The sequence below is a fragment of the Pogona vitticeps genome, chromosome 13 (genome assembly GCF_051106095.1).
Source record: "Pogona vitticeps strain Pit_001003342236 chromosome 13, PviZW2.1, whole genome shotgun sequence".
NCBI lineage: Eukaryota > Metazoa > Chordata > Lepidosauria > Squamata > Agamidae > Pogona > Pogona vitticeps.
In genome coordinates this window covers 11,064,333-11,208,310 of record NC_135795.1, presented here as the reverse complement: position 1 = coordinate 11,208,310, position 143,978 = coordinate 11,064,333, and the positions used below count along the sequence as shown (strand labels likewise).

General features: G+C 42.1%; 4 protein-coding genes across 6 annotated transcripts; 2 read left to right on the top strand and 2 right to left on the bottom strand.

Annotated features, from left to right (window-relative positions):
* Positions 1-11,452: 11,452 nt before the first annotated feature.
* LOC110082217 (parvalbumin, thymic CPV3) lies at positions 11,453-16,009 on the bottom strand. The gene is made up of 3 exons (XM_020799592.3): positions 15,949-16,009; positions 14,102-14,234; positions 11,453-11,689 (listed from the first exon to the last, which is right to left on the bottom strand). The coding sequence occupies exons 1-3, from the start codon at positions 16,007-16,009 to the stop codon at positions 11,512-11,514; spliced, it is 372 nt and encodes a 123-aa protein (XP_020655251.2). The 3' UTR covers positions 11,453-11,511.
* Positions 16,010-27,758: 11,749 nt separating this feature from the next.
* On the bottom strand, positions 27,759-40,091 carry LOC110082211 (parvalbumin beta). The gene is made up of 5 exons (XM_020799581.3): positions 40,002-40,091; positions 38,978-39,045; positions 37,693-37,825; positions 34,290-34,399; positions 27,759-28,274 (listed from the first exon to the last, which is right to left on the bottom strand). The coding sequence occupies exons 2-5, from the start codon at positions 39,036-39,038 to the stop codon at positions 28,249-28,251; spliced, it is 330 nt and encodes a 109-aa protein (XP_020655240.3). The 5' UTR covers positions 39,039-39,045; positions 40,002-40,091; the 3' UTR covers positions 27,759-28,248.
* Positions 40,092-75,583: 35,492 nt separating this feature from the next.
* On the top strand, positions 75,584-125,716 carry LMTK2 (lemur tyrosine kinase 2). The gene is made up of 14 exons (XM_020799548.3): positions 75,584-75,873; positions 88,210-88,334; positions 95,531-95,675; positions 99,304-99,377; positions 101,258-101,376; positions 102,407-102,494; positions 109,102-109,235; positions 110,339-110,423; positions 111,766-111,887; positions 113,030-113,179; positions 113,549-116,393; positions 120,856-120,991; positions 123,197-123,445; positions 124,869-125,716. The coding sequence occupies exons 1-14, from the start codon at positions 75,723-75,725 to the stop codon at positions 124,895-124,897; spliced, it is 4,452 nt and encodes a 1,483-aa protein (XP_020655207.3). The 5' UTR covers positions 75,584-75,722; the 3' UTR covers positions 124,898-125,716.
* A 4,971-nt stretch (positions 125,717-130,687) lies between these two features.
* Positions 130,688-134,695, top strand: BHLHA15 (basic helix-loop-helix family member a15). Of its 3 annotated transcripts, XM_020799525.3 has the most exons (3): positions 130,694-130,816; positions 131,301-131,378; positions 133,657-134,695. In XM_020799525.3, exon 3 carries the CDS (start codon positions 133,722-133,724, stop codon positions 134,262-134,264), a length of 543 nt encoding a protein of 180 aa, XP_020655184.3. In that variant the 5' UTR covers positions 130,694-130,816; positions 131,301-131,378; positions 133,657-133,721; the 3' UTR covers positions 134,265-134,695. The 3 variants fall into 3 exon arrangements, with proteins under 3 accessions (XP_072839004.2, XP_020655184.3, XP_072839001.2); XM_072982903.2 differs by lacking the exon at positions 131,301-131,378 and having other exon boundaries at positions 130,688-130,767; XM_072982900.2 differs by lacking the exon at positions 131,301-131,378 and having other exon boundaries at positions 130,697-130,816.
* The last annotated feature ends 9,283 nt before the right edge of the window (positions 134,696-143,978 follow it).

Genomic DNA, 143,978 nt, shown 5'->3' with positions numbered 1-143,978 from the left:
GGCTTGAGGGGGGGCGAGGGCCTCGGACTCCCCTTTTCTCCTAAGGAGCCTGGCTTGGGGGGAAAGAGGGCCTCGGGCTCCCCTTTTCTCCTCAGGAGCCTGGCTTGAGGGGGGGGAGAGGGCCTCGGGCTCCCCTTTTCTCCTCAGGAGCCTGGCTTGAGGGAGGGGCGAGGGCCTCGGGCTCCCCTTTTCTCCTCAGGAGCCTGGCTTGATGGGGGGAGAGGGCCTCTGGCTCCCCTTTTCTCCTCAGGAGCCTGGCTTGAGGGGGGGGAGAGGGCCTCTGGCTCCCCTTTTCTCCTCAGGAGCCTGGCTTGAGGGGGGGAGAGGGCCTCTGGCTCCCCTTTTCTCCTCAGGAGCCTGGCTTGGGGGGGGGGGAAGAGGGCCTCGGGCTCCCCTTTTCTCCTCAGGAGCCTGGCTTGAGGGGGGGAGAGGGCCTCTGGCTCCCCTTTTCTCCTCAGGAGCCTGGCTTGAGGGGGGGGAGAGGGCCTCGGACTCCCCTTTTCTCCTCAGGAGCCTGGCTTGGGGGGGGGGGAAGAGGGCCTCGGGCTCCCCTTTTCTCCTCAGGAGCCTGGCTTGAGGGGGGGGAAGAGGGCCTCGGGCTCCCCTTTTCTCCTCAGGAGCCTGGCTTGGGGGGGGGAAGAGGGCCTTGGGCTCCCCTTTTCTCCTCAGGAGCCTGGCTTGGGGGGGGGGAAGAGGGCCTCTGGCTCCCCTTTTCTCCTCAGGAGCCTGGCTTGGGGGGGGGAAGAGGGCCTCGGGCTCCCCTTTTCTCCTCAGGAGCCTGGCTGGGGGGGGAAAGAGGGCCTCGGGCTCCCCTTTTCTCCTCAGGAGCCTGGCTTGAGGGGGGGGGAGAGGGCCTCGGACTCCCCTTTTCTCCTCAGGAGCCTGGCTGGGGGGGGAAGAGGGCCTCTGGCTCCCCTTTTCTCCTCAGGAGCCTGGCTTGAGGGGGGGGAGAGGGCCTCGGGCTCCCCTTTTCTCCTCAGGAGCCTGGCTTGAGGGAGGGGAGAGGGCCTCGGGCTCCCCTTTTCTCCTCAGGAGCCTGGCTTGATGGGGGGAGAGGGCCTCGGGCTCCCCTTTTCTCCTCAGGAGCCTGGCTTGAGGGGGGAGGGGGCCTCTGGCTCCCCTTTTCTCCTCAGGAGCCTGGCTTGATGGGGGGAGAGGGCCTCGGGCTCCCCTTTTCTCCTCAGGAGCCTGGCTTGAGGGGGGGAGGGGGCCTCGGGCTCCCCTTTTCTCCTCAGGAGCCTGGCTTGAGGGGGGGAGGGGGCCTCTGGCTCCCCTTTTCTCCTCAGGAGCCTGGCTTGAGGGAGGGGCGAGGGCCTCGGGCTCCCCTTTTCTCCTCAGGAGCCTGGCTTGAGGGGGGGAGAGGGCCTCTGGCTCCCCTTTTCTCCTCAGGAGCCTGGCTTGAGGGGGGGAGGGGGCCTCGGGCTCCCCTTTTCTCCTCAGGAGCCTGGCTTGATGGGGGGAGAGGGCCTCGGGCTCCCCTTTTCTCCTCAGGAGCCTGGCTTGAGGGGGTGAGGGGGCCTCGGGCTCCCCTTTTCTCCTCAGGAGCCTGGCTTGATGGGGGGAGAGGGCCTCGGGCTCCCCTTTTCTCCTCAGGAGCCTGGCTTGAGGGGGGGAGGGGGCCTCTGGCTCCCCTTTTCTCCTCAGGAGCCTGGCTTGAGGGAGGGGCCAGGGCCTCGGGCTCCCCTTTTCTCCTCAGGAGCCTGGCTTGAGGGGGGGAGAGGGCCTCTGGCTCCCCTTTTCTCCTCAGGAGCCTGGCTTGGGGGGGGGAAGAGGGCCTCGGGCTCCCCTTTTCTCCTCAGGAGCCTGGCTTGAGGGTTGGGGGGGTAGAGGGCCGGCTGTGCTCCAGCTGTGTGTGCTGCTCCCCTTCGCGCCTTGTAAAAAAAAATTAGCCAACGGACACCTCAGACAACGAGAATGACCAGGCAGGAACCCAACGGGAACAAAAATAAATAAAATTAAAATTAAAAATCAGTTATTTATCACATTTCCATCGTTGCACTGCTCCTCACGGAGGATCAAAAGGCCCTTTTCCAACTTCATAGGCCTCTCCGTAGGGGACCTGCATGGGAAGGAGGTGTAAATGTGCCATTTTCCCACTCCCCTATTCAATAATACGGTATCCTGAGGAAATTATTAATATTGTTTGCATCGTGTATGTATGTGTGTGTTTCTCTCGCTGTTCAAGAAAGTGCAAAGGACCAGCCTCTCTTTTTCCTCCTTGGTAAGCACGAAGCAGCAGTTTTAAGGGATGGTTAATCTGGTGGGTAACCATAAATACTTTTTCGACGCTTTTTCATGACAATCCTTGGAAGAACCAAGGACGTGGGATGATGTTCAACTCTCTCCTGAGCTATGAGGCTTTCCCGGAAATTGAGTCAATCTCTCTCTCATGGCCTGATCCACTTCACAGGACTGTTGTAGTGAGGAAGCAAAATGTATGTAACTTGTTATAAATAATTAATTACTTGTACTTCATTGGTTTTCTCAATAACTAAGGCCTAGCTAAATTACATTAGAACTACAGTACTTTTCAAAACTTGGTCCTTGCATGGTTCTTCTGAATGTTGCCCTTCCTGCACAGAATCTTGAGCCTGTATTGCAATGAGAGAAAACCCGTTTGTGTGCTGGGTTGTGGGGGTTTTGAGTGTGTGTTAGAGAAGGAGAGACTAGGTGGCAGGATGGGTAAGGTGGGATGGAGCGGAGACTGCCTTCTTGCCAGCGGAGCCTTGCGGTCTGACATTGCCTTCCTTGCTTATTCCACCTCTCCCAGTCTCCAGTCCTACCACTGGCAGTGGGTGCCCGGCTGCCGACATCTCCAGCTACATCTTGGCCATCTACAGTTCCCGTCTGGTGATAGTGAAACAAATCGAGGGCCCATCGACCACACTAGCTGATGCCATCATGCTCCTCACAATGAATAAGAGTGAGCGCCATGAGGTGAGTAGTAGCAAGCCCTTGGCACAAGGGACCTGGCACTCCAGGCTGCTTCAGCGAGTGTCACCTGTATCTCACCGGGAGCAATGTGCAGCCTTTAAACTGCTCTCCCGGTTGGGTCTGTATAAATAATATGATCCATTGTCCAACATGTCAAGCAGCAGTCCCAATATTGATCCTTGGGGGAATCCTTCCTGATGAGGACCATCCATTTACTCCACCTCTTTACCTCTGACTCTTTAATCACTTCCAGATCTATAAAAGAATCCAGCCGAATTTCAGTTGGGAGAGTATTCCACAGCCGAGGGGCCACCGCCAAGAAGGGCTACATGGACCCCAGCCACTCTGACACCCGTGCGGCCGCTCTTCTGGGACAAGACTCAAGTTTGGCTGCTTCTTGGACGCTGGATCCTGGGACTTGACCCCACAGCCTACCTCACTAAATAAATTCTGCTGCTGTAATTCAATCCTGCCACTAATAAAACAGGTTGTTTATAAGACTGTTGACTTTCTGTGTTATGATTTTGTAATACTTAATATTTCTATACCTGAAGGACTTAAAAAGGATATTATTTCATACCTTCTAGGAGGTACTTGCTTCATTGCATATAGGTCTTGATTCATTGTTTTTTTAAAAGAAAGATATAAATCTGAAGTGTTTTATCAGCACAATGCAAATACTATTTCAGTTACAAATGGAGCAATAATTTTACTTAAAATCAGAGTTTTCAGAAACATGATTCCCTCTGTTTTTTGTTGTATATGTATTTCATGCTGCTATTGCATATGATGGTAGCCTACACACCTTACAGTATATTGTCATCTGCTGTTCCTCCTTCTTTTCCAGAATTCAGCATTATGTGTTTTTCTTCTCTGCTGACTTCAGCAAATCCTAATGTTTCAATTTATTATTTTCACTTCCTCCTCTTTTTAATTTTTATTAATCAACCTTTTGTTATGTAGCGATCGCCAATCTCATCTTCCTTCAGCAGCCACTCCCAACACAGAGATTCTTAGTACCCATTGCCCTTTTGCCAAGTTGATTGCTGCCATAATCAGCTCAGGGCTGCTGTGTGCTAAAGACCTTTTAAATCAGATTCATGGAATTCATTGCGGATGTTTCACTTTGAAGCACCACACCCACCAGGTGTGCTGTGACAGTTATAATTCTGGCTTGGAGCACTGCAGTTGTCCTTCTTTAGTTGATCAGTTGCTGCATCCTAGGACATCTTAGAGAATTTTTCAGAGGCCCCAGCAAGGACCCCAGGTCTCAACTGCTTATGGATTCTGCTTCCACTAGGGTTTTCAATGTACTCTCAGGCAGGATTACTGGGCAAAACAGAGGCTGCTATTTGTGGTTGAGACTGGAGAAGCTGAGGAGGTTTTAACAAAGCTCTGTATATGCGTCACACATTCTGGAGACCTTTTGTCTTTTTCATCAAGTTTGAATTCACAAGTTCTGGCCATCCCTGTGTGGCAGATTGCAACTCAGGTTGTGATTTTTGAAAGCAGTATAGTTAAGACATTGTTTTATGTGCTTTTAATTATGGTGGCCTTAATAGGGTTTTCAAGGTACAGTATGTGAAATATTTTAGGAGCAGTTTTACCAGTACTGCCTCAAAGTGAATTTCCATGTCCAAGCAGAATTTGAACCAAAGTCTTCTAAATCTTTGGGAGTGAACATATGGGGAAATATCTGCTTTCCTTAACTGTTCCCCCAGTTTTTCCACTTCCCCTGGGTCCAGAGTAGTTTCTGCCTTCATGATCCCTTTTGGAGAACCTATACATGTTGTTTCCCTGGGCACAGCCATCTCTGTTCCTCTGTTTCTTTCTGCTTTCTCTGTTGGAATGGATGGCACTCTGGTGAGAGGTACCTCCATCTTGCCTCCTTGTTCACAGCGTATTATGATAATGAAGAGAGAAGGAGAATTAAAGATAAATTGGAGGGTAAATTAAAAACTAGTATTAAATATTTGGGGATAAACATTGCTTGGAATTTGTAAGATATTATAAAAATGAATTTGATAAAGTGAAAAAACAAATTAAGAGACAAATAAAGGAATACCAGAAGTTGAATTTATCATGGTTTGGAAGATTTAGCAGTATTAAAAATGAAGATAATCCCTAAATTCAATTTTTTATTTTGGATGTTACTCATAAAAATAGGAAATAAATAACTAAAAGAATAAATAAAAATGAATGCTATAAATCTTAAAGAAAAGGAGGTTTGGTTATACTAAATATTAAATTACACTATACTGTATAAGGCAATGGGGGACACCTAAATTTAGTTACTTTTATAGTGGCAGGAGTAGAAGCTTTCTATTTATACATGTTTGAGATCGCAAATTATTTTGATTTGTGTATATGTCAAAATAACTAAAACCAACTGCTTAGGTTATTTTTGAAATAACTAGGAAGCAAAGAACTAATTTTTATTAAAATTATAATGATTAATTAATTCGTTGCAATTTTGGAATTGTAACTAATTACATTTTAAAAGTAACTTTCCAAGATTGGAGGAGAACTACATACACTGACTTGAGCTCATGAGAAGAAAAGCAGGATGTATATAGTGTAAATATTTTTTAAATGTCTAATTTTAAAATAATGTTTTCAGTATGCACATACATAATTATCAAGCACCATCAAGTCAAGTCTGACTTATGGCAACCTTTTTCAAGTAGAGAATACTCAGAAGTGGTTTGCCATTCCCTTCCTCTAGGGATGCCCTGGAACTGCAGCTCAGTGTATCATATCATACAGCTTATAACTGAATGTGTTTTAACTAATTGTTGATTTTAAATATCTTGTATGCCACCTTGGATCCCAACTAGTGGAGAAAGGTGGGATGAAAATGGAAGGAAGGAAGGAAAGAAAGAAAGTAAAGAGAGGGAGAAGTAAGAAAGGAAGGAAAAGAGAGAGGAGTGGAAGGAAGGAAGGAAGGAAGGAAGGAAGGAAGGAAGGAAGGAAGGAAGGAAGGAAGGAAGGAAGGAAGGAAGGAAGGAAGGACAAACACCCAGAGAGGGAGCCAGGCAGATTTCTAGTGGCAAGTTGTTCCAAAGGCGAGGTGCCACTGTGGAGAAGGCCTGATTCCCCACTCTTCCCTTCGAGGTCCTAAACCATTTAGGGCTTTATATGTAATCATAAGAAGTTTAAATGTACTATTTTCCACACTCCCGTATTCAATAATACGGAATCCTGAGGAAATTATTAATATTCTTTGCATCGTGTGCATGTGTGCGCCTCGCTGTTCAAGAAAGTGCAACGGACCAACCCCCTCTTTTTCCTCCTTGGTAAGCATGAAGCAGCAGTTTGCAGGGATGGTTAATCTGGTGGGTAAACATAAATACTTTTCGGCCCCTTTTCATGACAATCCCTGGAAGAACCAAAACAAGGAAAGGGATTGGAATACAAAGACCTTTAACCCAATTGCCCGTATAATAAAATAGATAACAACCCAGTCCACGCCATTAATCCCTTAACCTGTGCATTCCGTCAAACTTGAAAGGTAGCAAGCCAGAAATCCAGCCGATTTCTCAAAACCTTATCTTCTCCATTTAAACCCAAATAGAAAACCAGCAAAGGGTGCCAAATCTTAATGAAATTATGTTTTTCCCCCTTTTATCTTGTAATCAGTCTAAAGTCATGTTCTCTGTCCGTGCTACTGTCCATATCCTGAACAAATGTCTCCAAAAACAAGAGTTTACATCTGCGGTGGTGAGTAGGGGCTGGCGTAGCTTCTTAATAAAATGTAATGAAGCATTATGGTGTACAAGTAACACTGCTAATGGTCTGGACCTGGAGAGGCAGAGGTGTAGAAAATTGCTGTAGTGGACTACGATTTCCAGAATCCTTCAACCTTTAAAGAGCGAGTGAAGGATTCTGGGAGTTGTAGTTCACAAAATAACATTTCTGAGCTGTGCTGCAAGGCTTTGCCTGACCCATCAGAGATCAGGAAATTCAGAGTTGTATATGTGGGACAGAATTCTTCCGGGTTTGTGCATGATCCGATTTAGGATCATGAAAACTGTTCCTTATCTTGGAAAGAATGTCTTTAAATACATTGGTACCTTTACATTTCAGCAGACAACAACTTAAATGTGGAAAACCCAGTTCTTGAGAAAATGACACTCCACATAATCAGTAAGCGAGAATGCAATAAATAAGAAGTTTCTGGTAGGTTTTTTGAGTCCTGCATGTTCTTTAAGAGGAAGTATGTAGAAATTCTAAACACTTGCTCTACATTTTATCAGTGAATAATAATCCGTGTTGTTCATTCATAGCTGAGATGTTTTGCATTTGAAAAAGGTATAATTTATGTCATTATGTAGATTTTGAAGAAATTCTGGGTTGGCAATGAAAGACAACTACACTCTTAATTGAATATTTATTTTCCCCAAAACTTTTGCTAAAGAGAAAGACTCTTCCGAATGGTCATGATATTGCGATCACTGATATTGGGAAACAGTATTTTAACACATTGATTACTTTTTGTCTCTTTACTGAGGCAACAATTCAACATTCTGTTGTAGCTCACTCTGATCATAGAGGAGAAATTATAGTTCAATTGGACTTTGATTCACAATTTTGGCCCATCAGATGTTTTTGACTTCAAGTCCCAGAAACTTCAGCCAGCATGGTAATTGGTTGGGATTCTGGGAACTGAAGTCCAAAAACATCAGGATGATCCCAGGCTGGTAAACAGTGTAGTAGAACACACAATCAGTATGCAGAAGTTTTAGATTTGATCCTGCCACAAATCTCCATTTTAAAAATTCCTTAGTGTGTGGTAACACAAACACTGGTATAGAAAAACAGAACAGAGAATACCATTGCTAGACAATACTGAACTAGATGGACAATTAGTTTGAACAGGTAAAAGACAGTATTAATACTCTTACGAAGATCAGGCAGATGGTTACATAGGGCAGGGCCTTCTCAGTGTTGGCCCCAGGCTGCAGAACATCATCTCCTCCAGAGACATTCTTTTGGCACCCACTCTGTTCATTTTAGTACCAAAGTTCAACATTTAAAATTAATGGGTTGTAAATGGCTGACAGTCCTTTTGCTACAGATCACATTTCCCAACTGCTTTTTTTAAGAAAATGGAGTACTTTTGTGCCTCTATCTTATATACTTATGTGAGCTACCCTTTAGATTGCACTGTCGTAGGTGAAGATGAAAAGCATCTGGAGGGGAAAAATCTAGCTCTATCTTTCTCCTGAAGCTGCACTCTTATCTCCATTCACCTATGAGTAATTCTTGGCCTGATGAAGTGACCTGCAGGATGTGAAAGCTAATGCCTTCTTTTAAAAAGAGACCTCTGGGTAGTGTGGGCGGCATATACATTGAATAAATAAATAAATAAATAAATAAATAAATAAATAAATAAATAAATAAATAAATAAATAAATAAATAAATAAATAATTCTAATCTCATAAAATTCTTCATATTGTATCTGATGCATGCTGAAAGTGAGCTTTCAGAGGTTCTACCCAAATCTGCCACTTGCCCTTAGATATGCAGGATTTGAATTTTATAATGTGGGAATGCATTGACCTCCAGATGCATCTTTTTCATAGACGTGAAGAAGCTAGTGTTCCCCTATAAAGAGGCACAATATCGGAATATCAGTTACACGAAAGCAAATAAAGCCAGATGGTTGACCAGTTAATCGAAGAAATGGCTCGATGAACAGCAATATCTAAAGCATTTGTGACATTTATACACTGAAAAACTCATGGAGCCATTTTTTCATCCATTCCTAATGCAAGTTCAAATCTGTTGTGTATGTGGTATTTCAACAGTATTACAGTCTACATTGAAAAGCTTCATGGTGGATACAAAAAAGCCCAAGGGAGCCTGGGATGCAAGTTTTAGCATCACACAAAACGAAGTTTTTTTGTCTGAGTTACCAGTCTACTTTTTCTTCTTTCCAAGTAAGAACATCTAAACAGAAGATACAGTTTAACATGGAGGAGCCTACATCAGTGCTTCCCAACCTTGGGGTAACCCAGGAGTTCTTGGACTGCAATTCCCAGAAGCCTTTACCACCAGCTGTGCTGCCCGGGGTTTCTGGGAGTTGTAGTCCAAGAACACCTCGGGTTACTATAGGTTGGGATCCAGTGATCTACATCACTGGTTCTTAACCTTTGTTACTCAGATGTTTTTGGACTGCAACTCCCAGAAGCCTCCACCATCAGCTCTGCTGGCTGGGGTTTCTGGGAGTTGCAGTTCAAAAAGACCTGAGTAACAAAGGTTAAGAACCACTGATCTACATGATGACATTTCTTTCAGGTATTAGCATATGAATATGTTCTGCAAAGAGCCCTAACTTGCTTAAGCAAGTGGACAGAAATGAGATGCAATGTGATTTAGAGTCAGGAGATGGGAGATCCACATTCAAATCTCCACTGAGCCATTAATGATTAAACTCACCAGGTGACCTTGGATTGTTACTCCTTTTCCCAACCTGACCTGCTTCATAGAGTTCTGAAGAAAGGTTGGAGAGGGGGACAACTTTTTTTATTGGTGGAGAGGCAGAACATCAATGTAACTAATAACATATAAACAAAAAGGAACTTAATTGTGGGGGCTATTCTTTGATACATTGAATTGATCACCAGCAAAACCTGAGTGTGGAATATCTGTGACCAATACCCTGAGTTTCATAGTAGGCGTAGTGAGAATTTGTGCCTGGACACCACAATGATCCAAACCTCTCATATCTACAGCATATTTTGGAATACAGTATAGAAGGACAATACCAGCTACAGCAACACAGTGAAAAAAAGTATATATACATTTTCAGCACAGCAGATGCTGACGTGAGGACCGGAATCAACACTAGCACAAAATGATCTTTATTAACTAGTGGTGCAGTACCTTGTTAAATCTGTAAACCAATAGCACACAATCAAGAGAATAAGAATGTTAACAAAGGATTCCTGGGATTACAAGCTGCGAGAGGGAGATCCTTTACAGATAGAGGCATGAGTTGGTTCACCATTCATTTCAGAGCCTTAAGAGTGCACCATTTCCTGGAATTCTGAACCAAAGGAAGGAAAGGTGAGTTGTAAAGTGGACTTGTAGGAGAAACAATTGTTTATTACCTCAAACAAAAAATAGAGGCCATTAAGGTGACCTGTTGACAGTGTTGATTGGCACGTTATGGCCTTCTTCAGAAGGTGGTTGGGCTGAAACTTACGAGCCTTAGCCGGGATAGCCAGTGATGAGGAATTATGAGAGCTGCAGCTGAACAATGTCTGGAGGGCCATAAATTGCTCACCTGATATACAGTAAGGATGTAACAAGTACATCATCTCATTCCTGGATGTTTTCTGGGTCTCATCATGTCAAGATTCTCTACTGTAATTTTCTTTTGCATCAGTGAGATTTCCCAGAAAAACTATAGCCGTGTCATTTTCACTTTTATTTATTTACGTACCTAGTTTTGTTTTCCATCCAACTGACAAATTCTGCATTGCTTAAAATGCTTTCTGGTGAATCTTGCACAGGACAGATACCATCCAGCACAGGAATTGTAATGAACCTGCACACTTTGGCCTTCCTTTTGCCCTTATCAGCTGAACCTTTTATAGAAAAAATGCCATACTGTGCAAGAACTGAAATAAGATCACCAGATTGACATTTCTTTCCAAAAAAAGAGAGCATGAAATGCCAGAGAAATCCAGTGCATTTTCCTGTGAGATTTCTCTAGGGGAAAAGTCCTGCACTGGGCTCCCCACACACCTTAGTTTCTCTCTGAGAGCCAGAGGATATTGAGATCCGAATCCCTAACAAGGTCTATATCATCATAGCAAAATGGAACAAGCCCTGATGCATGTTAGCTGTGACTTGCACTGGAGAAGCTGCAGAGGACAAGGCCCACAAGATGATGGCACCTGATTATCACACAAGAAGAGCCAGATTAAATTTCTGACATTTCAAGGTAATACAGGGAACACCTCTCTGAACCTCTGGAGAGCACAGCTGACATTCAATGCTGCCAACCATGGGCAAGATGAGTCACAAATCTCATTTAGTTTAAGACGATTTCTTGTAATGCTTAAGGAGTTCATAAAAAAACATCTGGATGGCCCCTGATGAAAATTCTGATGGATTACTATAGCTGACTACTCCAATTTTAGGGAGACTATGAATCCATCCTGGATTTTAGTTGACACTTTACAAGAGTTATGCAGGGTAATGGACCCTATTTTGCAAAGAAGATTCAGCACCACAGATAGCTGCTATAAACTGTTTAGAAAGACCCTGAGCAACATAGGCAATTGCCTTATACTGAACGACACACCATATTTCTGGCAGAAAATAGCGTTGGTCTGAAATGGCTGTTGTCTAAGGTTAAAAAAGAAACTGCGAAAGCATAATTACAGTTGAACAATAAGAAGACAAAAATCATGATTATGGAAGAACGACATAACTTTAATGCTGGTTATGAAGAAATCAATACTGTTTAAATTTGACTTCTTCATTGTCAACATTAAAGATTTTCTATACCTTATTTTAATTATCAGTCGTAATGGAGATGTGACCAAGAAATCAGAAGAAGGCTAAGACTTGGAAAACCCACTATGAAGGAACCAAATCAAATCAAATTTGAAATCAGGTAGGTGCATACCTTCTGCTCCGATTTTTCCATCTCCATCATGATCTGCTGCTGCCAAAAATGTTTTGGTTTCTGTAGCTGTTAACACCCGGGCTCCACACTCAAACCTCTGGAGGAAATACCTAGTGAGAGGAAAGGATGAAAGTATGTTTGATGCTTGGTATACCTACCTGAAGAAGAATCCTGTTTGCCATGAGGAAGATTCACAATCATTTTGAAACTTACTGCAAGAGAAAGATGGAGCTTTCTTCTTAGGAGAGTGTCGAAACAAACCATGTATTCTTCATTTCTGGTTTGTTTTCATCCCGCCCCTTTTGTCACTTATTACTTTTCAAGTCAAACTTGGACAATACAGGTAGCATGTAATTAGAAGCTGTGCTAGTGAGAGATGTCTATTTGTTATAGCATATACTTTTCTTCACCTCTGTATCTTGCAATCCTGTGTGCTTTTTGGCAAGTAGGGAGGAACAATGGGTTCTTGGAAAATAAACATGAAGTTTATTTCCAAACCTGATTGCTTGGGACAGCACCCCTGAGAAGATCGCATCACTGGAAAAAGAATATTGATAATCCTAGCAATGTGGCAGCCAGATTTCTTACTGGGGTGAAAAAGTACCACCATATTTTCCCCACTCTGGCCACCTTTCATTGGCTGCCCATTCGTTTCTGCGTTGATTTCAAAGTTCTTATGATTACGTATAAAGCCCTAAATGGTTTAGGACCTCGAAGAGAGGATCGAAGAACTGGGTCTTCTCCGCAGTGGCACCTCGCCTTTGGAACAACTTGCCACTAGAAATCCGCCTGGCTCCTTCTCTGGGTGTTCTTCCTTCCTCCCTTCCTCTTTTCTCTCTTTTCCTGCCTTTCTTACTTCTCCCTCTCTCTTTTCTTCCCTCCCTCCCTCCCTCCCTTCTATTTTCATCCCACTTTTCTCCACGAGTTGGGACCCAAGGTGGCATACAAGATATTTAAAATCAACAATTAGTTAAATACATTCATTTAGCTATAAGCTATATGATATACTGAACTGCACAGTTCCAGGGCATCCCTAGAGGAAGAGAATGGCAAACCACTTCTGAGTATTCTCTACTTGAAAAAGGTTGCCATAAGTCAGATTTGACTTGATGATGCTTGATAATAATTATGTGCATACTTAAAACATTATTTTAAAACTAGACATTTAAAAAAAATCTTTACACTATATGCATCCTGCTTTTCTTCTGGCGAGCTCAAGTCAGTGTATGTGGTTCTCCTCCGATCTTGGAAAGTTACTTGTAAAATATAATTAGTTACAATTCCAAAATTGCAACAAATTAGTTAATTGTAATTTTAATAAAAATGAGTTCTTTGCTTCCTAGTTATTTCAAAAATAACCTAAGCAGTTGCTTTTAGTTATTTTGACATGCACACAAATCAAAATAACTTGCGATCTCAAACATGTATAAGTAGAAAGCTTCTACTCCTGACACTATATAAGTAACTAAATTTAGGAGTGGTGTTCCCCCATTGCCTTATAGCTCTAATGTAATTTAGCTAGGCCTTAGTTATTGAGAAAACTAATGAAGTACAAGTAATTAATTATTTATAACAAGTTACACACATTTTGCTTCCTCACTACAACAGTCCTGTGAGGTGGATCAGGCCATGAGAGAGAGATTGACTCAATTGCCTGGAGAGCCTCATAGCTCAGGAGAGAGTTGAACGTCTTCCCAACACAACCAATAACAGCCCCATCACAGCAGATCAGCTTAAACCCACTTCCAAGTCAGAGTGCGCTTATGTTATTAAAATAAACTGGGTGATGATCAAGGTTTTGGAAGTCCTATGGTAGTCCCATGGTTTCTGGGTTGGTGGGACAACTTTTGATCCATTTTTAAACATCGTTGTATATTGATCAAGGGGGCTACTTTTAAAATAATTTCATTTCAGGCTTTGTCCTGTGCCCACCCTTGTACTGGAAGGTATGTGTGACTGTGTGGGGTGCGTCAAGCAATGGATGCCAGGACCAAAGGGTCCAGAGTGGAGGGAAATCTTGCAGTTCAATCTGTTTTTCTTTCCTATCTGTAATAATAATCTAGCGCTATGCCATTTTGAAAAAAATAAAAAAAATATTAAAATCAGCGGCGGCAGTGAGTAGCTATGAGAGGCAGCCCACACAAGGTTGGGTGGGCATCAGAAACTCATTGCATCTAATGTTTTGTTCTGGGCCTGCCCAAGTAACAGATCAGACTGCAGGGTTTCCCTGCATCCTGAAACCCATGATCCTGGCATCCATTACTTGACAAACTCCACAAACACAATTTCCTCTGACACAGGTGAGCCTACATGCCAAACGTATTCAAAATAAATTGTGTCTGAGTCTAAAATACATCACTTTCCAAACAAAAAAAAAAGCCATGCTTCCAGGCCAAAACATGCACTTTACTGTACATCCTGTTAATTGATATTTTAAAATCTATTTCAAGCATGCTAAACCAATGTATTTTAACGTTTACCCTCCCTCCCCCCGACTGAGAAAGATTACAAAGATGTCTCACTTGAGTTCATCCTCTTCAATGAAGCCACTCTGATCATTGTCTAAGATCCGGAAGATTTCTTTGACTTGGCTGCTGCTCTTTTTGGACATGCCAGTAGTCTGAAAGAATTTCTTGTAGTTGAAGCTATCCGGAGCTAAGACAGGGGAAAAACAGCCACTGTTATCTAGATGGATGAGAGCCGATGATGGTCACTTTGTTTTGACTAAGAATCAAACTGCAGAGGATACTAAGCTCATGATAACATTGTTTTCCTGTAGGGATGTGATTTCTTTACAACTTTGACCAATGAGACTTGCCAATGCAAGCCTGGTGACCAATCATTAATTTGGAAAATTCAGAAGTGAGAAAGCACAGAATTGAACAGTCAGATACCTTTTGCAGAGGTGCACAGATTTGTATTTTTAGAAACAATTTCCATAATTTCTCATCATGTGAGACCAACCATTGGCTGTAGCATTGGGGGAATTCTAAGAGCTGTTGTCCAAAAAAAAAAAAAAAAGCAAAATGCAAAAAATCCCAAAGTTTTGGAATCAAAGACACTGAAACTTAAAAAGCACACTTTTTTTTCATATGTGGTGGACTTGCAATAAAGCAAAAAAGTTTGGGAGACAGATAAAAGATATAGCACAAGAAATTATACACCAAGAAATAATGTTTAAACCAGAAATGTTTTTATTGAATATAGTTCCAGAAATTGTTGATAAAAAAATTAAATACATGCTGTTGCACATATTTACAGCGGCAAGGCTGATCTGGGCCCAGAGGTAGAAAATGCAAGAAATTCCAAAGAAAGAGGATTTACTTTAAAAAGTTATTAGATATTGCCAAAATGGATAGCTTATCAGAGACATTACGTCAGAACTTGAGAATATATACTAAGGAAAGTTGGAAAAAGTTTTACGACTGGGCCCAGAAACAGATATGAGTAGAGAATGTATTAGAGGTTATCACATCACAGTCATGAAGTCAAGAGCTTTTTAGATATTGTACGAAAGCTAATACACCTCTGTTTAGATGTTCTGTGTTTTGTTAATCCCGTTGTTTTCCTTCCCCTGTTGTTGTATTGCATAGTTGTTTGGTAATAGTTAATATAAATTTTTAAAAAAATTAAAAACCCCACAAACAAACAACCCCCCCCACTCAACAGTAGCTTTGTCTGTACAGTTGCCAAAATGGAAAGTGTGTATTTAAAGTTGGTACCTCTAATAACCCAATGCAAGGAACAAGCTAAGTCTTGAAAATGATGTCTTGGTCAACATAGACCTTTGGTCTAATCGATTGTGAAAAACTGGTGGGACCCTGCTAGATGCTGAGCTTCTGTTGCTACTAATCAAAAGGCATAAGGCAGTTGTTCCATTTCCCGTTCTTTGATGGTGTGCACATGTTAGGAAATAGTGGAAAAACAGGTGGAAAACGCTGTTACCTTGAAACCTTCCTCCTCCCAAAATCCTGTGAACAAAGGCTAGGTTACACGGGTGATTTGTATCGATTTCAGCTCTGCAGTATCTTAAATCGGTTTCAAGTGCTAATTTTTTTAAATAGAATTTTTAAAAATTCTGCCACTCCCCACCTGCCTCTCCCAAATACCTTGCACTGTGGCAAAAAATCAGGGTTCTTTCTGTATTGTGTAGCTGAGATTTTAAAAATCAAGTTTATTCATGCAAAACTCAATTTAACAATGGTCCACATTCTCTGTGTAACCATACCTTAAGACAGGGTGTTTGCGCAATTAAAGCCTTATCTAGAAGCGTTTGTTTGGGGCTGTACGACACCTTGAGCCTTTTCCAGAAACAGGCAAATAATGATAAGGAGAAGATTTAGGGGGAGAGGGGAAAAAACAGTTTTACCTTGGCAGTCTCTGAGTGCTGCAGCAATATCGGAAGGGCTGAGAAGATCTGTGATGCTCATCTTACTGGATTTGAAAAGAGAAGAAAACAAAGTACCATATGAAGCAAAATCCCACAATGCAAGATAGGGAGAGGGGAAGTAGGAGATAAATTTTAAGTTTCTAACTAAATCAATTTATCTATGTTGTATTTTTAAATTAAAAATGCATATGCAAACACCTTGTCTCTGTCTAAGTCACTCTTGTTCTCATCTAGAGGGGGGAAAGGGTACCGTAAAAGCTAGCAAATTTATTATATCACTAGCTTTTGTGGATTATAAATTTACAGAAGCTCAGTGCAGTGATAAATGTGTTTGCTCCTCAAGTGAGGAAGGACTCTGTGTTATTTTAGCAAAGTCCACTTCTTTAAAAAATTAAAAAGATTGAACCCCTCTTCTTAATTCTGGCTTACCTCAATACTTGATTTGTCTGGTATCTTCTGAACAAGAATAATCTTTTGAACCCTGCCATTGAAATACATAGTTTTTTGGAGAGAGAGCGAAGAAATTTTCAAAGAGATACTAATAGAAAAGGCTTTTGACAAAGGCTGCAAAATGGAAGGATGGAATGTTTTTACTAAAGTAACAAATTGTTCCAGCTTCAATAATTCACGTCTAAAGGAAAATAAGAATTTATAGTTTAATTCTAGAGAGAAAGACAGCTTTGTCCTATTCAGAGACATTTCTGCCTCTCAGCATTCCTGCTGGCTTTTCTGTTTTGTAGCTTCTCCAACCAGGAAGGAGGTTAACAGGTAGAAAGAGAATAAGACATAGATAATAAGTCCATCTCGAAGAGTTACTGTATACTTACTACCTAGCCAGAATGACATAGATGTTTCTGCTCTTTAATTTCTTAGCTGGCTGCTCACCTTAATGGTTTCCCCAGCTACGGGAGAGGTGGGGGAGAAAAAGTTGAATCGATATCACACAAATTGTACTTTGGCTCAGAGCTGCCCGCCTAACTTATATAGGATTCAAAAGGTGACAATGGCGACTTAGGTTACCTTTTCATGGATTAGATGCTCAATTTGAGCCCCTGCTCAAATGTCTTGCTTAACTAATGAACTGGGTTTCCTTCCTCTTCTGTTTATGCCTGAGGATAATAATGCAGGGAGACCAGTAGATGCTGTTCTCTGGACAATAAATGCATTGACTTTTGATCTGGCTCGAGATCTGGCTGGGGAAAGGACAAAATTGTGCCTCCTTTCCCACTCCTCATATGGAAACTGATGGAGGATGGGGAATCCAACAGAGCAAGAGGCTTTGAATCTGCTCTGGATTGTCATCTGAATTTAGAGGAACTACAAAGGTGCAGAATGGTATCCCTAATCTGGGTTCAGCACCAGGGACAGCTCCTTTAAACCATGGACTGAAAAACTGGAGCAGATTCATTGCCATTATCAGCATCATCCCCCTCCCTTGCGGTACTGTTTGCATAGCACGTCAACACTAGCAATGAGACAGTGTTCTTCATGCTTCAAAGGCAGCAGGCTAGTTTATGAGGACACCCGCCACTACCCCGGATGTCTTGGTGGCTGACGCAAAGAACAACAAGATGGTACTTGTCAGTCCGTAGAAAGTAACAAACTAGACTGGCAGTTGAATTACTGTTAAGTCAACTCTGGTACCTGAGGTCATCAGGCTCCTTTAGAGGGTGCAGGATATGCCGTGTGGCACACAATTCTCTTTTCAAAGAGCATGGTGTGCCACAACAAAGAGGAACCATAGCAGGATCCCAATCTTCGGCTGTGGGGATGTGGTGACGCTGTGGGTTAAACCGCTGAAGCCTCTGTGCTGCAAGGTTAGAAGACCAGCCATCGTAAGATCGAATCCACGCAACGGAGTGAGCTGCCATCGCTCATCCCAGCTCCTGCCAACCTAACAGTTCGAAAGCATGTCAACATGCAAGTAGATAGATAGGTACCACCACGATGGGAAGGTAACGGCGTTCCATGTCTAGTTGTGCTGGCCACACGACCACGGAAACTGTCTTCGGACAAACGCTGGCTCTACAGCTTGGAGATGGGGATGAGCACTGCGCCCTAGAGTTGGACACGACTGGACTCAATGTCAAGGGGAACCTTTACCTTTAATCTTTGGCCTCCAGCCCCTGTTGCCTGAAGTGTTTGCCTCACTCTGCCTAACATAAGAGCTGGTTCACTTTTAAGCATGGCCATGAAGCTAGATTCCTGTAGGAGTCCTTTGTTATTCTAAAGAACAAACAACAGCTGTCAGAAGAGCACCAGCTGCATATGGAGAGAACTCATTCTGAATCTCTTGCTGTACCAGGTAGAGCTGGGAAAGATTCCTACCTGCAGCTCTAGAAAGCCACTGCTAATTATTAGAGACAGTACTGACACAAACTATGGTCTGACTCAGTGGTATAGGTTTAACGTTACCTGAACAAAACATGGGCTCGTATGCCCACCCTTCTGCCGTTCTTTCCCTTTTGCTCCATCATGGGTTTGAAATAGGAAGCTTTCTCTTCCAATTTTCAATGCACTGTCTGCAGTTCAGTATTACATCTGAGCTCTAAACTGTGGTTAATCCTAACTGTGATCGACTGTGGTTAAAATTAACTGTAGTTTAATCTTAACTGTGAAAACAATCATAATAAAGTAGAGTTTATAGATGAACTCTTTAAATTAACCACATTTAAGAATAACCACAGCCTGGATATAATGTCAAACTGTGGTCACTTTAAAATGACATTCTTGATTTCTTCCTTGTGGCTCTGCTGTGGGAAGGGAGAGAGAGGTGGTAACTGTGAGTTTTATTTAGATCTGTAAAGGGGGAAAAACGTTTTTGTGTGTGGAATGCAGCATCCAGAACACCCAAATTGGGGTGGACAAAATGTGGCCCTCTAGGTGTTTTTCGACCAAAACATTGAGCCTTCCTCACCACTGATTATGCTAGTTGGGGCTGATGAGAGGAGGGTCACACTCCTTCCCCATACCCCAGATTTAGATATTGCTGAGCCATCGTTTAGCATCATGTTTGAATCCAGCCAATAAGGCTGTCATAGAAAATAATAATTATGTGCTGCCGTCAATTCTGACTCATGGTCAGAAGTATTCAGAAGTAGTTGTTGTGGGTTTTTCGGGCTTCTTGGCCGTGTTCTGAAGGTGGTTCTTCCTAACGTTTCACCAGTCTCTGTGGCCGGCATCTTCAGAGGACAGCAAACTGTGCTCTGGGTAAGGCTTGAGAGTGGAGTATTTATGGCTGTGAGAAGGCTTGTTTGTGAGAAGGCTATTGTCCTATCAGGAGATGGTTAATTAGTATGTTTTGTTGTGGCTGTATTGTTTTGATAAGGAGGGGAGATTATCTGTCCCTGTGGTTGATGGGTGTCATTAGCTGGTCTTTTGTGTGTAGTAATCCCCTGACCTTGTGACTGGGTGGAGTTTGTTGACCTTTTGCACTCTGTGTTTTTGAGAGCTGGGAGCCAGGTTTTGTTGAGTTTCAGGCTTTCCTCCTTCCGGTTGAAGTTTTGTTGATGCTTGTGGATTTCAATGGCTTCCCTGTGCAGTCTGATGTAATGATTGCTGGTGTTGTCCAGTCTTTCAGTATTTTGAAATAGAATTTCATGTCCAGTTTGTTTTAGGGCATGTTATTCAGAAGTAGTTTGCCATTCCCTTCCTCTAGGGGGCAACCTTGGGACTGTGCAGCTGGCCCAAGGCCACCCAGGCTGGCTCTTCTGTCTGGAGGCACAGTGGAGAATTGAACTCCAGCTCCATAGCCAGAGACCTAAGCCACTGAGCTATCCAGCCTGCTACTCATAGAAAAAGCTGGTTTTATTACACAGCTACTGATCCTTTGAGGGAATGTGGAGGTGAAAGACACCAAGCGACAACATGTCAGGCAGACAAAGAAACCTGTCAGTAGGAGAAAGGGAAGAATGATCTTGTTTGGGGTGAACTTTCTCTGGCAAGTTTTGATCTGTCATCTAGAACAAGCCATTTCCTAAATTACTGCTGCTTTGAGAAAGGGCAAGCAGAAATATGAAACCCTTAATGACAGGAAAAATAGAGGTAATTCTAATCGGACTGTTGTTTTTCAAATGCCCTGTAAGAGGTGATTTGCACTTTACTTTTTAAACTCAACTGCAACAGTATATATATGTATATGTGTGTGATATCTGCACACATCTTAGGACAAGATCCTTAAGGAGTTAATCTAAAACGTATTTATTTATTCAATGCATTACTTAAATTTGTATACCACTCCTCATTAATGCCAAGGCACTACTCTGGATGGTTTGCATAATAAAATAAAATAAATAAAATAAAATATAAATATATAAATATAAAATAAATAAATAAATAAATTTGCAATACTGAACAAAATTAAGATAATGCTAAAACTATTTCAAAACACTGTAACAGCTAACTAATAACAACCAATTAAAATAGGGTTTTAAATGGACTTAAGAAACCAAGGAAGGAAACTATGGATAGATCATGTTTCTGTGCATGGAAAATTAGAGGGGTTCCCTATCCTGACTAGATGATAATGCCTCTGTATAGCAGACAAGCAGATCTGTGAAATCTAGAATTGCTTCTCTGTTTTTTTCTGCTTTCAGAGAAAATCCTTTTGGCAACGGTCTGGATGCTGAAGAAGGTGTTTTTGACACAATAAAGCCTCACCACCTAGTGCACATAAAATTTAATACTGTACAATAAAAAGAGATCCAAAGTGCCAGTAAATAATGCTGGCATCTTAGGTGCGATCAGATGGCAGGAAAGGCTTTAATCGGAATGATCTTCCCTGGAGTAACCATTCCATCTGGCAGGATAATGTTCCTGTTCAGTCCCAAAAACTAACAGCCCCTTCATTCCCCTTAATACATGGTGTGATCCCTGGGAAATAGATTGCACCGGACTGCCCCATAAGTGGTCCAAAATACAATCTCTTCCCCCAATGAGATCACACACTTACTTTGGGGTCTTTCGATCTGGATATGTTTTAATTGCGTTACATTTCCTGTAGATTTGTTGTTTGTGCTTTATTGTTTCAAAAAACACAACCCTACAGATACAAAGATTGTACGGTCAACCTATTGGCATGCTTTTAAACAGTTGTTAATCCAGCAGTGTTTTAATATCATAATAGGTTCCTCTAATTTATCCAAGTTGGAAAGACTTAACCTTTTGGACTATCGTTCCAAGAGTCCCCCATAGTAGACTGATGGATGGTGGGAGTTGTAGTTCAAAAAGTAACCTGTCCAAACTCTGGTTTTAATAGCCTTCCTTTTGCATTCTTACCTGCCCCTTTAAAAATTAATTTTATTGTGAGCACTCTTGAATCCCGGCTTTTGGAGACAAAATGAAGGCGCAGAAGTGACTTTTGAAATATTACAGATATGGCTAATAATGTGCTTACTGTTGTAAAACACACCTCCTCCAGTCCTTTCCTTCTACATATTTTAGGGAACAACAAACTAAATGAAGTGAACTGCATGTTATTGAAGAGACAATCAAGTCAGTTAAGGACATGAAATAATGAGGATTCTACCGGTTGGGCGCTATTATTGCCAACAGGTTCCTTGAAGTTTGACATATGAAACCACAGTCCGAAGTAATGCCAATCCAGTCTGAAAGGTTGGTTACAAAAGCTAAAAAGAACGGCATTTTAAAATGAAGGCAATACTTCAGGTTAGCGATACAGGTGGTAATCTACAGTTACTGGCATTTATTTATTAATTAATGACACTCTTCCCTTGCAGCATTGCTTTCTGTCTGCCTTAATTAGAGCAAATGAAATCATCCAGGGCTTATGCCACTAATAAACAAGGGCATCTTAATGACATAAGGAAGACTCAAGGATCTTGAAATGCATGGAATTTTCCTTTTGCCTGCTAACAAATTCCTTAAATATTTGCTTTTTAAAAGCATTGTGTCACTACGAAGGCTCGACTCTGAGGAGGGAAAGAAACAGAGTAGGGGGCTGTTCAGTTGAAGGCACAGGAGAGTCGACGGCAAACTTTGGTGTAGCCAAACCAGGGCTCATTGCTTGTTGATTGTCATCTGTCACCCCCTCCTTCCTGCTTCACTGAGCTCAGCTACAATCGTCCCAATACCTGGGAGGAGATTTAATCCCACCCAGTAATAATAGATTCTTGCCAGCTCTCTGTTTGGAATTAAGAAGTATTACGGAGTGGCTTTGTCTTGCTTAGGTGATTAAGACCCAATAGGTTTTTGTTTTTAGTTGAGCAACAAAAAACAAAAAGTCCCTGTTGGATGTAGCTTGTTGATCTGGTGAACCAATCCAGCTGTCTTCATAGAGGCTTCTGATCTCACTGGTTGCACATCAAGGCAGTTAGAACATGGTCATAATGGGTATCCTAATTAAACTATGCAACCAATTGGTCAAGAATTAGTCAGTAGGTGTTGGGGTTTTTGCAGCCTTGCATGCTGCCTTTAGGAGATTTGACTGGGAGGGACCTTTATAGGCTGGGGGGGACTGTCAATCTATCTGGCACTAACCAATTGTTGCTCCCCTGCCTCTGGATTCAGAGCCCTCCCATTCTGCTGAGTGCTGCTTTCTTTCCCTCTCTGTTGAGGTCTGTTGCTCAAAGCAGTCATGTTTGTCAATTTGCTGTTTGAGCCATTCAATAATGAAACCTTTTGTTCTTTCTCCTACTAATGTCTCAGAGTGGGTTACTGAGACCTTAAGTGCCAGTTAATGAGAAAAAGGGTGGGCTACTCTGGATATCTTGAAGCTGTTCTGTTCTGTGAATCTCTGCACTTCTGTTGTGTAGCTAAAGGAATTTAGTCTGCAGATTCACAACTGGAAAAAAAAATTAAACAACTCTTATTTGGAAATAACTAAAACTGGCAGGTTCATCCCTCTAGTCCCAAGACTTTGGATTTGTAATTTGAACTATAAGATACAGTATTTTTTTTTACCATATTAGCAGTGAATCCAGGCTGCCACCTTTTTTCCTATTAGGCTCCTCATCTTTGATGGAGTATATAGCTGGCAGGTAGGACATGGTGGTCCCCATATAGGAAATAGCTCTACCCACTGTCCAGTATCCCATTTATTTAGGGTCGCACGGGGAACTATTTTCTACATGCGTAGTTCTTCTGTGGTCACTGCGTATGCAAGAGGTAATTCCCTAACTCCTTGCACAAGGTGAAAACTCAGTTCAAAGCTTCACTGCGTGTTGGAGATTGGAAATTCTCCCCCTGCGATCCCATTAACACTCCATTAACACTCCGGAAACAAACAGGACTCTAACAAATAAATCCAGCTGGCAGAAATGAGGTGGGGGTGATTTTGGTTCCGTTTATTTGCAAACAATGCCCTAAAATTCAGACACACACCTTCTTTGGCCTTGAAGTTTTTTTTTTTAAATGAGGGGCAAAGTGAAAAACTGGCAGATTTCCCCATCGCTCGGGACAACATCCCGGTGTGAGTTTCTTGCTTCTGCCAATGAAAAGATCAGAGCCAGAGTGTGACTTACAGGTAGCAGGGGACTCTTAGTTAAGCCCTTGGCTTACAAATCCTTAAAACAGACACTTGTCCGTTGCTGTTGCTCCCACCTGAAATACTTTTATCTGTGATGATCATTAAAGAGATGATCACCAGTGGCCCAGTAACACTATCTTGCGACTTTGATGCGCCAGGCGATTGTCTAAAGACGTTTCTGATTGCTGTCAGTAGCATAATCAGAGAGAGTGATCTTTGGATTGCTGAATTATTCAGGGTTTTTCTCCGTTAATTCTACAATAACTCTGCTCTAAAGGTTAGAGGATGATTAAGGGTTTAAGTGTCTTTCTCAAGAATAGGCTTAAAAAGCTGTGAGTAGGAAGAAAACAAGCCTCATTTATGTATATTGTTACCGGCTCCTCTTCTAGAGTTCCGGCATTCTTGCTCATCGTCTTAAAATAGTTTACAGTGTCCGGGAACATGATGAAGAGAAGGAGCTGGTCCTGATGCATTGTTGACACAACGCGAGTGCAAACCAGGTGAATCCTCTGTATGGAGAATAGGTTCTTCATAGGTTTACAGCAAGCAAAGGGAGTTACTTATTCTTGGAGTATTTATTTAATTAAGCTGGTTGGATAGGCCAGCGGTTTAGGCTGCATGACTGAATGGAACATTTTTTTTATTAATTTACAGAAAGTGATAGCTAGCTAGATGACTTCTCCCCCTGCCAAAAAAGTAGAAGACAAATTCACAATGGTTACCATGTAATGTGATGGCCTAAATCAGTGGTTCCCAACCTTGGGTAGCCCAGGTACTCTTGGACTGCAACTCCCAGAAGCCCCAGCCAGCACAGCTGATGGTGAAGGCTTCTGGGAATTGAAGTCCAAGAATATCTGGGTAACCCAAGGTTGGGAACCACTGCCCTGATGTGTCATCTTCCTGGTGTATCTAGATAGCTGGACAGAAGCCTTACCTAGTGATTCATTCAGTATCTGTTTCCATTATTTCATTTACATCCCGGAGGAAAACAAAAAGAACATTCACTTATCTCCATACTGGATCACACCAAAGGCCCATCTAGTCTACCATTGATCTCCCCCAGGGCGACCCTTCTTAAACTCTACAAGCAGGAGATGAAAACAGACATAGCCTACCTTTCTTCTGCCAAATTCAAGCTGATTCAAATGGAAATTCCAGGCAGTTTTTCCATTTGGTCCATAGCCTGATAATACATCCTCCACAAACACAGTGCCAGGGATCCCATCATTCTAAGACTGGCTGTTATCCTCTTTAGAGCATAAGGACAAGCACAATCCTGTCTCCAGATCACTTCACACAAAAGCCCACTGGAGCAGGAGTAATGCTTATAGGACCACATAATACAATAGGATACAGTGGTGCCTCACTTGATGAGGATAATCCGTTCCAGCAAAACCGCTGTAGAATGAAATCGTCGTCAAGCAAAAGTAAAAAACCCGTTGAAATGCATTGAAAACCGGTTCAGTGCGTTCCAATGGGTGAAATACCTCCGCGTTCAGCGAAGATCCTCCATAGGGCAGCGATTTTCCCGTGCCTGTATAGCGAGGAATTCATCCTAAAACACAGCAGGGAGCCATTTTACACAGAGGGCGGCCATTTTGAAAACCTGACGATCAGTTGTTTTGATCGTCATTAAGCGAAAAATCGGTTCCCGAAGCAGGGAACCGATTGTCGTTAAACGAAAAAACCCCATACAAACATCATTTTGCGATCGCTATAGCGATTCCAAAATACTCATCATTAAGCGATTTCCTCATCTAACAAGGTAATCATCAAGCGGGGCACCAAGTACAAGCTTCTGTATTTTCGTTTATTAATATATATTATTAATTCATATTGTTTATATGCCTCCTTTCTCCCCACAGGGGACTGTGCTTCTCTTCTGGAAGGAATTTTTTAAAAAAGTTTCAGGAGAATAGAGTGGTGGTCAAAGCTCTGGGATTTTTGGAACAACAAGAATGAAGGGGGAATCTGCTACCCCCTCAAATATCCCTGTTTCCTCTGAGTTTTGCTGCAGTCAGGGCAGGAATGGGTGTTGGATTTCTTCAGCTGTCCTGCTCTAATATAAAACATTTGGAGATGGCTAGCTCGCGAATGGGCAGTTTAAGACCCATTGGTTTTACAAAGACTTAGATCTGGCGTTGAGAATGCACGTTGTAATGTTTTGTGTTTTCTACTGTATGGCATGGAATGTCATGCTATAAGGAGTGCAAACAAAAGCCGGTGGCTTTAATCAATTTCTTATTTGGTCTTTATCTTTTCCTGCTGCCATCAACCTTTCCAAACATTATTGTCTTTTCCAGATAATCTTGCCTCCTCGTGATGTGCCCAAAATAGGAGGGCTTCAGTTTCATCTTTTTTTGTCTCTGAAGATCATTCAGGCTTGATGTACTTTAGGACCCACTTATTTGTCTTTCTGGCAGTCTAGAGTATCTGCAAAACTCTTCACCAGCACCATACAGTATTTCAAACAAATCAATTTCTCCTCTGTCAGCTTTCTTTACTGTCCATCTTTCACCTCATAGGGCTTTCAAAGTAAGTGAGATATTTAACGAGCAGTCTTATCAGTTTCCACACAGACACACACTGTGAATTTCCATGTTCAAGAGAGAATCTCAGGTCTCCTAAGTCAACATCTGTCACTCTATCCACTACAGTGGACACAGTGAGTAACTGGATCTTAAGACAGGTAAAGGTAAAGATTCCCCTTGACAATTTTTGTCCAGTCGTGTTCGACTCTAGGGGGCGGTGCTCATCCCCGTTTTCAAGCCATAGAGCCAGCGTTTTGTCCGAAGACAATTTTCCGTGGTCACGCTGTTACCTTCCTGCCAAGGTGGTCCCTATTTATCTACTTGCATTTGCATGCTTTCGAACCACTAGGTTGGCGGGAGCTGGGACAAGCGACAGGCGCTCACTTCGTCACGTGGATTCGATCTTACAGCTGAAGATGTACAGACCTTACAGCACAGAGGCTTCTGCGGTTTAACCCGCAGCGCCACCACGTTCCCCCGGATCTTAAGATAGGTCACCATTAAAAAAGATAGACGCATTTTGCCTGCAGATTTGTTTCAAGGTGTTAAAAAAAATTGGAGCAAGAGAAAGAAGCAATAAGACAAATCAGTACAGAAGACCGAGAAATCAAGCATAGCATACAGAAAGCTAGAATACTTCAATCACTTAATTAAATTGTTGCTGCTGATGGTTGAAAGAAAAATAAATGGGGAAAAGAAATACAGGAAGCAGATCTTTCCCCCTGAGGAAACAGTTTGGATGCTACATAATATTTATATCTTCCAGAATACTTCATCCAGATTCTGGGAGTTGTAGTCCAAAAAAAATGAACTTTTTCAAGCTCTGTCATCAATTGTTTAACCCCCTCCTCCAAATGTAGCAAGTATGTGAGTAAGACAACAATGCCATCAAGTGGCCACAAATATCCGGAGAACAGAAGCGTGCCATTTTCGTTTTATTTTGTGTTTGCAGTAGAATCTCCAGAATTCCCGCTGCTGGCTATTTTGTGTGTTGCATCCAAAATGACAAATCTCAATTTCTCTACTAGACAGAAGGAAGGGGGGGGGGGCATTTTTTTATTACTAGAATTTATTTGCAGCATGAGCTATAGAATGAAGCCATCTGAAGGCCGATAACAGGTAAACGTTTAAAAAGTCAGCATTTTAACCTTTTGAAACCGTGTCAAAGTTAACCTTGGTTTGGTTAATAAATCTATTTGTTATGTAAGCACATAAAGAAACAGAGAGCATTCATCTACATGAGTAGGGTTACCCGTTCTCAGGTGACTTGCTGGGGTCTCAGAGAATTATGAGGCTTCTGTGGGCCTCTAGGCTGGGTGACGAATTTAGGGCAAGTGGAATCGGAGGGGAAAGTTTGATTCTTGTGCACCTGTTGTCTTTAGTGCCTGGAACCCCATTTCTACCCCTTAGCAGCTGGCACCCTTGGGTTCATTGATGAAGCAGGAAAGTGTGTTGCTCCAAACGGCATAATGGGTCATTCGTCCACCAGGTCAGTTCTCCTGTCACGTCTGGCTTTTTGTTATGCTGACACTGAACCTGTCGTGCCATTGGGAGCAAGGCAAGGAGTGGAGCACTGGGGTCACAACTTACGAGCCTTCTTGCTACGCATACTGTACCAGGGCAGCAGCAGCAGCAGGCTTACCTCCTAAGTCTTGCCTGCCCACCCTCTGTGATATCACCAGGGTCCACCCCTTGGTCTCAGGTTTTGGCTCTCAGAGGTCAGAGGACACTGACCTGGCATGCACACACATGAACAAAGACTCATTCCAGAATTAGTGAATGATGGAAGTTGTTTATATTTGCGAATGGACAATATTATCTTGTGTCACTACCGTATAGTAAGTTACAAAGCTGGTTGTGCAAGGCAATGACCCATTTAAACATTTGCATTAAAGACATCTGCTTAAACAAACAAACAAACAAAAAATCAATGTGATTTTTCCTGTTGTCTGTCATTTAATTGGAAGAGTGTTGGTTATTTCTCAATCTAGAGCTCTCCTTGAACTCACATTTAGAGGGTATACGTAAGAGCATTTCTTGCGAAGGAAACAGCAGAGTTCTTCGATTCCAACTTTCTCTCTTCTTGATGTTAAGCATTTTTAAATTGCGAATTTACAATGCTAGATGGTAACAAAGATCCAGCAGCACAGTTGAGAATTAACAGAGTTCATTAAACAAGAAGAAACAAAATACTGGCGATGGTCAATGCAATAAGAAAGAGCGTTTGGCAATACGAGGTGGCTGGTAGTCCCCTGGATTCCTTTAAGGATTCAGCAAGGCTGTGAACTCTAGAAAAAAAAAGCAAGGCCCAGATTTCAAAGTTTTATCAATTTCATTATCTCATGATCATCGTTATGTTTAGCTTTTCAAATATTCTTTCTGGTTTAATATTATAATACTGTAACTGGCTTCATGACCCGGCAAAAACAAAATAAAAATAAAATAAAGAAGACAAAGACGTTGTGGCACCTTTAAGACTAACAGCTATATTTTAATGTAAGCTTTCATAGACACGGAGAAAGTGGCTTCATTATATTTTATTATTTTCTACTGTCTTGTGTATTTATTTGTACTTCTTGTTTAGCTGTTTGGCAGGTTGCCTTTGAGAGAAAAGTTGTCTTTTGTTTTGTTTTTCTTTTGGCTTGGTCAGAAAGACGCGTGGGATTTACCTGGAATTGCATCCAAACTTCAATTTAAAAACGCCACTTCTCTCCTCTTTAAGATAAACCACTTCTTTTAAAAATATATATAATCATTTAAACAAATAATAATTTTAAAAGCCCTGTTCTCTAATAAAGTCCCTTGCTGAAAGTTCCCCCACTTCCAAGTTTTAACCGGAAACATCTGACTGGGAGGCCCTCAGTGGACATTAGTTTATCTATTTATTTATTGCATTTCTGTGCCATTTTTCTCCCAACAGTAAGACACAAGGCAGCTCACAAATCTCAGCGAGAATTAAAACAATATACCCTTAAAATCATCCTATAAAACACAGATAAATAGAAAAACATTTAAAAACACATGAAAGGTGTATATTAGCAACAACTGCAGGACAAATAACTATGTTAAATGAGATACAGTGGTGCCTCGCTTAACAGGCGCCCCGTTTAACGACGAAATTGCATACTGACGAACTTTTTGCGATCACTTTTGCGATCGCATTGCGATGTTTTAAATGGTGAAAATTGCTTTGCGATGATCGGTACCCTGTTTCGCTTACCGATTATTGCAAAACGATGATTTTCTAACAGCTGATCAGCGGTTCCAAAATGGCCACCAGGTAAAAAAATGGCTGCCCGCTGTGTTTTCGCACGGTTTCCTCGCTTACCGGGCAGCGAAAATGGTGGCCGTATGGAGGATTTTCGCTTTAAGGTTGAATTTTAAGCCCATAGGAACGCATTGAATGGGTTTCAATGCATTCCTATGGGCTTTTTAAAACAGCATAGCGACGAAATCGCTTTGCAGTGATTTTTGCTGCACGGATTATCGTCGTTATGCAGGGCACCACTGTATTAAACACCAAAAGGCTGTTGGAATAAAAATGTTTTCATTTGACACTGAAAAGAGAGGGGCAACCTAGCCTCACCAGGAGGGGTAGTGTATAATCTATGGGCAATCACTTTTTTTTTCAAGTGATGCTTTCGGTTTTATTTAGTTAAATGCAGCATTCTATACAAGAAAAAAAATGAAATTTTAAACCCTGACAGGGAACTATAGTTCTTCCTAAATCAACCAGAATTAAAAGATTTCTCCCTCAAATACACTGTACTGTATGGAAAATAATCTCTCCCCACCCCGCCCGCCCACCTGAACAGCGTGCCACGCAGTACGGTTGTGTATCTCAAACTTCAGATCTGTACAATTTGTTTACAAATCATGTTTTTTTCCTATGAAAAATTACAAAAAAATATTGCCACTTATTTTATTTGTAACAAAAAAAAAATAGATGTATTCGCGAAGGCTTTCATGGCCGGGATCTAATGGTTGTTGTGGGTTTTTCGGGCTCTTTGGCCGTGTTCTGAAGGTTGTTCTTGAGACTGGAGTAGGAACTCTGTCCATGCTCTGTTAGTGCTTGTTGGATAGTATTTATAGCTGTGGGAATGGCTTTTTGTCTTTTTTCAGGAGATAGGGTGATTAGCATGTTTTTGTTTTGATGAGGGGGAGAGGGAGAGATTATCTGTCACTGTAGTTGATGGGTGTCCTTAGCTGGTCTTTTTTTGTTGTGAAATGGTCTCTGGCCCTAGTGGCTAAGAGTTCATTGACCTTTTGCAGGTTGTATTTTTCAGAATGGGGTGCCAGGTCGGGTTTAGTTTCAGGCATTCTTCTTTCCTCTTGAAGTTTTGTTTATGTTTTTGGATTTCAATGGCTTCCCTGTGCAGTCTGACGTAATGATTGCTGGTGTTGTCCAGTACTTCAGTATTTTGAAATAGAATTTCATGTCCAGCTTGTTTTAGGGCATGTTCAGCTACTGCAGATTTTTCTGGTTGTTTTAATCTGTAGTGTCTCTCATGTTCTGGTGTGAATGCTGCGTTTTGTGGTCCCGATATATACCTGGCCGCAACTGCAAGGTATCCGGTATACTCCTGCAGTGGTGAGGGGATCCCTTCTGTCCTTTGCTGACCGTAACATTTGTTGTATTTTTGTGGTGGGCTTGAATACTGTTTGTAGGTTGTGTTCTTTCAAAAGTTTCCCCATGCGGTCCGTGACCCCTTTGATGTATGGCAGAAATACTTTATTTGTGGGTGTCTGTTTTTCTTCTTCAGTTTGGTGTTGTTTTCTTGGTTTGATGGCTCTTGTGATTTCATTTTTGGAGCAGTCATTTGCTTGTAGGGCCGAATTAAGATGGTTGAGTTCAGTGCTGAGAAACTGAGCTTCACAATTCCAATTTGGCCGGTCTACCAGTGTTTTGATTATGCCTCTTTTCTGTTGTGGGTGGTGGTTGGAGTTTTTGTGTAGGTAACTCTCTTTCTTTTTTTACAATTCACCATGGAAAAAGAAAGAGAGGGCCAACTCCCATTCTTAGATGTCATGCTCCTATGCAGAACTGACCTAGTATTGGGACACAAGGTCTTCAGAAAACCCACCCACACAGACCGGTACCTACACAAAAACTCCAACCACCACCCACAACAGAAAAGAGGCATAATCAAAACACTGGTAGACCGGGCAAATCGGAACTGTGAAGCTCAGTTTCTCAGCACTGAACTCAACCATCTTAATTGGGCCCTACAAGCAAATGACTGCTCCAAAAATGAAATCACAAGAGCCATCAAACCAAGAAAACAACACCAAACTGAAGAAGAAAAACAGACACCCACAAATAAAGTATTTCTGCCATACATCAAAGGGGTCACGGACCGCATGGGGAAACTTTTGAAAGAACACAACCTACAAACAGTATTCAAGCCCACCACAAAAATACAACAAATGTTACGGTCAGCAAAGGACAGAAGGGACCCCCTCACCACTGCAGGAGTATACCGGATACCTTGCAGTTGTGGACAGGTATATATCGGGACCACAAAACGCAGCATCCACACCAGAATCAAAGAACATGAGAGACACTACAGATTAAAACAACCAGAAAAATCTGCAGTAGCTGAACATGCCCTAAAACAAGCTGGACATGAAATTCTATTTCAAAATGCTGAAGTACTGGACAACACTGGCAATCATTACGTCAGACTGCACAGGGAAGCCATTGAAATCCAAAAACATAAACAAAACTTCAACAGGAAAGAGGAATGCCTGAAACTAAACCCGACCTGGCACCCCATTCTGAAAAATACAACCTGCAAAAGGTCAATGAACTCTTAGCCACTAGGGCCAGAGACCATTTCACAACAAAAAAAGACCAGCTAAGGACACCCATCAACTACAGTGACAGATAATCTCTCCCTCTCCCCCTCATCAAAACAAAAACATGCTAATCACCCTATCTCCTGAAAAAAGACAAAAAGCCATTCCCACAGCTATAAATACTATCCAACAAACACCAACAGAGCATGGACAGAGTTCCTACTCCAGTCCTCTGAAGAGGCCGGCCACAGAGACTGGCGAAACGTCAGGAAGAACAACCTTCAGAACACGGCCAAAGAGCCCGAAAAAGCCACAACAACCAAAAAATTAGATTTTATTTTCTTTTTAAAAAAAACACAAAAAAAGTCAGCCGGAACTTCTCTTTTTACTTTAAAGTGTGTGTTTGGGAGGAAGGCGGGTGCAAGGGATTGAAACCCAGGTGGACTTCAGAGCAGGCAGAACTTTTTGCCTTCTGACTCAAGTTCAACAGCATTTAGTGCTCTTTAAAAAAAAAAAAACACAAATTCAGCCGGTTGCTGGAAAGGGACCCAAGCCGCACAGAGCTGAAGTTTTGAAAGAGTCCAAATCTGGTGACAGGCTAATGGCTGCTAAGAAATCTCACACTAACAGCATTAAAACAAAGAATTGAGTCAGCCTATCGCTGGATCCCTATTTTTACAAACCTGAAGTGAATGGTTTAAGCACACACACCCTTATCCCCTTCCTTGCATTTTTTTTTTTGCATAACATTGCAAGAGAATCAACCTTTTGGGGACACAGCTGGCTAACACTCTTACCTCTGCAGATCTTATGGGCAGACGGATCCAAAATTTTAAGCAGCTGCCATAGCTGGGCAAGGAAATGGGATCTCTGAGGGTGTCCTTGTTCCTGCCAAGATTACCAGAGGCTCAGAAAGCCCTTTGCTCTTTTCAGCGGGCAGTGAACGTCTGAGCAGAATGCAAAGATTTAAAAAGCGACTGCCCCTGACAGAACACTCCTGCCTCCACGGCTGCGGATTCTGTCCACAAGCTGAGCAACCTCCGCTTCCTTACCAAAGGAATCTGGACTGAAACACCTTCACCTCTGCTAGCTGATTTTTGTCCTGGCTAAGACTGGGCATAAAGCTGGGGGTGGGGGAGACCCATAGACTGGCAGGATGAGTCCCAAGTAGTGTTGGGCAATCCAGACGTTTTTATTCTTGTTCTAGGTGTTCCTTAGGAATGCTTAACTGGCAATCCCCTTTTCGGTTAGCTTTTATTACAGACGGACAGCCCCGTAGCTTTTGCAGGAACAAAAACCTGAGGAACACAACCCTTCCTGTGCAGCCAGGTAAATTCATTCGAAAGGGTTTAGGCTTAACAATTTCAGACCAGATTTTTCCGGATCATTTCGGCAATCTGTCTGATGTTCAGTCCTCCTCACCTGCACAGAATGTGGACAATCACTGAGAAGGCTTGATCTTGGGTTCCTGTCCCACGTACCAAGAGAAGGGCCTCTTCTTAAGTTTCAAATGAGAACTGCCATAGCGCTAAACTCAGCCTTCAGTGCAAATCAATACTAAAGATAAGCAATGCTTTCAGAAAGGGATACAAAGGAACTGAACGTCATGAAAAAGGAACTTCACTGAGAGAAGGGGAATATTGGTCATATCAGTGCAGAACCCGGTACATTAAGGAGAAGAAATGTTCCACCTGGAAGAGCCTAAGAAACAACTAAAAAGTTGCTTGGGGTTATGAGCAGCATGACAGGTTGCCCTTGTAATGATGAGTGGCAATGAACAGGTACAGTGGTGCCTCGCATTACGACGTTAATTCGTTTCAGCGAAATCACTGTAGAACGAAAATGTCGTAATGCGAAAATAAAAATCCCATTGAAACGCATTAAAACCCATTTAATATGTTCCTATGGGCTGGAAACTCACCGTCCAGTGAAGATCCTCCATAGCGCAGCAATTTTCGGTGCATGTGCAGCGAGGAACCCGTCCCAGAAAACAGCGGGGAGCCATTTTATTTACCCGGCAGCCATTTTGAAACCGCCGATCAGCTGGAGGAAAATTGTCGTTTTGCGAAGAATCGGTTCCCGAAGCAGGGAACCGATCATTGCAAAGCAAAAAACCCCATTCAAACCATTGTTTTGCGATTGCAATTGCGACCGCAAAAATATTGTCGTAATGCAGTTTTGTCGTAATGCGGGGTAATCGTAAAGCGAGGCACCACTGTAAGTACAAGTGAGCCCTGCAACCAAGGAGCAATGAGGGAATCTACCACTCCGTATCCTCCTCCTCCTTCCTCCTAAAATGATTGGTCAGCATTCTGTGTCCTCAGAGCACGTTCAGTTCTATTTGCTCAGACTATTTGGCAGAATCCCAATAGTTCCCCCCCAGGGCTTGTCTCAAGCCTGTAAGCCCAGACTTTGGTTATTGCACACGGGTTGAATGCCTATTTTGATTGACTATTTTTTTTCCAAAATAAGAGATGGGATGATCTGTATGAATGAACCTGTACCTTCCATGCCAAGTTTGCCGTCTCCATCAATGTCTCCTGCTGCTAGGAACTTCTTGGTCTCTTTGTCAGTCAAACGTCTGGCAGATAAACTGAAATTCTGCAGAAAATTCCTGCAAAAAAGCGAGCGAGCGAGAGAGAGAGAATAATAGGATCAGACACGAAAAATAAGTCAAGGAGCGATCGTTTTATTTGATCAGTGTTGGCGGCAGGGCAATACCAAGGACATCCCAAGAATTTTTGCTGCCTGTCTGAAAATGGCTGCCTTAGGGAGTTTGCCAAATGATGCTCTCCCCTCCGGTCAAGAGGCATAATTCGCAAGGACAGGCATATCATGTTGGTCCCTAAATAACTGACAATATACTTACTACCTCTATCTATCTCTCTATCTCTCTATCTCTCTATCCATCCGTCCGTCCGTCCGTCCGTCCGTCCGTTTGTTTGTTTGTTTGTTTGTTTGTTTTTAAAAAATAAAGAGATGACTCAAATTTTTTTGCTTAGCCATGCATGTCCTGATGTAACCTGTTTGATAGAGTACCTCCACCTGTCATATACAGGATTACAAAAATCAGTAGGAAAGGACTGGACAGTTAATGTGGAGAGTCTTCTGTATGGTTGAGGGAGGGGAAGATGTATTAGGTGTTAAGCACTTTGAGACATCATGATGTCAATGGGAGAGAATTGTTTGCGTTTTCATTGGAAACCCTTTATATCCCAAAGTTCATAAAATGTTTGGGCAGCTTTTCACCTTGGAAATATTCAGGCAGCTCTTTACTTCCTGGATTCATACCTCTTTTAGATCAACAGTGCAAGGAGGTGCTTCTCATTGACCATGATGAGCAGAAGCAACTTAGGGCTGTTTCTGTGTGGCTTTCCCTAAGAAGTTTATCTGTTGCCAAATTTATTGATGTTTGACTGCTAGCCAACAGTTAATTTTTCTGCCCCATCAGTTCCAAACAGTTAACTGCTGACTAGCTACTGTTTTATAGTTTTACTGACTTCTATTATTTATCGGTTGAATTATATGCTTATTCATTGTATATCATTATTTTCTGATCATTTTAACACACTTTTTACCTATCCTCTTATTTTCTATGAAGAAAAGACTACAAATAGATTCAAATAGGCAGGGAAATCATCTCGGTCTCTTTCTCTCCCCCCACCCCCAAGGTATGTTGAAAAAAGCTGTTCTATGCTACTAAACCTTGGAAAAATTACTCCCTTTTACAACTCCCAGAATCCCCCACCCATCATGACCACTTTACTGATTCCACATCAGTTTACTGGTTCCAAGTACAGCAGACCCATTGACCAAAATCCTTAGCAGTGCGTCAGTGAGTTATAGTTACAGGAGGATCATTTGAATCAATGGAGGAGTTGACTCCCTAATTTCCAGTTGATTCAATGGGGATATTCTACTGCAGTTTGCTACATTAACCAACAAGATTTGGGCTATTGACTAGACATGGGGGTATTTGTATATGAATACCCCCGCAGAGATGGACATAACAAGGGTCCAGCCCCGGGGCTGGACCATTCACTTCTGTTGCCGCGGGCTCTGCGCTCCCTTCCTATTGCTCCAGAGCTCGCGATCTGCGAGCCACTCTTCGACCTTGCAGAGAGGCTCGTCCTCCCACCTCTTGCCAGGAGTGGCTTGCAGACCACAGGGGCTGGACCCTCGTTATGTCCACCTGTATGGGGATATTCGCATACGAATACCCCCATCTCTACTCAATATCTGAAATCTAGTAGTAAGTCACCACTAGAGTAGGTCCATTAAATCTATGGGTATTTTTTGAGTTCTCCAGAAGTTCCATTCAATGGGCCTACTCTAGAATCATAGGATAAAATATTTGGAAAGGGCCTATGAGGCCATCATGTCTAACCCAGTGCTGGAATGCAAGTCAAAGCAGGTGGTCGTCCAATTCTTCAATGCCTTCAGCCTTGGAGCACTCACCAACTCCCAAGGTCATTGGTTCCATTGTTGTACTGATCTAACAGTTAAGAATTTTTTTCCCCTGCTATTTTGCCTAAATCTGGTTTCCTGTACCTTGAGCCCATGATTACATGTCCTGCTCTCTGGGATAATTGAGAACAGATCCCGACTCTCCTCTGTAGGGCAGCCTTTCAAGTATTTGAAAAGTGCTATCCTTTCACCCCTCAGTCTTCTTTTCTCAAGGCTAAACACATCCAATTCTTTCAGCCTTTCCTCATAAGGCTTGGTTTCCAAGCCCCTGATCACATGTGTTGCCCTCCTCTGACCTTGGTCTGGTTTGTTGGCATCTTTCTTAAAGTGAGGTGTCCAGAACTGGACACAGTACTCAAAATGAGGCCTAATTAGTACTGAATAGAGGCGGACTAGCACCTCACAGGATTTGGAGACTATACTACCGCGTTTCCCCAAAAATAAGACAGGGTCTTATTTTAATTTTTGCTCCAAAAATGCATTAGGGCTTATTTTCAGAGGATGTTTTATTTTTATTTTTTTTCATATACAACCCTCTACATTTATTCATATACAGTCCTGTCATCTTCTTCTGGTTGCTGTGCAAGGGTGGAGGGCAGGGTTTCACTTAGCTGGGGCTTATTTTGGGGGTAGGGCTTATATGACAAGCATCTTGAAAAATCCTACTAGGGCTTATTTTCAGGGTAGGGCTTATTTTTGGGGAAACGGTAGTGGTGGCTTCCTGGTTTCTATTATTTGTACAGTGGTGCCCTGCATAGCGACGATAATCCGTTCCAGAAAAATCATCGCTATGTGGATTCGTCGCTATACGAAAAAAAATGGCCATAGGAATGCATTAAAACCCATTTAATGCGTTCCTATGGGCAAAAGACTCACCGCTATGCGAACATCCTCCATACAGCCGCCATTTTCGCTGCCTCGTAAGCGAGGAATGGGCGCGAAAACGCAGCAGGCGCCCATTTTTTTAGCCTAGCGGCCATTTTGGAACCGCCAATCAGCTGTTAGGAAAACATCGCTATGCAAAAATCGGTAAGCGAAACAGCTTACCGATCATCACAAAGCAATTTTTCCTATCTAAATCATCGCAATGCGGTCGCTTTTGCGATTGCAAAAACATAATCGCTATGCGGATTCGTCGTTGAACGGGGCATCTGTTAAGCGAGGCACCACTGTAGGTTGAATTATATGCTCATTTATGGAATGTCATTAGTTTCTGATCATCCAATAAGACTTAACATAACTGCCAACTTACTGAAAGTTCCATTGAATGAATAGGTTTTGGGACTGATAACTTGATAAAGTAACTTTTCCAAGCTCTGCAGAGGCTGAAGCGTGCCACTAGGCCACACCTGGAAGGTAACTGATATTTAGTTTTCCTGTGTCAAGCATTTGTAGGCATTATAGGGTTTCTTTCCTCTCAGCCCAATTCTGCCGACTCACCTTAGTTCATCTTCCTCAATGAATCCACTCTTGTTTTGGTCCAGTACTGCAAACACTTCTCTCCACAGGTCCCTAGGTTTGTCCCGGAGACCCGATTTGGCAAAGAAAGTCTTGTAATTGAAGGAATCAGGAGCTGGAAGCAAGAAAGAGAAGCAGAAACAGACAGGGATAGGAAGAGGAGAGAAGGTGGATGGGAAGAGGAGAGGAGAGATTAAGGACTGTGCTGAATGGCATTTCTGGTGATTGCATTTCAAGAACATCAGGGTTACCCAAGGCTGGGAACCACAACAGAGTTTGAAAAAAAGTTACTTTAAAGGACTATAACCCACCCACCCCAATCCACCAGGAAACAGGGATTGGGAGCTGTAGTTCATAAAAGGGACTTCTACCAAGTAGCATAAAAGTGACTAAACGTAGCATAATGCTTGGCTAAAAGTCAAAACAGTAACTACACTGGTTTTCCATGAAAACAAATTTCTCAAGTTGTCATCAGAAAAAAATAGAGATTTTTTTAAAGCCTGTACAATTAATCAGCACAATGCCTGGTCATTCCATCCATAGTAGGTCCTGTGTTTGTTTTTTTCTAAAGTCCTATGTTTAATTTAATATAGTGGTGTTTGAGATTAGCATTTTCACTATTAAAATTCCAAACAGTTCCAGGAGAAAGGACGAATAGATTTTTACTCTCTGAAGCCATCTATGACGTTTGGGTGATTAGAACAGAGAAAGTGTCCTTTTACTTATTCCAGTGTCTTTGCACCCCTAGGTTCAAATTATCACTATAATATTAGCAACATATTTGGATAGAATATTAAGCTGTACATTTTTCTTATCTTCCATCATTGTGCTTATTTATGAGCTGTGAAGTTCTTTTTCATTACATGTTAACTTCAGAAAAGACTTGCATCTGAATTAATTTGCTATTAAACATGAGATTCTTTTTAAAAAATCATAATTTTGGGCTGCGGTTTGATATCTATTCGTGCTATTTTCTCTACTTTTAATGCCTGTACACAAAGAATTGTTTTAAAAATACCCGAAGTGGACTTTGAACTCCACTGAAATCTATTTTATATGGGAAAGTTAATGGTATTTTTAAATTTTGTTTCTTTTTTTAAAAAAAACATTATTTTGCATAACAAAATGCTGCTTAAGCAAGGCTTCTGATTTCTTTAGCAGGGCTTGATCCAGAGCAGGAATGGAGGTCAGAAGACAGAAAGGATGCATTTTTATCTCACTGCAGGAAGAAGGAAAACCAAAGGATTTTCAAGGATAGAGGAATTACCTTGACAACATTGCAGGCCAGCTGTGATTTCGGCATCGGTCAGGATCCCAGCAAGGGCCATGTCAAAGCTATGGAGGGAAGGGAGAAATTATTAGCTGAAATGAAAGACAGGATGTTATGAGCTCATAGCACTTTCAAGCAGAGGTTGCAAGATTCTGGAGAAGTCAGGCAGACCATGTCCATGGAGAACCACTTCGTTTTTGTTTGTTCTGCAACCACCAGATGGGGATAGTGATAAGACATTTCCTTGTGTCTGGAGGAAAACAGAGGCAAACACCAGAGCAAAGATGACAGTCCAGGATGAAAAGAAGCAGCTACAGTACAGTGGTGCCTCGCTTAACGAGCGCCCCGTTTAACGACGAAACCGCATAGCGATGAAGATTTTGCGATCGCAAAAGTGATTGCATTGCAATGTTTTAAATGGTAAAAATCGCTTTGCGATGATCGGTTCGCTGTTTCGCTTACCGATTATCGGATAGCGATGTTTTTTCAACAGCTGATCAGCGGTTCCAAAATGGCCGCTGCGTAAAATAAATGGCCGCCCGCTGTGTTTTCGCGTGGTTTCCTTGCTTACCGGGCAGCGAAAATGGCCACCGTATGGAGGATTTTCTCTTAAAGGTGAGTTTTTAGCCCATAGGAACACATTAAACAGGTTTTAATGCGTTTCTATGGGCTTTTTAAAACCGCATAGCGACGAAATCGCTTTGCAGTGATTTTTGCTGCATGGATTATCGTCGCTATGCGGGGCACCACTGTATTTTGAACCATTCTTCAAACACACCGGAATCATCTCGTCCAGCCTGGTTCTCACTTATTTTTTTATTTGGGTTGGTCACGGAGTTGATGCCTCTTTACTCTTCCCTCACCGTTTATTTCCACCTTCTTGGAGAACCAGAATCTCACATATAAAATTCTATCCCTCAACAGCCTGTTCAGTTTGAGAATCTTGACCATTTCCGGGAAGCTAGCATATTTTAAGGCTTGTTCGTTGTCATTGATGGCAGCCAGCTAGGCTTAAACTCACCTTCGTGGCTGTTTTCCAAAACTGGAAGAGGAAGAGGGCGTCCAGATCTAAGAAGACAGCTCTTTTCAGTTATTTGCCCAGGCGGAGACCCTGGCTTTTATAGATGTTCGCTGAGATCCTCCTCCCAGATGTCTGAGCACCAAGTCATTGCTCAAATGCTTCAGGGGATAAGATACTGTAGCTGACATAATCTGCTAGCTAATCAAATTGATATTTATATCTCAAAGGAATGTACATCAAGACTGAGACAATACAAGTCATAGACCCACTCCCCCAACTGCTAGTGAACTTCTCATAAGCATTTCCAAAGAAGTAGCTGTGTTAGTCTGCCTCAGTGTGTTGGCAAAAGGTAGGGGCAGAGAAAGAGTTCAAGTGTTATGATGCTTGAAAGGCTAAGAGATCTGTTTCAGTCTGATCTTTCATGGACCCACAATTTTGATCTGTGGAAAGTCTCAAAATAACTCACAGCATCTTGAAAGAAATGTCTTCTAGAAGAAATCTTAGTATTATTTTCTCTGCTTTCTGGTTGCCGAGAAATAAGTTTAGGCAACATTGGAATTGTTTGGTTTTATATTCTTTTAATTATCAAGTATGTAAAAATATCACTAAAAGTATGTGCATGAAATAGTGTAAAAATCTTGTACAAAAATTATATCACAAAATATGTCAAACAAAGACAGTCAACAAAAAAAATTTGTGGCTACATTGATGAACACTACCATTCATAAAAATATGAATGGTACAATATTTTGTTCGAGATTCATGAAACAAGAACTCAGTTACATTTATAAAAACAAATTCCTATTTTTCCATAGCAAAGTAATAACATACAGTGAAAAAAATTCTCTTTTAACTAGCTTTGCCAGTATAAGATTACGAGTGACCATTCAGATCTGGTTTTCTTTCCTGCACCTGAATCTTGGCTTTGTAAGAAACTCCCTCAGTTATTTTTTTAAAACAGCCACTGCCACCACCCTGAGGTTATCTCTTTTTCAACCAATTATCTATTAACATTAACTATTATTTATCTTCCTTTTAATTAATAAAGTCAAAAAAAGACCTTTTACAAATCTTCTGCTTAATTAGCAGTGCTTATTAATTTGCATGCCAAGTTTGTATTCACATTATTCATTGATGGACAGGCCACTTGTTGTCCTTGGTCAAATTTAATTAATAGTTGCCATCCTTTTGTTATCTGAAACTGGATTAGTCCATACAAACGTTGTCAGCTGTCTTCATGGTCAAATACAACCAGCTTTTGATTTTTTTTTAACTCCATTTTATCCATTACAAGCTTTTTTTGACATTTCTTAGTGACCCTTTGCTGTTTGACAGAAGCAATTCATCTTCCTTTCTTATTATCCTGACAATAATGTTTGGTTTATTTCTGGAAATTCTTCATACCCCTTCATTTAAAGTAGAGATGGACACGAACCTCGGTTTGGAGGTTCATGCCAGTTCCTGTGTGTGGAACAATGGATGCTGCACATACCCTGCATAGCTGGAAATGCATATATTTGGAAAAGGCAGAAGTATGCGATTGTCAAAATATAAATGGTTTTCTGTGTGGAAAGTGTTGTAATCTGATACAGAACTGGGCTGGAGTAAGAATGCTAAGGAGCTTCTGAGAAATGCCCAGTAAACCCAACACTTTTAATACAGTATCTATAGTCCTGGTCTACCACTGGGTTAAGATATAGTGGTGCCTCGCTAGACAATGATAATCCGTTCCACTGAAATAGCTGTTTAACGAAATCATTGTCTAGCGAAAAGCATTTCCCCATTGGAATGCATTGAAACCTGTTTAATGCATTCCAATGGGGAAGAATCGTCGTTGTCTAGCGAAGATCGGCCATAGGAAAGCCGCTTTGCGAACCACCGATCAGCTGTTTAAATCGCTGTTTCGCGAAGCTTAGGTCCTGAAAACACCTGTTTGCGAGCGTGAAGGGAGCTGTCAAAATCGTCGTCTAGCGAAAATTGGTTTGCGAAGCAGGGACCAAACATTGTCCAGCGAAATTCCCCCATAGGAATCACTATTTTGTGAATCGCTATAGCGATCGCAAAAAGCCAATGTCTAGCGAAAAAATTGTCATGCGGGGTAACTGTCTAGCGAGGCACCACTGTACTTGCTTTACGCTTCTGTAACTACTGCCTAGTGCCTAAAGATGCTCTTCTTGACTGAATCATAAAGATGGCTGTAATAGGTATTTATTTTAATAATCGGTTCCTATGTTGCATGGTTATTTTGTTGACTTGTCCACTGCTTTGGGCATGATTTGTGGAATCATTAAAATGTGGTAACCAAATACATGAAATGTTGGCAGCTTTGAGGACATCTATGCATCGGACATTCTTTTCTGATGGTGCTTCCATTGAGTGTACCTTGGCATGTGTTCATCTTGTGCTTGTCCTTGGTCCATAGCACTCCAGCATTCATCTCAACTGCAGAGAGACACTGGCTATGGATCAATATAATTTTACAGGGGAAAATGTTTTCCTCCATCTCACATCTGTTGGTGCAGCAGCTAAGAGCTTCTTCCTCAACTTGCAACATTTAGGGTGCATTTACACTGCATAGTTACATCTGTTTGATACCACTTTAATGGGCAGCGTTCCATCCTGGCCGAACTTTGTGTATGCATACCCAGTGCTTCTCCGTATTACAAAACTATGCTGGTTGGATGTGCAAATAATCATCTTAGGATACTGCGATTCAAGAGATTTCCGAGAAGCAGAATTTACAGTGCAGTCAATGTGAGATTTGCACAAGAGCATGTTACATTTAAACTGATTTACAGTATAAACCTAGCATGAGGACTCCCTGAGAGACTTCTAAATGACATTATTGGACAAACATGATCAAGACCTTACGGTTACATCGTCTGCCTCTCTAAAAAGGCATGGCAAGCTCCAAGTAAATTACTGTTTTGGGGACCACACAGCCTTTTCTTGAGATTTTCTTTAATTGACTTACCTTTGGTCACAAGGATATAACAAAGTTATATTTTAAAAGGGAACTAATGAGTGAAACGGAAGCTTTGTTGATGTAACCTTTGTAGTTACTTTGAGAAGAAATTTCTCCAGGGCATTTTAAAAAGCCACTTTAGGAGGTTTACATTTTATACCATACTGTTTTCATTCCTGTGTTGTTGTGGGTTTCCCCCCACCCTCAAAAAGGTAGAACCAAAAGCAATTAAAATTTAATAAACAACCAAAATAGAACAACACAACTTAAACATAGTAAAGCGGCTTAAGCGTCAGAGGTTGGGAGTTCGATTCCCCTACTGGGCCTCCTTGAGAGGGGCTTGAATTACTTTTCAAACTCGATTACAATGGTGCCTCGCTAGACTATGATAATCCGTTCCACTGAAATTGCTGTTTAGTGAAATCATTGTCTAGCGCAAAGGATTTCCCCATTGGAATGCATTGAAACCTGTTTAATGCGTTCCAATGGGGAAGAATCGTCGTTGTCTAGCAAAGATTGGCCATAGGAAAGCTGCTTTGCGAACCGCTGATCAGCTGTTTAAATCGCTGTCTTGCAAAGCTTAGGTCCTGAAAACACCTGTTTTGCAAGCGCAGAGGGAGCTGTCAAAATCGTCATCTAGCGAAAATCGGTTTGCGAAGCAGGGACCAAACATTGTCCAGCGAAATTCCCCCATAGGAATCACTGTTTTGCGAATCACTATAGCGATCGCAAAAAGCCAATGTCTAGCGAAAAAACTGTCCTGCGGGGTAACTGTCTAGTGAGGCACCACTGTATAAGCAACTGCTGTGAATGATATTTAAAATGACTTTCCAATCATTGGCAAATCCGCATGTTTTTGTACCTAACCTGCAGAAGAATGTAAATTGTGTGGGATCAAAGCTGGCACAGAGGGGGAATCCAACCCTTTCCTCTGCTAATGTGGTCCTAAGCACCTTCCTTTCCTGTTATGAGTCTCTTTCTTTGTGACAGATCTTATAATTTGTCAGAAGATTTGGAATGTAAAACAGAGGCCAAGGAGTTGATTCCTTGCGACAAAACCGTCTTTCAGTTCCTTTGAATTACTTCAACTGAGCTAGGCTGGAACCTGTTTTATTTTTAGCACTCTTGTTAGCAGCTTTTTCCCTCAAGCATCACAAGAATCCAACAAAATGAGATGATTAAGTAGAGGAAAGGTGTCATCTTTTTTCAGTGCAAACAGAAACTTTCCAGCATTAGAAGGGAGAGGGGGGGGAACCTGTGAAGAGAAGAATTTTAAAAATCTACTCCCTAAATCTATTAATGGTTCTCCCTGGTTCCCCCCACCCCCAAGTCTTTGTGTTGTCAGTGACAGGATGAAAAATCTGTGCAATTAGGCTGAGAATGACATTAACATCAAGAGGGTCTTTTGCAGAAGTCCTACTAGCCAGCTGGGCTGGGCTGACCCTCGGTATCATTTGTAACACATTTCTGATATCTATCAAAAGCGAATTATTTTTGCCAGCCTACTGGGCAGTGGGAAAGGAGGACAGGGGGAGGGAGAGAGGGAGAAAAGGGGGTCAAAGAAGGAAGGGGGTGGGAGGGAGGTGGAGTAGAGAGAAGATGGCATGAGATGGGGGAAAATAGAGAAAAGATGTCAGCAAGAAGAGGAGGAGGAGAAGCTGGAGGAAAGAAAAGGAGGGAGGAGACCTTTGCATTGTAATAGCCAAGGGCTAACTGTACGGAAACTGATTGTCACAGAATCATGGACCTGGAAGGGGCCTCTAAGGTCATCCAGTCCAACCCGCACTTCACTGCAGGAATCCAAGTTAAAGTTTATGCAATAGCTGGCCGCCTTGAAAGAAGGCCTGTTTGGAAAGAGGGAGAACCCTCACATGGACAGCAGCATCCACTTAGTACATGTATAAAGCACATCATCACAACCTGACAGAGAACACGCCCACCAGGATACTGAGCCCATAAGGGTACCAAATACTGCAAAACATACCCAAAGTAGTTTCTCACATTGCTACATGGTCGTTAAAAAGCAGCATGGACTACGCATAGGCTCGTTGTAAAATGTAGGCATACATTGCAGGTTTAAAAACAGCCCCAGAAACGCTTTGCAAGGCTAAACTGTGCAAAATCCGTGTACCTTAATTCTCCCACTGGTAGAAATGATATTACTAAAAGGTGGCTTGCTCCCACCCTTGCAGAAAAGGCCAGAGATTTGAAAACTTCCTTTTGATTTAAGAAACCCCAGAAACGTCATGTCAGCACTGCCACTGGCCAGGCTGGCTGGGGGATTCTGAAAGTTTACAGTCCAAAAAAAAAAAAAAAAAAGGAACGTCTGCAGGCTGTGTTATGGAAGAAGCCAGTGTATTACTCCTGGGACTGCCTGGCAGATCATTTCTTTAATTGTGATAGTGGCTAAATAAAAAGATATCCTGTATCTTAGTATTGCCTCCTAGGCCTGGCCATGTGGGGTATGTCTCCCGGGAGCAAACAGGGAAGAGAGAAATACAAGAGGAATTCCGAAATCTTCGGCAGAGACAGGGACTCTCTTGTGTGCCTCGGCCGAGGGGGTGGGGAGCGATTTAGTCATTCGGGTAACTTGGCAGGCTCCCTCCCCCTCATCAAGAGTGGGTGATTGGCAAAACCGGGGGGGGGGGTATTTTGAGGTGGTTGCCGTGACAGCCCCTGATACAAGATCCCTTCCTTGCCTGCAGGGTAAGCGGACCGCAGGGGAACAGCAGGTGTCTGCACTTGGCGTTGGGAGCTATGCGATGAATTCTAGCCGAAATATATGCAGCCAGCGGGGCGACATAATTATTATGTCTGGGAAGCGTGTGGTGCTCAGTGGGGAGAAAGGGATCTATAGCAGTGTTCTCTCTCACACACACATACACACACATACTGATTTTAGGCAGTCATTTTTGAGTCGTTAATTCATTCTGGCTAAGATGACTTCTTTCACCTACTCTATCTGGGGTATATTTGCTGTTGGATTCAACTGCTCAGTGGTGTTGGTATCTGTATGTGGAGCTAGAGGTTGGGAGTTCAATTCCCCCGCTGTGCCTCCTTCAGAGAGGCTGGACATAATGGTCCATAGTATACCTTCCAGCTCTGCAGTTCGAAGATGGTGATGATGATTCTATTTCCCTTGGGTCAGTGGTTGGAGGTCATATGTTTTCATCACCTAGATTGATTTCTCAGTTGAGAGAGACGGAGGGCGCAGTCAGAGAACTGTGTTGTATGATCGAAGATGAACGGATTTCCAGCTATCGGACCGATGTACACAAGATTGTGAACCAACGTGAACCTAGTCAGTGCCCAGTCTGGACCATCATTCTGCAGGCTATGACAACTTTCCTTTTTTTGGTTAAATAAAGTGACATACCCTGTTTCCCCAAAAATAAGACCTAACCTGAAAATAAGCCTTAGTATGGTGGCGCTGTGGGCTAAACCGCAGAAGCCTGTGCTGCAGGGTCAGAAGATCCGGCAGTCGTAAGATCGAATCCACGCAACGGAATGAGCACCCGTCGCTTGTCCCAGCTCCCGCCAACCTAGTGGTTCGAAAGCATGCAAATGCGAGTAGATAAATAGGGACCACCTCGGTGGGAAGGTAAACAGCGTTCCGTGTCTAAAATCACACTGGCCATGTGACCACGGAAAGATTGTCTTCGGACAAAAACGCTGGCTCTATGGCTTGAAGAGCGGGATGAGCGCCGCCCCCTAGAGTCGGACACGACTGGACAAAAATTGTCAAGGGGAACCTTTACCTTTTTATGATTTTTCAGGATGCTCGTAATATAAGACCTACCCCAAAATTAAGCCCTAGTTAAGTGAAACTCCGCCCTCCACCCTTTTGCAGCAACCAGAAGAAGATGACATGACTGTATTGGAATAAATGTAGATTGTTGTACATGATTAAAAAAATCCCCTGAAAATAAGCCCTAACGGGTTTTTTGGTGCAAAAATTAATATAAGATCCTGTCTTATTTTTGGGGAAAGACGGTAGTGACAGAGCAATGCCTCTACCTAGGATGGTACACATAATACTGCCAGTATATCTTGTTTATCTAGAATAGCGCTGCATCAATAGGAAATATATGTTTACATTTTTTTAAACAGGTAGAGTAGGTTAAAATAGAGGAGTTCTCTGTAGTCCATTTCAATGCCACAACCCATCAAATATGTCACAGGGTTGTCACCTCCAATAACATCGCCCATAGCTCTAGTTTGATGGGAACTAAGTATCTGCATGCATTACAAAAAGAGCTAATAAGGAGGGCTCTGAACTGCAGCAAAAATCAAACCAACTATAGCCCTACCTCTGTGCCAAAAGGGAACAGGGGGAATGCAACACTTTTAAGCTGAAACATGTGTCAATGCCATAAACTAAACAGCACTCTAAACAATCCAAATAGAGAGCACTATTCTGCCAGTGCTCTCTTCTGAAAGGAATGCTGAGATGCTTTCCTCCATGGGAAGGAGATTTGGTGGCTAGAAACAGAAATTTCAGAGGCTAGATTTTGGTTGTCAGTGGGGCAGGTTAAGTCCATGGGTTGGAGCTTGGCATCTTCTGACTTCTAGGGAGCTTATCCTCAGTTAGGGAGCAACTGCATTGGCCATTTACCCAGCAATTTGGGCAGTGAGAAATGCAAATTAAACTTTGGAAACTACACAATACACAATCCCTTTGTGAAAGTGTCTTTCTTGAACAGGAACCTTATTATTGTGTTCAGTTGGCAGAGGTGGTTTGGTTGTGAACAGTTCGATATCGCTTTTGTCCAATTTTTGCTGGTGCCGGAATTAAGATTGCCGGAAGAAATATCAACAACCTCCGATATGCGAATGACACCACTCTGATGGCAGAAAGTGAGGAGGAATTAAAGAACCTTGTAATGAGGGTGAAAGAGGAGAGTGCAAAAAAACGGTCTGAAACTCAACATCAAAAAAACTAAGACCATGGCCACTGGTCCCATCACCTCCTGGGAAATAGAAGGGGAAAATATGGAGGCAGTGACAGATTTTATTTTCCTGGGCTCCATGATCACTGCAGATGGAGACAGCAGCCCCGAAATTAAAAGACGCCTGCTTCTTGGGAGGAAAGCAATGACAAACCTTGACAGCATCTTAAAAAGCAGAGACATCACCTTGCCAACAAAAGTCCGAATAGTCAAAGCTATGGTTTCCTGTAGTGTTGTATGGAAGTGAGAGCTGGACCATAAAGAAAGCTGACCGCCGAAGAATTGATGCCTTTGAATTGTGGTGCTGGAGGAGACTCTTGAGAGTTCCCTGGACTGCAAAGAGAACAAACCTATCAATTCTAAAGGAAATCAACCCCGAGTGCTCATTGGAAGGACAGATCCTGAAGCTGAGGCTCCAGTACTTTGGCCATCTCATGAGAAGAGAAGACTCCTTGGAAAAGACTTTGATGTTGGGAAAGTGTGAAGGCAAGAGGAGAAGGGGACGACCGAGGATGAGATGGTTGGACAGTGTCATCGAAGCTATCAGCATGAATTTGACCCAACTCCGGGAGGCAGTGGAAGACAGGAGGGCCTGGCGTGCTCTGGTCCATGGGGTCACGAAGAGTCGGACACGACTAAATGATTATAGCAACATCGTCTCGAGAAACCCAATTTCCTGGGGTGCAAATGGATCAACCCATATTTTCCCCAGTGTAGTCACACCCTGTCTTTAAAAAGGTGACATATTGGAACTTCAGAATCTGGGGCTAGCTACGTACCTGGCCCTGTTGAATAGACTGGATCCAGCATGATCTTTCTTAGGTTCCTAGGCAGTCTTCTCCTCTGGCTGTTTTGGACTACAAGTCCCATAATCTTATTTTGCACAAAATGGTTCTCTATGCTTGTGTAGGATGTTCATCTGGTTTCTATCATAGCTGAGCTTTATCTGTCTATCTATTGATCAGTCGATCGATCGGTCGGTCAATCAGTCTGTCTGTCTGTCTGTCATATTTGAAGTTGTGTATTGTGTATAGATGTTGGATTCGGCAAAGAAAGGAATGGTTTCAAATGAACTTGACCAACTAGTCAACTTCTATTTTTAACTCAAGAAAATGCATATGATGTCTGCCAATGAAGGAGATGAGTGGCTGGATAAGTGAAAAGGGCTGAAGGTGGTATTCGGTTTCTTCCCATTCAAGCAGAAATGGCTGGCCTCTTCCCAGCAACTAGCCAAGAGGCAAAAATATCTCTGAAATGTGACGAGAGACACTTGCTATATGTTTTCCATGCAATAACTTGATATACGATATGGAAAGTCTGTGCAGGATAAACACGGGGGTTATTGAAAAAGAAGGGGGGGGGAGGGAAGCATTGAGTTTTATTTGTGCATTTTTTTTAAAAAAAAGTTGTCTGCAAAGATTAGTTTCATGGAATTGTAGTTCCGTTACAAGTTTAGAGTCCGTACAATTTATAAAGTTCCCTACAGAGAAGGGAAGGGAAGAGTAGGGAAAGAAAGAAAGAAAGAAAGAAAGAAAGAAAGAAAGAAAGAAAGAAAGAAAGAAAGAAAGAAAGAAAGAAAGAAAGAAAGAAAGAAAGAAAGAAAGAAAGAAAGAAAGAAAGAAAGAAAGAGAAAGAAAGAAAGAAAGAGGGTCAGATCTAGAGCTTGAAGAGTCCTTTCCTCCATCCTTCTTTCTTCCCTTCTTTTTGAACTCGCTCTCAGACTTTTCTCTTCAGGCAGGTTTTTCCTTAGTGACTGGTGGCCATAATTTTTTTTTTTAACGGATGGTTGTGCCTTACTGCTTTGAATGTGTTTGTGGAGTTGTTTTTGTTTACTGTTTTTATTGGGGCATTTGTGTGATCCTTTTTCATATTTGTACACTTCCCATATCTAGTTTTCAGTATTGAGTCCTTTTTTAGACGGAGGGCAGGGTAAAAATATTTTAAATAAATAACATTCTCTCTCTCTCTGGATTGCAAATCCTAGTTGCTGATATATACGTATGCTCATGTATAAATATTGAACAGGATACTAGACAGAATTCCCCAGAGTTCCTCCAGCTAGCATAGTGTTTCCAGGATGTTTAACTCAATAAATATTTTGCTCTAGTGAGATTTCATCAGATTATGCCCACTGACGTAACTTGGTTTTAAATGAGTGGTGACAAATAATTCCCATGGATCTGAATGAGGTTGCTGTGTCTGGATCCTACCTGTTGCTCATTTCCAAAATTGTTTCAGGCTGTTCACAAAATGTACTGTAAATCAGTGCTCCCCAACCTTGGGCCTCCAGATGTTCTTAGACTACAACTCCCAGAAGCCTTCACCACCATCCCTGCTGGCCAGGATTTCTGGGAGTTGAAGGCCAAGAACATCTGGAGGCCCGAGGTTGGGGACCACTGCTGTAAATGTTTGAGATTGCCTTTTGAGGAGAATCCTCATGAAAACAGGACCCGGTAGTACTGCCAGGTTGACAAAAAGAAAGAAGTCAACAAAGCAGATGTAATGACAGTGGATCCTGCAGCTTTAAGCCTGTTTTGAAAGCAGAATTCATGAAGGATTTGAATGCTTAAACCTGGCTTAAAGCGGGCACAATGCATGCATTGTTCAAATGCTTAGAGGATCAAGGGTGAGTAATGGCAAAGGCAGTAACAGGAACTGTCCATTCTGTGTCTATATCCCAGGGCTGTTAGCAGGAGTATTAGGGGCAATGTTCCTGACAGCGAGTTGAAATCCTCTCTTCAGAGTCTGGGAATATTATAATCTAGAAAGCCACAGAGTACAGTGGAGTCTCTACTTAAGAACGTCTCTACTTAAGAACAATCCAACTTAAGAACAGCTCCATTTGCTAAATTTTGCTTCTACTTGAGAACAGAAATCCAAGATAAGAACAGGAAAAAAAACCTTTCCTGCTCTTTTTTTAACCTTAGGTCATCTTAGGTTAAAAAAAAAATCTTCCCCTAGTGGTAGAGTACGTATTAACCAGCTTTGCATTAGTTCCTATGGGAACTAATGCTTCAATATACGAACGCACCTCTACATAACAAAAAAAACAAAACAGCCAGAATGGATTAATTGGTTTTCAGTCCATTCCTATGGGAAATTTTGCTTCATCTTAAGAACGTTTCAACTTAAGAACACCACTCCAAAACAGATTAAGTTCGTAAGTAGAGGTTCCACTGTAGTTTCTATGGACGGAAAAGAGCAGATACGGATTAAATGGTTTTCAATGCATTCCTATGGGAAATGTAGATTCAACATAAGAACTTTTCAACTTGAGAACCACCTTCCAATACGGATTAAGTTCTTAAGTAGAGACCCCACTGTAATAGCAAGTCTGGCTCTACGATCAGGCATCGATGAAGGAATGAGTTTGAAGTGCGACGTTATAAGCACTGTGCCTCGCCACAGAGCACATTAATGGCATTTATATTCTTGTTAATTAAACTGCAATGGCTTTCCCATGCTTCATGTGGTTTTTTTATATACAGTGTTGCCTCGCTTGACGACTATAATCCGTTCCAGCAAAATCGCTGTAGAACAAAATGTTGTGAAGCGAAAGTAAAAAGCCCATTGAAATGCATTCAATGGGGCCCATAAAAAGCTCAGTTCAATGTGTTCCAATGGGCGAAATACCTCATCATCCAGCGAAGATCCTCCATAGGGCGGCCATTTTCTGGTGCCTGTATAGCAAGGAATCTGTCCTTAACACAGCGGGGAGCCATTTTGCACAGTGGGTGGCCATTTTGAGAGCCGCCGATCAGCTGTTTTTAGATCATCGTTTAGCAAAAAATCGGTTCCCGAAGCAGGGAACCGATCGTCGTCAAGCATATTTTCCCCATTTAAACATTGTTTTGCGATCACAAAAGGGATTGAAAAAACTCATCGTTAAGTGGATTCGTCATGGAGCGGGGTAATCATTAAGCGGGGCACCACTGTATGTATATATATACGGCAGTTCCTGGTCCTTAAGCTTTTGAGCAATATGCAAAGTATATGCCATGTTACCAAAATGTTTTTAAAAAGAAAAAAGGGGCCCGAAAGTGGAAGTAGGAATAAGTGGGGATCAAATCACTAAAAAAGCTGGGATGTTGATACTTTTAAGAAATCTTTTATTTTCCTGGAGATGCTGTCTTGCAATCGGTCTCTCCTCCCCAACCATGGCTGACTTGAGACTCTGGCAAAACCTCTTTCCCGCCTCATACGAATGTATTCACGATAAAAATAATAATATAATAATTATCACATTCCATCCAGTCAGTTCTGACTCATGGAGACCTTTTTTGAGGGTTTCCAGGCAAAGGATACTCAGAAGTGGTTTCCCCTTCCCTTCCTCTAGGGGGCAACCTTGGGACTGTGCAGCTTGCCCAAGGCCACCCAGGCTGGCTCTTCTCTCTGGAGGCACAACTCCCTAAAACCATTGAGCTATCCAGCCAGCCTACTTTATTACTCAAGCTGGGATTGGCATTAGCTTCAAGGCTAAATTATACACTGCAGATAAGCTGTCATTAAGAAGAAAAGAACGTGCCTTAAGGGCTGAAAAAATAGCTGATTGCCCCAAGTGTTTTATTTCTGTACTTTGAAGATTAGCGGCTTGTCTTTTTTTGTGATTGCTCATTGGAAGGTAAATATGAATTATATTTGCAAGAATAAAAGTCTGCTGGAGTAATCTTTCTGGGCTACTTAATGGGTTTTCTAGTTTAAATGAGGTGTTCAGTGGGGCCTGGTACTCACTGCAAGGAGTATAGCATGAAAGAGACAGCATAGTGGGTGACAATGCTTATTTTGGGTAGAACCCTTGTTCACATTAGAACGACAGACCTAACCTGTGCAATTGCATGCTTCAGATCCCTTCCCACAGCAAATTGCACCGGGTTTTATCCTAAGACCATGTCTAGCGGCCTGATAAATCTGATGGTATGTTTCAGCCAGTAAGGAAATTCTATCCTCATTGGGGTGGATCAGATGTCCTGTATCTCAGATGATCCAGATTCCTAATGCTGGTCTTAACACCATTCTTAGGAATCTTTTGAGACCTAGATGGGGTTTCTATCTTGGTCGCAGGTTTATATTCCTGCTCCATAGCATCAGAATTAAATGGCTGTATGGGATTGTCACCAGAGGTTGGAAAAATTCAATATAAGGACTATAATTCCCATGATCCTTCAGCCAGCTGGAGAATTCTGGGAGACGTAGTCCAAAAAGAAGATACTCAAACTCTGATTCCCCTCCTGCCTGTAATCTCTTGAAATATATACAGTGGTGCCTCACTAGACGATTGCTTCGCATAACGAATTCGCTTTACGATGAGGTTTTCAGAGCGATCTTGCGCTTCATATAACGATGGTTCCTATGGGCGATTTTTGCTTTACAATGTTAGGGACCTTGCCTCGCAAGACGGTTAAATTTTAGGTCCCTGTTTTTCACTTTATGATGTTTTTGACAGCTTGATCTTGCTTCGTTAGACGGGTCTTTTAATGGTAGCTGTTTTGTTAGATGGCTGTCTTCGCTTGGGAAACGCGTTTCGCCTAATGATGTTTCCTATGGCGATTTTCGCTTTACGATGACAATCCATTCCCAATGAAACGGATTATCAGGTTTTCAATGCATTTCAATGGGAAAACGTGTTTCGCAAGACGATGTTTTTACTTAACAGTGATTTTCGCGGAACGAATTAACATCGTCTTGCGAGGCAGCACTGCATTTCAAGAGATTATAGGTAGGGGGGAATCAGAGCTTGAGTATGTTGTTTTGGGACTATATCTACATATATATATATACATATATACATATACATACATATATATATCTCAAGAGATTATAGGTAAGATTATAAGTAAGGGTTGCTTGCAATGAATGTAAAATGGGGGTATCAATGTGATTAACAAATATATAGGTATTGCCATTGGCTGTTAAAAAGAGTTGCAATCCAGCAAATCTGGAAGGCTACAAATTGCCAACCCCTGCTATAGACTAACTTTGTTGAGAAGCTGCCCTTCAAATGTTTAACATTTGCAGAAAATGCCTGTGAACCCCACAGTTCCCCCGGATACTAAATTCAATGTAAAAAAGTTCTATTCATCTTAACCGCTCACTTTGTAGAATACTGCCTTTTGCTGATTTAAAAGACAGTCCTTGATATTCTTAAATCTCTTTTAGAAAGAAAACTATATCCATATGTCACAATGCAAATGAATAGCAGACAAACGCAGTATGTAGTGCATTAGCATTTGTGCATGCATGTATTTAATTAATTAATTAATTTAATTTAATTTAGTTTTTAAAATTTATTTTTAAAAAATATTTTTAAGCACATTTTTGTTATACTTGAGTTAGCGTGGAGAAAAGATTATTGCTTACCTATGTGTGTGCACTCAGGGCAGAAACAAACATGATTAGGGCTGAAAGTTCATTGGTGTTGGAGAGAAGTGATTCAGGCATTTGTATTTGAGAAGTCAGACTTTAGTGGAATCTCACTCAATCATAAATACAATCTGAAAATTCCAACATGTCATAAAAGCTCCTGTTGTGCACTTAGACACTTTTAACAAATGAATAATTTTATTTTCTAATGACTAGCTCTCTATAATGTCTGTTTACGTTCTTGGACATACAGCTATGCTGTTCCTCTTATTCAAACAATCCTCCATTTCAAAATGTGCTGTTCATATCAAGTGCCATATGAATATTCCATTCTTCTTTCTGTCGCCTTCAGCCTTATTACTGATTGATTGATTGATTTGATTTATATCTTGCCTTATTCCTGAAATTGGAATTCATGGCAGCTTGGCACAAGATGTATTTTAAAATGAGATGGAAATTAAAAGAAACAGAGATAATATTAAAACATAGTTAAAGAAAGATTCAATTAAGCTAAAAGCAATTAAAAAACAGATCAATACAAAAGTACAGCACAACTGCCCATTTAGAAGCTCCTTTTGCAGAAACCAGTTATATATCCTATATATCCTATTATATATATATTCATTTTCTTTCTTGGCAAGATGCAAGGAAGGCTGGCTAGCTTTCCTGTGGTCCTTAGCTGGCCAATGAGCAATAGTGGCTAGTTCAAAAGCTGCCATCTTGAGATTCCTACAAACAGAACTTGGAAAAAACACTTCTTCTACTATTGATCCCCAAATCCCTCAACCAACATGGAAACTGAGACTGTTCCATGGTGAGGACAGTGTATTTGGCCCTTGCCAAACTCTACCCACGATGCCCCAGAACAAGACAACATCAGATCATTATGGGGACATCAAAATGGCGATCTGTTTACATTTTTACTCATGACTGAGTTTTGGCCAGAATTCAACCCCTCCACGCACACACATAGTAAGCAAGGTAGGCATCCTTCAGTCTCGAAAGATTATGGTCACGTGCTCTGTATGGAGGACTTGGAACAGCGTCTAGTGTGGCCGAGGAGGCCAATTCGAGAGTGACAATCTCTTCCTCACTGAAGACAAAGACAATCTGCCCCCTGTCCAGTTCCCTGATTTTGCTGCTTTTGTGACTTCCTCTTTGCCTCGGCCTGCTGGACAAGGGTCTCTTCAACTTGGGAGAGGCCGTGATGCAACGCCTGCCTCCAGGCTGAACGCTCAGATGTCAGGTTGTGGTTAAATATGTTGCATGTTTGTACATTATTGATTTTATTGGAATATACACTCATGTAGAGCATAATCATCATCATCATTTATCTATCTTCTGAACAGACATATCCAGGCAATCTAATTTTATCCTGGGGTATTGGGTGTCCTCAGTTAAGTTGCATAATGGCAAGTGGAGTACCGTGGTGCCTCGCATAATGAGTGCACCGTTTAACGACGAATCCGCATAGCGATCTAATTTTTTAGATCGCTAATGTGATCGCATTGCGATGTTTTAATGGGTAAAACATCGCATTGCGATGATCGGTAAGCATTCAATACAATCCGGCACACAATGAAGCATGAATCTGTGAATTTGTATCAGCAAGAATCAGAGAGTTTCTCGAGTTGCTGGAGAGATGCATGCAGTTTGATGCTCACATTCTTTGGGAAGTAATCATTCTTGAAGGAAGACATAAGATCTCCCGTGCGTGGAAGCTAGCGAGAGACATGCAAAAACAACAGGCCGGTTCCAACCAGAATCTTCCCAGCTTCAACGTCTATACACATATGGTCTCTGTATCCATAGGGTCTAATTGGCAGGGCAGAAGGCTCTTGCACAGGCTTATTGCTTAGCCCATTGCATGTCTGAAAAGTCCCTTTTTTGTTCTAAATTTTCAGAATTCCCAAGAAAGACATAATCTGGACGGCAGGTTGAGCTTCTTCTAGCCCTGCAGCCAGGGTTACCGTATTTCAGGGCATTTGACTAGAGTCTCAAGGAACTGACGGGATGACTACACGAGCTGCTTAGCCTGCTGTTTGGATCACTGCGGAGATGGGCTGATACACTCAGACGACATCGGTGGTAGAATGCACCAACCTGCCCCAAAGCATTCCTACCTGCACCTTTTTGGGCCCTGGCAAAAAACCTCCTTTTCTGGTAGGATTGCTCTGGTTTGGATTGGTTCCCAGTGTGTGTAATCGCTGGAACTGATCCAAAGCAAAGCTTCCAATTTCAATTTTGCCAGTATCGTGAAGTGGCTCAATAACCAAGCCACTTCTGGATATTAGCAAATTAATAAATTCCTCTGCTCAGAAAAGGGCAGGGGAAGTGGGGAAGTGACTGTATATATAGTATTGCTGATGCACTACATCAGTTCTATTTTTTAAAATATATATATATATATTTTCCTTGCCTCATCCTAAATTGTTGCTTGAGAAACACCTGCAGTCAAATCCATGGTGATGGCTTCGGTTGGAGGGGGTTTCTTGACCTGTTCTGTTTGTTCTTTTCTGCCTGAAACACTCAGGTCTGGATGGACTGTCTCCCTTTTAATTTAGCTGGTTATGTTTGTAATGTTGTTTAGTCGTTAAGTCGTGTCCGACTCTTCGTGACCCCATGGACCAGAGCACGCCAGGCCCTCCTGTCTTCCACTGCCTCCCGGAGTTGGGTCAAATTCATGTTGGCAGCTTCGGTGACACTGTCCAACTATCTCATCCTCTGTCGTCCCCTTCTCTTGCCTTCACACTTTCCCAACATCAGGGTCTTTTCCAGGGTCTTTTCCATCTCTTCTCATGAGATGGCCAAAGTATTGGAGCCTCAGCTTCAGGATCTGTCCTTCCAGTGAGCACTCAGGCTTGATCTCTTTCAAAATGGATAGGTTTGTTCTCCTTGCAGTCCAGGGGACTCTCAAGAGTCTCCTCCAGCACCACATTTTATGTTTGTAATAGGTAAGCCCAAACTTTAGGAATGTGAATGGACTAAAAATAAAAAAATCCATCCATCCATTAATAGTTGTATGCCTCGGTACATTTAAGAATTTGTCTGCAAGTCCATGAACTGACAGCAGAAAGCTACAGCTGCTGTTCTGTTCCATGCAAGCATGTTTTAGCGGAGTCAATATGCAAAGCTACATTCCCCCCCAAATCATACTGGAACTTGTCATCTGAAAAGATAGCATTGCCAAGCTCTTCTTTTAAGTCACGATTCACATTTATACTGACAGATTAGTAGATGCAAATTAGTAGGGGATCTGTCTCTCTCTCTCTAGAAGTTATTACATGCATGTGGTATTTGAATTGCAGTTTGCGTTCCATCGGGGTAACTTTTAATCCATTGCTTTTTAAAGTGATTTACCAATGTTATTTACAATTTAGATTGTGTTTATTTAAACGTTGCATTTCCACGATGTTTACGTAACGAACTAGGAGCTTTGTGTCATGCCCAACAAACTGATATTTTGAGCTGCTAATTCTTGTTACGCAATTCACCTATGCAATGTTTAAAACTGTTTTTGTTAATATTTCTAAGTGGCATCGCATTATAACAGCAGACTGGATTTTTTAAAAAAATGTTTGGAACGCCGCCCACAACAGTCCAATATGATACAATTGTGATTGACATTTAGACAGGCGACAAGAAGTTGGGAATAATTTGAGCCGACAGAGGCGTTCACATATGGCAAACGATTTGAGATTTGACATCTGAGTTAAAATAAATGACCCCCTGCCAGAAGAGTAAAATACCATAACTCATTTCTGCTCCAATAAATGCAGTTCCATGTAAAAACAATCCGTGCTTCCACGTGCAATGTGTATTCACCTTTTTAAAAATCAATTTTAAAAACCCAATTCAAAACCAGATTTTTTAAAAAATATTGCAACCATGCTCTAAGCCGCACATGCAAATACCACAAGCTGGAAATGTTACTCTCTTTTTTTGGATTGCACTCCCCATAATCACCCAGTCGAAAAAAGTCGCATTCCTTGAGCCTTTGTAGGTCAAAATGCTGGGGTTACCATGCACTGAGATATTTTGGAGCGCTGAAGACTGATAGCTTCTATTATCTCCTTTTGGTAAACGGATAAAGCTGCCTGGCCCTTCTGCACAGGGCTGGGATTTAGGGATATGGGGGTGGGCATCTGGAGATTTGAGAGTTTTTGCTAAGTGGCTGGCTGAAGATGCCAGGGGGCATTTGCTGGGATAGCGAACAAGTGGGGTCTCTTTCGCAGATGTTGCACTGAGGGTTCCTTTAAGACAAAGCTTGGGAAAGTTATTTAGTGCAACTAAAACTCCTTTATCTAGCCAGGAGTTGTAGGGAGTTACAGCCCCAGCAAAGTATTCCCCCTCCCCATGCATGAGGGAGCAAGAAATCAGCCAACTGAACATCTATACAATTTGCATCCTTATTCTTGAGGGAGGTTTCAGGGGACAGACCCTGCCTCTCTTTCCTGAATACCTAAAGCTGCTTCTTGGAGTGTTTCAATTTTATTTAAAATGGTCTTTACTTATGGAAATACAATGAGGAAATGTGGGCGTTGTGTTCCATCCAACCATTCCTTCTAGAACTGGGTGAAAGCACGTCATATGAAATTTAATCCAGACAAGACAAGAGGGTTCATGCTCAGGAGATGATAGATGGGGGAGTGGTGTGACAGTTTGTGATGGAGTGAAAACATCCTCCTGCAAAATTAGCAGTGCTAATCCTAAATTTGGTGTTTCTTTAAATGTTCACAGGTAAAAACTATGGTCAGGTCAACAATCCATAGATATCATTAGCAGACTTTGCCATCCATTCCTGTTTTTCCAGCTGACAATATTCTGCAGTTACAAAGCAATGCTCAGCTGCCATCAAACTACTTTTTTTTAAAAAATGTTGTTTCAGTGGTAGCAGTGGATAGACCTGAGAATTGCACTCCAGCCTGACCTCCCTCTGTGCTCAAAGCTGGACCAGTAGGGTGACTACTTTTGGGGTGGGGGCTGGATTCTCCAGCAGACCGATGGGTCACTTTAAGGGAGATGGCTCTCTGCGAAGGGGTCCTATCTGGTACAATCGGAGGAGTGCTTTCCGCACTCTCCCTTAGTCTGCTGTTCAGGGGCTCACTGCAGATGGACAAACTGAAATCCCCCGATGTTGCTTTCTTGCTGTTTTTCACCTTTAAATAGAGTTGGACTGCACAGTCCTTCCAACAGAAGGATGTCCTCAGAAGAGGACTACCCTAGCGATCCCCTTGAACAGCACTGCTAATTTTGCAGGAGGATGTTTTCACTCCATCACAAACCGTCACACCACTCCCCCATCTGTCATCTCCTGAGCATGAACCCTCTTGTCTTGTCTGGATTAAATTTCATATGGCGTGCTTTCACCCAGTTCTCTTCTGAACGCCAGACATTAATTCAGGACATCTCTCTAGCTTCTCAGAAACCCTGTTTTGGCACTGTTTTCAGCTGGCACTCACCGTCTGAATTCTCTGTTAGAAGGAATGGTTGGGTGGAACACAACACCCACATTTCCTCATTGTATTTCCATAAATAAAGACCATTTTAAATTAAATTGAAACACTCCAAGAAGCAGCTTTAGGTATTCAGGAAAGAGAGGCAGGGTCAGTCCCCTGAAACCTCCCTCAAGAATAAGGATGCAAATTGTATAGATGTTCAGTTGGCTGATTTCTCAGCAGAGATGCTCACTTGGACGGGCTGAATAAACTTCCTATTCCAGTGCACCATCTAGTGGCTTCGTTTTTGTGAGATGTTTTTGCTACTTGTTTTTAATTGGACCTCCCTCAATATCAGCAACCCAGCAGGACAAAGCCAGTGTATAAAACTACTCCTATACATATTCAGACCAAAAGTCAGCACTCCTCCTTGCTCAAAATATTAGTACATTGATGGACTCTTTTTGTACTTTAACTTCCACCCCAAGTAAACACTGCAAAACATTCTGCTCCAAATGAACACTCCAAGCAATCCCACTAGTCAGTCCTTTTCATTTATTTGTATTGTGCAAATTCTTCACAGCGCGCTACAGTGTGGTCTGCATTGTCTTCCTGGGGGCTAGCATGTAGCAGGCCCCTGAGCATTCAAAAAAGCTCTGCTGGGCGATTCCGTGCAGATGCCATGGTGGCAGAGAAGAAGAAGACTTCTTTCCTGCTTCCACTCCTGTGGCATAGGTCTTTCAAGGGGCCTTCACTATCTTTTTTGATCAGATTCACCCCAAGTTTTCTGTCATCGTCACTAGAATGGAACTCTTGCATGACTTGAGGTGGAAGGTATTTGCCGAAGAGTATATCCATATCCCCATCTTTTGAGTGAGGAGGGGGTTCGTCTGTGGATCCCTGCTTTTAAGGTATGGATTCCATCATAATGTTTTGCTTTAAAACAAAAGGGCTTTCTCATCTGGGGAAACATTTAAAATGTGGGAAAACAGAGACATTAATCTGGGGCAAGAAAAAGGAGTTATATATATGAATTATAAATTATATAAATTATAGTTCATACATATAGCAAACCAATCATGAGCCGCATAAAATGTTGTGCTCATCACACAAAACAAATAATCTTCTCTCAAGCCATTTCTAGCTATATCTCGAAGAAAAGTACCCAGAAAAGAGTGTGGAGTCGTTGTTTAAGCGCGCCTGTCAAACAAACCGGCCTTGTGTACTACACAACAAAACTCATACATTTCCCACCCACCCCCAGTGTTGGTTTGCTGCTCAGAATTTCTCTCTGGGAAACATGTTGCAGGGGCCGAAATACTCCACCAAATGTCCTGAGCCAGCATGAGGTGTCAGTAGAAAAGCACCCTTGTACAGTACTGTAGTACAGTGGGGTCTTGACTTGAGAACTTAATCCGTATTGGAAGGCGGTTCTCAAGTCAAAACGTTCTCAGGTCAAATCTGCATTTCCCATAGGAATGCATTGAAAATCATTTGATCCGTATCTGCTCTTTTCCGTCCATAGAAACTAATGGCAAGCTGCTATTCCGCCTTCGACCACTAGAGGGGGAGATTTTGTTTCTTTTTTTCTTAGGTCAAGAAAGGTTCAGGGAAGGCAGGGAAAATACAGTCCAGGCAGTACCAGGCAGTCTGAAGACTGTCTCCCAATCCACTCTCTAAACGCTGGGAGGAGTGAGGAAGCAGACAGGCACCCTTTTCACTGGCCAACAGTTAACTGAAAGTTCACATTTTGCACTTTCCCTGCCTCCCACGTGGTTTTTTTCAGTTCTTAACTCAAATCTAAGTATGTAAGTCAAGTCAGTATTTTCCTATGAGAGTGGTTCTTAAGTCAAAATGTTCTTAACTCAAGCCGTTCTTAAGTCAAGACCCCACTGTAGTATTGTCCTCATAGGTAAAAGGCAGAAGTGGAAATATCAAGCTTTTATAAGGAATGAGAGACAGAACTGCATCGTTAGTGAATGTTAGCTGCAATAATAAAGTTGCACAAAAGTTGTTTTTTTTAAAAGGGCCTCACCAAACACAATGGCAGTTGTCAGCCATAGATACTGTATTAATAATAATTACATGCTGTTGTGTTGATTTCAACTTCTGCCAACCCTTTCCAGGGCTTTCTAGGTAGAGAATACTCAGGTTTGCCCTTCCCTCTTCTGGGTATGCCTGGGGACTGTACAGCTTGCCCAAGGCCACCCAGGCTGGCTCTTCTGCTGAAAGTCCGTGGGCCGGCAGTCGGAGGCCAAAGCTCCAGAACCCCTAATAGGCAAGAGGAAAGGACGACGAGAACCTGCAAGCCACTTGGCTGATGAAGGACACCTGTAAGGGGGAGAGGACGAGACAGAGGTCGTGATAAAAGAGGGAGACTGGGAGGACTTCCTTCAGGGAAACAGAGGAAGGGATAATTCAGAGGAGGACCAGACGTGGGCAGGGGCTACTGAAGGCTTGTGATACCCACTTCTGTGATGCCCTTAACTGAGATGCCCTAAAGTTCCCAAGCCCTGCCAGTGGAGTAAAGGGAGAGGCTGTGGATGGGGGAATCCCAGGCGCAGGAGTCCAGGCGAGGACTGTGCCTCCGACACAACCTTGGTGCCTGCCTTATCCGACCGGAGCAGCAGCAATTACTTTGGCCCGGCTGCAGGGAATGTGCCAGTGTAAGAGATGGAGGAGGCTCCAGGAGGAGAAGAGGAGTGGGCACCAATATCTGCCCCCCGCCACTGGCCATCCCGGAAGATCCTTCGACCGGAGCCAGAGCCCCTCCTCTGCCCTCATTTTGTGAGATGGGAAGTCTCAGGGCTCCCTCTGGCCTTAACAGGAGCTCCTCTTGAAAGGGTATTCTCTGAAGGGTTCGAGCAGGGAACTCAACCCCCAACCCACATCAGAAAATCCTGCTGGGAGGCAAGAACAGTGTCCTGGGTTTTGTGGGTTCCTCAGTCACCATAGAAGAACGCCTTCTTCTTGGGAGGAAAGTGATGACAAACCTAGACAGCATCTGAAAAAGCAGAGACATCACCTTGCCAACAAAAGTCTTTATAGTCAAAGCTATGATTTTTTCCAGTAGCGATGTACGGAAGTCAGAGCTGGACCACAAAGAAGGCTGACTGCCGAAGAATGGATGCTTTTGAATTGTGGTGCTGGAGGAGGCTCTTGAGAGTCCCCTGGACTGCAAGGAGAATAAACCTATCCATTTTGAAGGAAATAAACCCTGAGTGCTCACTGGAAGGACAGATCCTGAAGCTGAGGCTCCAAGACTTTGGCCATCTCATGAGAAGAGAAGACTCCCTGGAAAAGACCCTGATATTGGGAAAGTGTGAAGGCAAGAGGAGAAGGGGACGACAGAGGACGAGATGGCTGGACAGTGTCATCGAAGTGACCAACATGAATTGACCCAACTCCGGGAGGCAGTGGAAGACAGGAGGGCCTGGCGTGCTCTGGTCCATGGGGTCACGATGAGTCGGACACGACTAAACGACTAAACAACAACAACAGTCACCATAACTTGGTTGTTCTCCCAACCCATGGCATTATTATTGCTGGGAAACCTGGCTGCCCCTGGCACACCCAGGGGTGGGGTGGTGGGTGGATGGTGGGACCAGCTAGGCTCCCAAAGGCACAGGAGGACTCAGGCACCTGACCCAACCACCCCACCATCCCTGGCCTTCCTGAGTCTGGTGAGAAATGCATCACACTTCTCTGCCAAGGCTCATTATTCGGAACAATTTCTTCATGTGCATCAATGCACAACCAAGCATAGGCTCAAGCCAACCCGTGTCTCCACCTCTTTTTCTCTGCAACCTGCTCATCGTCACATCCAGTCTTCTCGGCGTCGTTAAGACGACGCAAGACAGGAGGAGAAAGTGGGGAGGCGTTCTTTTTTTTGCAAGCATCGGGCAGCTCTCAATGCAACAACTCAGCATCTGTGAGTCATCTTCAGCTCTCGCCTCGCAGTTCAGAAAATAGCTCTTCTTGGAGACTAAGTGCTTTGATGGCAAATTTCACATTGCGTTAGATCTGTCAAAAGTTTGGCTTCTCCTCCCCCTCGCCTTCCTCCTCCCCCTCCTCACTTTGTATTTCCTCCCAGTGACCAAACCTTGAGCTGGTATCAGGAGGGTGACTCAGCAATTAAGGTGTACAGACTTTGGTCCCTTGTCCACGCTGAGTCACATCATTCCATTCACATGCTTTGAAAATGAACCGAGGAACATTTCCAAGTTGCTCATTCAGCAATGCCTCTTGGCAATCCTGGAGGAGAAGGGGCCACTGTGCCTTCGTAAAATATGAATATCTACAGCATCAAATAGTAGGCGAGGCGCTGGGAGAGAGGGGGGTGTTAATGCTGATTTTAAACCAAATGACTTGTAAAATTGTACAGGGATTAACCACTGAATGGTATTACAGTGGGGTCTCTATTTAAGAACTTAATCTGTATTGGAAGGTGGTTCTCAAGTTGAAAAGTTCTTATGTTGAATTTGCATTTCCCATAGGAATGCATTGAAAATAATTTAATCCGTATCTGCTCTTTTCCGTCCATAGAAACTACAGTATATTAACATAAGTATGATGCCCACTTCCCTCAGCTCTAAAGGCGCAGAGCTGAGCAGTGATAAGTTTTGAACATCCTTTAATGGTCACAGACCTAAAGCCTGAAAGAAAAATTAAAAAATGCCGGAATTTGTATCGCCTTAATCCATTTTGCACCATCCGTTATGGCAGTTATCGCAGGAGCTGGACTTTTATACAGGGAACGGACCTTAATTGCCTATTCAAGATCCGGCCGCATGAAATTACTGTGGGGTTTCAACCTGGACGACTTAAAACAACATAGTGCTGTTGAGGAAATCTCTCTCTCCACCTGGCTACTGTGAAAACAGCAGCTACGGGCAAAAGGAACAAAGCCATCCAGCCATCTTTACTGATCGTTAAACAAGAGCCACGAAACCCTGTCAGAACTTTGGCCTAGATTATGACAGCGTTCAGCACACTTTACAAGTGACAGTCGGTTGGGTTGGAGCTGCTTTGAGATAAACAGTCAACTTTGCACTTGTAATTCCTCCCATGTCTGCTGTCACCTTGCTCTCTTGTGTCACCTTGCTCTCTTGTGTCTCCAGGCTTGTGTAGGGTTGATCTTCCAGGTTTCAGGTGGAATAATGTGGCCATTGGCCAGTGCTTGGGAAAAAGTTGTGTTTTTTGACGATCGTTTCTAAGCTTTCCCATCCTTCACCCAGGCAGTGAGAGTTTAGGAATTGTGCAGCGTGTTATTCCATGCTCTGAGAGGCCGGCTACACAGGCTGGTAAGACCATGGTTTGAAGTGCTTCCAAGAGGAGCTGGTGTGTTCTTCTTAAAGATGATGATCAGACAACACCTTTTGCTAGAGTGCACCGATCTTCTCTCAAACCATTCCTAACTACACTTTTCTGGGCCCTGTCAAGGGGCTTCTGCTTCTTTAGTGCAGGTAACTATCATTCTGGTTTGGATTGGTTCCAATGCGTGTGATCCCCGGACCTGATCCAAAGCATGCCTTCCAGTTTAATTTTGTCAATATCATGAAGTAGCTCAATTAGCAAGCCACTTCCGGATATTGTTAAAATCACTTGCAGAGAAAGTGGAGGAAAAAAATTGGTGACTGTGTATAGACTGTTGCTGATGTGCTACATGGGTTATTAAAGATATACGGTATATAAATCTTTTCTTTGTTTCACCTTAAAGGGCTGGTCAAGAAACTGCCCATAGTTGTATTACTGGTGGTGGCTTTGGCTTCAGGCAGTTTTTCAGCTGGCCCTTTAAGAGACAACAAAGAAAAGATTATTTTATTTATTTATTTAATAACTGTTCCAGTGCATCAGCAATATTAAAAATATTTTTCCCCACTTCTCCTGCACTTTGCTGAGCACGGAAAGTGATTAATTTGCCGATATCCTGAAGTGGCTCACTTATTTAGCCCTTTCACAGTATTGGAAGGAGCCATTTCTATCTGAACAATCAGGCTTGATTAGATTGTTCTCATCAAGCCCAACTGTTCGCAACCAGCCCACTTCCTGCTAGTAGCGGAGCAGTTGGAAATTCCCCTCTTCTCTAGGGCCATAAACAGGTTGAGATTGAGATACCAAAACAACAGTGGCTTTCTATATAAATAATTCCACATGCTGGAAAGGCTTTGGTGTTGTATTTTATTCTGATGGAGATGTGGCTCTGAAGGCGTGGTAACTCTGGACTTTTGGACTTTGGAACTCTGTTTCTTCCTTTTCTCCTACTGGAGTCTGGACTTCATTATGTCTAGTCCAACTTCAGATGCAACAGGCAGCCACAGTTACATTAAGTTCCATCCAAAGATTCTGCAGTTTCCAAGATTCTGCAGTTAATAAATGATTGTTCTTCCTGTCCTTTTCCCCCCTGTTTCTTTTACCTTGAAAATCTCAGCCGTAGGCCCCTGTACTGTTCATTTCTCATGGCACGACTAAAGTAATTCTACTGCGCTGCATTTTACTTGCTTCGTCTTTTATTTCCTGAATTGAAATGATGACACACAAAGTCCTTAGTACTTTGTGTGTCATCCTCTCAATTCAATAACATTCTTGGCATCCTGCAGTCATTCCAGATTTAAAATCCTTTTATCTCTTTCATAGTTGTCTTTGCTAAGGTGCACAATTTTATGCCATACAATAAAACGAAGAATACATAACACTGGGCACTGGGCATACGTAGATGAAGGTCCTTTTGGAATGCTAGAGAAATTCAGTTGCCCCTTTTTTCCTCCCTGCCTCTTATAAAAATAATTATGTGCCTTCAGGTTGATTCTGACTAATAGCAGCCCTCCGAACTTTCTCATGGTATTACCAATTCCTCCTTCTAGTAGTGCCGTCAGGCCATTCAGTTTGCATAAATGGCAGAGCATAGAAACCCATCAGCCCCAGATGATCTAGGTGATTTGGATTGGCCCCTCTCCTGGGTCAGCCTCCCAGGAGGGGAAAAAACCTGTTGTTATTAAAATTGCTTTTGTTGAAGGCACTTCTCTCTGTTTTGCCTCTGTGACTTTCATTTCTTTCCTGGATGTGTTCTTTAATCCTGTCTGTACTGTTTGCTTCTATTATGGTGTCTAGCTGCCCCTTGGAGGACACACATCTATGAAAGAAGGGAAGGCTATAGTTTACAAAAATATGAGTGAATGAATGAATGAATGAATGAATGAATGAATGAATGAATGAATGAATGAAGGAAGGAAGGAAGGAAGGAAGGAAGGAAGGAAGGAAGGAAGGAAGGAAGGAAGGAAGGAAGGAAGGAAGGAAGGAAGGAAGTGGCCAAGTTAATAGGTCTCAGGCTTTGCCCTGAAAATCAGGTTTTGGGGTCTGTTTTCCAGCTTCTCAGCTTTAGTGCTGAGATCTTAGGAAAAGAGGAGCCGATCTGGCAACCCTACACACTGAGGAAACTGTATGGTATGGAACCATGCCTTGTGGTTTTGAAGCCTTTAACATAAATAATATATTTTCTCTCTGAGGGTTCAGTGTTCCAGAAGTACATCTGAGCGTCTACTGAGTGTTGTTTATATGAGCAAAAACTCTAAAAGCAAGAACAAATCCAAACGATTTGTCTTCTGTGCTACGGAATCACTATATCCATAAAAATAATCACGCAAAGATGGTTGCCGTTGTCGTTGAAATCTTCATGTCATGCTAGGACCCATCCTTCTGGGTTGTCCCATCACAAGGATGACCTCACAGCAGTCAAGCCAATAGGAGCCAGAGGGACAGTGAAAATTCTGCCTTCTGAAAACAGCCGGGAAATTGGCTACTGATCCTGTATAATAAATCTGCTCAGGGTACCAGCGCAATCCAAGTGCAAAACCCTCAAAATAGATACAGAACCCTGGACAGCTCATTAAAGTTCAGACTAAACCCGAACTAGATTTCTTGGCATCATGACACTGAACTCACCAGCTTCTGCTGGGATACCATCCATCATCTGCTCTCCTTCATATCAATTGTAAGAGCTGTGGAACTTGCCTTCTACTGGATCAGATGGTTTGTCCATCTAGCTCAGAACTGCCCACTCTAAGGGGCAGCATATCGCCAGGGTTTTAGACAGGAATCTTTTCTAGCTGGAACTGGAGCATTCTGGTATTCTTTGGCACACTTATTTCCAAGTACAGTGGTGCCTCGCAAGATGAATGCAATTCATTCCGCGATTAGTGCTGTCTTGCGAAAAAATCGTCTTGCGAAAAGCGGTTTCCCATAGGAATGCATTGCAAAGCATTCCTATGGGAACTTTGCAAGACAAATGAATTTTTTTCATCTTGCGAGGCACCGGTCTTGAAAAAAAAATCATCTTGCGAAGCCGTCTTCTAGAAGAAGCCGTCTTGCAAGGCACCATAGTGATCGCAAAAAATATTTGTCTTGTGAGTTTTTGTCCCGCAAGGCGTTCGTCTTGTGAGGCACTACTGTACTGTACTTATTGACTTTACTCTGCTTAATTTCCAGAATCAGACAAGATTGTTATTTTTAGGGTGGTACATAGCTTACTTGTGGATCTATGGACCGAGGCAGGACGCCTAGCTCACCGAACTTGGACGACATTGTTCTGGACTATAAATCTCACAATCCCCCAGCCATCTCAGCCTGGTGCATTTGTTGGGAGCTGCAGTAATTTCCTCTGAGGTCTGCCAGTTCTAAAAATGAAAGCCGTCAAAGTAAGTCCCTGCTGTACAGAAAATTGATTTTTGTGTGTCGGGATGATTTTAAAAAAAAATGTAATTGGTGCAAATTAATAAGTGCACTTATTAAAAAAGTTATTTCCTTGAATCAGAATCAAGCTGCTTTTTTTTTTTGGAATGTCAGCAATTGGCCTCCAGAGAAGTAATTCTTTCTTCTCAGTGTTAGACTTTGCTCCTTGGCTTTTATTTCCTTTCCAGTCTGCAAAAAGCTTGTTAATACAACACTGGATGTGTTTTTTTTGTTTTCTTTTTCTGTTCTTGTTCCCAGATAACATCTAGAAGGGAGCACAATTATTGACTTCAAGAGTCATGTCTGGATTCTGTGCCGACATGGAAAGAATCCAGAGATTGGCTGTAAACAATGAACCATCGTTCCTATATTTGTCTTCTCAGAAATAAGATCTGCTGAGTTCAGTTAGATTTACTCTAAGGTAAGATGAAACTGACAAAATGGAGGCTGTTATACTTAGTGCACATTGTGAGAAGATTTGCTGGAAAAGACAATAAGGCTAGGAAAAGTGGAAGGCAGCAGGAAAAGAGGAAGTTCCTATATGAGATGGATTGACACGACTGGACTAAATGTCAAGGGGAACCTTTACCTTTACCTAGTCAGGATGGTATAACGGTAACAACGTAGGGAACTGCAAACATTTGTTGGTTTTTATTATTGATGTGTTTCTGTTGGGTGGTTATTTTTATTGCTGTTTACAAGCTGTCCAGATGAGCTGGAAAGAAATGTAATAATAATGAAATACGTACATAAATACACAAATATGTAAATAAAATAAAATCCGGTTTCTAGTTCTCATGGCTATGTTAAGGGTTACTTTTGGAACAGCTGGTATAAGAACTGTTGACTATTCGATTATTTTTCTTTTCTTTCTCTTTCTTTGCCTCGGTTGGCATTATCTTCACCCTACACAGCTAGAGCGCTTCGATGTGAGTTGTCATGCCTTCAGCCTGTGGTATTCCAGCCTCTGTAGCTTAGTGAGAGGCCTGGATTTCTATGCTAAAAAACCTGAGTGGAGGGAATAAATTCTGTGAAATGTTATCTAAAAGGTAACTTTTCCAAGCTCTGCATAATTCAGAACCTCTTCAGACTGTGGATCTCATTTTCTCTGTAAATAGAGATCATTGTGTAAAAAAACAACAACTATTGGGGTAAGAAAACCATTAAAGGCGCTCAGTTTCTTTGAGTGACCTTACCTAAGAAAAGTTTTTCAAACACTTCCCACGCACAACAGTGGTGGAAGCAAGTTGGTGGGGATAACGGTGCATAATTAGGAAATATGCAGCTTTTCAGGTGGAAGATAGTCCAATTTTTATACCAAAAAACCCCACAAAAATATATTTTGTTTTTGCTTTCATTTCAGTAAACATATCTATTTGGGAAGCTTGGATTTTACTGATTTTTCCCTCCCCTGTGTAATGGTGCGTTGCACGTTTACCTGCTTACAGCTTCGGCATTTCAAGCTAAATTGTTTTCATTAATATTGGCCAGCTCCCGAAGCTGATGGCAAATGCAAAAAATAAATGTTGCCAGCTCTTTTTATGAAGGCAGGAGCATTACAGGCCAAGGTTTCGATCTAGATCTGTGGTAAAGTGGCAAATGTTGTTGTTATTACTGTTGTTGTTACATGCCATTAAGTTGCCTCTGATTTACAGACAATTCTATGAATGAGCAATTAACAAAATGTGCTGCCCTCAGCTCTTGTAAACTCAAGGCTGTGGCTTCTTTCAGCGAGTCTGTCTGTCTCGTATTCGGTCTTCCTCTTTTCCTGCTGCTGCTGCCTTCAACCCTTCCCAGCATAATGGTCTTTTCCAGAGAATCCTGCCTTCTCATCATCTGCTCAAAGGAGGGCAGCCTGAACTTCATCATTTTTGCCTTCAGAGATAGCTCAGGCTTGATTTGATCTAGGACCCCCTTGTTCGTCTTTCTAGCAATCCACAAAGCTGTCCTCCAGCACCGCATTTCAAATGAATGAATTTTCTTCCTGCCATCTTTCTTCCTTGTCCAGCTTTCACACCCCACGCATCAAGAATACAGTTGTGTGCATGATCTTGACCTTGGTCTCCAGCCACCCTCAAATAGTGATGCTCGGAAAAGTGGTATAGTAGCACTTTTTCAAGTGTTGTTCATCAGGATGGCTTTCATAGTCAACCCCTCCCACCCCATGCAGTCCAAAACTGCAAACAGCAGGATTGGGCCATATCAGCAAATGCGGAAGAAATGTTTCAAGTAGCCTGTGGCTCTTATTAGCCACGAGTCACCAAAAAGAGAAACAAATGGGTTGTAGATCAAATCAATCCTGATCTCTCCCGAGAAGCCAGAATAATTATCCTTCAGCTGACTTACTTTGGACGCAGAGTTAGAAAACTGTAACACGGGGGGAATGTTTTGCTTCCAGGATCAACTGCTTAACAATTTGTTGTAGAAGAAATGTATTGCACTTGTAAACATTCCGCATGGAGACAGATGACTACCCTGTTTCCCTGAAAATAAGCCCTAGTATGATTTTTCAGGATGCTAAAGTTTATTTTCAGGTTAGGTCTTATTTTGGGGGAAACATGGTATGAAGATTATTGAGGGATGGTTACTCTTATTTGGAACTCAGGAAAGTTACATTTTTGATTATAACGTCCAAAGTCCTCTTGCTGGAGACCTCTGGGAGCCGTGGTTCCAAGAAAGTAACTTTTCTAAGCTCTACTTTGAGTGAGTTTTGTTTGCTTCATACATTGATACAGTGGGGTCTCTACTTAAGAACGTCTCTACTTAAGAACAATCCAACTTAAGAACAGCTCCATTTGCTAAATTTTGCTTCTACTTGAGAACAGAAATCCAAGATAAGAACAGGAAAAAAACCTTTCCTGCTCTTTTTTTAACCTTAGGTCATTTTAGGTTAAAAAAAAAAATTCTCCCCCTAGTGGTAGAGTATGTATTAACCAGCTTTGCATTAGTTTCTATGGGAATAATGCTTCAATGTACGAACGCACCTCTACATAACAAAAAAACAGCCAGAACGGATTAATTGGTTTTCAGTCCATTCCTATGGGAAATTTTGCTTCAACTTAAGAACGTTTCAATTTAAGAACACCATTCCAAAACGGATTAAGTTCTTAAGTAGAGGTTCCACTGTAGTTTCTATGAACGGAAAAGAGCAGATACGGATTAAATGGTTTTCAATGCATTCCTATGGGAAATGCAGATTCAACATAAGAACTTTTCAACTTGAGAACCACCTTCCAATACGGATTAAGTTCTTAAGTAGAGACCCCACTGTATACCGCTGACTTAGTATGGGACGCTACTCCAAGAGGTTTACAAAAGGAAAATAAACAATAATCCCAACCACGCAACGAAACATATAAGTTGAATATATAAATATACCCTGTACAGTAACCAGTTTGACGTGTTTTGGTATGTAGCAATATGAGAAGGCTATTCTGTGAAACTGGGTGCGGCTGATAGAGGATCTATGTCATTATAAAACATGTCTTCATTTAAATTAAGCCCCTCTGAGAGAAATAGGCAAAACTTTTGGAGAATCCACAGGATTCTTTGGTGCTTTTACCATGGACGCACGTGGCTGGATATTCTGAAAAAGAGGAGGTATTTGCCCACCCACGGATTTGCAAATAGCCATCTGATTTTCTTTCTACGTTTCAATTTCCATCTATATATGTCTTGCCAATAATTCCGGGGGGGATAGGGGACCCAGAAATGGTTTTCTTTTCTGTTTAGAGTCAGTTTTACATGTTTGTGTGTGCCTGCATGATGTTGGAGGGGAAGGGAATTATAGGCATAAACAAGACCTTGGAGAAGTTACTTCTTTGGGCTCCCATCACCCGGATTCCACAAGTTAGCATGGCCAGCAGCTATATGTCCAAAAGGTTCAGAGGCAGTGATAAAAAAAGGAACTTTTCCAGGCCCTGATATAAATAAACCACTTATTTCCCAAAGCTGATGGCCCTCTTCCAGAGTTCATCCAACAGAACTGCATACTCTCTCTCTCTCTCTCTCTCTCTCTCTCTCTCTCTCTCTCTCTCTCTCTTTTTCTCTCTCTCTCTCAAGGTAAGTTGGAATACAGTTCCCATCAGCCTGGCCATTATTCATGTTGGCTGGGGCTGATGAGAGTCGGAGTCCCACAACATCTACTGTAGACGGTCCTGAACTAAATGGACCAATGATCTGAATGGTTCCATTCAATGGAGCTTTTTCTACATGATCACTGGGGGGGACATTCTCATTTACATGTCACAGTAGGCTTTTTTGTCATGAGGTGTACTGTAAAATATATCTAAGCATTTTCCTTTTGTGCAAATGTATGTATGTATTTATTTTATTTAAGATATTTTATTTGGTCCTAGAAACAGGTCCCAATGCAATATTAAAAGCTAAAAACAGTAAATTATTCAAATATTAAAGAAGAATTAATATTAAAAATGTCAGGCAAAAGCACTATAGAAAACCGATTTAGAATACAGATGGGAATGAACTGCCTCTTTGGCAGTTCATCCCAGTTCACCACCACAACAAGTGTTTGGTGGTTTGGCATTCCCTCCCCTCCAGCAGCACCCAGAGAAGATGTTGCAGGGAAGCCTGGATGCTGTTTCTCAATGGCCACCCAACTGGAGGGGGCAGTGCATTGACTTGCTGAACCACTGTTGTGTTGGCAAACGAACCAAAACGAACCAATGAACCGGTGGTTCAGGCCCATCTCTAACGTAGAAGCAACAAAATATGAGCCATCCTGTTTGTTATCTACTACAAAGTCTGAAGGTCTTTCCCTGCTTGCAGGAGGACAGCAAAGATGGGGCCCGCCTGGCCTCTTGTGGGAGGGAGTTCCAGAGTCTGGGAGCAGCCAGAGAGAAGGCCCTCTCCTGTGTTCCCACCAAGCACCCCTGTGATGATGGTGGGACAGAAAGAAAGGCTTCCCCTGATGGTCTTAACACCCAGCCAGGCTCATAAAGGGAGATGCAGCTTTTGAGATTTATTGTTTGCCCCAAAGTGGTTTACAAAATTTGGCCATGGACTAAGGGCAAGGAAAGTCCACCCACCCACCCCATTCAAACCTTTGGAAAGCACCACTTTCTGGCTTGGTCCATGAGCCTCCCCTGGAATTGGCAGACGGGTCAATGAGCAAAAAGTCATACTACTTGTCATAATTCTGCACAAGACAGGAATGCAAAGCAGCACCAGTGCATCAGCTGTAACTGAGCAGTAACTGGCCCCTGATGGATCTGACCCATTATAAAAAAATGCTTCTTAACTTTAAGAATTGATGCTGCTTCTTGTTATGTGCCGCCAAATCACCTCCAACTCACAACAATTTTATGAATGAGTGATCTCCAAAATTTCCAATCCTCAGCTGCCCTGCTCAGCTCCTGAAAACCCAAGCCTTTGACTTCTTTTGAAGAGTCAATCCATTTGGTATTTAATCTTCCTCTTTGATGCCTGAGGTTGTCTGTTTTTCCTGTTCCCTCCTGATCTCAATACTTCTTATAAGCCTGAAGTCAACTATCTCCTCCCCCCCCTCCGATCCCCTGCCACAACTAACTGCACATACCTTTCTAACCTACATTTTTTTTATCAAAATGCTTCAAATGTTTTTTTAAAATAAAAATTACTTTATCATGCCATGTCTCAAAACGGAGGATCCATTCTCTTCCCCAAATTATATTGCTGCCTATACGAATTTGTTTTGCAAGATGCGTAACAAAAAGGGATGTTATGGAGAAAGGGAAATGAGAGGTGCCTCTGGGAATGTACAGAGTGCACTTTCAGAAATGTAAGGAACATAAGAAAAGCCCTGCTGGATCAGGCCAAGGGCCCCTCTAGTCCAGCTTCCTGTATCTCACAAGTGGCCCCACCAGATGCCTCTGGGAGCCCATGAGACCATTAGAGACCTATCTCCTGATCCCCCTCCCCTGCATCTGGCAATTGGTGGTACCTTCCTTCTAAACCTGGAGATTATACATCCCCATCACGACTGGTAACCTGCAATGGATTTTTTACACCAGGAACCTGTCCAGTCCCCCTTTAAAGGCATCTTGGGCAGAGGCCACCCCCACATCCTGTGGCAAGGAGTTCCACAGACTAACAAGCTGGGTCAAGAAATATTTTCTTTTGTCTGTTCTCAGTGGGAGTGGATGTCCCCTGCCTTCTGGTATTTCGTGAGAGGGAAAAGAGCTTCCCTCTCTACACTTTCTCCACCCCCTGCATGATTTTATACATCTCAATCATGTCCCCCCCCCTCAGGCACCATTTCTCTAGCCTAAAGGGCCCCAAATCCTGTAGCCTTTCCTCATGAGGGAGGTGCCCCAGCCCAGTACTCATTTTGGTCGCTCTCTTCTGCACCTTTTTAAGTTCCACAATGTATTTTTTGAGGTGCGGTGACCAGAACTGTACGCAATACTTTTGTACAAAAAAGCTTCCAGACATCTAGGATTAAAGAGACACCCTCAGGCTCAGAGAAAATGGCTTTTTTATCATGCTTCAGTCCAAGCTCAGCTCTCTGTTTGGCTATTTTTTATTTTTTAGTGAATTTTCAATCCTTCACTAGGGAGCTGATGCTCCATTGAGGTTCCAGGACTTCTCTTTCCATACCCACTTCCCTCCACTCAGCCATGTACCACAATTCAGTCTTCTGATTGGTCGTAGCACCTGCCAATTACGGATTAAGCGCTTCCCTACCGAACACCTTGCCCAATCCTTGAAAAAAAAAAAAGAAAAGGAGGAAATCAAACTGGGATTAACAATACGAAAGCCTAATTGGTGAACTCATCTGTCAACCAAAATCCCGAGCCCACCCACTCCCGCTCTCTCCCCCCCGCACAGAACGGACATCCAAGAGAGGATCCGATTGGTTCTGCCCCGTTGTCACTCGGACCGGCTCAAGCCGAGCCCCCGCCCAGTTCCACCCACACGCCTCCTTCCGAGCGTGGATTGGCCGAGAGGCGAGTCCATCTTGTCCTGCGGCCCGCCTCGCCCCTTTTCAGGTAGCCCGGAAGATGGCGGCGGCGGCGGCGAGAGGTGCGGGGTCGGCGGTGTGAGGGGAGCGGAGCCGGTTGGGAGAGCGAGATTTCTCTCTGTTTTCGGCGCCCTCCCGCCTCGTTCTTTCTGGGCCCCCTCGCGCCTTCGTTTTTTGGGCGGGAACTGATGCCGGCCAGAGCCGAGCCGAGCGGTCTGAGGGGAGACGACGCGGTGGCGGCGGCGGTTGCCGGGAGGCCTGGCCGTGGGCGACGCTGAGGAGGCGGCGGCGGCGGCAGAGGCCGAAGAGGGCCCGGGCGAGATGAGGGCCAGGCGTCGGAGGCGTCGGTGGCGGCGATGGGGGCGCCTCCGGGAGGCCGGCGAAGGGTCCCCCGGCCTTGGGCTCGGGCTCTTCTTCCTCATTCTCTCGCTGGGAGGCGGCGAGGCGGCTCCCCTTCCGCCGGCAGGGGCAGGTGAGGCACCCTTATCAATAAGCCCAAACCACACAGATGCTGTTCTGATTCGGAGGGCATCATCGGTTCATCTTAAAAGATCATGTTGGGTCGTGAGCTGGGATGTGGTGGTCAAACGTTTGCAAATGTCATTGAAGAGCGGGCAGTAACAATAATATTATGGTCCATTTTCGATATTTTATTTATGTATTTATTTATTTTATTTATATGCCGCCCAAACTACCCAAAGGTCTCTGGGCGGCTTACATTTAAAATACAATAGAAATTCAGAATAATTAAAATGCAATGACAATACATATAAACATTGCCATCGAACCCACAGCTAATATTATTTCAATTAAAAGCCTTCTGGAGGTATTTGTGTCTTTTCTTCTTTTATGCACTTGGAGAGGTTGAAAAGCTTCTGTTTGTAAGCTAACTACGTTTCCCTGCGATGTCCAAAACTGGGGACTGAGGCTTATTTATTTAACGGTGAGTGAAAATTAGTCAGAGTCAGTCCATATTCTCTAACTAATGTGAGCAAGTCCCATTTTCTTGGGCTTGGATGTCGGAGAGAATTTTACTTGGTTTAAAGGCAGGAATTTCATATCATCTTTCATATACAGTATAGGAGAAGGGAAGGCTGATTATACGAGTTTGAGATTGGTCAGGTTTGTTCCTGTTATACCTGAACTGATATCATTTTATTGCTAGAACTACTATTAAAGATATAAGATATAATTAGACTACTAATTCTTCCCTTTTCTCCCAATGAACACAATACTGTAATTCTTCACTGATAACTGATCACTAATAATGGTTAAAAACTGACTCCTGATGTGAATACCAGCTTCTTTGGTGGCTCTCATTTATTTTCTCTTTTTGCAACATTTGTACTGAAAATGCAGTTATTTTCAGATTCTTCTTCACTTGTACAGCACTTCGAAGTATACAAAAACTTTAAAGTTTTCTCACTCTTCTTGCAGCAACCATAAGAGTATTAGAATGAAAGAAGGCAACATATTCAAGGTTGCACAGGAAGCAGTATATATAGATAGGTGGGGATTTGAAGCTGCTTTTGCTGCCTCCAGATCAATCTTAAATTCATTTTCTGCTCTAAGTTTAAGAGTGCAATATATTGCTACTGAGTTGTTTCTTGATCTGTACTGCCATTCTAACTGAGGCAGCTGTACAGTCTTTGTAGCATTTCAGATATGCATCTCTTGGTGTCTGTTGCTGTTTCTGGAGGAATATGTGCATTAGTTAAGACTGATGGATGTGGGACAAAATAGCCATAATTGGCTATGACTGCCCTGCATGTTTTGATGCATAAATATCACTTCATCTGCATGCAAGCACCGTGAAATGACTTAAAGTCTTCTAGGCAATATAGTATTTCCAATTTTGTATTTAGATAATCTGTTTAAGCACAATGTGAAGAGGGTGCCTTGTGTATGCAATAAATTCAAGTATTCTGTTAATTCTTCCTCTTCAGTTTACCATCTCTACAGCAGGTTGGAATTGCAAGAGTTTAGACACAAGCTTTTGATGGAACTATCTCAGGAAACTCTCCAGTCCAGAGTTTGAGGATATTGTAGAAAAGGACAACCTAGCTGTGATAGGGCAGTGTGAGAGTAGAGTTTTAATAGGTGGATGATTTTAGCCTATGCAGTGTGGGTGACCCTGTATTTTAATACGCTGGTTGCATCTGCACATAACAGTAGGTCAAAAATTCTGTCCTGATCATCCATGAAGTGAACAGTTGCATGTGAAGCCGCGAAGCATATTTATTCCTCCTTTTGTGTGATTGCATAAGCAAAAGAAGAAGGGGAAAACTTTTATATTTGAATCTAAGGTTAGGTTTAACTGTGCTTAAGCAAGCCAACATCAAATCCTAATTTTAAAGCTAGTTTGTGATCTTGGTTTATTTGAACTCACTTAACCATGCTATGCAAAACATTTCTCCTGTTGGTTTTTGTCTGCTTGGGCAAAGGAAGAGCAAATTGGGAATTAAAGGTTGTGAACATCATCATGCAAATTGTTTGCATTGTGGTTTATTAAATCTATTGAACTTTAACAAACTACCATGTGCTATTTGTTTTATTTAATTCTGTCCTTAAAAATGCTGTTGTTAAAATGGTTTTAAAATTTTGGTGCAGTGAAAAAGATTTGACCTGATTTTTATGATGTTCATGATGAAAAGAGAAGTGAAAATGAGCATCATGTTTTCAGTGGCTTTCATAACTGATCTTGTGGTTGGTTGTGGTTAGCTCCTTTTAATATATTGATGATAATTGTGTGCTGTTAGAACTGATTTATCTTATGGTGACTCTCTGAACATTGCCTTGTGAGTGCATCATGCTGTTTGGGCTACATGAACACCATTAGTACTTAGAACATAGTGTTTTGATTAATTTTAGTCTGTACTGTGATTGAGAAATTCTTGGGCTTGGTTCAGACATTGCACAAAGCTATGAGGGTTAATTAATGTTTGGAGTTGCAATCTAGAATTAGCAAGCCAAGATGATAAATGATGGCTCAAAGTGCATTGTAAATCTTGGTTTATGTCAGTGAGAACTTGGTTTGATATCTAAGTTTGTTCTACTACCAAAGGCTGCAACTCCATGGAGACTGAAATTCAGTAATGAGCTTGTATGTTGCTGAGGGGCTAGAAAATAAAGGCAAAGGAGTAGCTTTGAACCACTCTTCTACATTTAGAAGCTTGATCCATAGCTTGGTTTCTAAAGAATGATTAGTAGAAACTATGGATTAAGGTGATAGATACAGAGCCAAAGTATTCAGCTTTACAGTAACAGTGTAAACAGAATTAGTCTGATTATTGTATTAACTTTACAGCAGATGCTGAAGGTGACTGGCAAGACTGTGAAAGATAGCTGGGGGTGGCTGTTCAGTTACATGGTTGACTGAGGACGCAACCCAAAGCATATTTGCTTGGGAGTAATCATCACTGAAAATGTGTTTTTACTCTGAACAAATACAGATAAGACCGCTCTGTCGGGATGGTAACCTTGAAGAAGCAACCTCAGCATCCCTGGATGGTGCCAGAGTCTTCTGTTGTTTAGCATAGTGATTTGTTGTACATGTAATGTGTTGGTTGAAAAATATCCTATTTAATTAGGCAATGGTGGTACAGAGCTCTAGTTATAACCCAGCTTTACAAGTAAATCCACTAACATTACTAACCCACATAAAACTTTTAGCTGTCTCTGTCTGCATATATGCATTTTTTAAGCTAGCTTCCACAACTGGCTGTGCTGGCTGAAGTTGATGGGAACTGTAGTGTGACCCATCTGAAGGGCACCAGTTTGGGGAAATGCTGTGTTAGTCATTTTGTGACTTTATGATGTGAGACAGAAACACACACCTTCCTTTTCAGTTTAGCAAATATTCTCTTGAGACTTCCATGAAAAAGTTGCTGTTGACAAGTTTCTTATAACATTATGCTTGTGTTTCTCCATATTCATGACGTTAGCGTGAAGTCTCTCTGCTGCTAGATTAAGAAAATATCTTTAGCTGGCACTCAAAATGTGCCACTTTGGAGCTGCTTAAAACCATGCTTCAATTTTAAACATTCTCTTTTTGATGATAAGTGTTTAATAATCTTTGAGTCATTATGAAGAATGAGGAAATAAGATGCCTATAATTTTGATAGGAAAGCGATACCTGCATTTGATTTCTGGAGAATTTGCTGGGAGATGCTCTTACCTAGATTCAGTACATCTCCACTGCACTGACTGGTATTGACAAGTGTTGTAATCCAGCAACTAGAGGGTATCTAATTTGCAAATGTAAAGTTAATGCACCAATTGTGAATCCGTCAGTATGTCCTGAAATTCCCATCATCTCTGACTGATTTACTAAACTGACTAGGGTTGATAAGAATTGCAGTCCAACACAGCTGAAGGACCAGATGTCAACCACTCTGATTAAGCATCCAAACATTTGTGGGTCACTATGTTGGTCCATTAAGAAAAATAATCCAGAAATCATAATGGGGCAGTATTTTTAGGATACATGGTTGTTCATGAAATTTTAGTTCTCTGTGACTCTTCCTCAGGTTGAGTGTCAAGTAAAACAACAAGTTGCCAGGGTAGTGATGAAATAGGATGAAGATGGACGTGATCGCACGAGTAAAATCTGCATTTTTAACCTTCTTTAGATGGAGTGCAGGAGCTCTACAAACGTAATTAGATTGGGTTGTGCTGGGTGCAAAGCAGATGTTGGAGCTGCACCAAAATAGGGAGGGGAGAGACAGTGACTGCTGATCTCTCCCTCCCTGCTTTGTTGTTGTTCCCTGCCATCATGTTATCCCTGACTTACAGTAACTGAATGAATTACTGAGCTTCAAAAGTTTCTGTTAATAGTCCTGGTCAGATCTTGCAAAGACTCAAAGGTCCCAGTTTTGATTATAAAATTAGTTCATTTCCCACCCTCTTTTAGTAAATATAAAAGCCTGTAATTGCTTGGCTGTGTCCCCAATTCTTAAGTGGAACGAACTGTTAATTGAGTTTATTATAAAAGGCCCTGTGTGGCTGGTATAATATCAAGACATTCCTCTAGCAGAGTTGTTCAGTTTATTAGTGCACTGAATAGTATTTCCTGAGTGGAGAGAGTGTAATATTGGTGACTGACTATCATAATGTTGTTTGTTAAGGGAGAGGCCAGGTGACTTGATAGCTTTTTTCCTTTACACTGTGTAGGACTTTACTTGTGACATGTCTTTTCCTGGTAATTTCTGGCCTCACTTGTCTAACTGCATGCTTATAGTAATGGATCTCAAATGACAAATAATGTGTTAGCTGCAGATGCATTATGGACACATATTATCCTTGTACATAGTGCTCATTCTTTCAAGATTTTGACTTCCTAGTTCATTACCTTACTTCCTGAGAGGTAGCATTAGTATAATGTTGTTATTCAGAACTCACATATACTACTTCCTTTAATTATTTACTTCTCACTGGTATTTCCATGATGAAATATTGAAGTAGGTCTCTGACTGCAGAGCCAGCGCTTGGGAGTTTGATTCCCCACTATGCCTCCTTGACAGGGACTGGACTTGATAATCCATAGGGTTCCTTCCAGCTCTGCACTTATAAGATGATAATTATTAGCAGGTACATTGACAACTTCAGTACATGCAAAGAGGCCACATAACATGGGTGCCTTAGATAAGGACAAATGCTGATACCCATTCTCATCCTCAGTATGTCTGATAGGCTATTGTATATTTTTCTTCATTAGGTCTAGTGCACTTTGTGCAATATGTGGTTGAAATAGTTTAATATCTACATGAGGCTGATGGGGGCGTCATCCGGGGCTGTGGTGCCTCGTGTCAACAGTATTCTGATGACACTCAGCTCTACATCTCCTTTTTTCCATCAGCAGTTGATACCCTTACATCTCTTGAGCGCTGCCTGGGGGCTGTTCTGCAATGGATGCAGGAGAATTGACTGAGCCTGAACCCGGATAAGATGGAGGTCCTGAGGGTGGGTGCCCCTGTCATCAGTGGTTTGGGATGCTACCTCTCTTTTGGGGGAGCATCTCTCACCACACAGAATGTGGTCGGCAGCTTGGGAGTCCCTCTTGACCTGGTGCTTGCCATGGAATCCCAGGTAATGTCTGTGGTCTGCACCACTTATTTACATCTTCAGCGGATTGCCCAGCTATCTTGATGTCGGGGCGCTCACCACACTTGTCCATTCACTTGTAGTCTCGAGATTAGACTACTGCAATGTACTCTACGTGGGGCTTCCCTTGAGATTGATGTGGACCCGTCAAATGGTCCAGAACACGGTGGCCAGATTACTAACAGGTGAAAAAATATCACCATATTTCCCCAACTCTGGCCACCTTACACTGGTTACCCATTAGATTCCTCATCGATTTCAAAGTGCTAATGATTACATATAAAGCTCTAAACAGTTTAGGACCTCGATACCTGTCAGAATGGCTTCTCCCACCTAGTTCTACCCGTGTCACTCATTCTAGCCAGGCTGGGCAGCTGAGGGGCTTAACTCTAAGAGAGGTCTGGATGGAAAAAACTAGAAATCGGGCCTTCTCGGTGGTGGCCCCTCCCTCACCTTTGGAACATTCTTCCCCCTGAGGTCTGCCTGGCTTCCTCGCTGGGAGTTTTTAAGAGTAAACTGAAGACCTGGCTCTTCAGACAGGCCTTCCCTCCTGACATTACTTAGTTTTGTCCCCTTGTTTTTCCATCTTGGATTATGTTTGCTTGTTTTATTGATGTTTTTAATTTTATTGCTTTTTTGGATTTTAAACCACCCAGAGTAGATTTATCTAGATGGGCGGTATAAAAGCCAAGTCAGTCAGTCAATCAATCAATTTACTACATTGTCTCTAGGTCTACAAAAACAATTTGTGGAAGACCTGTGAACCAATTGGTATGTCCAGGACAATTATGTTCTACTGTTCAATACAGACTTTTCAATAAATGGAAGGAGGCAGTGGAAGATAAGAGGGCCTGGCCTGCTCTGGTCCATGAGGACATGAAGAGTCAGACATGACTTAAACGACTAAACAACAACAAATAAATGGAAGTCTCTGATCTGAGGCACATCCACACAGGTGATCAAAAACAGCCATATCTTTGTGGAATACTCCTGTAGACCTTATTGTTGACCCAAGTGGTGTGGATTAGTGTAAAGAGAGACATATATTAACATGGACTATATTCAAAGAATTAGAAACTGAAATTTCATGGTTTATCTCTTTTGTACACTGGCCTATCTCTTTGTGGGAGTTTGAAGAGGATTCACAGAATGAGGAATCAATGCAGTGAATATTTACAAGCACATTTCCTTTTGTTTTTCATCTTTCTAGTTAAGGTCCGTACAGCAAAATTAGTTCCACTTCTTTCAGTATTTTGCACCAACAAATAGCTTTCTACATACTAATCCTCCTTTAGAAATTTATCCTTCTTCAGAGGCTTCAATTTGATGTGCATTTTGTAAATACTGTTTACATATGTTTTCAGCAGTTTTTAAAGCCTTTGTTTAGAATATACAGTACTTACATTCTTTTCCATATAATATAGATCAGGTAGTGACGAGTCAATTTTTTACTGGGAAAACCTATATATCTTGAAAAAGTGTCATGAAAAGTATGCGAGTATTCAGTCCAGTATGGAAAACGTTGTGGAGCCCAAATGTTTTGTGTTGTTGTTGTTTTTATATAAAGCATTATTTGAGTAGGCAAAATGTGGCCCACAGGATTCACCCTCACCATCACTGCTATTACCTATCACCCACCCCTGTTTTAGATCTATATCTTTGTACAGAAATCATCTTCAAGTGCAAAAATCTTTTTATATTGTCAGTCTTCCCATGGCATTTAGAGAAAGTCTTCTTTCTTTTTTCCCTCATTACCTTGTTAATTTTTGCATGTTCAGGTTTAGGCATGTTTGTGCACACGTAGCCTTAAATTCATGACCTGTGCATGATTCAAAATAATTTCATGTAAAATGTGATGTGTGCCTGTATAAACATGTCTCATGTAATTCTTGCAGGCAAGCCCATCATCAAATTAAACAAGATTTAAAAATTTACTCTTTGATCTTCCTGAGCTACCTTATTTCCCTTTAGGATATCTCATTTTGCAGGTTTACTGACTGCTAAGTGTTATATCTTCTTGCTGTTTGTATTATCACAGCTTCTTTTAAAATCAGCATTTTGTTCTAGGTGTCCCTTGTTTTTTAGGCAGCTTCTGAAAGCCGCAGGATGCACCACAGTTTCCTCAAAATAATTGCTCTGCATGCTGGGGTTGTACTGGAGCTTGAATTTTGGAATGACTACAAGATGCTTTTAAAAAACATCTGGCTTTTTAAAAATGTTTAATTTCTTATCTTAAAATACATATATCCTATACTTCTTTGTAAAACCAAAGTGACTTCCAGTACCTGGTGTGTATCTTGCAACACAATGGTGTAAAAAACATGTATTCTTGATTTCCATGCCAAATCTAATAAAAATAGTGCAGACTGATTTTGATGAGTGAAACAGACTTTATGGGTGTCATTTTACTTGATGTCAAAAGTTAGTGGTAAACTACATAGGTATCATCAGCATATTTCAGCAACACACAGGTGTATTCACAATTGGTTTTGTTCTGCTAATGCAACTCTGTCCTTTTTTCTGTAATTTTGTTAATAAGGTCACATATTCTGGTGCACCTTCAGCATATTTGACGCATCACAGTCAAAGCACTATGATGAAATATATAACCACTCTTATTTCCCTTTAGCTGTTATATTGTGAAATAGTAGTTATGTATTTCGCATTTCTCTATCACTTTTCATTAAAAAATCCCAAAGAATCTCAGTTTTTTAAATTAAATGGCATAAAATATAGTCAAGTCGTGCAATTGAATAGTACTGGAACATTTCTCAAAATTTGTAACATTTTTTGGGGGGGAGGAAACTGACGATCAAGAAAATGCTAGGAACGAGATATGTGCCCTCATGCTCCACCTTGTGTTGGAGGTCCATCTGAATTCAGTGGTGAGATAGTTCTTCATCTTGGGTGTCCCAACAGGGAAAGACTTCACTGTATAGCCTTATTGTCCTGTGAATGCATAGTACTTGCAAGGGCGATGAAGGGAAAAGAGATGAAAATGAAATACAAAAAATCAGCATGTCGGAGGGGGGACCCCAAGAAATCACCTTTAGCAAAGGTTTGTGAGAAGGAAGGGGCTAACCCTCTTTTGGGCTGCCCTGCCTTCAGTCAGGAGAGAGTTAAGTCCCCTGTGTTGTCATACTCTTGTTGTAATTTCTGTCCTCTGAGATATGGAGAACCGGTGGGGTTGATTGCCCCAACTGGTGCTTGACTGGCTTCTGAAAACCAGAAGGGCCCCTCTGTTACACAACTTCCTCCCCTACACGGAAGAAATGTCAATTGTCATGGCAACGCAGCTGTGCCATGTCACCTGACAGGTACAGTGTCCGTGTCTGTTATCTTCAGCTGTCTTGCTGAGCCATAGATACAGCTCCCTTCCATGCCGCAGAGAGTTCCTCGTAATGAAAGTTGACAGTTTTTGAGGTTTTAATACGCTGCATGCAATGCCATATTCTATTTACTGTGATTTTGGTATATATGTACTTCTGCATGCTGTGGGTACTTTGATTTCCCTTTGCTCTTGCTCTCTCTCTTTTGACAGTTTAACGGCACCTCCCCACTGCTCCCATGTCCGTGACCCCTGCCAAATATTAATGTTCAGGGGCTTCTTACATGTGCTTTATATTTATGTACTAGTGTGATAATCACAGGCAGAAACCACATACAGTGGGGTCTCTACTTAAGAACTTAATCCGTATTGGAAGGTGGTTCTCAAGTGGAAAAGTTCTTATGTAGAATCTGCATTTCCCATAGGAATGCATTGAAAACCATTTAATCCGTATCTGCTCTTTTCCATCCATAGAAACTAATGGGAAGCTGCTATTCCGCCTTCTACCACTAGAGGGGGATTTTTTTCTTTTTTTCCCCTTAGGTCAGGGAACAGTGTTAAAAGCACTTCTGACGAAGCTAATTTTGAAGCAATGGACTGAAAACCAATTAATCCGTTCTGACTGTTTTTTTTATGTAGAGGTGCGTTCGTACATTGAAGCATTTGTTCCCATAGGAACTAATGCAAAGCTGGTTAATACGTACTCTACCACTAGGGGGAGAACTTTTTTTTTAACCTAAGATGACCTAAGGTTAAAAAAAGAGCAGGAAAGTTTTTTTTTTCCTGTTCTTATCTGGATTTTTGTTCTCAAGTAGAAGCAAAATTTAGCAAATGGAGCTGTTCTTAAGTGGAATTGTTCTTAAGTAGGGACGTTCTTAAGTAGAGACCCTACTGTATAGGCAAGCAAGCAGCATGGCGTGAAGGATGAAATGCCATCCTTCCTCTGCAGAGAAACCAAGTGGGTTGCTAACTCTCTTGCTCAGTATTGACATGTAGCTGAGTCTGTTGCACTTCTGCAGCATTCATGTGCTCCTAATTTTCATTTTAGGCTGATAACATTGGGATTTCAAGCCTGTCTTTCAATAATGTATTAGCCTTAAAATATCAGACCATCTCTGTTCACTGAAAGTAAATGTTGCTCTTTCACTTCCAAAATATTCATATTTTCATGGTGTGTCTTTGGCATCACACCTATTAATTTTGACTGTGGGTTTGCTCTTGTTCTATTCTTAAACAAGCCCTTCAACATATCTTGCTTGGAAAAACTGTCTTGAGGCAGTACTGTAGAGATAATTGCTTATATATCTCTCAAGAGGGAGTAACTGCTAAAGAAAAACTAATTATTAATGGAGAATTTTAAGTGTCACCCCATGCATGTGCTCCTTTTGTCAGACTTGCATAAATAAACTAGTTGAGAAAGAGAATTGTAGTGCCAGTTCATTCCTAATGTTAGTATTGCAAGGGTTGAAAACCTTTGGACTGCAATTTTCACACACATGTGCCTTTGGCCATCCTGACCTCTACTTCTAGCCCAGATCTGACAGGGCCGTAGTTTCATCATTCGTGCCTTACTAGATCAGATCAGTGTTCCTTCTTATTCAGCATTTTGTCTGTAACAATCACCAGCAGTAAACCTGTGAAAGATTCCAAGGGGAATATGATGGAGAGAAATGGTTCTCTACTGTTGTTACTAGCATTTAATACTTGGAGAAGATGTATTGCTTCTGAAGAGAGGAATTGTTTAGCTTTCAGGCATTGTAACATAACAGCTCTGCTCTCACCTGTCCGTCACAGCTGGGCAGGGGAACATCAGCCAATGAGAGGGCGGAGGGTGGTGCAGAAGGGGGAGGAGCTGGATGATATAAGGTGGGGTGTGATGTGTGAGAGAGAGTTTTGGAGTTTGGGTGATGAGATTAATTGTTTGAGAGAGAGAGAGATTTGTGAGAGATAGTCAGTGAGGGAAAAGTCTGTGTGAGGTACATTAAATGAGAAACTTGATTTACAACTTGATTTACTACCTGTGATTCATTCTTTTTATTTTGTTAAATCAATAAACAACGTTTTGTTTGAAAGAAACATTTGTCCTTTTTGAGTATTAAGGATAGTTTGGTGGCAGCAGTTTGAAGAAGAGTAGTGAGCACTCTTGGAGGCCTGAGTTGACAGAGGCTTCAGAGTGGCCCGCTACAGGCATCTTCCCTAGTGTACACAGATCCGGATTTCAGAGAATCTTATTCTCAGTTCCTAAAGCCAATGCTACACCTTTGATGATTTGCTTCATGGGATGATGCATTGGATGACTGATAATACTGTAGGAAGTGCCTAAATCAGGGTAGAAGATCCTTGGCTTTCCAAATATTTTGGATTCCAAGTTCCATAAGTTCTTATTCAGCACAGCCAGCAATAATGGATTATTGGAGTTGTAGCCAAACCGCTGGAATACCAAATGTTTCCTTAACTTTTTAGGTACTGCACCGACAAATGCCAAAGCAGGCCCTACCTGCGGCTTTGTAGTTGACATTCTAGAAAAGGAGAAAAGACAGAAGAAAATGAGCAAATTCAGGGATTATTATTGATTACATAAACCAGACGAGTGATTTTGGTCAGAAATTGAAAAGAACAAAATTAACTAAGACTTGTCTTTGTGGTCTCTGTGGATTCGCACACATGGATTACTTCTGTGCCTGTACATATGCTCTTGAGAACATTCTAGAGCTTTACACCTTTCCTTAGCTAATATACTGCTCCACCTAATGGTTGGTCTTTAGTTCTCTCTAACCACCAACTTGGCAGCATATTGGGGAGTGTTCACAGTAAGCGTTCTTCTACTGCTAACCAATGGCCACAAGAAGTGCCTCTACTACCTGGGGGTAGGTTCACTAAACCCAAAATTGTGAGATCTGCCAAAACTTCATAACAGTGGCAAAAAAAGCATGCTGCTTATATACTACCCCAAAGCAAACAGAATAACAAAACCTACCATTTCCAAAATAAAAATAGAGAAGACTTGCCTATTGTTCTTGAATTTGTGCATTTATTTTAGGAGATTAACCTGAAAACAAATCTTTCTAAGTAAAACTAGTTTGATTTTTTAATTTTTGAACTTTAAAGTTGATCAAAGTCAGAAAAATGTAGGTGGCAAAGAAATAGCATAGAAGTGGATGCGATCAGTTTCTTAGGATATTGGAGCCAAGTTTCCAAAGTATTTATTCGGAAATAGGTTTCAAAGCCATGTTAGAGCACTTTGAAACTAGGAAATAGGATGAACAATTCCCTCATCTTATTTAAATGTCTATTAGGGACTCCATGGGAAACTGTGTGCATGATATTGTGTTCTGGTTTGTGGAGCATGTTCATTTGAACCCTCTATTTGTTTTCTAGGGGAGGCTGGAGTGGTGGAAGTTTCCTTTGCATTGGCGATTATTTCCATCTGTACCTTTATAGTCCTGGTACTGCTGCTGGTGAATTGTGTATCTTGTTGTAAAGATCAGGAGATAAACTTCAAGGTGAGTACAAGAAGGAAATACCTGTACCCTTGTGGTGTTGTAACTGATAACAATGATGTAGTATAGCAAGAAGTACAAAACTTGTCTCCACTCTAGTGAAAATCAACGATTCCTTAACGTCTGCTTAAATTACTTAAAATTTTCTTATGTGAAGTTGTTTCTCCAGCAGTTTTTTCTTTTTCAAAGCAGTTAATCTCAGGCAGGATAGAGAAGGCTTGTGCATTTTTAAATAGTTTCATTAATTTTTTAATTTATTTTATTGATCAGAATGCGATCCGTTTATTATGTCAGCATTAGTGATGTGGCATAAACCACAGTGGAAAATTGCCTCTAGTTAAAGCAAAGCAACGTGTGTTACTTATATACTGCCCCATAGTGCTTAAAACACACTCTGGGTGGTTTACAACATAATTATGTTGGCTACAAATTACCCTCCCCAAGCTGGATACAGTGGTGCCTCGCATAGCGAGGTTAATCCATTCCGGATTAACCATCGCTATGAGAAACATCGCTCAACGGAACAAAAAAACCCATTAAAATGCATTAAACTTGGTTTAATGCATTCCAGTGGGCCCTAAACTTACCGTTGAGCGAAGCTTCTCCATGGGGCGGCCATTTTCGGGCCTTCGCAAAGCGAGGGCGCGGCGGGAAAAGTTGCGGTGGCCATTTTGGAACCGCCGATCAGCTGTTTTCCCCTGCTTCGTTGTGCGAAAATCGCTAAGCGAATCGCTTAGCAATCGTCGCACAGCGAAAAAACGGCATAGGGGCCATCGCTGAGCGAACGCTCCAGCGATGGCCCGGACCCCCTCGCTATGCGAATTCATCGCTCAACGGAGCGATCGCTAAGCGAGGCACCACTGTACTTGGTTTACTATCCTCAGAAGGATGGAAGGCTGAATCAACCTTGAGATAGGAATTGAACTTGGGTAATGAGCAAAGTCTTGACTGCAGTTTAATCACTTGTACCACAAGGCTTCTAGTTAAAGGGGCCATCAACAAGAAATACAAGTGGCAACTTGTTAATGAGGAACTGTTCAATACTAAAATTTACACCATTGTTTATGAGATTAGCATAACCAGTGTTATTCTGGTTAGTGTTGTACTGTGTAGTCGTTCTGATTCCCACTTTGTAGTTCAGTCACAGTTTTAAGTTGAAAAGGTATTGAAGAGATACTGGGGAAGCTGAATAAAAATGCTCCTTTTTTTTCTTTGAAGAAGGTACTTTTCTGATAGTTTTTAAAGAAACACATCCAGAGTTTCCATGGAGATTCAGTTAAGAAAATAGTCTTTTAATATGTTAGAGATCTTTTAAAGCCTCTTTTACATGCCAGCTATTTCAGAAAAGTATTTGAAGAGATCAGAGATTGGAATCCAGGTATGGATTGATCTGGGGTTTTGGAATGTAAAAAAATGATACAAACAGAATATTGTTGTTTCTGGAGAGTTCTCTAGTAGAACATGAGTGAATGCTGAGCTTGTAAGGATGCCTCTCTTAGGCTTATTCCTTGGATGTTAATCTGTCTCTGTGGTATCCTTTTCTTCCAGCTACATTAAACTAGTTAAGCTGCAGCTAAAATCTGACACTTCCTGTGTGGGAGAGAATTTAGAGAATCTGCTGTATGGGCAAGGAACAATGGTTATAAAAGCATTCAGATTGGTAACCTTTTCCTCTTAAGTAGGAAACCAGGTGGAAAGCTTAAAATAGAAACTCTCATGAAGTTTACAAGAAAGAACTGAGTATAATAAAGCATAAATCTAAGCCAGGATCTATGGATTTTTGTTTCTGAAACAGCAGTGCGATCATACGGCATAGTACAGTGCCTTTGAAATGGAAGCAATCTTTAAATAATGATTAATGTAATCTTTAAATCCCCTTCATGGATTGCTGCCTTGTCATGGCGAAGGGGCTTGAGTAATTCAAAGAAGCTATGGGCTATGCCATGCAGGGACACCCAAGACGGACAGGTCATAGTTGGAAGTTCTGACTAAACACGATCCACGAACTGGCAAGCCACTCCAGTGTCTTTGCCAAGAAAACTCCATGGACAGAAACAAAAGGCTAAAATATATGATGCTGGAAGATGAGCCCCGTAGGTCGGAAGGCATCCAACATGCTACTGAGGAAGAGTGGAGGACAAGGACAAGTAGCTCCAGAACTAATAAAGTGGATGCTCAGCTGCGGATGCGCCTGGAAATGAAATGAAAGTCCAGTGCTGCAAAGAAGAAAACTGATGGGAACCTGGAATGCAAGATCTATGAACCTTCAGTCAAACAGGAGTGACAAGAATAAACATTGGCATCCTGGGCGTCAGTGAACTAAAATGGCCGGGAATGGGCAAATTCAGTTCAGACGATTATCATATCTACTATTGTGGGCAAGAATCCCGTAGAAGAAATAGCCCTCATAGTCAACAAAAGAGTGGGAAAAGCTGTACTGGGATACAATCTCAAAAATGATAGAATGATTTCAGTATGAATCCAAGGCAGACCTTTCAACACCACAGTAATCCAGGTTTATGCACCAACCACTGATGTTGAAGAGGCTGAAATTGACCAATTCTATAAAGACTTACAACACCTTCTAGAACTGACACCAAAGAAAGATGTTCTTCTCATTATAGGGGGTTGGAATGCTAAAGTAGGGAGTCAAGAGATAAAAGGAACAACAGGGAAGTTTGGCCTTGGAGTTCAAAACGAAGCAGGGCAAAGGCTAATAGAATTTTGTCAAGAGAACAAGCTGGTCATCATAAGCACTGTTTTCCAACATCACAAGAGGCGACTCTACACATGGACATCACCAGATGGGCAACACCGAAATCAGATTGATTATATTCTCTGCAGCCAAAGATGAAGAAACTCTGTACAGTCAGCAAAAATAAGACCTGGAGGTGATTGTGGCTCTGATAATCAACTTCTTATAGCAAAACTCAAGCGTAAACTGAGGAAAGTAGGAAAAACCACTGGGCCACTCAGGTATAATCTCAATGAAATCCCTTATGAATACACAGTGGAAGTGAAGAACAGATTTAAGGAACTCGATTTGGTGGACAGAATGTCTGAAGAACTATGGATGGAGGCTTGTAACATTTTACAGGAGGCAGCAACAAAAGCCACCCCAAAGAAAAGGAAATGCAAAAAAGCAAAGTGGCTGTCCAACAAGGCCTTACAAATAGCGGAGCAGAGAAGAGAAACAAAATGCAAGGGAGATAGGGAAAGTTACAGAAAATTGAATGTAGACTTCCAAAGAATAGCAAGGAGAGACAAGAGGGCCTTCTTAAATGAACAGTGCAAAGAAATAGAGGAAAATAATAGAAAGGGAAAAGCCAGAGATCTGTTCAGGAAAATTGGAGATATTAAAGGAACATTTTGTGCAAAGATGGTCGTGATAAAGGATAAAAATGGGAGGGACCTAACAGAAGCAGAAGACATCAAGAAGAGGTGGCAAGAATACATGGAGGAATTGTACCAGAAACATTTGGATGTCCTTGAAAACCCAGAGATTGTGGTTGCTGACCTTGAGCCAGACATCCTGGAGAGTGAAGTTAAGTGGGCCTTAGAAAGCTTGTCTAACAACAAGGCCAGTGGAGGTGATGGCATTCCAGTTGAACTATTTAAAATCTGAAAAGATGATGCTGTTAAGGTGCTACACTCAATATGCCAACAGGTATGGAAAACTCAGCAGTGGCCAAAGGATTGGAAAAGATCAGTTTACATCCCAATCCCAAAGAATGCTTCAACTACCATACAATTGCACTCATTTCACACCCCACCAAGGTTATGCTCAAAATCCTCCTTCAGCAGTATGTGGACCGAGAACTCCCAGAAGTAAAAGCTGGATTCCGAAGGGGCAGAGGAACTAGAGACCAAATTGCTAATATGCGCTGGACTATGGAGAAAGCCAGAGAGTTCCAGAAAAACATTTACTTCTGCTTCATTGACTACACAAAAGCCTTTGACTGTGTGGACCACAGCAAACTGTGGCAAGTCCTTAAAGAAATGGGAGTGCCTGACCACCTTATCTATCTCCTGAGAAATCTGTACGTGGGACAGGAAACAACAGTTAGAACTGGATACGGAAACACTGATTGGTTCAAAATTGGGAAAGGAGTACGACAAGGCTGTCTGTTGTCCCCCTGTTTATTAAATTATATGGAGAATACATCATACGAAAGGCTGGACTGAAGGAATCCCAAGCCAGAATTAAGATTGCCGGAAGAAATATCAACAACTTCAGATATGCAGATGATACCACTCTGATGGCAGAAAGTGAGGAGGAATTAAAGAACCTCTTAAGGAGGGTAAAAGAGGAGAGCACAAAAATGGTCTGAGATCATGGCCACTGGTCCCATCACCTCCTGGCAAATAAAAGGAGAAGAGATGGGGGCAGTAACAGATTTGATTTTGTTGGGTTCCATGATCACTGCAGATGGTGACAGCAGCCACAAAATTTAAAGATGCGTGCTTCTTGGGAGGAAAGCGATGACAAACCTTGACAGCATCTTAAGCAGAGACATCACCTTGCCGACAAAGGTTCGCATAGATAAAGCTAATGGCTTTTCCAGTAGCAATGTATGAAACTGAGAGCTGGACCATAAAGAAGGCTGACCACCGAGGAATTGATGTTTTTGAATTATGGTGCTGGAGGAGACTCTTGAGAATACCCTGGACTGCAAACCTATCCATTTTGAAGGAAATCAACCCCGAGTGCTCACTGGAAGGACAGATCCTGAAGCTGAGGGTCCAATACTTTGGCCATCTCATGAGAAGACTCCCTGGAAAATACCCTGATGTTGGGAAAGTGTGAAGGCAAGAGGAGAAGGCAACAACAGAGGACGAGATGGATGGACAGTGTCATTGAAGCTACCAGCATGAATTTGACCAAACTCCGGGAGGCAGTGGAAGACAGGAGGGTCTGGCGTGCTCTAGTCCATGGGGTCACGAAGAGTTGGACACAAGTTAACGACTAAACAACAAAAAAATTTAGCATCAAACCTTTACTGTAGCCAACAGAACAAAGATTTTGGAAAAGCATAACTGAGGATCTCGAGCAAAACACAGTAACTGAGGAACTGTAGACTATTCAGCAAGCAAACTATGGCTGACTTTTAGGGCCAGTATCTGACTGCACTTCCACTGAGCAGAAAACCCTACCAGCACAATAATAGGGGACACGACTTAACGTCTAAACAACAACAATCTTTAAATAATTATAATATAGCGAGGTGTGTGTATGCGTTTGTAAGGTGCAGGAGAATCTCTATTTCAAAGAAAATTTAATAATTTTAGTGGTCCTTTGAAAGTTTTACTCAAAGTAGCTCTTTGGATTCCAGTCTTGTTTGATAGTAATATCTATAAAATCTTATTTGTAACATTTAATTTACTTATAACATTTCATATATAAGAAGTAATATTTCCTACTGGTTCAGGATAAAGTATTCAGGAAATATAATATAATAAAATATAAGCCACGAGATTTGTCAAGGCTTTGTAGTCTCTCATGCTAGTGTAAACATAGGTTGCCAAACGTACAGTATGATTTGAGGCGGGTCCCACAGAATATGATGATGTGTCAGTTCAGGAGTAGGGGATCTGTGGCCCTCCTTTTTCATTAGACTCAAATTCCCATCAGCCCCGATTGTCCTTGTGACAGATGATAGGAGTAAGTGATCAGCATTTGGAGTGTCACAAGTCCCACCACTGTGTTTTAAACCAGGATCAGTTTCTTTTAATAGGGAATTAGGAAATTTATGTTTGGAGTATTAGTAAAAAAAAGGGTAAATCCACTTGCTGTTCTTGCACATGAGGATCACAGATTTATGTGTAGTTTCAGCATTTAGTTTACACAACTGACCAATCGGATCTTTGCATTCTTTTTCTAAATCTACCCCCACCATCAGCTAGCCCATGTGCAGCCTAATGCATTAATAAGCTTGTAGTTCTTCTGATAATGAATGGTGTAAAGATATTTTAACACCATGTTGATCTGTACTTTTCCATCATTAGGAACTAATTTCAGCTTGCCCTTGCAAAATGCTTTTATCTTCTCAGCTTTTCAAATTTTAAATTAAAAGACGTGGAAAGTAATAATAGCTCATAAAAGTTCTGTGAGAATTAAACCACCCTTTTGACTGCAGAGATGTATTTCACCTTAACAGGTGTTCTATGGATGATGTTGCTGTTACATATTGATGTAGAAATTGTATGCTGAGTTTATGTACTGAGAGTTATAAAAGTCTACAAACAAAAAACTGCTGAAAAAATTGCTGGCCCAGGTTAGATACTGTTCTTTGAAAGTTTGTCCTCACATTGTCATATTCCATTCTTTTCCATTCCTTTTTGGGGCAAATAAATAACCTTTGTATTCTTCCAAGAGAAGTTCACCAAGGGTTCTGAGCATCTGGTAAATGAAAGGAGACTTTGAGGAGGAGAGCAATTCGTCCTCAGACTGAGGATGACATTCCAATGTTGTTGTACCTGGTGGCTACCTTTAGGGGAGAAATAATTCAGCCCTTTGGCAGGCTGGGAAGGATCGCCCACACTCAGCTTTTTGCTACCAGAGGCACTCCCTGGGGTAAAAGGGGATGATGCATTAGAAGCATGCCAGGGCATTTTCGTTCTAAGCTCCTCTGCTTATTTTTATACAAAAATGGGGAGTGTCTTTCATCAGTTGAGTCTGCAGAATCCATTAGGTTTCTACATTTATTGTCTAGGTGTGTTACTGATGCATACAATGAGAACAACCGTAATAAATGGAATGGCTTTTGAAGTAAAACATTCCAGTATTACTACAGCATACTACTTAGAAAAGAAGAAACCCAAAGAAAAATTATACATCTCATAAAAGCCAACCACAACATTTCTACTGGGGCCTACAAGAGATTGATTGATTGATTGAATTTATATCCTGCCCATTTAGACCCAGTCTACTCTGGGCAGCTTACAATAGGAAGGGATGCCTGTGATGTAAACATTGATCCAGCCAGATGCAGCACATGGGTAGGCATCAGGAATGGACAACTCCGGTCCTTGTAGGCCTGTTCCTCACAGCAGCCTTAGCCAGCAGTGAAGGCTGTGGGAGTTGCAGTCGGACAGGATCTGGAAAGATACATTTCTCCAGCCTGTATAAATATTGTGCAGACCTGAGAACTTGAATAAGGCACGTTCATTTTGTTCTGCTGGTCTCCGTGATTTTGTAGGAATTCGAAGACAATTTCGATGATGAAATAGATTTCACACCGCCTGCAGAAGACACCCCGTCTATTCAGTCTCCAGCGGAAGTGTTTACACTTACAGTCCCTAGTGTTTCTTTATCAGCCCCATCTCAGTTCCAGCTTCCTGCAGGTAAGATGTTTACCCCTCCTCTCCTGCCGTCACTCTTCCAAGCCAGTCACAACAATGGACTCTTCTCTGATGACTCTTCTAGTGACTTGAAGCTCTTCTTCAACGTTTGTTAACAGTGCCAGATTAAAACAAACACATTTCCCACTGGGTTCTTACTTTCTTTCAATAGGCTTTGAGCTCTCCACATTAATTTGAGAGTATGGGATTTGACTAAGGTTGTTTATTGACTTTCTGGCTGCAGTAAGACTTGCAAAGCTCACTGTTTGTTCTCTTAACCATTATATCTAGTTGGAATAGTAATGTGTAATTGACCCATTACTCTTGCTGCTTGTGTTGTATGGAGACTTAGCATCTGCCTTGGTTACTGCATAAATGTATCAAAGCATTTATTAAACTATTAAAGAAAACAATACACTTGCTTTGGCTCTCAGGTAACCTCCATGCCATTTTCTTTTGTACTTTGCCCAGTATAAGTTTTGACCTCCAAATAATGACCCTTGCTGGGCAGTCCCATGGAGCTTATCTGTTAAAATACATTCACAAAGTGTTCATTTGATGGTGGGGAACAAACTACTCTCTGCTTTAATGAATGTTTTGCTACTAAGGTGTGATTGCACTGGGTTCATCTTTCTCTGGTTGAATTTCTTGCAGTGTCTTAGCTGAGTTGATTGCTGTTAGAATACAATTACTTGCATGTCTTAGTGTTAAATGGTGCTCTAGCTATTTTCCATATTTTCTCCCCCATAAAAATGAATAATGGAGATAGTAATTTTCATTTTTGCAATGTTTTAATTACATTGAGTATTCACTGATGTAAGGACTGAGCAGTAAAATTACAACATCTTCTGACATTATGAGGCATCTGTTTGTGCCTTTTGCCATGGCAGTGTGCTATATGCTGTTGCACTTATGCAGTGAAAATTGTAGCCTTCTAGACCTCTGTTGGACAAAACTAGTTTTTAATAGAACACAGATCTGATTCTGGACTGCTCAAGGGGTGTTCAAGGGGTGCATCATCTGTTCAAGGGGTGCAGATTTGAGATAAATGCCTTGTAGTAAAAGTGATCCCTCAGAGGCAGCCTTAAATACAGTGGTACCTTGCATTGCGATGTTAATTCGTTCCAGCGAAATCGCTGTCGAACGAAAACGTCGCAATGCGAAATAAAAAAGCCCATAGAAACGCATTAAAACACGATTAATGCGTTCCTATGGGCTTAAAACTCATCGTTCAGTGAAGATCCTACATAGCGTGGCCATTTCTGGTGCCTCTTAAGCGAGGAATCCGTCCCAGAAAACAGCGGGCGGTCATGTTTTTCCCCGCCGGCCATTTTGAAACCGCTGATCAGCTATGCAAAAATGGTCGCTTTGTGATGATCGGTCATCGCAAAGCGAAAATACCCCATAGGGAACATCGCAAAGTGATCGCAAAATGTTCATCGCAAAGCGATTTCGTCGCTAAACAGAGCGATCGCTATGCGAGGCACCACTGTAGCAATTTCCTTTTGTCTCTCAGTACATGTGGTTTTCTTAAAGGTCAAGGAGCTTAGCACTGGTTATGAAAACACTGCTTTGTAGGGCAGGTTCAAGGTTTTATATTGTTCTTGATTGATTTGGTATATATCTAATGGCTTTTTAAAAACAAAACACCCTCTTAACCAGACTTTACTATCTGAGCATGTGATGTCTATGTTCTTATTTTTCAAAATACAGTTGAATTACTGAAAGAGAAAGCAGAAAGTAATTTTTGAATCTATACCTCCTTACCTTGAAAAACAGAACATCAGATCCCATAAGGACGTCTATCTTGCTCAAAGCATAACCTCAGTGATATGTATTGTAGAGTAACTTGTACGCCACGTAAAGGCAAGAGATAGTTCTATTCTTTCATTGTTTGAAGAGAGAAAATGGGAAGGGGAAAAACACTCCTTACCTATACCTCAATCTTTTAGCACCCTGCAACATCTTTTCCCAAATACAATTCAGTTGGACTGGATTAATGAAATGTACATGACTGTGGACAGTACTGTGCTGCAAATCTAGCTCTTGACAGTATCAAAGCTAAAAGACCAGGACCAAAACCATGGCCATTGTTATAATGGACAAGCAGACATTGAGTTTACAGCATATAATTACTAAAAATACAGCAAAAATCAAAGTGTGTTGCTTGTATACTGCCCCATAATGTTTAAAGCTCTCTCTGGGCAGTTTACGATTTCATTGTGCTACACATTTCCCTCCTGCCAATGAGCTGGGTACTCAATGTAGTGATCTCGGAAGGATGGAAGATTGAGTCAGTCTTGAGCCAGCTGCATGTGCTGGGGATCGAACCCAGGTCCTGAACAGAGTTTTCACTGCAGTACTGCAGTTTAACCACTGCACCAAGGCTACTTGGTTGGCTATACTGCATTCAGCTAGCAGATTAGTACTCTCATTAATGATTGACTTCCCTGTACAAGAGAATAAAATTAGTTGGTCCTATACTGTCTATTTGGGAGCAATACACTAAAATGTGTATATTTTTATGGCAACTAGCCAAGTAAGTGTAACACTTTGTGATTGTCCTCCACTTGTAAAAAATGTTTAAGGAAGGAACAGTTGTATTAGAGATATTAATATTTAGGTACTTTCCTCTGGAAGGGAAGTGTGGATACAGTGAGATAGTCACTTACACTTAAGGATATTAGATGTTGTCTAGGATGCAAGCAAAAATACAATTCAGTTTCTTCTGATATATTGATTTTTTAAAAAATGCTAGTGCCTGTATTAGTTGTTATTCCTTTTTGCTCTACCTTCACTAAGTCACCCACAGAGTGCTATTTTAGTAAAGGGCGAACTTTTAAAGCCATGCTTCTAAAAACATTTTAGAACATCAACACAGGAAACTATTTAAATAGAAATCATTTTCATTCTGCATCCATTCAGAAAGTCTGAGCATAGAAAATTGGAAGCGTCCTTTGCTTATGTATTTTTTCTTTTGATTAGGTTTGAGTTTTTTCTTTTCCCTCTTAAAAGCATGAAAGACAACATATTTTTTGTTTTTGTTGCAGATACTCAAGATTAGGATTCACAGGCAACTGGGGGTGTGTGTCCATCATGGTTTAAGGCTGAAGATGGACTACATCTCATCATCATTCACTGTTGGCTGTGCTGGCAACATGTGATGAGAGTTGCAGTCCAACATCTGGAGGGCAACAAATGCCTCCATTCCTAAAGGGTAGCTTGATCAACACCTGTTAGTTTGGAGCAGTAGTCCCCACCCTTGGGTCTCCCAATGTTCTTGGACTACAACTCCCAGAAATCCTGGCTAGCACAGCTAGTGGTGAAGGCTTCTGGGAATTTGAGTCCAAGAACATCTGGGGATTCAAGATTGGGAGCCACTGGTCTGTAGAACAGGGTACAGCTGCAGTGTTTTTCAGTGGCACATTTGTAGAAAGCTACATTCTGAGAATCTATCAATGGAAGATTCTCTTGGTTATCAACTTGTGTCTTAACGTTCTACCTGTTAAGTTCATTTCTGTACTACTATAATAAAATATGAAACACTGAATTTTTCAAGGTACAAAATGACTTCATTAAAATAAGAGTATAGCCATTCCTTGTGATAGTGTTCTTCCATTTTCTTTAACAGAAGGACTGAAATCGCAAGTTGCCCGTCAGAATCTGAACTATATCCAAGAAATTGGAAATGGCTGGTTTGGAAAGGTAAGGCTCTTGTGAATATTGTAATTCTCAATTTGCATATCTGCTAAAATATTTTATGCCACAAGGAGCAAAAATAGCTCATGAATACATTTTTGAAGTGTGAGCTTGTCATATTATTGGTAAGAAGCTTCAGGGGAAATCGCTTGCTGTTTGAATTTTAAAACCGGGGTTTCAGTGGAAAGCAATGCAGTGCTATTTCTCAGAGCTGAACACTGAAAGAAATTTGTTCTCCATATATTAGTGCTGCTTCCCTTCAGTTCTTCAGAAGATTTGAATGCTTAAAATGCAGATATATTCACTTAAAGCTGTATCTGCAGTTCTAGTGTGCTGTTACTTTGCTGTTACTACTGTTACTAATAGGAAGCAGTGTTATGTTTACTAGAAATAAAAGTTGGCCACTTTTTCCACACTCATATTTTTGTCAGTTCTGCTAGAGTTCATGTAGACTCTTGAGAAGTATTTATTACTTATACTTAACATCCTGCCTTTCCTCCACTGAACTCAAGAATGTATTTCAGGCTCCTCTCTTCCTGATGTTATCCTCACTGGAGTGCTATGAAGTAGACCAGGCTGAGAGGCAGTGGCTTGCCTGACATTCCCCAGTAAATACCATGGCTCTGTGATTTGGAGTTAGTTTTCCTGAATCCCAGTCCAGTAATCTTAACTACTAAACACAGTTGCTAATCCTTTTGCTTCAAATTCTAGTGTTCTGCATTCACATTTTGTTGCCTTCTAGGAGGGCACATAATGAGCTAAAAATGTTGGAGTGATCTTGAGCACAGCATCTGTCTATATCAGAAACCTTATGGAGATAAGAGCTGTGATTGACACACGGTATTAATCAAAGAAAGAACATGTGTTTGCATAAGAAAGTGTTGTGTTTCTCTTTGTGAAATATGATAATGCACTTGAATATTACTTGTCATCTAATTCATCTTTAAAAATCTTCAACACTCTCACAATATTATTTGTGTTTAAAAGGTATAAAATATTGTGGATAGCATTGATCTTTCATTCCTATACAGTGAGTGGTACCTCGCAAGACGACGACCCCGCTAAATGACAAATCCGCGTAACGATGACTTTTTGCGATCGCTATAGGGATTTGCAAAAGTCATTCCAATGGGGGATTTTTGCTGGACATTGATTAGGTCTGTGCTTCGCGAACCGTTTTTTCGCAAGATGACAATTTTTTCCGCTGATCATCGGCTCCGCAAAATGGCTGCCCTGTGTTTTCTGGACCCATGCTTCGCAGGGCAGCCATTTTTACAGCTGATCAGTGCTCGCAAAATGGCTTTCCTATGGGAGATCTTTGATAGACGATGAGGTATTTTCCCCATTGGAACGCATTAAACTGGGTTTCAATGCATTCCAATGGGGAAAGGGTTTTCACATGATGACGATTTCGCTAAACAGCTATTTCAGTGGGATGGATTATCGTCGTCATGCGGGGCATGACAATGAAGTCGTTCCCCTTATTTAACAGAGACAAGACTGCACAGCCGTAGCTGTTATTTTGACTTAATATATTTTCCAAAAAGTGAGAACTTGGAAAAATAATGGCTTTAAATGTATTCAAAACATCCTGAAGCCAGCAGTCTCTGGTTTCACATGGAACTCTGTGGAACAGTATAATAGGAAAAAGACAGTTATTTATGTTAAAAAGTAACAGGTCTTTTAGGAAAGATAATGGATTGTTCACTGTTGGTGTATTTTTTTTTTGGTTTTTTGCTTGTATAAGATACTTTTTCAATATACAACAACACTTTATAAGTTAAAATCTGGAAGCTGTCATTTGACTTGAATTCTTCAGAGTATTATACATGAATGGCTGCCTCCTTGCTTTTAAAATGTAACTTGAGTCTACAATTCCCTTTCAGGTTCTGCTTGGGGAAGTTTACACAGGCACTAGTGTGGCACGGGTTGTTGTGAAGGAGTTAAAAGCTAGTGCCAGCCCTAAGGATCAAGAACGGTTTTTGAGGCATGGAGAGCCTTATTTGTAAGTAGCATCCACAAACCTCATAGCAGTACCAAGTTGCCATGTCTGAATACTAAAGGTGCATATGAAAAAAAAAACCCCAATACCACTCTGCTTAAACGTATGGTGAAATCTTGCTGATATCAAGGAAAAACTGAAAACAGTTAGGAATAAAAATTAGATGATACATGCTAGCGACTGCTAGTAAGACTTAAGGAACAGGAATGGTCCTATGACTGGGCAAAGTGAAGCAGTTGCCTTAGGCAGCAGATTTTGGGTTTTCAGGAAATGCTACTTAATTTAATACTTAACTTAATGCTCATTGAATCTTTTTGCTACCAGGCAAGGAAAGAGACACATGTGTGATTTGCTCTCTCACATCCATAAGCACCCTGGATTTGGGGGAGAGACGCGTTTACTGTTCAACTTCAAACAGCAAAATGCCTCAAGTAGTCCCTGAGTAATAAGGGATGTTTCGGCTGTGTGGTTCAAGTAAAGGGACAGGCTGTAAGGATAGGGGGATACTTGTGCTGCGAAGTGTTATATGGGCATTTTATAGGCCTTTAGCAAAGCCTCTTTTTGCTTGTTCATCAAGAAGCTCAGTGGTGCTCTTCAGGGTGTTTTACTTCTGTCCTTCCAGACAAGATTTTGAGGGCGAGGTTAGGATTTTTTGGCTGGAGAAGACATTTGGACTCTTGTCATACTGGGCGTTCAGTTTCCTTTATGTGTACTTTTACCGTGGAATGCTCATTTTTTGCCTCTCCATTTAATAATTGCCCCAGAAGGAGAGTCTCTGACAGTAATCTTACATTTATGAACTGAGCTTGGAAAGTTCCAGTTTTGGACTACAGCTAACAGAATTCCCCAACTAGTAGGCCCGATAGTCATGTTGATTGTGGTATTCTACGAATCCTAATTTAATGTTCCAAGCTGTTGTTCGGGGGAGACTGTAAAAGGTGAAGTGGCCTGTTGGACATGCCTGACTGAGCCTGGAAGGAGTTCTCAATCTAACAGTATTTCTTTTCTATCTTTGTTTTTTCTTACCCTGCAGTATTCTTCAGCATCCAAATCTTCTCCAGTGTACAGGGCAGTGTGTGGAAGCTATTCCTTATCTTCTGGTGTTTGAATTTTGTGACTTGGTAAGTAAACACTATTTCATTGTAACAGCAGCCTGATATTGATGTGTTCTCTGGTTCTTTCCTGGGAAGATACGTGGGTTTGAGAGAGCAGCTTTCCCTGGTTTGCTTCTGTCAGGGGTGACGACCCCTTGTCCATGGCTTAATTTGAATTAGTGGAGCATTCTTGCAAAGGAGTTGATAAAAGGTACCAGGTCAACAAGTATTGCAGCCAGTATAGTCCTCAATAGCATGGACCCATTGACCCACTGCGATTTACTGAAGTGTTGATCTACTATTCAACAATTGACTCAGTGGGTCTTTGCTGAGATGGAACTAGCAATAGAATACTGCCCTGATTTGTAGGAGAGGAGGAAGAAGGAAGGGCTGCCATTCCATTTTTATCAGCAGTGGGATGTTTACACGGTTGCATGCATGCTAAAGGAGAGAGGGCAACTACAAGAGACAGTACTTAGTGACTTACTGACTGTACGCTGAGCATTTCCTGGCGAAGCCACCTCTGACATTTCAGTTTGGTCTAGATTAATTTTTAAAACAGGAACAAAGGGGTAGAATGTGTGGCCCTGTTGTTGGAATACAACTCCCAACCATTCGTATATTCCTTCCAGAACCTCCTTGAACTAGGTTCCTCTGGTCCGGTTATACTAATCTAATCAGTTTTCATTATCTCCATACCTGCTCAGTGTTAATTAGTTCTTCATTTAACTTTTTCATTTGTGGGGATAGGAGGATGAATAAACATGACCTTTCTCTTCGTGGAACTTAAAATAGTTGTCAAGTAGACTTAGGAGATTCGTTTTCACCTCTCAAGGAAGACAAAAACAAATCTGGTCAGCACAGATGTCCAGCATGATTTAACGCCCACCTCCAGAACCTGCCAGCCAGTTGACTTACTGCTTGCCTCGCGGCATGGCTGGGCGGGCATCATGGTGCTCCCCCACCTCCCTGCTCGGCTGGCTACTCAGGCAAAGGGGTGGAATGACAAGTCTCCTGCTCAGCTGCTGAGTGGCCAGCCGAGCAGGGAGGCAGGGCAGCGTCAGTCAGGCTACTGCTGCAATTGACATGTTGTCGACGATGCTGATTGTGCAGTGAGCAGCAAGTGCACCAGCGGGTTCTGGGGGTGGGCGTTAATTGGGCTTTGGCACCTGTGCCAGCAAGATTCGTCTTCGTATCCCCTGGGAGACAAAGATGAATCTCCCATGTCTGTTGGCAAGTTTGAAGTGATAGACTTGTACCTACATTTTGTCATGCCTTCTTTTACGTATAACCCATTTCTGAAAAGCTATTACATAGAAAAAATTGCCATATTTCCTAGGAATGTAATTCTTGTTAGTTACTGCAGCTTTTTAGAGACTTAATGCATTGTGCCAAAAGTTGATCCTGTGAATTCTAATATATTCAAGGATTTCACTTGTCAAGATAAAATATGGTACACTAAGCTTTTTAGCAGCAAAGAAGCTGGACTTTGCCAACTTAACTGCTGTTAAATGATGAGTGTAGACATTAAACCCCTGTTGCTAGAGCCTACTTTAAGTCAAGCCGAGGCTTATCAAAGTAAAATAATGTACCGTTCAACAGCTGCAGGAGCACTTTGCAATTTTCAAGTATGTGAGATGTGTGTAGGTTTTGTAAGTGAGAAGAGAAGTGGGATGTGAAGCTGGTGTTAATTGCATGCGGTGCTCTGCAGCCCCCGTTAATATAAGCTGTTCTAGTTCTACCTACGCTGTGTGACGTTAATAGATATCAGACAGCAAGTACTTTCTTTTATCAGGACAGGTGAATTTTCATTGCCACATAGTTACATTTTCTTGTGATGAATTGTGCAAACCTATGCAATCAACTGGGTGTTGTGGGGATTATTTGTCTGCTCTTGTGGTGACTTCTTTCCAGTTGTGAAATAATTTATTGAGAGAAGTTAATAGCATTCTGTTTTCCTCCTTCTTTGAGGCTAAACTTCATAAGACTTCATCACTTCCTACATCGTGGTCCTTATGCTGGACACCTCTGTGTCTCTTTAGCTGATGTTCCCAAGAACATAAAAAATAAAATAGTGCCAATTTTACCAAGCCCACAATATCTTACAAGATCTCGTGAGAGTATCCGGAAAAACAGGCTGTACATTTTTATGAGTTTTGGATGGATCTTGTACGTTCCAGTGGAAGTACTTTCTATGTATGTTACTTCCTGTTAGGAAGCAGTGGTCACATATAAGAGCCCTTGTTTGGAGAAGTGCTTTCTTGCACAGACATAGCTAGTCAAAAGCAATAGGCCATGGAGATTGATGAAAGAGAGTTGATAAGTACCCCCTTTCTTTCCTTTTTTTCAATCCTGAACTTCGGAGTAGCCTTAATGAACTTCTGCTGCAATCCATATTAACTCTTTCTAATAAAGGGTAATAATACGTCTGAGCTGTCTTTGCAGGGTGACTGAAAGGATTACGTACTGCGTGCTTACAGTATGTACCTACCAAAACCCTGTTGTGTTTTTGCACTGGCATAATGCAGCCGGTGTAAATCTCAGTGGCAAATTGCCATAGGTTAAGAATTAGCACAGGAATTTGCCATTGTTCGCCAAATCATGCAACTCTGTATGCAACACCAAGTGCCTACACTGATACCTTAATTCATGGTAATTTGCTGCTCGGATTTATACTGTGATCATATTATACCAGCAGGCATAATTAATAGGATTTGGGCCAATGTAAATACTAATTATGGTTTAGGCCATGCTCAGAGCTTCCTGTTGGCTTCCATTTTCTATTCTCATCAAGGGACTTCATACATTCATTTTCATCGCCACGATAGCCATGGACTTAACTTAATTTGTGTTTTGCTGATACCAAAATAAGGAGGCAAATAGTGAGCTTCCTTAACAGCGTTTCATTCTGGGTTGGTTTTTAGAATTGTAAATTTTGTGTGTGTACATAAATTACTACAGGTTATTGTTAGGCTCTCTACCTATCCACAGCAGACCAGGTCCACAACTATCTGTTGAGAGTGTTAAAGAGTATTGTTGAAATACAACTGTGTACCTGGGACCTCACATTCCTATAATTATTGGGCCTGCTGGTTGAGTAGTAGAGTTCAGGGTGTGTTTGTGGCAGTTCTTTTAATGTATAATTACCTAATGGTATATCACGTCCTGTCTGTCATAAGGTTTTCCCAGGTTAAAAATAGGGTAGTAACCAGCTTACTAACGTCTAATTATTACCCAGCTACACATGGCCAACATTTTGTCGGTGTACAGAATTCCTTGTTAATAGATGAGCAAAGACGAGTTCTATAGACTTAAATGTAATACTTATATTGCCACACTGTGATTAGCTGTTAGCTGACCTTGCTTCTTCAAGCAAGTTCTTCCATGACTGCTTCTCCAATTCTGGCCAGAATGTAAATGGGATTTTTCTCCTAAGTTAAATGGCCTATGTAATGGTGACAAGGTACATCTAAGTAATGATGTATTGGTCACGTGGCCTAGTACATGAACTGACACACAATTAGGTGGCTTATTACTGAACTTTATTCTGCCACCGTGAATTGTTCAATCCACTTACTCTGGTGTAAAATCCCAGGAGAAATCTGCCCAGCTGAAGTTACCTTCTGCAGGCATTGATAAGCCTTGCTGTTTCCTTCAAGCTATCCTGTTGCTTTGTTTGGATTCTGTGTATTTATTTGATTTAATATACCGCCCATCTAGCCAGAGGCCGCTCTAGGCGGTTCACAACATGAGACAGGAAACAATAAGCAAAACATCTAGCCCTACACAATAAACCAAAACTTCAGCATTAAAATAGGAACAAATACCACACAGTAACACATAATAAAATGTATACAGCATTTAAAATGTTTAAAATAGTGGTATTATGATCTTAATGACTTATGATTTCACTGGGTTCTGTTGATGGAAAACAACTGCTTGGTTCTACATTTCTTGAAATTTGAAGAAAGTCTGTGGGTAGAGAAGAGAAAGCTTGTGTTTCTTTAAAAGCCTGTACATATTGGAGAGGGTGAGTTAAATAAAAAGTTGTATTCATTTACATTAGCTATCCTTCTAGAGTCTAGAACTAGGTCTGTGGCTCGTGTTGAAGGCTTGACAGAAACTGGTCATGGGCGAATTGGGACAGCCAGTTTCCTTCATTCTCTCAGAACATTTATTTTCCTGTGTTATATTCCAAAAGAATCTTACTGTATTCCTTATCTCGTCTACTTCTATACCCACATGCTGAAAAGTTTTTCTCTGTTTGATATTTTCTGGCTTCTAAAATGCTTATCCGACTTGCCGCTACTCTGCTTCTTTTGTGGCTCCAGACTTAAGTAATGGTTGGATCCCGGCTTAATTATGCTTAAGAGACAAACCACTGAAATGATAAGACTTGCATTAGTCATGACCATGACACTGATTCCTTTGGTGTTATCCATTGCAGACAGCCTCATTGATACTAGTAGTTCTCCTGTTAATAATAATAATAATAATTATAATCATCATCATCATCATCATCATCATCATCCATGACCAGGAAGATAAAAATACATTGTTTAGATAAAATCATATAATATTGGTCAAGACATATCACCATTAATGCACCGTCTGGCTCTTTTACAACATTAAACTTAAAAAGAAGTTCTGAGTTCACAACAGTCACATGATATAAAATTAAATCAAGAGGCACATATAACCATCAATATGCCACCTCAACTTTCCTAGAAAGTAGTTAAACAAGAAATATTTAAAAAGGGTGGGGACAGTCAAAGACCTTATATGGCAGGAGACACACAGCATTTGACCACTTTGCTAGTAATGTGAGAAACCTTATTGGAGAGCAGCAAGGTCCTCCTGTTAAGTATAACTAAGTCTGCAGCCAATCCTAATCATATGGACCCATCTAGCAACTTTTAATGCATGGGAGCGTACAGTCCTGGAAACTGTCTTGCTGAAATAAGACTCTGTTGCATTTGCTTAGTGTTTTGCTGCCATCTAGAGCTGGTAAGATAGTTCATTCAGTATTTCACATCTCTGATTCTGTAGTACAGGTATATGTATCCATGCATGGAGAAGATCAAAATTGCACCCAGTGCTTTTATGCCGCCTAAGGGACAGTGGTTGTCAGCAGTGTCCAGATATTCAGAACGACTCTAGACTAACTTAATGTTCATCCTTGTTGGGCCAGTTGATTCTTAGTCTTGCACTTCAAAATAGCCCATTGAGCTTGAGACCCCTTTACCTGATTGCTGCTTTTATTGCACAGTGCTCTCAGCTTTACGCTTTGTGTAAGAGTCGTGCAGCACTTATCCTGCAAAGAATAAATGTTTAAGCTGGGATCTTTGGTGGAACCAGCCTGTCGGGTCAATTTATGTGACTCTAGTGGATATGTTTGAGTAGAAAGCTGGGAGTGCGGAGCAGGTCTCTCTGCTCGTAAGCAGCCTCGTTGTGAGGCCTGTTTTATATCTGTAAAGAGAAAATTCTTAACTCTTCAGGCTGAAACTCATGACCGCATCACTTCATTGGCTTCTGGATTCATTTCTGGACCCAGTTCACTGTACTAGTATTGGCCTATAAAACCTTGTGTGGCCACAGGGTTATCCAACCTTAGGTCTTCAAACTATGTTGGAATAGACGTTGCATGATCCTCTGTCAGCGTGGTTAACATTAAATTAAGTAGTCCACCAACATCAGAGACCTCCAAAATGGGGAAGATTGGCTTAGGACCTTGGCAGCCAATGGGTAGTCTGGGTATGTTTTTCTCTCAATCTCCTTCAGTTGACAATTTGGGAGTGTGAAAAGAAAAAAAAGTCTCTTACAGTGGTTGTGTCTTTCCCCAGGCTAAATTATGGATTATGCTTTCTAATAAAGGTCTCAGGCAATGTTTTTCTAGGACCAGCCAAATGATTTTAAATTCTTCCAGGGTTTTTAGTATTTTTACAATATACCATCATTTATAATATTAAATTTTACTCTGGTAGCAATGTGCCCTCACTTTCTAGATAATTCTAGCAATCTGTAAACAGGTTGTTCCCCACCCCTCACACCATTTTTTTGTTTCTGTAAGTGATTTTTAAAAGTATATTCCATGATTGGGTTGGGGAGAGGATTCTGTTTCAGTTGTTTTAAATAGTTCAGTTCTTTGTTGCCGAGAAAATCCAGTTTATTGGGCAATTAATAAATGTATCTTTTTCTTGTACTGGGGTTGCTGCTGCAATTTTTCCTTTCATGGCTGGTTGTACTAATTTCTTTTTCTTTCCCCAGTTAAGTCCTATCTTCAGCTTCCTGGTCCCTTTCTTTTCCTATTCAAGAGAAGACTGTTCCCTTAATCCAGATGCAAGTGTAGGCGATGTCTTTATAGATCACTAAAAAAAAAATCATATCCACCTGCATAGATTATCCACCATATGGCCGTAAAAGGGCCATAACATGTTCTTCAGGTTGCCTTTGCACATAAATCGTACAGACACTTGAAATGTGATGACAGTGCTTTCTCACCTTGAGATTATTTGGAACTCTTGCTAATAACCTCACAGGCTGACAAGAACTAAACTCTGTTTTTAGTTGCAGTTTCGTGAAGTCCAACTGGCATGAGAAACAATTAATCAGTGTCATTCCCTTTGTTTTCCAGGGTGACCTAAAAACGTATCTTTGCAATGAACAGGAGAACATTAAAGGAGATGCTCAAATCATGCTGCTACAGAGGATGGCGTGTGAGATTGCTGCTGGGCTCTGCATGATGCATAAGCATAATTTTGTGCACGGGTAAGACCTCCAGATATGCAGTGTCGTAGTCTCCCTTTCATCCCTACCAGATAAAGCACTAAAGTAAAAAAAAAAGTCTTGATTCTAAAACACTACAGTGTAATAAGATCTCAAAAAAAGAGAAAAGGGCCATAGCTTGGTGGTAGAGCATGGGCTTCCCTTGGAGAAGGTTTCCGTATGCACTCCCTGACATCCCAGGTGATGTTGGAAAAGTCTCTGCCTGAAATACCCAGAAGTTCCCGCAGTCTGTGGTGACAGTACTGGGCTAGGTAGACCAGGTGGGGTTCACTCAGAATAAGACATATTCTGTGTTCTGGGGCAGGCTGAAATTTAAAACTGATCACTCTTCCCATGCCCTGAAGAAAAGCAAAATGCTTGTTTGCTCCGGTAGTTCCCATGCTTTGCTTCCATCCCCAGCTTGGGTGCTTCTCCTGGAAGGAGAAGCCAGACCATCAGTACCTTATAAACAACAGCCATGTCTTCAGCTAAATCTTTGTATCAGAGGCTCCTCTGATACTCCAGTTTTGGCTGAGGGTAGTAGGTAATGGAGCTTCAGTTTACCTACTGATTGAAACTCTGCTCTTGTGAAATTGCTGGTGCTTTGCTGTACTCCTCCTGAACAGTGATACCTTAACATTGATGTTAATGGAGCTGCATAACAAAGCTCAGGGGCCAGACTGTGTGTTCTGTTATTCATAATTTTAAAAGGAGAATGCTCAGTAGGGTCACATATTGAAAAAGAAGGAGCTGTTGGGCCCCAGGGTGGAAATAGACCCCTAACTTAGAATGAAGCTTCATCCCAACCTTCTGCAAAAATCCCCCTCCAGCTTGCCTTTTGCCATCTCCCTGCGATTTCTATCTGTAATAAGCTGGCCTAAGATCACAGAGTGGAGATTCATGTTTTAGTGGTGACTTGGATCTGTTCCATGTTGATTCCAAATAGTTGCTTGTGGTGCCCTTTAGAACCACAGGGTGTTTAAGGCTGTGACCCAGTATGATGCTAAATAAGCTTTTCTCTGCTACATTATTGATTTTTAAAATTGTCTGTGCATGTCCTGAGATTTCTTCTTTTCCTAGCACAATGTTTTTGTGTTTCTTTCCAGGGATTTAGCCCTAAGGAACTGCTACCTTACATCTGATTTAAATGTAAAAGTAGGAGATTACGATATAGGATTCAGCAGGTACAAAGTAAGTATTTTGTAAGGCAGGGTTATATTCAGAGCCTGAGTTTAGTGTGACTTGGTTAAAGAAACTTCTGTCATTACAGCCTAGTCTTTTATATGAGGTCTAGTGATTTTGCATGCCACAACTGGATTGTAATTTCATATTTTTGTATCGTTATCATTTGGACAGATGCTGGATTTGCCAGTCTTTCTTCATGCCTGTTGTTGCCATTCACAAATATGCATATGTGAATTGGGGTTGCAAGGCAGAAAGCACTGTAATCTTGTGCTTTAAAATTAAGTGCATAGAGTTAAGTGTCAATTTAAAATTAAAAAGTGGGACGTAAAGGTTTTGAACTTGGTTTGAGGAGCAAAAGGGAAAGAATCAGCAGCAGCATCTGTCCATGAGGATGATAATTGCATTTTCTTCAGTCCATCTCCCTCACTCAGACAACCTCCTCTGTTTTGCTTCTCATTAAAAAGAACAGTAATCGTGTTACATAGCTTTGTGTGACAAGCAGTTTGGTGTTCATTGAATGGAGAGGTTTTTTTAAAAAATTATTTGTTTGGTCTCTATACCTCTCCATTAATGAAGATCCTCTGCTATGGTTAGTTTACAGAGTAAGATATTTTTAAAAACCTTCCCATATAATAACACAATTAACAGGGCGATACATTAACTCAGACATAATACTGAAAAGAAAACCTAAATTTAAAAATTAATATTAACAATATCTGGGGATATGTTCTTAAAGCCTGCTTTATAGAGCTCTGTCTGTACTAGTGCTGGTGAAGATATTTAAGTTATGATGGTTGTCAGTCTCTGGAGATGTATTTGGTTAGAATGTATAACAGAGTGAAAAGACTGTATTTAATACAACTTGGTCTTGAAAGATAATGACATTTTTTTTCTCATTGTATGGTGGCAAAAAGTAACTTTCTACCAAAGTCCTTCCATCTGACAGTCTAGCCATAAGATACTGTTTCAGCATATCACCATGCATTTCCGTATCTCCATTTTTGGGGACCCGTAGAAAACCACTAGGAGAGGTTGCCAATGCATGCTTTACTTGACTGGCTCACTCGTTGGGTTCCCAATTTCAATCTGCTGGTTTTGCTTTTGCCAGGTGTCCCTTTTGGGCAACAAATGGCAAAGGTAACGTCCCATTACCCAGTTAACTCCATCATTGCCTCGTTGATCCAGGGCAGCATAATGGAGACTATCCATATAACTTTCACTTGCTCATTCTAAACTTAGAATGAGTTATGTGTGTAGGTACCATAATGCTGCTCAATTGAGGTGACTTGATTTTCATTATACAGTTTTGATTTCTCTTTAATTTTGGCTTTTTTCCTTGCTATAACAGGACGACTATATTGAAACGGATGAAAAGAAGCTTGTGCCACTTCGATGGGTTGCACCAGAACTGGTGACTAGCTTTCAAGATAGGCTGATAACAGCTGAGCAGACGAAGTACAGCAACATCTGGTATGAAACCAATCATTACTGGGTTGTGAGTTCTTGAAACTGAAAGTGTCATATGTGGTTTGGGTGTTCATTTGAACCGTAGCTTAGATCATGAATGTACAGTAGACCTCGTCTAAATGGGTGGGATAAAAATCAATTAATCAATCAATCAAACAAACAAACAAACAAACAAATAAATGTTTTGGTTAGAGCACTACTTTCCTTGGGTGGGTGAGATAGAAAAATTCTGCTATCTCTTTTTAAAGAAACAATGGTGTACTGTTACCTATATAAATCCCAGAAATACAAGTTTCCAAGCCTATATATATATATATATAGGCTAGGTTTATTTGCAGCGATCTGAAGTGCAGTTTAGCTGATTGGGCTACTCTTTCAAAAAAAGGAGGAAATCTGCAAAACTTCAGTAAAGAGAAAGTGCTTTAAAGACTGCTTTAAACCGCAAAGCCTCTGGGCTACAAGGTCGAAAGACCAGCAGTTCGAATCCACGCAATGAATGAGCTCCTGTCGCTTGTCCCAGCTCCTGCCAACCTAGCAGTTTGAAAGCTTGTAAAAATTGTGAGTAGATAAATGGGTACCACCACGGTGGGAAGGTCACAGCATTCCCTGTCTAGTCGTGCTGGCCATTTGACCACGGAAACTGTCTATGGACAAATGCTGGCTCTACAGCTTGGAAATGGGGGTTACCAGCAAACCCCTAGAGTCGGATATGACTGAACAATTTGTCAAGATAAACCTTTACCTTTTTAGCATAATTTAAGCAGAATGTTCACGTGTCAGAGGTTTTTTTTCACAACCAAGAATCTTGTGGTCTTGTGGTCTTAATTTTTGAACTGTAGAGAAAATTAGATACCTTGGGGGGCGATATGCCAGTGATACCTGTTCTGTATTGCTGCATGCTTTCCCCTGTATCAGTTTTATGACTGTACATATGTGTCCTTCTCTCCTTGCTTGGTGTGATACAGTTTGGTATTGTATGAGATGAAGTTTTTATTATAGGCAATAAAGTTCCAGTAAAGGGTATTGGACATGTTGAAAAACCTATACATTATAGAATGAAGTGTTTAATATTGTTTGTGAGTTAGGGCCGAGATACCATTCTGGAATAAGTATTATGATCTTTATTAAATACTCTCCTTTTACAGGTCATTAGGTGTAACGCTTTGGGAGCTTTTCAGCAGTGGTGTGAAGCCTTACTCTGATTTGTCTGATGATGACATCCTCACGCAGGTCATAAAAGAAAAACGGACCAAGCTTTTGGAACCTGATCTTCAACAGCCGTATTCTGATAGATGGTAAAACTGAAGTCTTTGCTGTTTTTATTGAAGAATGGGATTATAGGGCCTACCTTGTCATAAATTCGAAAGAAATGGCTGAGATGGAGAAACCATCTAATAAGCCTGGGATTGTGCAGAAGATGAACCAGAGTATGGGATAGTCCAACTCAACCACAGTACTATCTCATTTGTAAATTAAAAAAAAAATAGTGGAAAGAATGAATAGTTTGAAGGTTTGAAAGAATGTTGTTAGTGGATGTAATCAACTTGGAAAAACCTACTAATTAAGGAAGACTAATTGGATGTTTAAAGCGGACGTGGTATTTTCTTTTCATGCCAACTCCTCTTACAACTGAATAGTATTGATGTTTGTTGTTATTGTCATAGGTATGAAGTTCTGCAGTTCTGCTGGCTTCCTCCTGACAAGAGAGCAACCGCAGAAGAAATACATAAGCTTCTAACGTATCTCCGCATGCAGAGTCAAAAGGATTCAGTCGTTGATCCTGAACAGTGGGATGATCTCAAGCCCAACACTTCACACAGAGAACTGTCAAACAGCTCCGCCTTTCCCATCTTGGATCATTTCCCAGGTGGTCAGTTTGGCCCTGAAATGGAAGAAGTCCTCACAGTCACTGAAACTAGTAGAGGCCTCAATTTTGAATACATCTGGGAGGCAGCCAAACATGATCACTTTGAAAGCAGCCAGGCGAATACTGATGAAGGGGTGACTTACACAAATATCTTCTTCCCTGTAGAGATCTTTGAGAACACTCTTATAGAACAGGGACCTGGAGTGCAGGATGAAAGTGGGCAGGAAATTTCATTTTTGGTGCCTGGGGAGCTTCCTGTTTTCAATGCCCATAAACCCTCGGTTGGGAATGATTACTATATCCAGTTAGAAGAGAAGAGCAGCAGTAGTGGTGTAAGCTTCAATAATCAGGCTGCTACATTGATGACGGAAGTGGATAGCCATGAAATTCCAAAGGATAAAAACACGGAGTTTCTGGATCTTGGGGGCCTTACTGCAGAATCTTCTACAGATAGTGATATTTTGTGTTATAATACAGGTACCAAGGAAGAAAGATTGCATGTGAATGGCCTTGAAAGCCCTTTGCAGAATATATTTCATGATATTTCCAGGACAGCACAATTGACAGATGCGAAAAACAGATTTGAATTAGCTGAGATCAATGATATTCATGTGGAATTTAACGCTGTTTCATATTCTGAACTGGAAGAACCTGTAGTCCATCAGACCAAGAAGGGAAGCCCCATGAGCACTTTAGAAACTGAACATTTTTTCTTGCATGAGGGTAGCACAGACCTGTCTGATCCTAGCCAGCTGACTTCGGAAGAGTTGTCTAATAACTTTATTTTTCTTCGAGAGAGGAATTTGTTAAAGAACCCACTGAGCAACATAGCTGGTGATGGTGATCTGAAAACGGCGTCTGATAACACAAATACACTAGAGTCACTGACTACAGATCCACTTGGAGTTGGAAATAAAACAGCCAGAAATACTGTTGTCCACGAGGAGGAGAATTTTATTGAAAAAGGTAGAGATGAAAATATGAGTTTTCCGGCCCTTACTAAAAGTCAGACGTTGTCTTGCTCACCTTTAATGAATAAGCAACACATATCTCCTATATCAAGGGCTGAGAAGCATCTTACGAAAGTAGAAATTGATAGTAGCTCTACTTGCAGTATCGATTATTCTTTTGTTGGAGTGGATCAAATCCTTGAACCAGATAGTACTGAAACTCTGTCTGTCAATGCCAAAAACCAAATTAATGGGACCAGTCCCTGTCATGGCTCAGCACTCCATGTCCAAGAGAATGAAAGGCAGAGGGAAAACCAGGAGCTTAAATACCACAGCAACTATTGGGAAATGATCCATGACTTAGAAAATAAGCAGTCTGGATTAAAACAAGATGATATATATCATCTGGAGCAGAATGATGAAACTTTAGCTCAGATTGAAAAAGATAGCAAAGAGGGTTTAATAAAAAACATTTCTCTTTCGTCCATCCTTCCTTCAGACCGTACAAGTAACGACAGTCTGTTGGAAGACAGTTTGTCAACTCCCATGCAGATCATGGGGCAATCTGTAGACACCCCAGATTCACTAGATTCATTAGATGTGAATGAGGTCATAGAGTCGTTAGGGGACCATCGTCCGCAGAAACCTTTGCCACCCGATAAACCTGCTGATAGTGGTTATGAGACTGAAAATCTGGAGTCTCCTGAATGGACATCACACCTGGTTGGTGGTAGCTCCAGTGAAGACATGGTTTTGTCCACTGCTGGTGGTGATATAATTTTGCACGAAAATCCCGTGATCATCGTATCAACAGATGTAAATGCCGATGTGGGTGCAATAAATATCAGGAATCAGTTTGAAGCACTCCCTAGGATCTCTTTAGGTGGCATTCAGAATTCGTACAGGGATTCTGCTTATTTCTCTGATAATGACTCTGAACTAGATAAGAAACCTGAGGTTACAAATACATCAGCAGAACCAAAAGAGCTAGCTGAGGATGCCCCATGTAGTGACTGCTTTGAAACGAAAAAGAATCAAAATGCAGAACATCAGACTGATGATGAACAGTTCCTTAATAGGTCATACCCACAACTGGAGTTGGATGAGAGGCTAGAAGAGGTGTCTGAGATGAATGAAGTGAAGCAGGAGTGTCTTCACAATTTAACACTCCCTGAGGTAGAGCTAGACCGCAGTAGTGAAGACGAAGTGGAAATATATGAGGAGTCCCCCATAAGTGTGTCTTGCACAGGTACTAATACTGCAGACTTTCTCCCTGAGAGGGGTTTAAAGCTCACACCTGCAGAAGTCTTTGAAAACTCGTTATGCCATCTTGAAGGCCATAAGCTGAAAGAGCCTGATGTTGAAGGAAAATATCTTCGTAAACTTGATGTTTCCGGGATGCTTGATCTATCCCTGGATGGGGATGATGCTGATGAAGAAGATGAAAATAGTGATGATTCTGAGGATGATATGAGAACTTTCCATCTTCATGGACTCAGCTCCGACAGCGACGAGGAAATTATTCACCAGGTTCCAGTCATCATCACTGATGGGGATGATGGCAGGCATTTGAGGAGCTTGTTGAAACTTCCAAAACAATTGGAACAGAGCGACCACCTGGAAAATTCCCTGAAGAATGAAAGAAAAGCAGTCACGTTCTTTGATGATGTCACCATCTACCTTTTTGATCAGGTACCTGTTTTGAAATGGCAGTCTTGTATTGCATTCCTAATTTAGAGTTGGGGGAAATTGTGATAAATGTGATCCTTGAAGGCCGGGTGGCTGCCGTCGCTTAGGAGTGCTCGCCCAGCTACAGATGGTGGATGAGCTGTTCCCCTCCCTAGAGAAAGGTAGATATAGGCCAGAGAGAGCAGAAAGTAGAGTAAGAGCATAATGTTTAGTTTTCCATAGTCTCTCTCTTTGCTTTTGCTACAGAACAGAAACTTAAAAGTTCAAATCAAGCGGTTGCTAGAATCGCAGAAGCCAAAGTAAAATTAAGGTTGTCCAGAATAATCTTTAAGGGTTTGAACAAAGACTTTATAACATTCATTATAAAACAAGAACATGTGAACACAGGTCCACCACATCCTTTTTCTGTTCTTTAGCTTAGTGGTCCCCAACCTTGGGCCTCCAGATGTTCTTCTACAACTCCCAGAAGCCTTCACCACCACCTCTGCTGGCCAGGATTTCTGGGAGTTGAAGTCTAAGAACATCTGGAGGCCTAAGGTTGGGGACCACTGCTTTAGCCCATCTGTGTGTTTGCAGCAGTTTAAATGGCCAGATAAGCTTTAGTTTCCAAGTTTAGTGGTTGTCCAGCATAGCTTTCTGTGAACAGATAGATTTCTGTCTTCCACTAAATTGTACTGTTCCTGTTAGTTCTCTGCCCTGATGACACAGAAACAGGGACAGGTTAATCACTGAAGTGCCTTGGGCTTAAGACACAGCACACTGGGCTTACATGTAGTTCTTTGCAGTAGAAATGTATGCACGAACCCTCTCTCCCTCTTGTCTCTTTTGCTCCTAAAATAGTTGACCTACTTTATGAAATTCCAAGGTTGTGTGTATCTAGTTTTCAGTTCTGTAACGAGATAGCCTCAAGGTGCCTTTTCTACCTTGGGGGGAGGCAAACTAGCACAGCAAATTTGGGCTGTTTCATGAAAGGCCTTGATCAGTGTCATGTTGTGCTTCTGCTGAGTGGGAAGTTTCACCAGTGGGACTGCACGACTTGTTTAAAACAGCATTTTCCATGAGGTAAACCTGGCCTCTGCTTGCATAATAGGAACACTTGTGTAATGGTGCAGTCCCCTATTATTGTGCTGGTAGGGTTTTCTGCTCAGTGGAAGTACAGTCAGATACTGGCCCTAAAAGTCAACCATAGTTGCTTATTGAATAGTCTACAATTCCTCAAGTGTTTTGCTGAAGATCCTCAGTTATGCTTTTCCAATATCTTTGTTCTGTTGGTTACAGTAAAGGTTTAATGCTATTAGAGTTGCAGAAAGCATTCACCTGAAACATATATAGTTTCAGTGATAGGGTTTTTAAATTTTTATTTCCGGGGGGCATGCATGGAGTGGTGTAAAGCCCTGGGGTTTGAAAGCGGTTTGCAGTTTGTCTATCCCCACTCTTTGCAACAGTGATTTACAGAAAGAGAAGGGAGCCATTTAATCAAGGTGAATGGCTCTTTACAATGTGGTATGTTGTAGTGAACCTACAGTTGTGTTCAAAATTATTCAACCCCCACTGAAATTGAATGTTTTGGTCATTTTGACATTGATTTTGATCATTCAGTCATCTTGCTTACATTTACATGAAAGAGGCACTTGTAGGTCAGAGAAATATAACCTTAAGTTTATAATGAAATAACCACAAGTGTCTTTTCTGTGCTCACATCATTATTCGTTTTTATTCAACCCCCAAGTGACATTCAATCTTAGTACTTAGTACAACATCCTTTTACAGTTATAACAGCTTTTAAACATGAAGCATAGCTTGACACAAGTGTCTTGCAGCGATCTACGGGTATCTTCGCCCATTCTTCATGGGCAAAAGCCTCCAGTTCAGTCAAATTCTTAGGCTTGCGCACTGCAACTGCTTTCTTTAAGTCCCACCAGAGGTTCTCAATCGGATTTAAGTCTGGTGACTGCGATGGCCACTCCAAAATGTTCCAGCCTTTCCTCTGCAACTATGCTCTAGTGGACTTGGAGGTATGCTTGGGATCATTGTCCTGTTGAAAGGTCCAACGTCTCCCAAGCCTCAGGTGTGTGACGGACTGCATCACATTTTCATCCAATATCTCCTGGTACTGAAGAGAATTCATGGTACCTTGTACACGCTGAAGCTTCCCTGTACCTGCAGAAGCAAAACAGCCCCAAAGCATTATTGACCCTCCGCCATGCTTCACAGTAGGCAAGGTGTTCTTTTCGTCATATGCCTTGTTCTTCCTCCTCCAAACCTAGCGTTGATCCATGGGCCCAAACAGTTCTAATTTTGTTTCATCAGTCCACAGAACACTATCCCACAACTTTTGTGGTTTGCCCACATGACTTTTGGCATACTGCAGTCGACTCTTCTTATTCTTGGGAGACAGCAAGGGGGTGCGCCTGGGGGTTCTGGCATGGAGACCTTCATTATGCAGTGTGCGCCTTATTGTCTGACCTGAAACTTCTATACCCACATCTGACAAATCTTTTTTCAGTTCCTCAGCAGTCACACGGGGACTTTTCACCACTCTACGCTTTAGGTAGCGCACAGCAGTCGAAGTCAGCATCTTCTTTCTTCCACGACCAGGTAGCATTTCAACAGTGCCCTTTGCCTTGAATTTGTGAATGATGCTTCCTATGGTGTCTCTTGGTATGTTTAACTTCTTTGCAATCTTCTTATAGCCATTGCCCTTCCTGTGAAGACAAATCACCTCTTCTCTTGTCTTCCTGGACCATTCTCTTGACTTCACCATGTTTGTAACCACACCAGTAAATGTCTAGAAGGAGCTGAGTATCACAGTCATTTTAAAGCTGCCTAATTGGTGCTTATTATGCTTGATTGGTGCTCGGTGACATCCACAGGTGTTTTCAATACCTGATCGAAAACACCTGAATGAACCTCTCTTCTTCAGAGTGGTAGTCTTTAAGGGGTTGAATAATTGTGGCAATGAAGAAACCACAAAAGAAACATTTACTACTGTATTACATAAACAATTGATGTTATTTTAGTTGCATTTGGTTCTTTAAAACGTCCTTGTAGGATTTCATTCTGAATACAATTCCAAATGTACATTATAGTCCCTAAACCCCTTTACAGCATTGGGGGTTGAATAATTTTGAACACAACTGTACCTGCATTTAAAAATCTCCAGTCCAGGTCTTGCTCTCTGTGTTTCTATTTAATCACAAGATGGAAGCCTTTATGTCGTTGCTCTTGGTCTATGAAACCCATTTCCCTGGGAAAATTTAAAAATCTACCTTTCTTTCTTTGGTTAAGTGCACTCTTGGAAAGTCATCAACCAGTTCTGCATTTTTGTTATTTTAGGGATTATGTGGTATTTCTATTGAGTTTGAGTCGTCCTATAAATTAAACTGTATCATCAATTAGTTTTTTAAATTGTGTTTTCCTACCCTTATTGCCCCCTATATCTGTATAGTTTGGGGGAAGAGGGAAGGAGCAATTTCTTGACCACACTGTCTGTTGGATTCAACCCACAGGCTTTTATTGTACTGTAAGTTAAAGCAAAAGCATTTTGTGTCGTAAAGGATAGTGCCTCTAGTGGTACATAAAGTACAAAGATTAACTAGTAAGAACTAGCATACAACACAGCCTCCTTGAATTTAGCTGTTGAGTTTAGCTAATTTGTGTTTCTGTTGCAGGCCGCTGTTTATAAGGCATGAAGCTGTCCTCCATAAATTAATGAACAGTGTAAATGCTATTCAGAAAAATAGTGTATCTCGCTGCAGTGCATAAAAATATATTCACATGCTGCTCCTAAAATATGTTCTGGTTGCCCCAGCTCCCCTTTAATTGTAGAGGAGCCAGTTGCTTAAAAGCCCTTCAGGGAAAGGGCTTGACTTAAAGGATTTTTTGCAGTGGCAGTGGTTAAAACGCTGTACTGCAGCTACAAACTATGCTCACGACCTGTGGTTCAAATCCCAGGTAGCCGGCTCAAGGTCGACTCAGCCTTCCATCCTTCCGAGGTCGGTAAAATGAGTACCCAGCTTGCGGGGGGGGAAATGTGTAGCTTGTATAATTTTAAAAAAATTGTAAACCGCCCGGGGAGTGCTTGTAGCGCTATGGGGCGGTATATAAGTCCAATAAATAAATAAATAAATAAATGAATGAATGAATGAATGAATGAATAAATAAATAAATAAATAAATAAATAAATAAATAAATAAATAAATAAATAAATAAATAAATAAATAAATAAATAAATAAATAAATAAATAAATAAATAAATAAATAAATAAATAAATAAATAAATAAATAAATAAATAAATAAATAAATAAAATTGGTGACAGGGTGCAGTCTGCGGCAGGTCCTGGCACAGCGAAACTGATCCCAGAAGTACTCCATCTCTGGTGTACATCTTTAATTATGTTTCTTTGGGTGAAACATCCAAGATATACATGACAGTGGAAATTCCTGATACCTTTTTGTCTCTAGGAAACACCAACCAAAGAACTCAGCAACCGTACTGCAGAGTCAAACCACTCAGATTCCAACAACATTCCTCCTCCTGCTTCAAGCCTTGGCTACTTGAATAAATTTACGAATTCAGAAAGCTCTACGGATGAAGAAGGTACTGAGTTTTGGGGAGTGGCTTTTAAGCATTGGGAGGTCTTGCATGCAGAGGATGGATGCAGTGTGTCCAGAGCGCCACCGTTCTCTTCACAATTGCCCTCTCTTCCCTTGAGTGGGACTTTGTAAAGAACTTCTCCTTCTTCATTGATGGTGCATGTGGTGTAACAGATTTTATTAATACCACTAATAGTTGTGGTTCAGGAATCAAAATCCAAGCCTACTTCCATTTGCTTGGATCACAGCTTTTTCCTTCTTGGTGTCAGAGCCATGTTAAGGGAGGAAGGGCAAGCCAGTCCTTGAGCGTGTCGGTGGCAGTGCAGTGTGCCACGGACAGAGTATCAGACTGTGACTCAGGACACTTGGATTCATATGTTGACTCTGTGACAAACCCAGACCTACTGGGATATGCCACAGTTTCACCAAGCTGCCACCAACCATTCCCTATAGGAAGTCACACAGACCAGGGATGGATTTTTAACAAATAAAGGAATAAGGTTTATTTAGACAACACACAGGGAAAATAAAATGATCAAGTGAATAAGATACAGTAACGTGGCTTAGTCTCAATCATACATACACACAGTTTGGTTCACACAGAACACTTAACTTGAAGCACAGACCCTGAACCTATCAGTTCTGGCTAACCATACAGACACCTGAACCTATCAGGTTGGTACTGACTGACACACAGTAGTACCCTGTCTGGCACACAGACTCCCACTCAAGCTTCTTCTCTCAGCTCTTCCTCCAGCTTCTTCTTAACTTCTCCACACACGCTCCACATATATATACAGTACAGCCCCTCCTCCTGATGTCCCGCCTTCCACTCCCCATAGGATGGAACTTTCCCTCCAAACCCATGACAGACAGGTAACATCAGTGCTGTATGTAACAGACTCAGCCATGGAAACCCAATGGAAGGGTAACAGTGGTAAACCGCTCCTTGTGAATGTCTCACATATCTTGAAAACCCTGTTAAAATCACCATAAGTTAGAAGGGCCTTGATGGTGCATAACAACAAAGTGGATCGTGTGCTTTCTGCACAGATGCTTCCGGGTTCCCTTCTTTGCAGTTCTGGGCAGAACAGGGCAAATATCCGTCTAAAACTTGTGCAGAATGGCTGCTATTTCGTCTAGAATGGGGCAGGCAATGGCATCCACTTTCCAGGCCGGTTCCTCTCAGGACCCAGCATGAACTCCACCCCTCTCTCACTTTAAAGGAAGCTTCATTTTGGATCAAAGCAAGACTTTAAAGTGGGGTGGGCAACTTTCCAGGGGGTAGGGGGGCATTTTTTGCCCTTCCCCAGCCCTTGGAATGCTGTTCCCCCCTCCAAAACCCCTCTTGTTTTTATTTTTATTTTTTCAAAAAGGCCTCAAATGAACTTGGGAGAGTTACGTTCACACGGCAGGTGTGCCCCTCCAGAGGCATTGGAGAGGTGCTTTGTGCCATTTTGGGGCTGATTGTTTCCCCTGAAATTCAGAGAGGCAGGCGGTGGGGGGTGAGGGCACACTTGGGCCACACCTGCTTCAAAAGACAACAGTGCATTCTGGAGCACTGGGAAGGTGCAGCTGCTCTTTTCAGGAATTTTCTTCCCCCAGTGCAAGCAAAACAAAAGAGAAACTCAGAGCCTGCCAGAAGGTAGGGATGTGTGTGTGTGTGAGGGAGAGAATAAATGGAGTCTACCTGAATGAAATACAGTGGTGCCTCGCTTAACGACGATAATCCGTTCCGGAAAAATCGCCATTAAGCGAAAACATCTTAAGTAAAAAATAAAATTGAAACGCATTGAAACCCGTTCAATGCATTCCAATGGGGTAAAAACTCACCTGTCCAGTGAAGATCCTCCATACGGCGGCCATTTTCGCTGCCTGTATAGTGAGGAATCCGTCCCTAAACACAGCAGGGAGCCATTTTAATTACCCGGCGGCCATTTCGAAACCACCGATCAGCTGTTAGAAAAACGTTTTGCGAAGAATCGGTTCCTGAAGCAGGGAACCAATAATCACAAAGTGAAATTCCCCCATTTAGACCATCGTTTTGAGATCACAAAAAGATCGTCGTTAAGCAGATTCGTCATAATGTGGGGCAATCATAAAGCGAGGCACCACTGTATGTCTCTCTGTAAAAGGTAGCCAATTTTATTTTTAATCATAACCTCTTCTTAATTCTTCTTCTAATGTGTGTGTGGCTTCTTTCTTTTAGGTGGAGGCTTTGAGTGGGATGATGACTTTCCTTCTCCAGAGGCCTCTTTTCTATCGAAGGCTGCGAACAGCCTCCTCAGTTCCAAGCCTTCTCTTCAGACCTCAAAGTACTTCTCTCCACCACCACCGCCTCGGAGCCCGGAACAAAATTGGTCCCATCCCCTACCTTACTCGAGGTTCTCTATTTCACCGGCAAACATGGCGAGCTTTTCACTTACTCACCTGACCGATTCTGATATCGAACAAGGAGGCAAGTAATTCCCCCCAAGCGGCAGTCTGTCGGCTTGAAGCAGCTGTCAGTATGGCTTCTTCCATGACTTATTCAAGCTTCAAGCTATGATGTAGGGAAATTGAATGTTTTTAATGCACGGTGAACTTCAGGGTGCTCAGCTCACACATGCTAGGCTGTAGTGGTGGCACAGCTGAGGTTGGAAAGGTTGAGAGCCTTTGCTTTCCTTAAATGACCATGCATTGCATGGGACTCTGCTTTTGTGTCCTGTAACGGACTCAATTCATCTAGTCCACACCACTAATATCTTTTTTCAAAAGCAACACAGCTCTACTTGCCAGCAGAAATTATGTTACTGGAAAGGGAGGTGATGCCATAAAGGGGTAGCAGAGTGGCCACCAGACAGACTTGGCCTGGGATGTATAACACAGGAGGTAGTTCTGCCATATATATATTTTGAATTGAATAGAAACAGAATCTGCCGTGTCCTGAATTGACCCTGATTGGCAGAAATAAACTCCAGTCCCTTATTAAAAGTAGGGAATGTGTAGCCCTGCAGATCATGAGTTCAGAGTAGATTTGATTTAAGTTGAAATGATGTAATTATAATTTAAATTTTTAAAAATCTTATTTTTTGACGATTTAAAATTTTTTTTAAAAAATTTCTGTTGTGATTTAAATGGTGACCTAAATCATGATGTAAATCAATTTGATTTAGGAAAACAAAACCCACTGATTTTTTTCGACTCTCCCTAGGCTGCAGCTTCCATCTGCCCTGGTCAGCAGAGGCATGGGGCAGTGGAAAATATAGTCCATTACCATCTGGAAGGCCACCAATGCCCTGTCTCTTGATTTGGAGCATGGCTCTTTTAATGTTGTTTTTCCTCATTAAAAACCCTGGTACTTCCAGTTCTTCTTAGTATTTGGCATCTCCTCACCTCCCCCCCCATGTGACACATTTTGTTCTGTAGAGAAATACCGTTTGCAGTCATATTAAAAGATTAGATAAGATTCTTAGCTTATCAATAAGGCCAGTGTTTTAAGCTTTCCTTTATGTCCTAAACGGTGACATTGAAGTGTGTGATTTAGGCAGTTGTGCATGGGAGACATCCAGGTGTCTCGCTGGGGTAGATTACATAATAGAAAGTATATGATAATTATTGCACTTTAAAACACCAGAATTAAACTTCAAAAATGGTAGTGCATGTGTGTGTGTCAACAGACTGGAAAACTCTTTTACAGCACAGTCTACGTTAAAAAGAACTTGAGTTGCATGAAAAGTTCTGAGGTTTCAAAGGACCCCCCCCTTGGCCACCCTCCCCTTCATTTCAGCAGCGCTTGTCCGATCTGAAGGAAGATCTGCATCTTCTGGGGTTGTTGCTGGAGGTAGACTGTCTGAAATATCCACCCCTTGTAAAACTAACAGATTTGTACTTCTTCATAGGGAGCAGCGAAGATGGAGAAAAGGACTGAACAGCAGAAACGTCCCTCGGTGTACCGTCATGTTCGTGTGTGGGGGGGGGGACACCTCTGCTTTCTGCCTCGGACGTCTTTTGGTAGGAGGTGGGAAAAGCCACTCCTCTTTCATCTCAAAACAATGCAAAGCTACTGAAGTCCAGTGATCACACGGTTGGGCAAACACTGAAGGCAACGTACATCAGGACGGGAGCTTGAAGGTGGATGATACTCTTTTGCAGTGCACTGGTGCTCCTGTTTTTTTAAAAAACTGTTAACCTTTTGCATTTCCTTTTAAACATTTATTCTGTGCTAGACCCCCACTACTTCTTTCCCATACTTGAAATATCCTCCCAGCAGTTTGTAACAATGCGTAAAATGGCTGTGTTCTGATTTCTATATAGGATTGTATCATGAATCCTTTTGTATTCATATATTATCTGTATGAATGTGTACAGTTGTATATAGCTGAGCAGTGGATGGCTCGGTCGCTTGAAAAAGGCAGGGCTGTTGTGTAGCAAGCCATATTTCGATTCGCTTAGCCACTGACACACACTCACAAATCCTTCCTCAGTCCTTCCAGGTTGTACAAAGTCATTCTTTTTTGCTTTTTTTGTTGGACAGAAGTGTGTGTTCTAATGCCCATTTCACTGCTTTGCTTTAAACTCCTTTTTGACCCTTTTTTGTGAAATGCACTTCTCAGAATGTACAGAGTTTGAGTCTTCCTTTTAAAAAGAAATGTAATTTCTGGAACTTTATATGCTGTTCTGTGTTTCGAAAGGGGCAATTCGATTTTGAGATAAATTTCTGTTTGCAGTAAAACGGTCGAGGAATTGACCCTTGAATTCTAGTTGATTTAACAAGTGGTGATACTGTATTGGTGTCATTGGGTTTCCCCCCCTGCAGGAGAAATGTGTACCTCTGTGGAAGTGTGTGTGTGTGTGTGTGCATGCACATGCATATGTGTGTCTGCAGACGATGATCTTGGTTACCAGGTAACTTGTAGTCTTGTTCGTCTCATCTCTTCAGGGATCTCTCAGCCATTTCTAGGGAAGCAGTCCAACGGGATATATTGACTCACGTAATCACTCTTAGCCCTTCTTCTTGAGGGACAGGTCTCTAAAACGAAGCATCTTTAATAAAGCAGGTTCTCTGGTTCTCAAACACCTGCAACCGTCTTCATCTATGGATTTGGATGTTCCGTGCCTAGACCTGGAAAGTCCCATAGGTTTTCCGTCATGCGAGCTACTACTTTGGTTACTGTAAGGATTGCTGGTGGAAACATAAGGGCTAATAGGTATTGTTTTAATTAAATCCAAAACTTGCATGGCTTTTAAAAGGCCACGGAAGGTTGGATGCTGCTGATGGAAAGCTGCCCGGAGTGATTCATGAAATAGGAAAAGGCTCTCTGAGGACAAGTGTGGCGAACACAGCTTTGATTAAACATAGCATATGTGCAGTAATAAATAGTTTGCAGACGCTGCTTTGACGGAGGAAATGACGTTTCAAATACAGTGTTGGTGGGTTTTTTTTTTAAGTTTAGGCTTTTGCTTTTGGGTCTGGCCAAGACGATCTGTGAATAGCGTGAATGTCGGAAGCTTTCAAAGAATGTAAGAAAGCCGCTGGGGTGTTGGACCTTTTCCGTCCAGCTGGACTTTGGTGCTGTGAGTGACGGGGAGGGCAGGAACTGGCATGCATGGGAATTGCCAGTGACACTGTTGAGCAGGGGAGCCCCCCCCCTTCGGAGGAACTAAGGAGGTAGAAGCACTCCGCTGCAACCCACCCTTGGGTGCCAACTGACCTTGTAAGATTGGGTTCCTTTCTGTTGTATGCTTCCCACAATGGTGATTCTAGACAGAGTGAATGTTTGTGTGTGCTGAATTCCCTTTGTAAAGAGAACCACCCTGGGCCAGTTGAAGTTGCCGCTTGACTCTTTGACTTGTTTGTGTCTGAAGAGCGGGGACCCATAAGGAGGGCATTCTGCTTCTCTTCCCATCTCCTTTCCAACTGGGCAAGATACAGAAACAGGGGTGTTGGCGGATACAGAAACGATGCTTGAATGCCAGATACTGTACAGAGGTTGCAACAGTATGCACGGTTGCGTGGCAGGACTCATGGGCTCTTGACTTAGTCGTTCGTTATTTACATAGTTGAGGGCAGCTTTCCCCAACCTCTGTTGGACTGCAGCTCCCATCATCCCCACTGGCCATGTTGGCTTGGGATAAGGGGAGTTGTTATCTAACACAGCTGTAGAACATTGGGTCAGGGAAATGAGAGCGTTGGTGTTTTGCTTGGGTTCGACATCAAGGAGAATCTAGGTAGCCTTCCGAGTGGAAGGGGTGCGTTCACACGCTGGTGAGTTTGAGGCTCCTTTGCCCAAAGTTGCACTGCTGGCAATACCTCCTCCCCCCCCCCCGCCGAAAGAATCTCAGTGGCTTTATGTTGGTCTTAATCTCATTGAGATGCTGAAACACAGGGAGATGATCCTCTGATGCCATATGGGACTTCAGGATTCCCTGTTGGGGAGGTGTTTTCCTCTTTGAATGGTAAATATGCCCCCCCCCAAACCTAATCTGGCGAAGACCTCTGTCTCTTACTGGCAAGACACAATACCAGACTCTCCCCTTCTGTGGCCTGAATGAAAGGTCCTGCGCTAACAGTTGAAATGATTGGGGGATACATCGGTAGCTACCGTAACCTTCTCAAATGTCTGCTGTTTTAAAACAAACCCCCCCAGTAAATGTATGGGTTTTTTTAAAGTTATTTGTGAGAAGGGCTTCTTTTCAAATCCACAAAAGTAAGCTAAGAGCTAATTTCTGTGGGGGGCAAGATTTTTAAATTTTAATTTTTGGCTTTGTTTAGTTTTATTGCACTGGAGTTCCCCAGACGGGCTTGGTTGTGTAATTTATTACCTTTCAGTGTAGTGTTTGTGAGGAGTGAGCTTGCTCTCTGTGTGTTTTGTTGCTGTTGTTTAGTTTTCTCTGGGACTTAAAGATCTTCTGTGTTTTTAACTAAGGATTGCAGTCCATAGGACCAGTTTGTGAGAATCTTACCCAAGCCATGACGGCAGTGGTGATGGCGGGGTGTGTGTGTGTGTGTATCTGTGTATACAGTTGCTGCTGCTTTCTCTCCTTGGTTAGGTGACCAGTGCATTTTAACAGCTGTTTGACAGGTAGGATTTCTCCCTTGCCCCCTCTCCAGCAGAAGGATTAAGCCAGGTGAAGCTTTTTGTCATGCCATTGATGGCACCCAAGCACCGATGCCCCCCTCCCTGACCAAAGCTCTGCCCCCCCCGTTTGCTCTCTTTTTTTGGGGGGGGGTTCAGGTGCAGCTCTGCTGTCTCAAGGTGGAGAAAGGTGGGTTGTTTAGGAAGGGAGCTAGCTTTAGCCCTGGGCACTTACATGAAATCTTACCGGCTGGTTATGAGGCCAGGAGCTCGGTGGAGTGAAGTTGCAGCTCTTGCATCTTGCTAAACCCCGGCAAGGGCATTGGGTGCAGGTGAAGATGATGGCTAGCTAAGGCAGAACAGTACGTCTCCACAACGTCTTGTGTGCAGGACAGTGCTTGACGTGTTGCATTTTGCTGCGAGACGTGGGGAGGGGAAGAGAGATCCATAGGACCAGAAGAAAAGAGGAAATTACACTCTTCTCTTTTGGGGGGGGAGTGGCCTGGGTATGAGAAAGTGTAATGCAGCTTCCCCCAAGCTGGTACCCTTCGGATGTATTTGGACTACATCTCCTATTCTCCCCTGCTCTGGCCACTGGGTATTATAGTACATTTCACCTGAAAAGCACTGCATTTGGGAACTTTGGTCCAATATTTGTAATGAGGAGCCAATCAAGTTGGTATTTCTAATGACTGAATCATTTTCCACGTTCTTTTCACCTAAGTGAGATTTTAAAATGCTGCCACTTTTTTTGGAAGGACACTTAATTTTTTTTATCTTTCATGAAGCACTAATGAGATCCATTTGCATCTGCTTCTCCGAAATCAGTGTTTTAGATCGATTGGTACACACATTTTTTTCCTTTCCTTTTTTGAGTGAATTCAGTTAGGAGGCTTCAGGGAAGAAAGACAGTCTCGCTCAGCTAAAATTTCTTTGGTGGCAAAATGGCTATTTGTATTGGAAGGTGGAATTGGAAACAAAATAGCCTTACAAGAAATAGCCTTAAAATAATGGCGTGTTAAAAAAAAACTAACTTCAGCTTTAAGTTGTATAAAATATCCTTTTAAAAAAAGGAACGTTTCAGGAGAGATACAGGAGATGAAATGAGGGAGAGGGAGAGAGAGAGAGAGGACAGATGTAAGTGTTTTATACATCAACCTGGTTGTTTTTATTTTATTTTCAAATGAAACTTGAATGAATTTAAGAGGTTCAGTTCCGTTTAATGAATTGTCTGATCTTGCACAGTGGGTAGGTGTAACCTAATGGTAAATGGTATCGATTTATGTGTATATAAGGTTTTACTTTATTTGTAAATGATGAAATTTATGTAACAGAATTATAGGGGAGTGATTTTTTTCTGTTGGAATTTAATACAGGTATGAGGTTTATGGCAATATGCTAGTTAATGATATTTCAGGTCAAACTTGTCTTTAAATTGTGTAAATTTAAAAAAAAGACTGTAATATTTCTACTGTACATTGATCATGCATAGTGTGATTCAAAAATTGCTTGTAATTTAAAGAACCTTATTTAATATTCAAAATAAAATAAAGGTATATATTTATAAACCTGTTGTTCAGTACTATTCTGCCATCTTGCACTGCCGAGTTTGGACTTTTCCTCTGAATGGTGTCCCTTCCGGCTGTAGGTTTTGCCAGAATCCATTTTGCTGTGGTCTTCCACCGTTCCCTGTGGCGTGGCCCTTTTTGCCACGAGACGGGATGGCTTTGCCAAGAGGAATAAAATGGGCACTCCAGTGCCCCAGGAATCTAACTCTGGTGAGAACAGCACAGCCAGAAACAAATAACTAACCAGGTTGACAGGTTTTGTGGTTTGGCCCCAGTTCAACTGGAATGCCATCTCTGCCTTTCCCCTTTCTCCTTCCTGTCCGTGTTCTCTCTTTCGGCTTTACCATTATTTTTTTTAAATTCTGGCCTAGTTCCCTCCATGTGAAAAACATCCTAGGTGCATTCTTAAAAGGCCGCTTGTTTCCGAGTTTGCTCTTGAGAATTGTTCTCCCATCCTCTGAGGCTGTGTTGATAGGGTGTCGGAAGCTGGGAATAATGCGCTCAGGAAAGAATACTGAAGTTTTTAGAGGCAAAGTTTCCTCTCCAGTATCTCTTGTTAAAATTGGAGGTGGGGGGGAACGGCAGAAATCTTTGGCTCTGCAGATGTTTTGGACTACGAATCCTATAATCCCTTAGCCCTAGACATGCAGCTATGGAGGGATGTTCCAGACCAAAACAAAACTTCTCCCATGTGGCTGCCCCAGGTAAAATGCACATAGTTTAAAGCCTTCTTATCCACACCGGAAGCAGAGAATGTGTGTGTATGTGTGTGTGTGCATGGTGGGAGGGGGCGGGACAGGACGGGGAGAAGAGGGATACTTTTATTGCTCCTTTTAAATGATGCAGAGACAAGCTGCCTAATGTGTGTGAGCCTTCCAAGGTTCCTGTCTGTGCTGTGTAATATCTATGCAAAAACAGCAGCCACATGGCGAAGCAGATCCTGCTCTCATTATCTGGCAACTGCCACACACACACACACACAAGGCCCTTGCAGAAAACTAAGCCAAACTCCACCCCCTCACCTGTTTGTCCCTTAAAGTGACGTGTCCTAGCCCCAGTTTGAAATCTGCTGGAGTCTGGGAAAAGGGAACCGCTTGCTGCCTTTGGCACTCATTGCAGTCTTGCTGTTCGGTTGTGTTGATATCTGGTCCCAGGTCAGTTTAGAATTGTCATGGATGCTTCTGGCACTGATTCCACCACCAGGTAGGCCTTTTCCTCTCTTTCTGGGCATTCTGTCTTGAACCTCAATCTCAATTTAAGCACTGCTGGAATCTGGAAGGAAGACATGGATAAAAAGAAGGGGTGGGCAAGAATCAGCTGTAGTGGGCCATGTGCATTGAACATCTGTTAGTGGGAAATGTGGCTGCCTTTTAAATCTATAGTTTTTCTTTAAGAAATTGATTGTTTTAACTTCTTTGATTCTCTTATTTTCCAAGTAACCGTATTTGAATCTTATTACGGCTTATGAATTGCATGGTTTATTTTCTTTATATTGCCCCACCCCGTCTGCCAAAACAGGGACTGAAGGGGGCTCACAACAAGATGAACTAGAAAAGGTACAGATAAAAAGACAGAAATGGGAGAATTACAATGCAGTTAAATGGTGCTATCAAAATGTAGTTCAGAGCCCAGAGCGGGAAAGTGCAACACCCATTAAAAGCCTCTTACTTGTGCTCACTTTTTCTAGGCTTGCTTAAAGAAAGGTCGAAAGCAAAGCGGAGGGAGGCCATGACTGGTTCCGACGCCTTTGGAATTCCTGGCGAAGGTAGTAGTGATGAATGTAGGAGAAAATGCTGCTAATGTGGGGAGGGAGAGGAGGCAAGCCCCAAGGCCACTTCACACGTCTTGAAGGCAAATCCCAGTTCACCACAATACATTCATTCAGCTAGGTGCTGCAGCCCATTACAACAGTGGTGGGCATGTTTTTCGTGGAACCGGAAGGGGCCTGTGAGACCATCAAGCCCAACCCCCTGCTTAATGCAGAAATCCAAATCAAAGCAGATCTGAAAAGTGGATGTCCAATTTTTTGCTGGATGCCTCCAACATTGGAGCGCTCACCGCCTCCTGAGATCATGGGCTCCATTTTTGTACTGCTCTAACAGTTAAGACTTTTTCCTGAGATTTAGCCTAAATCTAGTTTCCTGTAGCTTGAGTCCATTATGATGTGCCTTGCACTCTGAGATGATTTGAGAATAGATCCTCCTCCTCCTCCTCTTGCCTTTCAAGTACCTGTATTTAAAAAGGGCTATCCTGTCTCCCCTTGGTCTTCTTTCCTCCAGGCCAAACTTTCCCATTTAAGATATGAATGCAGCAGATGTTGGATGCTGTATTTGCAGTCTGTGAATTCAGTCTATTATGCATGAGAGGTGAAGGTCTGCATGAAGGGTGCAGACACATAGGAAATAAAATGGGTTTGGGGGGGAGATGTAGCTAGCTTCATGTTGGTGGCTTCCATTAGCCAGCTTTACCCAGCCACAGGATGCTGAAGATGAGTGGTACTTGACTTGCGTTGAAATGGGGAGCTAATGGTTGATCGATGTGTGAAAGAACCAGTGGTTTGACTGCTCTATTCTCTGCATGTACGGTATACTGATAAGAAGGACTTGCTTATTTTGCTCCTCAAATTTAAGATGCTGTTATGGGCCTCCTGTTTGCCTGGAATTTTTTTCAGTGAAACATCACAATTTAAGTGATAGTACTACTTGCTCCGTGATGGAAAGGACTCTGTAGGTGCTCAGCGCCTTTCTTATCATAGATTTGTGGCCATGATCTTAGAAATCTTAAAGAGTTTCTGGAGACATGGCGAGGGTTCGGTCCTCTCTTTTGCTGTAGCTCTGGTGGTGCTCAGTCTGTAAAACTGCTTAAAGAAGTTCTGACCTTGGTCTTCTAATTTTGCATAGCTGGTACTCTTGACTTTATACTCTTGACTTTATATCTTGTAAAGCTAAGAATTGAAGATTTTATTCTTAAAAGTTCAAGAACAAATTCAGAGTTGTTTTAAACACCTTAACAGGTATGTGTTCAATGTTGAGCTAAAAAATTTCTGTTCTCAAACCTTATGGCTTGACAAAAACACTGCAAAAATAGGAAGCAGCGTAAAGAGAACTGCAAACAGAATTCTTTGAAAAATTGCATGCTGTTTTGCAGAAAGCAAAAGCTGTAAGAAGCAGTAAATTGTTTTCAGCAGCCTGTATACCAAAGCTGGGAAACCTTTCATTGTGAGTCCCTTGAGGGTCTGGATCTCCATGGGCTTGGTTTTGGTAATTTCTTCCAGATAATAATAATAATAATAATAATAATAATAATAATAATAATAATAATAATAATAATAATAATAATAATAATAATAATAATAATAATAAAAGAAGTTGCAGGTCTCAGAAATAACACCATCAGAGCTACAAAAAACGGCAATGTCAGGGTCAGCATACATACTGTGTCAATATTTAACAGATAACTTAGTTTTTTGGTTAAAATTTGTCTCTGTTATATAATACCAGTCAGTATTTTTATAATATTGATTGACTGTGTCTGATGTTTTTGAATAATAACAATAACAGCTATAGCAATAGAACTGCAGGGCTGAAAGGGACCCTGTGTTATTTTGTCCTTCACCTATAAAGCTACAGTACTGGAAAGGACTTTGCATGTTGTAAATGCTTAGGTGCAAATGTCTTCTGACTGTTGCCACTGAATAAAAGGTAAGCATCACCTCTGTAGCTCCACCCACTTGGGATTCTGGCCATGCCCCTTCGTGAAATGACACGCCTTCCGAATCAAAAAACAGTGCTTTGGGAAAGAGAGGTTCCAGTCCAGTTTCAAGCCCTCTTCTTCCAGTTCTCCATGCAGAGGACAGTTCATGCTGAAGAGTTTTCAAACTCACGTCTGAAGTGGTGGAGTCCTGTCTCACCCCCTTCAAGACTCCACCACTTCCATATTCCTGCATGTGTGGATTAGGCCCGTTTAGAGTTGACCTCTGATGAGGACGAAATGCATTCTGGCTCTATTGGCAACCAATGTTGGTGTCGTCTTCTTTAAAACAGCCCGTGGGTTGCTGTGGGAAGCCTCCTCCCGTAAGACGTAAAATCAATGGGACGCCGTGCCTTTGATGGCCCCAACAATGAAGGCCAAAAGCAAAGGGATGAAACGCCAGAGGAGAGTCACCGACGAGGACCACGTGTGCCAAGAAACTGCCCAGAGCAAAGACGGACTTCTGAAACATTCGCGGCGCAAAGAGACGAGGACTAACGAGAGCTCGAAAGCCACCTCCAGGGCTGCGAAACCCTCTTGGAGTAGTAAAGACAGGCGCTTGCGAAGGCTGGAGAGCAACGAGCGGGAACGACAACGGATGCACAAACTCAACAATGCCTTCCAGGCTTTGAGGGAGGTCATCCCTCACGTTCGGGCCGAGAACAAGCTCTCCAAGATTGAGACGCTCACCTTGGCCAAGAACTACATTAAATCCCTCACCTCCACCATCCTCAGCATGTCGAACGGACACTTCTCTGCCATTGAAGGCGGTGGTCCGGATCCTGGCAGCAGGTCCAAACTGTACGAACACTATCAGCAGCAATGCGGGGAGGAAGACGAGTCGGTGGAGCAGCTTCAGAAATACTCCACCCAGATTCACAGTTTTAGGCAAGGGAGCTAAAGGGTGTTCAACGGTGCCCGGTCCACATGTATCGTTCCTTTTTAAAAAGGACAAAAATAGCAAAGAAACCAGCCTGTGAATTTTCTCTAGATTTCTCCTCTTCCCTATAAGCTTTGGGAGGTGGGGCATTTTCTTGCTCCTGGATTGCTTAAGAGCAAGATTTCAGTGATCTGATAAATAAGATGCAAAAAAGGTTTTGCAACAAGATGGTGTCCGCTTCTCCAGCAGGTCACTTTTCCTGTTGCCCACCCCTCACCAATTTTCAAAGTTTCGTTCTAGGTGGACATTCATTCTCAGTGCTCTGGGGCTGCTGAAATGCTCAGTTCTCTGTCGTTTTTTTTTTCCCCTTGGCAAGCAGAGAGAGTGAGTCCTCCCTTATTCTAATGGGTGTGTTTTAAAACTCTGCCAACAGGAGTTCTCAGGATGAGAGTAATCCCTCAATCTCAGTGAGATCAGCCTTCCTTTTCAATAATCCCAGGCTGCTTCTTTTTCTGTTGACCCCGAGTTTGCTGTTAGGAAGATTTTGCAGGATAGGTTTCCTCCATGATGATGGCCTGCATGCACCAGTGGGGCAAGTTGAGAGTAAATGCAAGGCAGAGCGCCAAAGCAGGCCAGGGATTTGAAGCGCAGCGCAGGTTTGAGGTTGCAGTTCTATATATTGTGCTGGGAATAAGTGCTGAAGCTCTCAGCATATCGGACAGCATTAGTTTACTATAATGTCATTTTCCAGGGGGAGGGTAACTGGTCCTTTCTTCTCTCCCCGCTTGAAAGGAGTTACGTTTGCTTAGATTTGAGCCCATAGGAGGAGAGACCTCCTTTTTTTAAGTCCATGTGCTATGATGCTTTGTGGTTCAAAAAGAAACAGGTTTCTCTTTTTGCCTTGCAAAAGAAAGTCCATCATGAATGCAAAAGAAGGCGTTTTGATAGAACTAAAGGTCACATAGGGTTAGATGCCATTTATGCAGTTAGCAATTGTGTAAATATCTTTTGAATAAGTAATCAGTTGGAGTAGGGAGTCTTATTCCTAGGGTGACCCTTTTGTATGGTGAAGAAGGCAGGAAAAAAAAGGGGGGTGTAACACTGTATATCCTTATCGGGATTGGGGCCATCTTTCTGTAAAAAATTGGTTAGACTCCAACTCTCAACAAGCCATGTTGTTTTTCTGCGTTGTCAAGTCATCTCTGACTTCTGGCAACCCTGTGAATGAGCCGTCTGTTCAGCTTTTGGGAGACTCAAGCCTGTGGCTTCATTTAAGGAGTCAGCCCATCCTTGTCTTTGACAGTCCTCTTTTCCTACTGCCTTCCACCTTTCCAAGCATGATGTGGCCAAAGTAGGACAGCCTTAGTTTTAATACTTTTGCCTCCAGAAGTAGTTCAGGCTTAATTCGATCGAAGGCCTGCTTGTTTGTTTTTTCTGGCAGTCCAGGGTCTCCGCACCACTAGCAATGTCCGCATCTGGGGCCAAAATTAGAGCCACATGGCTAGTTGTGGTTCTAAATTAACCTAGGGAAGTCTTCCCTATTTTATCCTTTGTTCTGGGAATATTTTGCCCCTACACTTTTTTGGGAACCCTAAGTGGCCGCCCTGGGTTGGTGTATAGCAGCATTGTATGTTCTGCTCATGATGTTATAAGTTTCAGACTTCATCACCGGTGTAAGCGTACATCCACAGCATGAGCTGAATGTATGATAGTGTTGAAGTGTTTAACTGCATCTAGCTGCGCTGTTATAAATTGTAAATAATAGCAGTCGTGTTAATAACTAACCCCGAGAACCTTTTTTTTAAGCAGCTTTTGCGATTAGAAAAGAAATTGAGATTTTGTTGTATATTTAAACTCTTTGAATTGAGGCCGTGATTGGTTAAAATTGATCTGGAATCAAAATGAAAAAACAATTTATACTCCTGTGAAATGCAATTAAAGAAAATCAAAGGAAATAATAAAGGCAGAAGAAATTGCTTTGATATTTTTTGGCCTTTCCGTTTCTCCATCTTATGCCACCTTGAGCCATCAGTTCTTGAGTCGTGACCAGGAACGGTGTCCACATCCTAAAGAGTGTTGGTAGTACCCCAGGGGTAGTTGTGGGTCCCTTGGCACGGTTCCTCGGGCAGACGCGCAGCAGAATTTCTCCTTGTCCAAAGTAAGCATGGGAGAGAAAGGCACTTAAGGCATTTTAACTCCCAGGAGCCTCAACCCACATGGTCAATAGTTAAGGCTTTCTGGGTGTTGAAATCATCATCTGGATTACTATAAATTGAGAGCCATTGACTCAACGGGACAGGACATGGTTTATTCATTGAGCAGGGTTCCTCTTTGAGGCATTTGACATGGAATGAGGTTCTTGAAGGGAGATCCTTTCCGTAATTCGAATAAGAAGCCCAGAACTAGTGGCCTTTCAGGTGTTCTGACTACAGATCCCATTATCCCTCATTGTTGGCTATACCTCCTAGGCCTGATGGGCACTGCAGTCCGACTGGAGGTCTGCAAGCTGCCCACTCTCAAGGGTCTGCCACTCTGGGGGTCTAAGGTGGTACGCACTGTTGGGCTGGGGCTCTTTCTAGCAGGAATGATGGTTTATAAGAGATTTCCATGCTCTCTTGGGCTCAACGCAGTGTATTAAAGAGATTACAGCAGTACGTGTGGGGCAAGCCAAAGCAGACAAAACCTCAGGGCCAGCAGGGAAGCGAAAAAGCCCAGCGGCTCTGGAAAAACAAACAGAAGGGCCAAACCTGTTCTGAAGGACTTTAATTGCAAAGTCAACAGAACGACGACGGGTTTCTTTTCGAAGGAAGAGGGAGACGGCTCAGCACACATTTATCCTGACCTGAACCAACCTGGAATGGGATGTTGAATGTTGGTGGGGGTGGCCTTTAAAGTTCCCTTGATAGATGCCCTCCTTGAAGGGCGGCTGCAAGGAAGCTTATCAGCCAGCAGTCCATCCACTCGTAAATCATTTTGTCATTTTCATATATGTACCACCCTTGCCATCTTGGCCTCATTGAACCTTTCACAGGGACTTCTTTAGCATTCCTAGGTTTTTACAACAGTGTGCCTAAGACTCTGGTGTGACATCAGGGGAAGGACGGGAAAGAACCTATTAATTTTCTTGCAAGTGCCATGCAAGTTACGCTATCTGCCCAAATCCTGTTGACTTGCATAAGGGTGTTAAGGTGATTGCCTAGGTTTTCCCTACCCACTACAGGCTTTGCTCGGCACTCAAGTGTTGCAGTGAGTGTGAAATCAGGCGTGCAAAGAGGAGCAGATGGAGGGGGCATTGCATGATTACCTTATGCACCCTTCCTCCCCCCCCCCCCCCAAGTTGGCTTTTGGCTGCTATTTTCACAGCTATTGTTTTGCTACCATTTTATATTTCAGTTTGCTATTGTTTTACTATTGTATTGCTGTCATTTAACTATGAGCATTGCAAGACGGCTTCCTGAACCAAAATATGTCTTTGCTCTTGGGACATCTGGAAAGGTAAGGCCAGTATATTTCCTGTACGTCCACCCCTCTTTTGCTACCATTGCATCAGCAGCACTTTCTCCCTGTCTTTACTGGCCCAATCCAAGGGGGGTCCATTTTGATCCTTCAAGCATAAGAATGGTGGATTTGGAGTAGACGCAATGCCGGACTGCTCCAGCTTGTAGAAACGAAGGAGGTAACGTTAGTGGGTGGATTGCTCAGTGGGTTAAGTATCTGGCTGCAGAGGTTGCGAGTTTGATTCCCCACTGCGCCTCCTGTGAGTAGAGCCAGCCTGGGTGGCCTTGGGCAAGCTGCACAGTCCCAGGGATCCCCAGGAGACAGGAATGAGAAACCCCTTCCAAGTATTCTCTACTTGGAAAACCCCGAAAAGGGTTGATGTAAGTCAAGATTGACTTGATGAAACATTATTATTTTACAGCTAGGTTAGGATTTCCTCTATTCCATGAACTTGCTGTCTCTTTACCCATGGTATGGTTTAACAGCTATATTATTACTGGAAATGTTCAAACGACTTCAAGTGCATTCTGTCTGTAGGCTCAATCCCATTTTGGATTTCAGCCTGAGGAAATCCACTCAAATGACTACAGTGGGGTCTTGACTTGAGAACTTAATCCGTATTGGAAGGCGGTTCTCAAGTCAAAAAGTTCTCAGGTCAAATCTGCATTTCCCATAGGAATGCATTGAAAACCATTTGATCCGTATCTGCTCTTTTCCGTCCATAGAAACTAATGGGAAGCTGCTATTCCGCCTTCGACCACTAGAGGGGGAGATTTTGTTTCTTTTTTTCTTAGGTCAAGAAAGGTTCAGGGAAGGCAGGGAAAAGACAGTCCAGGCAGTCCAGTACCAGGCAGTCTGAAGACTGTCTCCCAATCCACTCTCTAAACGCTGGGAGGAGTGAGGAAGCAGACAGGCACCCTTTTCACTGGCCAACAGTTAACTGAAAGTTCACTTTTTGCACTTTCCCTGCCTCCCACGTGGGTTTTTTTCAGTTCTTAACTCAAATCTAAGTACTGTATGTAAGTCAAGTCAATATTTTCCTATGAGAGCGGTTCTTAAGTCAAAATGTTCTTAACTCAAGCCGTTCTTAAGTCAAGACCCCACTGTAGTTAGTCAAGTTGGCTTGTTAGTCAACACTAAAGTATGCCTCGTTGATTTGGGGGATCTCCTCTCATTAGCGCTAAAATAGGATTTAGTTGTCTTAATTGATTGCATTTGGTAATCCTGGTGTCTGGTCAGTTAGTAATCTTATTGGGTTCCCCCCCCACCACTTCTTGTGCACGCAGGAGAAATATGGTTGGTGGCATCATTCTGTCCTTTGCTTCAGGCAGCAAAATATCTTGAGCTTTCCCTGGGCAATGCAATGGAAATGCAAGGCATGGCAGACTCAAAAGAGAGCTTTGTAAAAAAAATGAACATATTTCCCTAAACCAGAGGTTCCCAGATTGTCATCCAATTCCTAGAAATCCCAGACAGCACCGCTAGTGGTGAAGGATTCTGGGAAATTTAATCCATCTGGGGACCCCAGCTTGGGAACCACTGCCCTAAATTATTCTGCTCAGCTCCTGAGGCCAAGTGGCCACGCTGGCTGGGGGTCGAGAGAGATTTTTGTCCAAAAAAAGAGTAACTTTTAGAAGCTCTGCTTCTGTTTGTGGTGTGGAATTAAGAAGGTCACTGCCCCAGAAAAACAAACCAGGTAAGGAGAGTAGCAGGAAGCATTGTGTGGGAGAAAAGGTCAATGCTGTTTACTCTCGAGAGATTATAGCGAAGGCTCCCTTGATCAAAATCAAATCATCTGCATCATTTAGGAAGAACAGGATAAAAGCTCTTAAGCACCAATTGAACATGAACAATGCTGCCCTCACGGCAGGCAAAAAGGCCCTTTATAGGATCTCCAGGGAACATGATCTGCCTCTGATTGTTTTGATGTGCTTGTGCTTTACGCCGTCTATATTCGTGCAGGTGCCAAACGTAGGATTGTGTTCTGACGGCATTTCCAGTGTCAACGTCATCGCTTCTGGACTCATAACCTCCTCTGGCTACTGTCCAGTTAAAAAGAGAGAGGGAGAACTATGCCTCGTTGACAGATATGGGACATTATGCTTGCAGTGAGTGATTAAAAAAGACCCATTGGGTTGCTCTCAGTGGCCAGAATCTGTAGCTTGGAACTGGACATTCGGAAGTTTGGAGACCACGCTGTTGAAATCATAGATCATCTCTTTGGATAGGATTCAGGTCTACAGGACCAGGATTAAATCCCATGTGGAATGCCAAGTTTGCTGTGATTCATACTCTGAAATCATGCCGATGTAACTATGCCTCCAGAACGTTGTTGATGATTACCGGGGGTGGGGGAGTGCAATGTTCAGTAATGAAAGACTTCTTCCTCTTGTTCTGTGACTCCCACACAGTAAAGGGGATTACATGGTTGCTGTGGGACAGAAAAGCAAAGCAAAGTGTGCTGCTTATACAGTGGTGCCTCGCTTAGCGAGTGCACCGTATAGCGATGTTTCTGTATAGCGATCCCTTTTTCGGGATCGCTATACGGAAACATACCCGATCTTCGCAATAGGGAAAACCCGCATTGCGAAGATCGGGTATTGCGGCGGCCATTTTGGAGCTGCCGAACAGCTGTTCGGCGGCTCCAAAATGGCCGCCGGAAGCCCGGAAATGGCTGCCGGCAGCCGTTTTCACGCCCTGCCCTCACTTAGCGAGGGCGCGAAAATGGCTGCCGGCAAGGGGAATCCTTGCTGAACGGGTAAGTAAGCAAGGTATTGGAACGCATTAAACTAAGTTTAATGCGTTTCAATATGTTTTCCCTACCCGTTTAGCGACGATTCCGCATAGCGAGGGTTAATCCGGAACGGATTAACCTCGCTATGCGGGGCACCACTGTATACCGCCCCATAGCGCTTCAAGCAATCTCTGGGCAGTTTACAAGTTAATTATGCAGGCTACACATTGCCCCCCCCCCACCCCAGCAAGCTGGGTACTCATTTTACCGACCTCGGAAGGATGGAAGGCTGAGTCAACCTTGAGCCAGCTACCTGGGAATTGAACCCCAGGTCGTGAGCAGTTTTGGCTGCAGTACAGCATTTTAACCACTGTGCCACGAGGCTCTCAGAAGTGTTTGATTTCTGAAAATTGCCCCCTGCTGAGGATGTCATCAACCTTCAGCAGGAAGAGTGACACAAACATAACCCACATGTTATCTTGCCTAACCTTCTACTAAAGCAGAACCCACAGCTTAAAAGTATTCCCAGACAGATGGCCATCCAATCTTTGGCTTAAAAACCTCCCCACTCTTTCCAGCAGGAAGCTCCTTCTGATGATTAGCTGAAATTTCCTTTCTTGAAATTTGAATTGCTTAATTTAAGGCCTTTTCTCTGGAGCCACAAGGAACGAGCTTGCTCCATCTCTGAAGATGGTTGTGACATTGCCTCTTGGTCTTCCTGCTCCAGGCTAGACTCTAGGAAGGCCTATGAGATTGCTCTCGAAGAGACTTGGATTGTGTTTTCTGTGTCAATTTAAAAGCTGTAGCTCAGCTTTGGAGAAGTCATCCAGGTCTTGGACCAAACCATGGTGGTCCTTATGTTCATGGTGGTCCCCCTCCTTCTCCAACTTCATTATTTGGTGGTTTCCCAAACGTTGTATGGATTTTCTCCCATCTAAAAACCTGAAAGGCTTTGCTGGAGGTTGACTTTACTAGCCAGGTTTGAGAGGACGCAGAGCTCAACATCTAGAAGGCGTTTCCCCCCAGTTACTCTCTAGAAAGCTCATGGATGGGTGACAACAGTTGCTTGTTTCTGTTACTTACTCACTGATGCATCCTAGTGAAGAGTGAACTCGTACATCAGGAAGTCCCCGTTGGAGTCTGACCCCTGCCATGTCTCACAAGGTGGCTTTGGACAAGCTGTTCACCCTTAGCCTTAATCTCCGTCCTACAACCACCAAGGATAAGGATAATAGGATTTAACTTACAGGGCTCTTCCAAAGATGTTGTGGCCGCCGGGTGTTGAACAATCGAAAGGACAAGTTTTTTAGAAGTAGTATTTTATTACTATTGTAATCTTTCATTACTATTACAGTAGGACCCTCCTATGTTCCAGTTATCCAAGTTCTGAGTATATATTCACGGTGTACATTCCAGAACTGGCCATTAGAGGGAGCTAGAGATCATGCTATTTATTCTTGATGTTCAAGAATACATTGTCTAGTGACCGTCTCCGGCTCCCTCTAATGCCCAGTTCTGGTAATACAGGGTGAAAATACTTTCTTGTGGATTGTTTCTTTTACCATGTTATTTATGGCGTTTGCTATTATCTGTGGTTTTCAGCATCTGCGATGGGAAGAGCTTGGAACCAATCCCCCGTGGATATGGGAGTCCTACTGTACTAACTATATTACTAATTTGCAACTACTCTTTACTGCTCTTGTAATACTATCCCATAAGCTAAGAGATCTTTGTTGTCTAGAGAGGGGAGAGTATATTTCCTATACAGTACATCTGTCGCTCCCTTCCTATCATTCCATGAACAACGCCATTTCCAGCACTTTACCAGCTCAGTTCAAGTGGCTAGTTTTGATTTTTTTTTTTTTTAAGGTTATGAACATAAGAACCAAAAGCCTATCGGGTCCAGTTTGCAGAAATTCAGCAGGTAAAGATGTGACACTCTTGTTAACTCCATGCTGCAATTGTTGTCATAGGCCATCAAGCCAACCCTGCCCCATGGTAACCCCATGAATGAGTGACACACAAAATGTTCTTTCATTAACAGCTCAGCTCTTGTAAACTCGAGGCTGTTGCTTCCTTTATGGAGCCAATCGATCTCGTATTTTGCCTTCCTCTTGTCCTGCTGCCTTCCACTTTTCCCAACATTACTAACTTTTCCAGAGAATCTTCCTTCTCATGATGTGCCCAAAGTAGGAGAGCCCTAGTTTCAACATTTTGTATCCAGAGAGTGTTCAGGCTTGATTTGCGCTTTGTTCATCTCCAGGTATCCACAACACATCACATTTCAAATGAATCAGCCTTCTTCACTGTCCAGCTTTCACACCCGTACGTAGTGACTGAGAATGCAAGAGTGCGGACGGTCTTGCTCTTGGGTCCCCACTGGCACATCCTGACACTTGACAATCCTTTCTAGTTCCTTTGTTGCTGTCCTTCCTTAGTGGTGGTGGTGGTGTTATGGACTGTAAAGTCACCTCCATTTTATGGCAACCCTATAAATGCGAGATCACCCAAATGTCCTGTCCTCAACAGCCGTGCTGTAAACTCAAGACAGGGCAGTTGACTCCCAACCTTCGGTCCCCAGATGTTTTTGGACTACAATTCCAGAAACCTTTACCACTCGTTGTGCTGGCCAGGATTTCTGGGAGTTGTAGTCCAAGAACATCTGGGGACCCAAGGTAGGAAACCACTGCTTAGGGAGTTGATTCATCTTGTATTTGGTCTTCCTCCCTTCCTGCTGCCTTCAACATTTCCTAGCATTATGGTCTTTTCCAGTGAATCTTGTCTTCTTGTAATGTACCCAAAGTACAACAGTCTCAGTTTCATCTCTCTCTCTCTCTCTTTGCTTCTAGAAAGAGTTCAGACTTTGTTTGATCCCACCTGTTTTTCTGCCAGCCCATGGTATATGCAAACTCCTCCTTTTGCTGCTGAATCCTGAAACTGTCCTCACCTGGTGTGGGCTGCTAGTAAAGACTGAGAAATGGAGAGAATCTGGCAGTCCCGTGTGCTGTATTTGTAACAGAATTCCCTTCCTTGTTCTACTAAGATCGAGAGCATATAGAGATCACCATAGCAGCAGACTCCCTTTCAAAACAAGCAACCAAGCAAAACTTGAACTCTGAACCCTCATGTTTCAGCCAGAGTGGCTCACTTTTCCAAGCGATTTGCCTATTTCTCAAGGGCAAAATTTGTGAAACCCTGGCTGTCTAGGATGGAAATAAATTCTGATTCAGAGCAACCCCCCTTAGCGAACTCTCTTCACCTCGTCTGTAGCCACATGCTTGCATTTACGGGGGGGGGGGGGGACACCAACATTATTAAGCATTTGGCAAAACGATCAACCGTCTTAACATGTGGTACAGACTGTGCTACTTGAAGTGTATACCCATCTTGAGTAAATATCAGCTCTGTCTTTGTTATGCCTTGCTTCTTAATGGCATGGCAGGAAAAATAGACCTTTCATTATTTCCTTTTCCTGGCGAGGAGATTGTGTGCCTTTCAAAAAA

What these genes read in the sequence shown, in the direction of transcription:
- LOC110082217 (XM_020799592.3), bottom strand. Translation starts at nt 16,009, where the DNA reads ATGAGCATCACAGATCTTCTCAGCCCTTCCGATATTGCTGCAGCACTC. An exon ending in AGCACTCAGAGACTGCCAAG is followed by an intron (nt 14,235 to 15,948) that starts GTAAAACTGTTT and finishes CCCCTGTCTTAG; the next exon opens with CTCCGGATAGCTTCAACTAC. An exon ending in ATTGAAGAGGATGAACTCAA is followed by an intron (nt 11,690 to 14,101) that starts GTGAGACATCTT and finishes TCCTCTCACTAG; the next exon opens with GTATTTCCTCCAGAGGTTTG.
- LOC110082211 (XM_020799581.3), bottom strand. Translation starts at nt 39,038, where the DNA reads ATGGCCCTTGCTGGGATCCTGACCGATGCCGAAATCACAGCTGGCCTG. An exon ending in TGGCCTGCAATGTTGTCAAG is followed by an intron (nt 37,826 to 38,977) that starts GTAATTCCTCTA and finishes TCTTGCTTCCAG; the next exon opens with CTCCTGATTCCTTCAATTAC. An exon ending in CGGCAAACTTGGCATGGAAG is followed by an intron (nt 28,275 to 34,289) that starts GTACAGGTTCAT and finishes TTTTTTTTCTAG; the next exon opens with AGTTCACAGCCTTGCTGAAT.
- LMTK2 (XM_020799548.3), top strand. Translation starts at nt 75,723, where the DNA reads ATGAGGGCCAGGCGTCGGAGGCGTCGGTGGCGGCGATGGGGGCGCCTC. An exon ending in ACGAAGTACAGCAACATCTG is followed by an intron (nt 111,888 to 113,029) that starts GTATGAAACCAA and finishes CTCCTTTTACAG; the next exon opens with GTCATTAGGTGTAACGCTTT. An exon ending in CAGCCGTATTCTGATAGATG is followed by an intron (nt 113,180 to 113,548) that starts GTAAAACTGAAG and finishes TTATTGTCATAG; the next exon opens with GTATGAAGTTCTGCAGTTCT.
- BHLHA15 (XM_072982903.2), top strand. Translation starts at nt 133,722, where the DNA reads ATGGCCCCAACAATGAAGGCCAAAAGCAAAGGGATGAAACGCCAGAGG.